Here is a 144179-nt window from a genome sequence, read left to right on the forward strand (position 1 = left end):
GGTGTCCAGTAAGGGTAGATAAACCATTCTGGATAAGATATGAACAATCCCTCCTTGAACTAATTCCCTAAACGCCAATGAATTCACATGGCATCTTTACTGAAATTCAAATAAATTAGGGTAACAGTTTATCCCTTTGGGTTTCATGTTTGTGTCCCTCTGCCATTCTGAATGCCAGCCAATGCAAAATGCAGAAGTTCAAATAAAGGTCCTGATCCTGCAAATTTGCGTATATAGGTAGACCCGTATAGCTTCTCAGGGCCCCCCTTAATCATGACTCACTGAGTCTTCCTGTATATATGAGCATGCAGAAGCAGGGCTCTGTTGCAAACCAACCTGGTATCACTAGATTCCAGCCCCATTTTGCAGGCATAGATAACTTGGATAAAGTTCAAATAAGCATCTCAATGTACAGATCCATATCTGAACCAAATCTAAATTCAAGTTTTTAGATTCACCCTTCACTAATGTCTGGGTTTGTCAGGTAATGAGTTGTGGATGGGACCATCTCTATTCGTAATATCATCACTATGATCCATATTAATTTTGCTAGTTTCAAGCCACTACAGAGTTCTTGTTCTCAAAATCTCTAGGTCTGATCCCAATTAGGAGTCCTATTTCTCTATCATAAACCTCCAAACAGGCCTCTCGCAGATTTCTCTGTCATCTCCTGAACTGCCTGATTGTGCAAGTGGACAGTCAAATAAAGCTTGATTATTCAAAACAGCGCTCTCATTACATTGTCTAAAAGCATGAATGTGTCTCTTACTTTATTTGTCCACTGCCAGGCCTATGGTTAAAGTATATTTTGACACTTCAAGTGATGTACTGTGCATGCTGATAATACGAATGCCTTACAGCAGAAAGGGTGGATTGATTTACTGCCCTCTAATTCACTATGGGATTCAGTTCTTGTATGAAAAAGAAAACAAAGTGAACAGGAGTAGAAGAGGACTGTGGAAGATTATGGAATTAAAAATTTATCATGCAGAGCTCTGCTTAGTTTAATGGTGGCCGGCCTGGGACCTTTTTACAGGACATTTTTAGTAATGCTACAAATATAGCTGTCTTTATCATATTATTTAGCTTTTCAAGCTAGTTAATTAAATAGGGAGGTGGTAATGTTTACTTAATAGGTGGCAGAGTTTCCTGTAAGCCTTATCAAGCCTATGACCCAACTTTTGACATTGGGGTATGATGTATGCCTGCAGGTGCTGCCTTTGATGAGAGATGCATTTTAGGTTGCACCCACTCCTGGTCATCAAGGCCAACTTTTCCAACCCAAATTAAGCCCCTTAGCTCATATTTAGGCACCTAAATAAAAGTAGACTGATTTTCAAAAAGTGCAGCACCCAGTTCTTCCATGGAATTTCTGGATAGCCAGCACACCTGAAAACCAGGCCACTTTGTATTTAGACCACTAAGTACAGATTTACATCTGAGTGAAAATTTTTCCCTCACTGTCCCATGGTACTCATTGGAAGAAAAGAAAAACTCATACTGGTGTTCAGGCCAAAATCCAAAACTGGTTAACATCCAGCCAATCTAAATCCCCTCAGTAGTGTCAGCCAGATATAGGATCCTTCACTGTCTTCTAAAATGCTGTTGTGGTGTGGCTCACTGTTCAATAACTACTACCTTTCACCCCAAAGGCATAAGAACTGCACACCAGCAGTGAGTGAAATAAGTCTCGTGTGCATTGTCAGAGGGCAAGCTGCCTCTTTGCACCCCCTCATGACCCAAGAGCAGCTCTGCAAGCAGACCCCCTGCCACAGTTTCCCCCTTCAGGGGGCTCCTTCAATAACTCATAGACCCTTGTCCATTCACAGCCTCTCTCAGGGTCTGGTTTATTAAATGAACACACATTCAAAATAAACTTATCAAATCCCTCTTCAAGTCTAGCTATTACCTCATCAAGTCACTCCTGGGCCTTTCCTGCCTGTGTCTCACTCCCCAAGTTCCGGGTTTCTCTACTTGCTTTCAGTACCACTATGTTCTACTCTGGTCTCCCTGAGACTGCCCCCAAGTCCCACGTTTCTCTGCTAAAGCTGACTTACCCTTAGCAGGCTCTGTTCTCCACTCTTGTCTCCCTAAGAACTCTTCATATAACTTCCTGCTGCTCTTTATAGGTGAACCAGCTGATCCAGGCTCAGGTGTGTCTAATTAGTAACTAAGGTTGGCTGTCCCCACACCTTTAGCCCTTCAAGGGGAAACTTCTCTGGTTCAAGCATAAAGGCCAGTGTTCCTTGAAGATCTCTGTGTATCCTTGAAAGCTTGTCTCTCTCACCAACAGAAGTTGGTCCAATAAAATATATTACCGCACACATCTTGTCTCTCTAGTGTTCCTTCAAATATTTAAGGACACATATAGCTACCCATGTGAGTTGTCCCTTTATCTCCACTAGGGTTACTCCAAATTTTGTAAAGCCCTTTCAGACCTTATGGAATAAAAGGTGATAGAATAATGCAAAATATTATTATCATTCTTAGATATTGTACTTCGTACTGAATTTTACAAACCACATAAATACCCACAAAGCAGCATGACCCAACGGACTGACCACTGAACTGGTCAGAGAGGGCATGGGTTCTATTCCTGCTCTGTCATTGATTTGCTGTGTGACTGTGACCCTAACAGCCTTCCAGTGTAAAAGGGTAAAGGGCTCCTGCTACCTGGTAGTGAGTTTCAGCTGGCCTGACCATTCAGCATACCCAACTCACTAATGTCATAACCTGTATCTAAAAGGTGTCACATAAGATAGCAATAGAAAATTAATACCATACTAATCATTAATATTATTGTGTGTTGTATACATGGAGGACAAATTCAAAATTACAAACACACTAGGAATTATGTTCTTTTAAATGTGTCTGCCAGGCAATGCCAAAGTTACTCCAAAATACATTAAGAGACAAAAGGAATACAATTTGCATAAAAGATAAACAGGACCATCGAGGCAACAAGGGAAGGAGATAACCACTCAACATCACAGCAGGGGGAGGAGATTGCAGTAACCGATCAATCTGCATTTTAGCCAACACCAACACAGAACTTCCTTCAACATGAGATTCCATTTCTCCTTCCTCACAGACTGACTGAACTTTACGTTGAGGGAATAGCCTCCAGAAGAATCCATTTCAAAGGTTCAGTGGACTATAAAAGAGAGGGACAATTAACCCCAAGTGATCTTTCATCTAAGACGACAAAGGAACCGTACTTTGGACTTTGTGGACGATCCTGACAAGAGAGGTGGTCAGCCATCTTTCTGGAAGGTAGATTGGTAAGGAAACTACCTTGAACAAAGGTTATAGCTTCATTTGTTAAGTCTTCGCCTCTAGAAACTGGTTTTGTTTTTTATTTTTATTTCCTTGTAACCATATCTAACTCTGTCCTTTATACTTGAACTCACTCCTATCTCCTTTTGTTGATTAATTTGTTTTACTTGCGATCTAAACCAACCCAGTGCTGTGTTTGAACTGAAATGATAATTAACTCTGATTAAAGTGATAAGCAATGCATTTTGTCTCTTTAGAGGAGCAAACAACCTTATTATTTCTCTGAGTGTTCTGGGAAAGGCTGGACATTTCAAGGCAGATGGTTTAGGGAAAACTTTGGGTCTGGGAATGTGTTGGGGTCACCCCCAGCACTAGGTAATTGGGTGAGAGAGACTAGAGCAGAGTTATTGTGTTGCAACCAGGCTGCTGGGGTCATAGTGATGAACCAGGGCTGCAAGGCACACAGATAATCAGGATACTTGTCTGCTAGCTGCTGCATGCTTGTCTGCTGGTTGTTGATGTCCACGCTATGAGCCACAGCATCAGAGCATTTAAGGCACCCAGAGCTACAGGGCAGGCAATAACATAGCTGCTCACTGGTCTGGATTGCACTCCAGAATGTAACAGTGATATTATAACTTTTGAGAACAGTAAATCATCTTATACAGAAAGATGTCATCTATTGGTTACAAATTGAATGAACTACATCATTTTAATAAGATTTTACCCTGTCTAACTGGGAGAAATATTTTGATTTTTTTTATAGTTTAATATTAATAAATGTTCCCAGTTAGGCCTTGATCTTGGACAGGGAACCAAATGGATAATCTCATGCACCAACACGGAGCCCCATTGACTTTGATGGAAGGGGTCTACTTAAAAGTTTCTTGGTAAAGGATCAACACCTTCTCATTGTACTACAAAGTATGAAACGGAGCTAAACCACTTGTTTCAAAATCTGTTGTGGCCTTCTCTTCATTAATGGGTTGATCTCAATGTCTCAGTTTGTTAGTACTCATAGTATTTTTTTGTTTAGATTGAAAAGTTGCCTGATTGCAATTTTGTGTAGAAATCTTTGCAAAAACGTATTTAAAGCATTGACACTGTTAACATGTGTTTATCTGAAAGCTGAATGCCACTGTTACATAATAATAATACCTGATTATATTAAAATTGAAAGGGTAAATTGGCCACACATATTAGGGTAGAGTTTATTCCCCTCTATTGATACTGCTAAACCCTGCACAAATGGTTTATATGTTGCTCTAAAGGCTTAATATGATATTACTGAAAATAAAATATTTTTGCTTCTGGGTTGCATCTAGTTCCTTTATTATATTACACACAGAGAAAGAATGTTTTTATTTTCTCCCTTTTCATTCCGATCTCTCCCCTCCTCCTTCTTCAATAATTTACTACAGTTTGGGACTGCTTGAAATATATTGATGAGGCTACTTACATTGGCTTGTCTAGCCCTGACTTTTCATATGTGATTTCAGTACAGTTTCTAGACCAAAATGGTATATATAACATCCAGAGAGAACTGATCCTCCAAACTTTTATTTGGTCCCTTATCACCAGGATGACCAGATGTCCCGATTTTATAGGGACAGTCCCGATTTGTGGGTCTTTTTCTCACATAGGCACCTATTACCCCACACACACACACTCACACACACCCCTACTGTCCCAATGTTTGACACTTGCTATCTGGTCAGCCTACTTATCACTAGGTAGAAGACAAAAGTGAATCATGTATTTGGAAACAAAGTGCTAACCAAGTGAAGAAATGATTTCTTGAAAGAGAGCTTTCTTGTTTGATTTTTTGTTGCACATGGACACTGTGGAGAAATCTTTTTGTTATATGAATGCTGTACCATGGGATAAATCGACCAGTAAATTTAAGGACATGTAATGAACAGTGATGTTTTCTCTTGCACATATTTACCACTAGAGGTCATTATATGCCTTTTTCAACAGCGAAGATGGCACCAATTACATGCCAATTACAACAACGCTACAAAAATCAAATTCTGTAAATACGCATTTCTGTAAAAGGTCTTCATATTTGAATCATCTGTGAAGAAGGACTGGCAGAAACTTTACAACATGGAACTTAAAAACGTGGTCTTGTGTACCTGCAGGTACTTTATTTTATGATTTTCCTAATGGATTTCATGTACTACCATCATTAAAAAAAATAAAACACCTGTCTGCTTCTTTCATCTGTCCACCAAGTTGCCACAATTTTAATTAGCAATATTTTGCCTTTACTACACACGCACTTCCCTGCCTGTCATACAAGGCAAGCAAAATCTTTTCTGGAGGGTTGGTTTTTTTTAAACCCACATTCAATCTAACACCAATTTGTCACAGGCTGATCTACAAGCTTTCTATTTGCTTGTTTCCTAACACAGAAGAAAGCTTTATGGAAGTTCAAATCTAAGATAATCAGGACAGATAGACCTATTCTTTTTTCCTGAAATGTTCCTTCACTTCAGTTAGTGAACAAGGTCATCATGAGAATAGAATAGAATTGATCTATTTGCACTCATTGGAACTAGTTATTTATCTTTTTATGTCCATAAGTATTTGTCTCAGGTTGTGGGGATTTTTTTGTGAAGCATGACCTCTTCTAGGGTCTGATTCCAAGGACCTCCTGCAGGTCTTTATTTTAACAAAATATTAAAAAGGGAAAGAGAAATAACTTTTGAAATCCAAAGAATTTTAGGGTTTTGAAAATAAACTGCCAGGAAGAATTTGTGAACAATGGGATTGGACATCACCAACATGTGGGACTTTTGGACAATCTGCTAATGAGCTTGCATTATGTACTCTTGTTGTTGCCATAATAGAGTCATAGATTTTCAAGCCAACAGGGATCATCTAGTCCAGTGGTTCCCAACCTATTTATCATTGTGGGCCACAAAGTCTTAGCTAGGCCACAGGTTGAGAACCACAGTGCCCCCCACCTAAACCCTTCCACAAACCCCTATGCTCAGCACCCTCTGCCCAGAGACCCCTCCACAGAGTGGGCCCAGGAGCGGAGAGCTGGGCATGGGGCAGAGACCCCAACCCCAGACCCTGCTGTGCGGGAACCCGACCCCCAACATGCGGGACTGGGGGGCAGCCAAGACCCCAACCCTGGACCCTGCCAGGACCCCAGACCCCACCGTGTGGTGATTGAGAACCTCTGATCTAGTCTGACCTCCTGCATAACAAAGGCCTAGCTTTCTCTCAATGATTCATGAACTGAGTCCAACCACTCGGGGTTGAACTACAGCATATTTTTCAGAATGACATTCCATCTTGATTGGAAGACTCCAAGTGATAAAGAATTTACCACATCCCTTGGTAAGTTGTTCCAACAGTTAATTACCATCACTGTTAAAAATTTGTATCTCATTTCCAGTATGAACTTGTAGCATGAATATGCAAAACTGTGTGTGCAATTTGTGAAGAGTTCTACGAGAAAAAAAGACCTTTCCACTCATCAGTCACAGTTAATTAAATATTTTGGGCAATGTATTCCCATGGTTTAGCCCTTCATGGACTAGATTTCTCCACACTACCCAACTGAGACTATCAAACAAGAAAATTATTTTGATCATTGTCTATGGCTGCTCACACAGCACCTTCCTATATGTGGAGAGCAACAAAGCTTGTAAACTTCTAGGTTCCACAGTAACCCCTGTAGATGGTGTTCTTGAATATTGTGGATCATAAAGCCTTTGGCACTTCAATCCAAATCTAATACAAATGGCTAAGTGCAATTATTTTTTAAGGGAACATCCAGCAGTTAATGGATTGTCCTTCATAACATTTTTTTGCCCTGGGCTCCTCTGCTTGTTGACAATACAGTTTAAGGACTAGCCCTTGTAAACAGAATGCAATGCCCCCAAAAGGCAACAGCATCATCTCCTGCTGTTTCTGTTGTTAAAAACCCAGAACAAAGCAGGAATTCATCAAACAGCAAAGGGCTTCATTATTTGTATATTATCTTAATATGTACCAAGGGAAGACAAGGGCGATCTGCTTGCAAGCGGCAGGGTCTGAACACAAATTACACTACACAGTCTTCCTGAATGCACAGTAATAGGAAAACCATTCACCTTGTGCAAGAATATTACTCTTTGGAGAGAGCACACGGGCACTGCTATTTTTAATTTGAGTTTCACCACCTAAGGATAGTCTGCAAACCTGCAGGAGCTTTTTGACTTTGAATCACTTTTGCTTTGTACATCCACAGAGTTCAAAAGGGACAACAAACCTGTCATTGGGAAGATGGATTCACCTTTAGAGAGAGGAAATATTACCCAACTGCCTTATTATGAGACTATCTGCTCCAGGAATGTCCCTGATACCTGGCTCCCAATTTCACTGAATTGCATTGTAAACTCTCCCATGTAGCATGCATATGAGCATGTTTTGAGAAAGAAACCTAGCCTTCAGTGTAGAGTCCTCTAAAGGGACCATCATCCTTGATTTCCAGCTAATAGTCTTTTTAAAAAACAACTAAAGTGACATCATATTTTTTAAGAAAATTGCACATTTGTTCTTTTAAAAAAATCATTGGCCTTGTTTTATAAAGCCCTGGGTTGGTGGGTAGTGTGCTCACCACTGTACTCTAGTGCGTCTACATGCTGCTTTGGGTCCAGCGTGGTCAAGGATTTAACCTGTCTCATGGAATCATGGCAAAGCTTCCATGATGGTGGAAGTGGGGGCCATTCAAAGTAATTTACAGCCATTGTCCTGAAGAAATGAAGAGCAGAAATGAAGAGAAGAGCAAACTCTCAAGAATGAGAGTGACGGAATGGGAACGGGAGTCCTATGGTATTTCCAGTCTATTCCTCCCAGAAGCTGTGGTCTTCATATTGAGATTCCTAGGGAAACCTATGCCACGGAAGGAATAAGGGGGAGATAAGGAAATAATGATTTGTAGCTGTTTTTTTAATCACTGCTGCTAAAAGCCATGTGTACTTTAATTATTGGCTGAAAGTAGAGGTGCTGAAGTCTGCCAGGGCTCAGTGGCTGCTGTACAGAAGGTCAAGAAGAATGGGGGAATGATTTGTATATGGATACTGTGTTCACTCTGGGTCGAATTTACACACAAATGGGTATCAGCTCAGCAGGTTTTCTGGGAAGGGTTCTAAAATCAGGAGATACATCCAAGTTCTTCTCCATTGATTTATGGTCTCTGAGTGAACTGACAGACTCAAGAATGTTAGGGTGAAATCCAGGCCCAATGGAAATCCAGGAATTTCTCCCTTCAGTGGGCCAGAATTTTACCCGGAACCTTTTGTTACTTTAGAGCTTGGAAAGTGTAGATTTTCAATAGGATTTTTATTTCACTTAATTTAATTTCTTACAATATTAGGGTAGCAGAAAAATCTTTTTGTATAATGGCATCACATGCAAATAATTAACACTATATTTGTATTGTTAGCCTTCTTTACACTGCTATATGGAGGATTTATAATTTAATGGGTGGTGGACTGTCATTGTTGGGATAGCTCTAGCTCTATTTATACTTTTTTCATTTTTATATGGAACTATTGAAATTTAAATAAATGGTTCTCAACTGTCAAAAACATTTTCAGGGGCCTCTTGCCCTGTGCATGAGGATGCAGAAAGAGCCATTCGTACAGCAGAGCAATGTGCGCACTCACAAAATAATTCATCCAATTTGGAGTACAAGTTCTAGGGAGGGAAAAGGTAGTTTTTATTTTTTTTCTCTGGGATGCAAATAGCATTACTCAGTGATACACGGAGTCCATGGATAAATTACCTGTTAGAGCCTCATTGTAATTAAGCTAGCACAATTCCCACAATTATTTTGCCAGTGCTCTTTTTGAGGAAGAAGGACGGCATTTTTTTTTTCTTTGCTATTTTGTTCTGCCAGTCTGGTGGCCCTACTTTTCCTCTGATAATACAGCCAGACTCCTGGATTATAAATGCCTTTGCTGGGTACTGGACTATGGCCCACAAGAGCCTGTTTTTAGTTACCTCTAGAAGTCACTAGATGGCAGCAAGAATCTATGCTTCAAAGTCCAGTGGCTACCCATGCTTTATTCTGTCAGTCATCTAAAACTAATTGGATACTTCATGTACACAGAGTATAAATAGATAGTCCCAAATCACATAATTTATATCCAGATTTCAAACCCCTTATAAATCAGGCAGGAGAGGGAGGATGGGATTCAGTGTAGAAATGGCCCAGACTCTCAGTATGGATTGAGATTCTGAAAATCAGCAAAGTTAGAGATGTTCAGGACCAAGGTTTTGGCTTGGTCTCATGTGTACATTTAATATAAAATCTATGAACCTGATTCTCTTCTCACTTGCAGGAGAGTAGATCTGGAGTAACTCCATTGAAGTTACTGGAGTCACACCAGTATATAGCTGATCTGAGTAATAGGAGAATCAGACCCTATTTCAGTATCACTCTGTTTCTGTCCAGTTATCCTCTCCTTACCTCCCTCATCCGTCTGCTGTTCCAAAAGGATTGCCCTTGTACGGTAAGGTGTGTGCATTAACATAAGGGCAAGCACCTTCTGTAACTGCTCTCTAGCTGTACTCAACACAAATTGTGCAAACTGCAGGAAGCCTTTCCCCCCACAGCCAGAGCAATACCTCCTGCCAGAAATATCACCTTAGACTTCATTTTTCTATTATGGATGTCTATTTAATTAACCAGGTTTTCTATGCTGTGTGCAAAGAAGACAGGAGGTCACATTCACAATAAAATAGCATTAATTAGAAAGCTGCTTTGTTTTTTCTTCTGAACTACACGTATCATCAGGTTTTCCCTGCCTGACTTACTATAAGCCTTGCACTAGGAGTTTCACCTTGCCCTTCCCTACCTATACCTCTTGCCAGGCTTTTTCCCTTTCCATGACAGGCCTTTCCCTTGTAACAAGTCTCCCCTCTTTTTCCCCTCACTGCGCTATTCCTTGTGCCTCACTTTCTCCAGATATATATTTTAAATGGCTTTTTTCCATACACTTCCTGATGCATGCTTTGTCCCAGACTTTCCCCTCCTCCTTCATCTCATAGGCCATTGCTTTGTACCAGGCATTCCTCCATCTTACCCTTCCCCTTTTACAACCACCCTCTTCGTCTCTGAGAAATAGGGATTATGCCTTGTACTAGACTTTTCCCCCACACCCCACTGACTTATGCCGTGTACCAAAATGGCCCTTCTTTTCTCATTACCAGGCTATGCCTTGTGCTAGGATTTTGTCAGCCCTCCCTGGACCTTTCACCAAACTTCTGCTCATACTGCTGGACTACACCTAGTGGAAGAATTTTTCTGCTAGGTTAAGAATGAAACATAAGACTTTTTGGCACACACCTAAGTAACTACACAAGATTTGGGGGCTGGAGGGAGAGGCAATAATTAGAATAGTGAAATCATTTTGTTCGACTGTATTTTCAGTGGTTATTTATTCACCTTGATGCCTTTTGCAGCCTGGGAGACAATGCATTAGGCAGCCTTTTGCCAAATGATATCCCATTACAGATCTCTTCTGAAAAGCTGTGAAGGTTACATCAGTGCCACTGAGCCCTCCCATACATCCTGTCTTTGCTAATGCATTCTGCACATTCTAGCCAGCCTCATAAATAGAAACAAGGAATGAAGCTATTTAAAAATCATAATGAGCTAGCTGACTAACTCTCAAGTGGCACTAAGGTTTCAGAACTATGAGACTGCTCACAGGTTTACTTTCCTGGCCTGGTTTGTTTTGTCCTCCCCCGCCTGCCCATATGCATACATCTGCTTACACCACATATCAATTTTTAGGAAATTACCACAAAGGCTGAACGTATATAGCATGTTACATCAGATTATGCTTTGCATGCATCTCAAAATAATGACAACACATTGTCTAGCTCGAATAGCTATTTTAAGGATCCATGTTATACAAGAGAGGAAAGAAGACTGAATATCCATCTCTTCTACCAGGCACAAGGCAGTTCCCACCTCCTTTTCTTTTTTATGTGACAAGCAAACAAAGAAGTGATGGGGAAAGGAAGGGAACTTCTACTAAGTGAGGGGATTGATTGCCAGGGTAAAGTGTAGGAAGTTTTCCTGTTTGAGCAGGGGGTTGGACTAGATGACCTCCTGAGGTCCCTTCCAACCCTTATATTCTATGATTCTATGATTCATAGGATGACTTGCTGGGGGTTGCCATGTGTAATGAGGATGGAGGGCAGTTAGTTAGTATGGGCAGGGGGAAGGGTGCTGGAGAGGAGGATGGATTAGGTTGTGGGCAGTAGATAATGGGGGTATTAGTTAGTGAGGGAGCGTGGGCTGGCGTAAGGTTGCACTTTCCCCAGAAGCTCATTTTAATCAGGAAGAGGAGACCAGATAGACCTGCACTTTGTAAGTCGACATGGGCAAAACCCAGTATTGCCAACCCCAAGCATAGACAAATTATGAGTCAGGCCCTGAAAAAATCACATTGGCTTTATAATCATGAGCTTTGATCAAATAAATATTAAGTTCTGTTTCCTTGCCTTTGGGTTTTTTAACCTGAGTGCATCCTGAAGGCTAAGTTTTCAAGGTTTTTCCTGCAAAATGAGGATTATAAACTTACATTATTTTAAATTTAAGCTGAGAGTCTCATGTAATCACATGCCCCCAGAAGCTGAGGCTTTACAAAAAAACCCAAATATTGCAACACTTGTGACAAAATTGCAAGAGTTGCAAGTGCCAAAACAACTCAATAATCATGTAATCCTAGTTTTGGTACCCTTGTCTGTCACATCCTAGACATAGTTGCAGCTCTCACCTGTTCATTGCATTACATCTGTGCTTAGACTATCAGCTCTTTGGGGCAGGGACTGTGCCTTCCCATATGTTTGAAGAGAGTCTAGCACAGCTCTGTTACTATCAGAATAAAGCCATTAATATAAGAGAGCATACAAAACAAGAGGTTTGCGTCAACTAGCTCACCAATAAGGCAGTAAATTCAGTGCTGTCCATGGGCCCAAGTGCACAGCGGCTCATAACGCCCATCTTCCTCATTAGGATTTCCATGTGGAACACTACTGCCAGGTGACAATGGAAGCAACAAGGGCCAGTTTTAGTATGTCTAAGGGTCCTTTTTCTTTTGGAAAAATTCAGCCAAAAAAGTTTAGCCACAACTGAGAATGAAGCTCAGGAGAAATATGTTTTTTGCCCATGTTAAAAAATTCTGATAACCTTCACTTTGAAGATCAATAGCTCACCCTCGTGCTTTGGAGTAAGGAGGGTGTCATTTGTGTCAAGGTTGCACCTTTTGACATCCCCATGAAAATCTGGCCAAATTTCGCCGAGTTATAATCCTTTGGAAAACTTCACTTAGCACATGCACATTCTTAGACTTCATCAGGCAAATCCCCCAAAGATTCTGACTTCACTGAGCATGGTCAGGCTGTGGCTGAGTGAGCCTTTCTTTGCAATTGTAGCTCTTTGGACAGTGCCAAGTCTGGGCACCTGAACTTACAGCAAGGATCCTGTAACTCCTGTGCTCTCAATGCCCCCACCCCTGCCACAGCTGGTACCCAGGCAACGTGAAAGAGGAAGCTGCCTGAGTCAAAAGCAAAGGGGACAAGAGCTAGACCTGCAGAGGTGACTGGAGTAGATTAGGACAAGGAATCTGGAGTGTAAACTGGGCCTGGAAGATGGTAGGGTGTGGCAAGGAAAACTGGGAGCTGGGGAGGGAAGAGTTGGATGGGCTGTGCAAGGAAACTGTGACAGGAAAGCAGGGAAGTAAATAGGTAGGGAGGAATGAGAGCCAGTGGTGGGGAGCAAGACTGAGATCAGATGAGGAGCCTGGGCCTGGCTGTGCAAGGAGACTGAAACTGGGAACTAGAGGAAGGGGGAAGAGGAGATAGATCTGACAAGGGGAAGAACTGTGACTGACTGAGCAAAGAGACTGGGAGCCAGTGGGAATGAGGAACATGGGTGGGGTAGATGACTGGAGACCAGGCTGGGGGAGAAAGACAGATTGTATAAGGAGCCAGAAAGGATGAAATTGGGACTCACTGGAAAAGGAGACTGGGGACCAGGTGCTGGAGGAGTGGGAGAGAACTGTGACTGGCTGGGCAAAGAGTGTGGGATTGGGAATGAGGGGGAGACTGGGATGGGGAGTCTGCAGGGGTGAAACTAGAATTTGCTGGGCAAGGAGACTGGTACCTGGATCAGAAATCTGAAGAGAAGAGATTGAGAATGGCTAGGAGTGGAGAATGGAACTCAGACGAGGAACCAAGGAATAGGACAGGACTGGGACAGGTTGGAGGGGACAAGGCAGAAGGGAGCCACACCTGGAGGGAAATGGTCTGAAAACTCTATGCCCACTAAAGCAGAGAGCATGGAATAGGAATCCAAGATTCCTGAGTCTCACCTCTGCTGTCAGCAAATATTTGTGAAATCCACTGGCAAACTTTCTCATCTCTCCTTAGTGCTGGCCCACTTAGAAGATATCCACCTACAACTGCTAACAGTTACTTTTTTAGTTCAAGGGGCAGAAGTCAGTGCAGTGGATCTAAAGGTTCTAATTCTGCTGATGAACCATGGGATGCCACATCATAGATTTTGTTTGTTCAATTTATTTTTTTAAAAAACCCTAGGATATTACACACAGAGAAACCCCTGCATTAAATTAACATTATTAAGGTTAAAAGGTCAAGCTCTCAAAAGTCAGGACGTGCCAGAACTAAGTTTGCCTGCGGCTTAGTCAAGTTTGACTTGTTTTTCCATGGTATATTGTAATTTATAATACAATATAAAATACATTTCAAAACTAAAAATAATCAAACTATTCTGTTCCAATGAGTTCAACAAAGAATGCATCGACTTTATCAAAATGCTTCATTTCAAATTTTTGTCCAATTAATTTTGTTCAAAATCAACACATTCCTGCAGAATTTTGACGAATCAGCATTTTTGGTCAGAAAAACATTCCATTGGAAATTTGTCTGGCCCTAGTTATAATACATGTAAATGAATCTGGCCAAAGCTGTCTTTTCTATTTCTTCCTTAAAGAGAGAGCAGAGAGGTCCACTCGTCTAAGTTTTCAGGCACTGGGACTTATACCTGAATGCAGGAGCTATAGCTATTGGGCCCCAAAGAGTATTTAGAATATTGTGGACTCAAGGAACTGAAACAAAATAAAGTCAAAGTCTCCCAGTAAGAGCTTGTCTTTTACTGCAGAATAATTTGGGTTGCAAGGGACCTCTGATTTGAGCCATCTAGTCCATTACTGCTGCAGGATAAAATTAATTAGCCCAAAGCATTCTCACTGGAAGATTGAGAGTGCAATCATAGGTATTGGCAACAATTTAATATTTTCATTGGCAGCAATTTCATATTTTTATTGGCAGGGTGTTCCTTTCTCTTAATGGTTCATATAGTTATCGGGTGAAATCCTCACCACATTGAAGCAGATAGAAATTTTGCCATTGACTTAAAATGGTGGGTGAAATCCTGGCTCCGTTGAAGTCAATGACAAAATTCCCATTGACTACAATGGGGCCAGGATTTCACCCTTCAGGATCTTTCCACCCTATTAGGTTACCTAAATATTCCCTGCTGCAGCTTGAGTACACGAATATTTGTCATGTGTTGCTTGACAGAGAGAATAATTCTGTTGTACCTCTACCTCCTTTTTAATATTATGACAGGCCAAAGGAGACCCACCCCAACCCCATCACCTAGGGGACCAAGTCACTGCCATTACCAGGTTCTGAGAGTCCGATCAAACAAGGAAATAAAAATAGGTTTTGGGTGCTCAGCTTGAGACCCTTTAGCACTTCTGAAAACCAGCCCCTAAGCACAGGTGACCTTCCTTGACTTCAGGTGGTATTTGGGATGTTCCACACTCTGTAAATCTCTGTTTAACTAAAACTCTCTGTTATTGAAAAATGGGTTATATAGTCTTGGCTGTGTGCCCTGTGTGGGTGAGCTATGCAAGTGTCACGACCTTTGGCTAATCAGTGCTTCCAGGCTGTCTTATGCTCAATGAAAACAAAGATGGGGGGAAAAAACTAAGAGCAGCCTCCGAATGCAGAAGGAAGAAAGCAGATGGGAAAGGAATGTTATGTTCAGACTTCTAAAGGGCTCATTCCTGTGAACAATGGAGGAAGCACAAAAGTGAAGTAATATATTAAATGTTCTTGAGAGTCTCCCTTTAATTATTAAAAAAATAAGAATGAACCATTGCTTTGCATATGGAGAGGTACATATTTTGCAATAAGAAAAGGTCAAGAGGTGTGTGACAATAACTACATTAACTGAAAGCTGCTTATGCACTGTACAAAATAAATGACTTGGAGACTGTGACCTATTCTCATTAGCTGTATACAAATTCACTATCTGTGATGAATCTACCATCCTAACGAAATTGGTAAGGTGAGCTGGGAATGAAATTCAGCTAGACAGTGACCTAGCTTTTATTCTTCCCTTTGCTTTGGTGGTAGGGTACTCTGCTGTTGCTGAGTCAATGTATGCACAAGCCTCATGAGTCTCTGTTGTAATTTCCAACACTGCATTTGCTGAGGACTTGAGGAGAGAGTGTATGATGTTTATTGGCTGCCTTACAATGAAAGCAAATGTTCTCTAAAGTCCATCCATCCACGCGTCTGCCTACAAAGAGAACCCTCCATGTACCAATCCCCACCCCACCCCACCCCCCACACACAAGCTTCATGGAAGTTGGGGCACAGTTCTACTGCACCAGCCCCACGCTTCCCTCACAACCAGCAGAAGGTGATTTGTGCGGGAGGGGGCCCAAGGGAGTGGGAGCTGGGTGGGACAAAGGAGGACGGAGTGGTCTAGAGAAGAGGTAGGAACAGATTAATATCCACAGCTCTGCAAGGATTCAAAACAAAATAAAATACAGCCACAAGCTGTAATATTGTTTCTGTGGAGCCTACGCTATTGCAGGCATCCTCCTTAAGGAGGGTGGCTGGAGGCAATCCCTACTCCAGTTCATTGTCAGGTACATATAATGCAGCGTGTCTCTCATCCCTCTCCCCGCAACATCTCTGCGGACTCTCCAAAGAACATCTCCATTCTGTCCTGGAACAAGAATGACAAATCAGCTTCATTGTGTCCCAGAAGAGGCTGTGCAATTTCCAGGACAAAAAAACCCAAACAGCTAATTTACCTCATGAAATCAGCTCTATGGTTTCAGATTGCTTTTTATTTCAACCCGATTTCATTTCTTTGTCCCTTGTCCAGCCATCAGTCTGTCTGTTCATTCACCCAAAAGCTGATTTCATATGGTGATGTAGGGAGCAGTTCTTGGAACTGAGCTTGTCCAACAATCAGTAACCCCTGGTCTGAAACATTTCTGGGAATCCAACCATCTTCCAGTAGCATGGATGCTTTAGGATGACTTGCAATATCACAAAGTGCTGTGACATTATGCAGGTCACTGAACTTATACCTATATGTGCAGAAGCAATCAAACAATCAAACAATCAAAACACTCAAAGAGCTTTGAGGCATTATATCAGGAGTGGGTGCGAAGAATTTTTAGAGCTAGGAATCTGAAATCTCACACACACACAGCCCAATAGCCACTATTTTCCATTGCACTGAGCTAACTAGTGTGCTGGTGTTCCTATGCCTCTACAGGACAGAATCCAAACAGCTCAACTGTGTGTCATAGGCCTCATGCTGCTGAAGGATGCTGAGATTCTCCTTCAGCTCAGATGGTTGGGGGTCTGTACCTTTTGGAGGAGGAGAATCTGAATTCTATCCTCAACATCACCAAGAAAAGGACCATAATATGCAACATAGTGTAGCTGTGAAGTCCTCAGCGGCCACAGATTAATTATACAGTTATTTATCTCAGATGGAATGTTTTGTCATATTTTACTTACACTTAATATTTCTTTTACTGGCTACTTCACTGTAACATGTGAGATGACCGAGATAAAAATAATGCTTTGGGAGACCAAGCAAATCATTTCTGGCAAAAACTCTGTTTAAAAATAAACAGTCTGTCCACCTCTGTTTAACAGCTTCCACTTTCTAAAACAAATATTGTTGGAAAATTAAACACTATGGCATGCTGGCCACACACAATATAAAGCAGCTTTTTCTCTTGTTTAATCTTCCCCAGGAATGCTGTGGTTCACCAGCAGCAAGACTGTTTCCTGAACCTCATCTAGCCAATTAACAGGCACTCGGAACTGTGTTCAACCTAGTAGAATATATGTATCAGATATAGAAAAAGGGATTTTTGGAAAATATCAGCCAGAATGGTTCAGCCATTTCCCAGAACAAGGCTTGGGGAAAATACATGGTGTTTTACAATGTAAAATAAATTCTGGTGATGTTTCTTTGGAAAGCTTTAACTTTTCAAGACTGTCATAATGCAGCCGCACGAAGGATCCAAATTAAGGTTGCACGGGCAACATTCATTCTGGCATTTCCTAACTTTTGTGTGCTTGATTTTTTAACCTTAGTAATTGGTTAGTCTCTAAGGTGACACAAGTACTCCTTTTCTTTCTGCGGATGCAGACTAAAACGGCTGCTACTCTGAAACCTGTCTTTACCAGGTTTGTGTGTGTTTGTAAATACAATTTAGAAAGAATATTTTATTGTCTCCACCCCCACTGAACTGTTGTCCTGTGTGTTTTTGTTTTTTCTGTTACATTATAACCTCCTCAGGAAAGGGGCCTTGTCATCTCAGATATTTTGGAAGCACCATTTAAAGATGTATATATATATATATATATAATTATTTATAATAAGTCACCTGGAACTATAGGTAAATACTGCCCTGTTAGTGTTTTTCATTAGGTTAGTGAAGGTTACAAGTCTGTGTCATATTCTTAATTCAGTGCTTTTCTTTATGTCGATTTCGAAGCACTTGTAAACAAACATATAATAAGTTTAATAAATATATAGACTCCTGTTCACTTCTCAGTTACACCCTTCCAACTATTTTGACTTCACTCAAGTTGCACGTGCATCATGGAGACAGAACTTAGACAATAGTCTTCAGCTTTGGACTGTGGGGACAAAAAAGGAAACCAAGATAATGTTTTCCACGTGACAAGGAAGACTATGGTGTTCTCCTGATTCTTCCAAGCACGTCTGACATTAACTCCTTCGGTCGTTTGAATGTACATCTCTATTTTTCTATTACACTAAAGGTCACAATATTTTACTGCTACTATGCAAATCAGTTTAGAATGCAAAAGCCTCTTCATATTTATGTCTTGCATATGCATGTAATTTCCTTTGGGGTTTTATAGATATTTGCATAATAATGTATCCTGTTCTCTCCTTCTAGGTAGTTTTACATAATATCTTACATAATATCTCAATGTGCCCTAAGGAGTTAAAACCAAACTAATAATAATACTCTCTAACTCTTTCTTCCTTCCCATCCTATGGTAGAAGAAATAGTTTGATTCTGATGGGGAGTAAAGGGAGTGGTTTTTTTTCTTGCTTTCATTGTTTCATGATTATTAGTTAAGGCCTCATTTAATTCCCATTAAAGTTAATGGTAATCTTTCCTTTGCTTTTAGTGGGAGTAAGATCAGGCCCTTATATCTATGCCACTAGAGTCCAAAATGTTCTTGGTGCTGTACCATCATGTCGGAAGACAATTCCACACCAAAGAGCTTACACTCTACAGTACTTACACAGAGACAAACTTTACACAGGTGAGTATTTCCACTGCTTTTACTGGGGTTATACGTATGTGTAAAATTAAGCAGATGCACAAATCTTCGTGTGATCAGGGCCTAAAAAGAAAATAAAACAGATCAAGAGTGAGAAAAATGAGCCAAATGCTGAATGGGACTAATGGGGACCCAAATGCTCAGTCCTACGTTCTGGTTTTGATTTTAATTAAGCAAAATGCATAAGTGACCCATGCTGAATTGTCACTAAGCCTTCCCACCTCCATTTTTCTGCCACCCTCATTTATATTACCAAACCCAGGCTAATATTTCTTGTTTGGTATTTTAACCCTGGACTTTTACAAAAATAATTATGCTTCATTGTAATTTTTCATGTCTTAAAAAAAAATATGCAAACCTTGCTTTTTCTTAAACCACATCTAACCCTAATCTTTGATATTTTAAATTTATTTTTGTCACCCTTTTTACCCTCTGTATATTTTTATCTTCAACCCATTGCCTTATACCATTTTTGTTTATATTTAACAGCTGTTTTAATTTCGGTTTCATTTTAACAATGCCACTTAAAAGAGGGATTATATTTTTTGCCATGTGGGATGTGTTTTGGCAGCAGAACTAGAATAGGAGGGAGAATAAAATGAAGAGAAGACCCAGAAGATGACATCAGCATGGCTCCACCCTGGCAATGGTTTTCACAAGCTTGAGTTGGAAGGTTGTTTGATTCATGCACCTATCAGTGCTCCACCATTGTGTTGCTTCTCTACAGTGCCCCTTGTGAAGCACTAATACTCTAGAGAAAATGGGCCAGGACCTTAGCTGGTGTAAATCAGATATCTTCATTGACTTCAAATAGGGCTTATGCCCACAGAGGACTTGACCTATATTAAAAATGGTTTCACTGAAGCAAACTCTTTTAGGCTACAGCCACAGTGCACATGAGTGGTGGTTGCATATAGGGTATGTGTAGCTACACACCAGAGTGGAAAGCAGATTGCATCCACACTGCTGTGTGTAGATACATGGGTCATTGAAAGGTTTTGGCAGCGGTGTGGCAGAGGGAAAAGATTCTGGCAACAGGGCCTTTCACTGCAATGAGGATAGGCTATAGGAGGGAGGGAGCTGCTGAATCATTTCCCCTCTGCCTCCACCCTGCCAGAGCCTTCCTCCAGGGAAAGGCTCTGGCAGTGGGGAGGCAGAAGACCCTACACTGCTAAAAATAGCAGTATATCTGCAAAGGCACTGTTTGGGCAAGAGAGAGCCATGTAGGGTATATACCGAGAGGCTTCAGATGTGTCTTTATTCTACTTGCCTAAGCAGTACCTTACCATCTACACTGTTCTTTTTACCCAGGCAAGAGCAGTGTGTAGGGTATGTACTCCATATGTATGCAGTGTATGTACTCCAAAAGAAGCACACAGTGTAGGCATACCTTTAAAAAGTAACAAGGAGAGAGGAAACTCTGTGCTCGAAATTCACATCTGAAAGTCCATATTCCCAAATAACTGCTACAAGACAAAGCCCCATAGATGGAGTCTTATTGTTTTGTGCAGGGAAACACAAATGAGCTTCAAACACAACTATGTGTTTGACTACGATTCAGACTATGATGTGGACCGATCACCCTAACATTTAATATTTGGATACAAGGGATTTTGTTCAGCCTATAATAAAAGAAAAGGGATGGCTGAAAAATTCAATTTGGAGTTTGGATTTCAAAATCTGCATCCCAACAAAATTATATTTTCCTAGCTGTTATCACTCTAATGAGGATCAATTTTCCAGAAATTTACCTTTGAAAAGGAAAAAAAAAAACCCAACAAGATAGCGTTTGTCAGCTTCTCTGGGCACATGGCTGCCAAGAGTCAGTCATCTTGTGTCAGGCATGTTGTAAGTACCTGCAGCACAGCTGGATCCTCATGTATTGAGATGGGCTGCACACAAGAGCTTCACTTCCATGGCTGAGCACTGCAGGATAGAGTGGCACCTGGCCAGTATGGAGCCTCAAGGAGCCAGAGAAGACAGTGACGGTGTAAACAGGGACAGGTAGGAACAGAGAAAGTGGCTGAATGATGGACTCAGAGGTTAATAAGGGGAGGACAGAGTCGGGGGGTTTGAATGATATGAGCAAGTGAAGTATTCTTTTTTTAGTGCACAATGTCACATAGGACACACAGACAGGCCAGGTCTACATTACAACTTAAATTGGTATAGCTATGTCGCTCGGGGGTGTGAAAAATCCACACCCCTGAGCAATGCAGTTATACCGACCTAGCCCCAGGTATAGGCAGCGCTAAGCCAACAGGGGGGCTTCTCCTGTTGTCGTAGCTACCATCTCTCATGGAGGTGGACTAACTAGGCCAATGAGAGCCATTTGCTTAGCTCCACAAATATATCTGACTTATTCCTATTTCGCTGGCAGATTACATGAATTTTAATGCTCAGAGTCAAACTTATGGCCGCTCCTAATCTGGCATGCCGTGATGCATCCATGTAAACTACCCTCAGTGCTAGAAAATGGTATGTGTACTATTCCAAGGCATTGCCAAAGCTCAGACTGCCTAACATCCCAAGTAGAGGCAGACTGTATGGTAATTCTGTGAGGCAAGTAGGCGCCCATGAGAGATTCATACAGCTGAGACCAACAAATTCTTTTCTCTTATAACGTGAAAGATCCTCCAAAGATGAATTGCCGAGATGCTGCCCAACCCCTGGGATCAGGAACAGCTTGGCTTTATGCTGGCTTTGTCAATGTAGACAGGGCACAGGACCTAGCTATGCAGAAGGAGGTGTTCACCATCACTCACCTGCCACAAAGGACTGTAGGAGGCCAAGATAACCTGAAAGCGGGTGCCGCCAGCAAAAAGGCATTGCTAGGGGAGCTGGCATAATGCAATGATTCCAAGTATCCCCTCAGCAGCCTCTGCCAGTGGGGCTCCCGTGGCTGCCCTAAAGGAAGATGATGACAGTACCAACCACTGGGACTTAGGGAACAATGAAGAGACAATTCATAAAACCTTCCCCCAGAGATCCTGGAACGAACAGGCTGTTTGCTGCCATCACACTGTTCGCTCTGCTGGTGTGTTCTACCCTCCCACACCTGCAAAGGGGGAGAGTCCTGGAGCCTAGGCTCCAGCCCAAGCCTGAAAGTCTATATTGCAAATGTATAGCCCTGCAGACCAAGCCCCACAAGCCTGAGTCAGCTGACATGAGCCAGCCATGGGTGTTTTAGTTCAATGTAGACATACCTTCAGAGGTCAAGGGCATGCAGATCAGCGTTGTTAAAATTTCCAGTGCTCCCAAAGTTTGGGGTTGTTTCAGGCCAGTTTGTTACAAAACATTATTCTCCTGGGCTATTATTTTTACTTTGCTCACTCATTCTACCTCTCTCATTCTCCCCCAGTTTAAATTTCTCGATTCAATTCATTGCTTTTTGAGAGCAGGATTAAAGATATATACTCCATAAACAGATAGGAATGGTTGGTTTTTTTGTGACTACCAAAATTCATTTAATAAACCTGCAGACTAGGAATGTTTATGCAGACCAGAGTAGTGAAATTAATGCCATGGTTCGGTAGGTTAATCTTTTTTTTTTTTTTGGCGGGGGGCGGGGGGGAGGAAAAAAAAAAGAAAGCATCTCCAGCAACCCATTGTTCAGCTATTTGTGGATTATTCTGACCTTTGATGCTCTGCTGAAGGAAGTCAGGGTGAAGGGAGCACTGAACTTAAATGTGATTGGGGCTGGAGAGATGCCATCTGTGAAGAGTTTCAAATTTGCAATACTTCAAGATTTAGATTTGGCACACAGCCCAGTTAGTGCATTACTTAAGAGGTCCGATCTGCATAAGCACCACGAAGGTTGTAAATATGCTTTCCACACTTGGTCATGCTGTTACGCAAGAGCTCAGCTGTGTATCATTTCTACAGTGTTCTGGGGGTGCCTCCCACTGAGAGACAAAAGGAGAGAGAACTTCATTAGGCAGTTTCTACCTGTCACCTCCCCCACATAAGAGAAACTGCTCCTGATTCAGCAGAGATTTTTAAAAAAGTCTACAGTAGCAAGCCAGGAAAGCTATTTTTATAATTATTGCCAAATTAATTCAGCTCTGAAGTCTCCCAGGCATGTCTCCTTAACCAGAGGCATGGAAGTTTTGCAGCTAATCCTCCCCATAATACTCAAGCTCGATGCAGTCTAACTCTCTTGCATGACTACCTTTATGGGGCACTGTGCCCACACAGAAATGCAGAACTCAGTGGCTCTCAACCTTTCCAGACTACCGTACCCCTTTCAGGAGTCTGATTTGTCTCACATACCCTTAAGTTTCACCTCAGTTAAAAACTACTTGCTTATAAAATCAGACATAAAAAAAAAATACAAAAATGTCGCAGCACACTGTTACTGAAGAATTGCTGACTTTCTCCTTTTTACCATATCATTATAAAATAAATCAATTGGAATATAAATATTGTACTTTATTTCCGTGTATAGTGTAGAGAGCAGTATAAACAAGTCATTGTTTGTATGAAATTTCAGGCTGTACTGACTTTGCTAGATGACCTTTTCATGTAGCCTGTTGTAAAACTAGGCCAGTGTCTAGATGAGGTGATGTGCCCCCGGGAAGAGCTCTGCATACCCACGGGAGAACGCCTACCCCGGGTTGAGACCTGCTGCGGCACGCCATGTCCAAGGAGCAGTAAATGAACAGTCTACCTTTTGTGCAACCAATGCCATTTTAATGCCTCCGTACATCTTCTGAAAGCGCCGGGCGGCTAACGTGGCCCAGCTGAACAGTGGAATGGAAGACGACATTGATGCAGGTTTAATTTGATGCATTGATGTAGGGACCCCATAAGGAGGCAGGTCACTCAGCAGTGTTAGAACACCAAGGTAAATGGGGCAGACAACACATTCCTGTATGGTCCCAAACAAAAGGTTAAAACAACCGTAAAACCGGGTGCCCCTGAGAAGCCCCATAGGAGGAGGGGTGCAGCTGGGAAGTGCCGAAGGGATGCAGTCCCGAAGTAAAGAAGTGCAAGCTGCCTCCCCTGTGCTCTAAGGCTGTAATTCTGGCCCAGCGAAGTCAACGGCAAAACTCTCATTGATTTTACTGTGGCGAGGATTTTACCCCAGGTTTCTTCAGCTCTTACATTCTTTGTTCTATAAAAGACTAGTTTAAACTGTAGTTGTAACTTTTTTTTTTCAGTCTGCTAATGCAGAGTGCCCCATTGTTTCTGACTCTAACACTGCCTCAGATAATCTTCCAGTATCTTAGATGGCCAGTCTAACACTATTCTTGTATTATCTATCGGGGGTGATATGGCTGTACATCTAAAACATCACATCACACAATTCTTTGATTAGCATTATTAATGTTTCCAGTTTGGGGCATGCTGACCTTAAGCAAGGAGGCACACCATGGAAAAAACACCTACATCTCTGCAGTTCAAGCCAGAATTGCTGAAGTACTAGAAGAGAGGCTGGTCTCATGGTCACATGTCCTAACACACACACAGCAGCCGTATACGTTCAGTTGGAATGACCATTACTTTAAAAATTTTAAAGAAATAGAACAAAAGTCTCCACTGGATTCCAGTGATCCTGTAGCAGAAGTTTAAAGTTTTTATCATAGGAATGGAGCTGCTGCCTAAGTTCCCCCAGGTCATTGAATGGTTAAGCTCCCCAGCTCATCAGAAACTCTGCCCCTCCCAGGGAAACAAACATCATAAACAAAACATCCAAAGATGCAAATAAGATCAGGTCTGTCTGTAGCCAGCTGACCTAGGCTCTCCACCAAGAGGTTTAACGAACTCCCTTCCTGCTGCAGTGGAGGAAGCAGATGAAAGTTTCAACATAGCCTCTCCTATAGGCTCCAACTTTGCACCCCTGAAAGGATGCAACTGACAACCCTTTCAGCCCACAATTTCCCCAGGTAAGGTCCCTTACCTCACCTAAATGTATTTGCCCCTTGCTGGGGTTCCCAAATAGAGCTGATCAGAAATTTTTGAAATTCAGCATTTTTCAATCAGGAAAGAAAAAAAACCCGACATTTTAAAACACGTTCCAGCTAACTCTATTGCTAAACAAAGTCCAAAAATAAACCACACTTCCTTGCCGGGATTTTTCCTTCTCTGGTGTCTCTACGAACATTTTATCCATAGTCCTTCATGGTGTGCCTCACCTGCAAATCCTGGTCTGTCAGTCATCTGCACGATGGCGTATCTTGAAATACTTCCTGGTGCGAGGCCTAGAACTCCTAAGCATCCCTTGGAACTAGTTTCCAGGATGCCCTGCTGCAGCAATGAGGTAAAGAAAGACACTAGGCCTAGCTTAAAAAGGCCAGCACACATTGTTAGACAGGCCCATGCACCCTACTTTTATTTATTTATATATATATATATATATATATATTTAAAAATTGTATTGCTCACTAATTGACCAGTTCTCAAAGCTTTCCCAAGTCTCATGTTTTGTCACTCCCTGGATGTCATAGAGGTGAGACTGCCAAATCATAGTATGTCTGCCAAGGAGTCACACTCCTGGTATTGATAGTACATGAATTTGGCATAAAGCATGAGTTTTTCTTTAAGGATTACATGATAGTATTAAGGAAAATGAAATCTTCTGCAGAGGGTGAAAAGGGCAAATACTTTTGCTAAGAGGTTTCACTTAATCCCTGTCCAGAAAAAGCAATCTGAAGGGTCAGTTTTAGAAGGCAGAATTACTGTTTTCACCTTTGAGATAAAATAAGGGCACATATCAATGAGTAGAAGTAAAACTAGGACTTTTACTCATCATATCTGCTTACTTACCAAAGAAAAACAACAAACACACCCCACCCTATCCTAATTGCTAGCTCTGACAAAACTCAATCTAGCAAAGTCAAGATGGGAGGCTCTTTCCTTGTCCTACGTCAACAACCATAATAAGAGTGCTGTAGACCTAATTTTGCTTTTAATTACATCTGTGCAACCCCTACTTCATACTATGCTCTCCCTTATACCCATTGCATTCAGGTGTAATAAATTGTCTTCAGTGGGGTTATGCAAGTAAATGAGGATCGAATTCAGTCCTGTGATAGTTAACAATGCTGTTGATGTGTGAGATGTAGCGCTAATAAGTATTTTCTACAGGGGTTTTTTTAAATGACAATTTTTTTAAAGTATTCACAGATTTTTTTTTTCCTGGTTTTCAGTTGATTTCAGTTTTTCAAAACCCAGAATGTTTTGGGGTTTTTTTGTGTAAAAAAAAAAAAACAAAAACAAAAACAAAAACCAACAACTAAACTTCAAAAAACATTTTCCCATTACAAAAGGCATTTTTGTTTGTTTGCCCTAGTAAGAAGGAATAAAATACCCTCACTTTGTCATAGCAGTTTCCTCTGCACTGCTAACAGAATTAAAAGTATATGCAAAGCTGATGCAATGCCAATAGTTAATCCTTTCTATAACAGCTCTCTTCCACCTCCAACATGGAGCTGTGAGTGCTGCCTCAGTATCCTCTCGTAGATGGGCTTCTCAGGAAGCTATCCCTGGGCTACCTTAATATGGGCACTTCATAACTTTTGAGTGCTCAACGTTGCCACTGTTTTAAGCATTTTTTGTGCGAAATGTGTATTATCACTGAACTAAGAAGATGCGGTGCTGAATACACAGGGAGCAGATTTGTTGCATGTGTTTCCAACAGACAGAAGCCCTCTCAGGTTTCACACAGAGAAAAGACTCAAACGTGTTGAATGTACAAGTTTACTTTACCAGGATGAATAGCTTTTATGATAAATCCTATGTTGTGATGTTGGGAGAGACTTGTATAGCCATGGTTACAGAAGCGTGTAAAAGTGAATATGTTCTAGTGTCTGATCATGAGCGTATTTATGAATGACTTTAAAAGTAGGGCATATATCTGGCTGTGCTATATGAGATCTGAGTTAAAAGGCACTGTCAGAGCAGGACGTCCTGGATTCCTTACTGCAAACAATCCTCATGACAAACTTAGTACCAAGTGCTTTACTTACAATGTGACTATAACAGCAAATCCCCAGAGTTACATTCTCCCAAGGGGTGGGGGGGGGGGGGGGGGGGGCTCACCACTCTGAAATCCAGATCTTCACTAGTCCCTTCTTCCAAACCACCCATCCTCTCTTCCTCCTCCTGTCCCTCTTTTAACTTTCCTCAGCTGATGAGCTGAGCCACCTTGTTAATTGGTTTCAGAGTAGCAGTCGTGTTAGTCTGTATCCGCAAAAAGAAAAGGAGTACTTGTGGCACCTTAGAGACTAACAAATTTATTTGAGCATAAGCTTTCGTGAGCTACAGCTCACTTCATCGGATGCATTCAGTAGAAAATATAGTGGGGAGATTTATATACACAAAGAACATGAAACAATGGGTGTTACAATACACACTAACTTGAGTGATCAGGTAAGGTGAGCTATTACCAGTGGGAGAGCGGGGGGTGGGGGGTGGGAAGAAACCTTTTGTAGTGATAATCAAGGTGGGCCATTTCTAGCAGTTGACAAGAACATCTGAGGAACGGTGAGGTGAGGGAGGGGGGAATAAACATGGGGAAATAGTTTTACTTTGTGTAATGACCCATCCACTCCCAATCTTTATTCAAGCCTAAATTAATTGTATCCAGTTTGCAAATTAAATTCCAATTCAGCAGTCTCTCCTTGGAGTCTGTTTTTGAAGTTTTTTTGTTGAAAAATTGCCACTTTTAGGTCTGTAATCGAGTAACCAAAGAGATTGAAGTGTTCTCCGACTGGTTTTTGAATGTTATAATTCTTGACGTCTGATTTGTGTCCATTTATTCTTTTACGTAGAGACTGTCCAGTTTGGCCAATGTACATGGCAGAGGGACATTGATGGCACATGATGGTATATATCACATTGGTAGATGTGTAGGTGAACAAGCCTCTGATAGTGTGGCTGATGTGATTATGCCCTATGATGGTGTCCCCTGAATAGAAATGTGGGCACAGTTGGTAACGGGCTTTGTTGCAAGGATAGGTTCCTGGGTTAGTGGTTCTGTTGTGTGGTGTGTGGTTGCTGGTGAGTATTTGCTTCAGGTTGGGGGGCTGTCTGTAAGCAAGGACTGGCCTGTCTCCCAAGATCTGTGAAGAGTGATGGGTCGTCCTTCAGGATAGGTTGTAGATCCTTGATGTGTTGGAGAGGTTTTAGTTGGGGGCTGAAGGTGATGGCTAGTGGCGTTCTGTTATTTTCTTTGTTGGGCCTGTCCTGTAGTAGGTAACTTCTGGGTACTCTTCTGGCTCTGTCAGTCTGTTTCTTCACTTCAGCAGGTGGGTATTGTAGTTATAAGAATGCTTAACAGAGATCTTGTAAGTGTTTGTCTCTGTCAGAGGGGTTGGAGCAAATGCGGTTGTATCTTAGAGTTTGGCTGTAGACAATGGATCGTGTGGTGTGGTCTGGATGAAAGCTGGAGGCATGTAGGTAGGCATAGCGGTCAGTAGGTTTCCGGTATAGGGTGGTTTTATGTGACCATCGCTTATTAGCACCATAGTGTCCAGGAAATGGATCTCTTGTGTGGACTGGTCCAGGCTGAGGTTGATGGTGGGATGGAAATTGTTGAAATCATGGTTTAATTCCTCAAGGGCTTCTTTTCCATGGGTCCAGATGATGAAGATATCAATGTAGCGCAAGTAGAGTAGGGGCATTAGGGGACGAGAGCTGAGGAAGTATTGTTCTAAGTCAGCCATAAAAATGTTGGCATACTGTGGGGCCATGCAGGTACCCATAGCAGTGCCACTGATTTGAAGGTATACATTGTTCCCAAATGTGAAATAGTTATGGGTGAGGACAAAGTCAAAGTTCAGCCACCAAGTTTGCTGTGACATTATTGGGGAATAGTGTTCCTAATGGCTTGTAGTCCATCTTTATGTGGAATGTTGGTGTGGAGGGCTTCTACATCCATAGTGGCCAGGATGGTGTTTTCAGGAAGATCACTGATGGATTGTAGTTTCCTCAGGAAGTCAGTGGTGTCTCGAAGATAGCTGGGAGTGCTGGTAGTGTACGGCCTGAGGAGGGAGTCTATATAGCCAGACAATCCTGCTGTCAGGGTGCTAATGCCTGAGATGGGGCATCCAGGATTCCCAGGTTTATGGATCTTGGGTAGCAGATAGAATACCCCTGATCGGGGTTCCAGGGGTGTGTCTCTGCGGATTTGTTCTTGTGCTTTTTCAGGGAGTTTCTTGAGCAAACGGTGTAGTTTCTTTTGGAGGCCTCAGTGGGATCAGAGGGTAATGGCTTGTAGAAAATGGTGTTGGAGAGCTGCCTAGCAGCCTCTTGTTCAAATTCCGACCTATTCATGATGACGACAGCACCTCCTTTGTCAGCCTTTTTGATTATGATGTCAGAGTTGTTTCTGAGGTTGTGGATGGAATTGTGTTCTGCACGGCTGAGGTTATGGGGCAAGTGATGCTGCTTTTCCACAATTTCAGCCCGTGCACATCAGCGCAAGCACTCTATATAGAAGTCCAGTCTGTTGTTTCGACCTTCAGGAGGAGTCCACCCAGAATCCTTTTTTGTACTCTTTGGTCACTCGATTACAGGCCTAAAAGTGGCAATTATTCAACAAAAAAAACTTCAAAAAACAGACTCCAGTGAGAGACTGCTGAATTAGAATTAATTTGCAAACTGGATACAATTAACTTAGGTTTGAATAAAGACTGGGAGTGGATGGGTCATTACACAAAGTAAAACTATTTCCCCATGTTTATTTCCCCCCCCCCCCCGCTGTTTCTCAGACATTCTTGTCAACTGCTGGAAATGGCCCACCTTGATCACTACAAAAGGTTCCTCCCCATTCCCCACCCCCCGCTCTCCTGCTAATAGCAGCTCACCTTACCCTGATCACTCTCGTTACAGTGTGTATGGTAACAGCCATTGTTTCATGTTCTCTGTGTATATAAATCTCCCCACTATATTTTCCACTGAATGCATCCGATGAAGTGAGCTGTAGCTCATGAAAGCTTATGCTCAAATAAATTTTTAGTCTCTAACCAATTAACAAGAAAAGGACTACTAGTGGCACATTAATCACTTAATACTTAAACTGCTACCTCAGCAATTTACCTCATGTGAGGAGACTTCCAAAGTACAGAGTGATGAGTTAGCCTAAGGCTATTCACTGTCATAGGCACATAGACTTGAGATTACGTAGCCAGGTGCAAGTAAGGTCCTCCCTCGACACAGATTGATTGAAGTGCTGTACTGTGCCTCCAGGAGCCACAGTACGGAAGGTGCAGCTCCAGGAGAGTGGGAATAAACGTGGCTTTAAACCAGGTGTGCTAATTTATAGCAACCTCCCATGGACTCTTTGAGCTGCTCCACTCTCTGGAGTAGCCCAGAATCATCCACTCGACTCCTGATACGTCCCTGCCTCTGCATGACCCTTGCAATTCTATGTGCTGTCTTTACAGGGGATTCTTGCGCCATATTCCCTACTTCTGTACACCACTGCATCATGTATAGGGTCAGGAAACAGAACCTGCCCTTTTCTGTTATAGAGTTTGTTATATCAAAGTCCTACTGTTTTCTATAACCCAGTAGAGGACTCTGTGGTGACACATTTGTTTATTTTCTGTTAAAGAAGCCAGCTAAGATTCAAGAACTATATCTGAGCCTGTCTCTTTTATCCATAGTCTGTTACCCACATCCCCACAATGCCCATTAAATATCACAGATGGGTTTAAACTGTTTCCATTTTTTCTTTAACCAAACGTTCATAGAATTTGTTAAAAAACAGTTAGCTGAGGAGTAAAACAAAGTGAGCCAATTGTCTGTACATTACATTTTTAATGTTGCATTTTATGACATTAGAAGGAGGCGGGGAAACAAAGAAGTAAGCCTCAGAGGCAGAATATAAATACAGAGTGTATGAATATATGCACAGAGTGCAGCACATTGCATTTGTAAATCATTTAAATGCCGAAACAAAATTTACAAAAGCATTTATAATTTCTTTATACATGTCGACCTTCTTTTAAACATAAAAATAGTTTAGTGAATCTTACAAAGATCAAAGTCTTTCACCCTTCACCAAGTTAAGGATGGTGAAGAAAGTGTATTATTTAGAAAAACAAAACAACTTCAAACAGGTACCAAAGAAACAGTATCTAGTCATTTTCGGTGAAATTCAGCCTCAGGCAAAAGGCCAGCAAAAAGCCAACACATCCTGAGACTTCAGTGGGCTTAAGTAGTGGGTGGGCTACTATTGGCTGAATTTTACCGCTAATTTCTGAAACTACTCCTCTCTAACATACTATTTATCATATACAATAATCCAGTGCCCCATTTCCTGCCCTTATCCAACAGATTTTTTAAGATGTTTTCATTTACATTATGATGGATATGAAAATAAAGTGTTGTGCCTCATGTCCCAAAATGAGACCTCAATCCTGCAAAGAGTTTTGCAGAATTAGCTTTATGCATTGTGAACGGCCCCGTCAAAGTCAATGATACTATTCACATTGTGTAAAAGTAATTACATACATAAATCGTTGCAGGACTGGTGTCAATTCACATTACTGGTAGAGCTACACCCTCTTTTTATTTGTATGTTTAATTTAATTACACATTTAAAATAAAATCTTTATTAAAAAAAGATACCCAATACTATGTGGCATCTCGATAACAGGTCTCACAGTATAAATGTCACGCTTGGTATTTGCAATGCTAATACCTGCTTTGTATACTTTTTTTCTCTTATTTGTTCATTTAAAATATAGCATGCTTAAACAACTATTCACGTTTCAAATAATTGAATCTGCTGGGTTTTTTTTAAGCGAATAGGCCAGCAGCCAACAGTAGAATGCAAAGTGAAGGGATCAGATACTTTGCTGTGAAGTTTGGCTCTCTCATTTCTTATGGAAGGGGCCGAGAGAGTTAAATGTTGCCATCGTTTTTCAAGCAGAACTCCCTACTGAAATCTACTCAACGTTCTGCTTAAAAGCTGCTGGCACTGAATGAAACAGCTGTATCACGAATAGTCAGATTTTGTGGCTGTCAAAAATGTTATTGATAAGGAAGTAAATTTGTCTAACTATTGAAGTCAGTGATGTTGGATTGCTGCACACTGACTTTGGGGAATACAACAAAACTAGGGCTGACGATTAAATTGCAGTTAAATCACGCGATTAACTCAAAAAAATTCATTGCGATTAATTGCAGTTTTAATCACACTGTTAAACAATGAATACCAATGGAAATTAGATGTTTTTACACATTTTCAAATATATTGATATCAATTACACATATTGAATCTATTTCCCCATGTTAAGTATCCTCACACCTTCTTGTCAACTGTCTAAATGAGCCATCTTGATTATCACTACAAAAGTTTTTTTCCTCCCGCTGATAATAGCTCATCTTAATTAGCCTCTTACAGTTGGTATGGCAAATTCCACCTTTTCATGTTCTCTGTATTTTTTATATATAAAAATAAATCTCTTACTATATGTTCCATTCTATGCATCCAATGAAGTAACCCACGAAAGCTTATGCTCAAATAAATTTGTTAGTTTCTAAGGTGCCACAAGTACTCCTGTTCTAATTACATACTACTATATTTTACATGTTACATGCTACTGTATTTTAACTTGTTGCTAAATGTACCCAAGTTAAAGACCATTTACACAGAAAATAAAATAGTTGTCCCATGATGAATGATTAGAGTAAGGAACTTGCTGTATGATGTGTGTATGAGATTATTATGAGTGTAAGTGTTTGTGGAATCAGACCTTTAGTTTGTGTTCATCATCAATAACTGAGCTCCATGCCACAACTCAATAAATCGTTGAGGCCTCAATTCAGCAGTCTATCCCTGTTCAGCAAAGCACTTAAGCATATGCCTAAATGTTTTGCTGATTAAGGACTAGTTTTATTTAAAAATTAAATGTATACTGAAGTTCTCCAAAATCTTAGCAGTAAGTTTATCATACAGCAGTGTTTGCAATGGCATGAGAGCTGACACTTCCAAGAGAGAGGTATTTTTATGTCTGTCATAAGCTGCTTATTTTAAAAATTATGTAGTATTTTATAGTGCTACTTGAGAGTAATGGCACTTGCATTTGTGAGTGTATGCAGGATCAGACTTCAATCTTCTGTGTAAGTTTACCAGAACTCCAAGTACATTTATAGGGAATTGGAATCCTAGGATGTTCAGCAGCAGAGTATAACCATGTTTGCATGTATTTAACATGACTATCTATCTGGATTTTTTTCATCATAATCCCCAAAGACTAAAGACAACTCTCTCTCATCTGAAGCTCATAAGCGCCAGGGGCTTTTATCCCTGATATCTGTACCAGAGCAGTTAGTCTATGCATTCCATTACCGAATTTTAAGTTTTAATAAGATTTACAAAACAACCCAAGTATGAAATTTCTAGCTTCAATCATTACCTGAATATAGAAGTTCTGATTATAACTTACGATATCATGCTGGGGGTTTTCATCCTCATGTAACTAAACAGCTCCACTTATTTTGTTCTAAACTATCTGGCCTCAAACAAAGTGCAAAAAAGAAACCTGCCTGAGAAAGATAAGAGCAACTGAAAAGGAAGGACTACAATGGAAGCTGGAACTCAAGCTTAACAAAAAGTAGCAGGCACGACCATGCAATCACCCATTGATACCCAAATACATGTCAGCCAGATGTTCATATTATCACCACCTCTTTGTGACAACTGAGAGGTGAAACTGATCTTTGCTAATTTACGTATTTTCACACACAATAAGAAAATATGGTTTAACATTCATTTTAATCTAATCATGTAAACACTATGTACACTTTAGATTTTCTTTGGACTTCTTATTCTATGTTATGTTACTGGACAAATAGCAGTACAAAGCACTTAACGTCTTCAAAGCACTGAACTAACATTAACTATTGTTAATCTTCATCCCCTTCTGTGAGGTAAATAAAACATACACCATTAAAAATAATCAGTTACTGCAGCATTGACTATGTATCGTCTAAGTTAAAACAGATACTGTAGAGAAGCATTTATACCATAAACATGGTAAATATTTACCATTTAATGGTGCTTATTGTAACCAGGTATTATCTCATTTTATAATTGGGACCTGAGAGTCACAGGGGCAGATTCTCATCTGGTGTATTTGGCATAGCTTCATTGTCTGCAGTAGAACTATGAAAATTTACATGAGCTGAAGATTTGGCCCACTGAAGTTAAGAGTCAATTTTCTGAAAGTGGCCTCTAATTTTAGGTGCCACTCTTCAGACATCTAGAGCCTAATTTCAGAGATGCTGAGCAACCAAAATTTAAACCGAACTCCATGGTTGGCACCTTTGAAACTGAGGCTCCAGGGTCTATGTTCTCAGAAGTGACAAGTAATTTTAGGTGACCAACTACACTGATTTTCCCAAAGCCACAAAGCAAGTCCGTGTTATAGTTGGGACTTGAATGGAGAAAAGCTCATCCCATAAATCCCAGGCTCAGTCTATTAATCCATAATCCCTCTGAATATGCTAGCCTTCATGTTAGTCACTACAAGATCAAAAGCACTGGGGGAAAAAAAACTGTAGATTGACAATAATAAGCGAAGTAAATTCTGGCACAGTATGAATCAAATCTGGTTCTGATGTCCAACACTCATTGAGAGTTTTTGGCGTTGTAAGAGATTCACGGTGGCATTACTTAAAGAAGGTATATGTACCCTGTGTCCCAGGACCCTTTGGACTTTTGGCACTACTATCTTGCTTACATAACTTGCTGCATTTGCAAACACTTTAAAAATCTTCTGCCTCAAGTTATTTCTTTGGAATCCCGGAACAGATTCATTGTGACTGCTTGATTATCTGGCCAGTGGTGCAGAATAACTAAGCAACAGCTGCATCAAGCAAAAGAGCCCCAATGCTACCAGTACTTAAGCATTCCTGTAACTTTACTCACGCAAAGTTAGCACATGGGCTAACAGCTGGCCGCATCAGTGCTTAGGTTGTTGCACAGCCTCAGATAAACTGTGCTTTCAAAAACCAAAAATGGATTGATGCAGCACACACACCCTTTTTAAGGAAAACCCGGCTGGTAAGGTTCATAGTTTTAAGTTTTAAAATGCTGTTCTAGAGTAATTAGAGTACTGTGTAAAACATTGCTTCAGAAATAAACTACCTTGATTCTAAAGTAATGCACGCAAAGTAAAACGAAATTCTATCATCTGTTTTTTCAGTGCTGTGGCGTGCGTGTTTATTTAAATTAAACTAAATCTAGTATTCTGAATTTGCATCATAAGGAAATCAAACTTTAGATTCTGAACCATTTTATAAAAATCTGCTGTTTGTTAAATAACCAGAGATTCACATTAAAATTTAGATAATTCTATAACACTGAAAAGGGACAGAATTTGCATTCTGTTAACATAACTGAGGAATGCAATTACCTTATAGCCATCAATGTACATTGGGAAAAATTCTGCCCTCTGTTACGTCTGTATAACTGAGAGCAGAATTCAGCCCCTGGTTTGTAACTGCAGCATTAATGACAAAAAACTTTTACAATTAAGAAAGGAACTTCATTTGTTAGGCAACACTGGACTTCCAGCATAACAAGAGGGGAAGAAGTGTACCAACCCCACTGAGTGGACAGTTGTTTGGACAGAATGAATACATACAAAATATGAAAAACACCATGAGGTTTAACAGGTGAGGGATATAGAATATCATGCCATTGGTTATGATTAAAAAGACTTTACAACTCTCCAGCAATTTGCTCTTGGGAGTTTGTTCAAGTGAGTTTCTCTACTAGAAGTTCATGGATAAACTGGAAATGACAGTGGTGCTGTAAAAGTGTAGGTAGAAAAACAGTGCAAGGCCAAAGGCTGAACATTTTAATTTGTCATGAGTAATCCCCAACACTACCATTACCGCTCCTAAAGAAAACACATACATAAAATACTCTCAGCTTATCATAAATCACATTGGCCTGCATTGTACTCTATATTTAGAGTGTACTGACTACCTTCCTGCTTCACTTAGAAGCTCTGGATGAAGAATAAATACAGTCTTTCAGACTAGTACACTGTCTACCTTCCAGTCATTATTGGTAGCAAATTCATTCAACATTAATTTTTTTCAAAGAGAAGCAGACACTATTATTTAAGGCCTTTGTCCCTGTTAGTCTGCTCTGCAGACTATGCTTCCTTAAAATAAGATGTTTACCACTGTTTCAGCAGTCAGAGAGCGAAGTTGAACGAAAAGGTCACATTTACAGCTGCCAAGAAGGCAAAGTTCCTGAGGCTTAGCCAAACAAAATAAAATTGATGTTCACTTTAGTTTTCTCTTTGTAGCCTGAGAGGGAGGGTAGGCTAGAGGATTGGATACCTTTTTCTGACTTTGCATCACATTTCATTCTCCATACAGCCCTTGCCAACTGGGGTTGGAATTACTACTGATTGTAGAGAAAACGCATGTAAATTGCCACAAATATCAAATGCACAAACAGGATCCCATAACACAAGTAAGCACCAGCTAATGGTGGTATAAACACCATGGATCAGAATTTGATCTGTTATTCCCATGCAAATCCGGAGTGAAATCCATGAGCTTCAGAAGAGTTATTCTGAATTTACATTGGCATAGTTCAGATCAGGATCTGAATCATGCTTGCAATGAAGAACCAAATTAAACTAGAGCATTAAATAACAGCCTTTTAGAGACAAAGTAACTAATAAATTAATAACAGTGCTCTTTACCCTTTTGGGGGATAGAAATAAAAACTACCAATGAATACAGCTAATATTTATCCAGGGATTTGTGTTAGTTGCAACATTTCTAAAAGGTTTCAGAGTAACAGCCGTGTTAGTCTGTATTTGCAAAAAGAAAAGGAGTACTTGTGGCACCTTAGAGACTAACCAATTTATTTGAGCATAAGCTTTCGTGAGCTCATCTGATGAAGTGAGCTGTAGCTCACGAAAGCTCATGCTCAAATAAATTGGTTAGTCTCTAAGGTGCCACAAGTACTCCTTTTCTTATTTCTAAAAGGGTTACTTGGTGGGATGGGTTGGCCACATCTGAAACCTGTACTAAGTAATTTTTGCAAGTTTCTTGTTGCTACCCTGTATAACCTGTTTAAAATGTATAAAGAACTGTGTGTGCGTGTACACACACACAAATTATTAAATATTATGTACTTTGTGTGGGTACATACATACACACACCATACCTATACATACATGCATCGTATATGGTTTCCTGCATATTCTATGGGAGATGTAGCATGGCCTTCGCTAAAACATTAGATTTGTTTCCAGAAGTTTACAACATCCACAGTACTCACAAAAGGTAGAGGGAAATGGAGCCAGAAGTAGCTAGAGCGGTCAGCCCAAGAATGAAGAGCCATGTATATAAACCTAACATTTCAAGAAAGATGTGCCATGGTTGACTTGTAACATCACCTTTTAACACAGCATATACAAGACAGTGATTTCCACTGAGGCATTGGCAAATGAGTTTTTTGTTTTTTTTTAATAGGAAAGAATATTTTATTGGTTGCTACTGCTCCCACTGAAATCGATAAGTAAAAATACCATTGACATCAACAGCAGCTAGTTTGGCCCCTTTTTCATAGTAATGAATATCCAATTAAGATCAGAGTGTGCAATAGCTATATCATCTGGTTTTATATTTGTGCTGATTGTGAGATGCACATGGTATTTTCACAGTTGTTAGGTAATACACCTAAATAATATAATTTAAACATAGTTTAGTGTGGTGTAGGTCATTGGTAATGGTGTAATACACCAAAAATCACTGGTGTGGCATAAGTGAGTGTGTTCACTGTAGTACAATCATACAATACAATAGTTTAGTTATGAAATGATAATTACCAGAATCCATTCTTGGTAAATATCCTCTTCATTATTTCTCTAGTATTCCCCTCCCCCACCTCACCCCTTCAACACAAAATGCTGTGGCATCTGGTTGAAGGGAAGTTATCAAATATATGTAAACATATATTTGTTATTTTAAATAGGTCACAAGCCAGCAGATAATGGCAACATGCTTTTTCTTCTTTTACTTTATAAATCAGCAGAGTACTAAGAAGTGGGCTTGTTCATTTGCCTGTACTCCCTCTACTGGCTGCATGACTGGTTCTGCAGAAGCAGAAGAACAATATTGCAGGATAAATACATGTTCAGATTCTGGAAGATCCCTCTTTCTACAAGATTCTAACAGTTTTAAAGGTGGATCATATTTGTGGCTGAATTACTTGACAGTGACCTTTTTTTAAAAATTACGTTTACACACTACAATCCCCCAGTCATTTCCTGAACTGTGGTTTGCAAGCAATATAGTGGTCTGAAAACAATAGGCACTTAGCCTCAAAGTTGGCAAGTAGAGGGAGAATTATTTGGTAGGTATGGCTCCAAAACCCAATCTTTGTGCTTTCTCACATACACCTACTATATAGACTGAGGAAGAAACAGACAGAGTTTTAGGTTGTCGGTGGGGCATGCTTTTTCTTTTTGCCCCTGCAGGATTTGCAGACACAGCAGATGATGCATGGAGATGCCACAAGCAGCAAGGGAGAAGTCACCAGCGCTATGATACCCAATCCCACCAGGATCCCCACAACCTGCAAAGTTTAAAGGGAAAAAAAAATTAACCAACAGGAAAATAAAAAGCATGTGTGTGTGAATTGCAATCCTGACAGATGATTGTGGTAATTAAGTGAAGGAGATTTCACCTTTCCCTTAATGTTTATCATGGCTCTGTGTGAGCTGGTTATCAGCATACCTGTGTTCTGTTCCACATAACTGAGGCTCGAGAATGGCCCAGTTTGTTTCTGCAGGGGCCTTTGTCATAATGTCGTAAGAAGATATCATTCTGAAAGATAAAAGAAAAACTGTACTGAGCAGGTCACACTAATGTGGGGAGATTAACAGGACAGGAGCAGAACTACCACATTTCTGACAGTGCAGTAACATTAACTGTTCTGGCAGAGAAGTTTGCTTGCCTGTTACTTAATTACTTTGAGAAATTAAATAGGAAACTTTAGATCTATAAGGCACACTGTCTAAGATATTTCATATCCCTAATATTTATCTTCTGTATTCCTAATATTTCTCGGTTCTCTAGTCAGTTCTTCCATTGGCTTAATAGGCTGCTCTTTAAAATAGAAAGTCCCCACTTTTCTCCCATATCAAACTAATATTTATCAAACTAATTACTTTAGCTCAACAAGAGGAGGGGCACTCAGTTTCCAAACACCCTCCCCCTGACAGTTCCCCTGTAGCTTGAGCCCTGCTTTTTCCATTCATTCTTTAACCTAACTTTATTGTTATATGAGCATTACCTTGCAGTAAACTTTGAATACCTGAAACCTTAGTGGGTTTATAAGAGCTATGTTGTAACCATGCAATGACTACACCTTGTCAAAGAAATCATTTAATTGACTTATCTTTAACTGATTAAAACCAGCTAAGGGCATATCTACAGACAACTATCACAGCTTCACATGTTTAGACTACTATGGAAACTTGACACCCCTCCAATTTTTCATAGTGTTACACAATCATTGTGTACTCTGTGTACTCCAAAATAGACTTGAAAAAAACCAGCACCCATAAACAGACTGAACAGAAAGTTGAGCACACCCTGTTTAACATATAGAGAATAAAGAGGAACAAGGAAGTTTCACCATTTCCAAAGTGTGTAGCAAAAACCCATTTAACTTTATTTTACCTCAAGTGCTGGTACAAAGAGTTCTTTTCCTCACCTCCCACAAGTATTACTACTCACTGTGCCAAAAACTGATGTTATCATTGTACACCAGTATGTTCCACAGGACCTAATCCTGTGAGGAATTCAAAGTCAGTGCAAGTGGAGAATATTTGATGTTTTGGTGGCGGTGCTTGGCAACTTGCAGATTTGAGCACTTTTTAATGATGATAGTGTCCCCCAAGTTCAGACTTCCTGTTCTCCCCTCCTCTTGAGCTCTTTGTATCCCTAATAAGATTTGAACATGGAAAGTAGTTTCCAAAACACTCATCCTCAAACTTATTAACTGGATCATTCTCTTCTGCTAATACAGCACTAGAGACTGACTATGGAGAAGTGACCTAGTTTAAAAGAGCTCTGAACTGACCCAGATTTGAAACTGTAGCCTTTATCTGTGCCAGACCGAATGCGAACATTTTTAACAGGTTGGAATCCAATGAATTGGGGGGCGAAGGGGAAACACAATTAAATTTGCTGTCCTTAGCTCTCAACCCAACTATCTTTAGCTATAGTATTGGAAAATCTCTCTTCCTCAAGAGAATTAGCATTGGACCAAGGGATATGGCTACAATCCACTTCAATTTAGGAAAAAAAGAAAAATCTCTTTGAGGCTCATTGGAGGCAGAAGTAACTTAAGCTTTGGCCACCATGAGGATCCATTTAAATACAACGGCATTCAATCAAGTAAAGATCCTTTTATCCTTAGCATAAAGGAACAGAACTAGAACATACATGATTCCAGTTATGACATATGGAACTTATCCCCCAAATCCCAAACTAGCCTTGTTCTAGAACCTTCATCACATGGCACTTACATCCAAGTTCTGTAGGCAGTACCAGCAAAATGTATGCTTGCAGTTCCTACACATCATTTGAGCGCAGCCTTCATTTCGTTCAATATAGATCCGGCACACTGGGCACTGTTTAATTGGAGCCTCTGTGTCAGTCCTGGTAAGTGCTCTAGAAGGGTAAGGAAATATATGAAAGATGAAATTTCAGTGCAAAACCTGTGGCTGTATGACTGGAGTACCAATGTCAAGTAGTATATGCATCATCATGTTCTTTAGGGCCTCTAGTTCGCACTCAACTCCATGGTCTGGAATGCTCCATGAGTTTCAAGATTAAGAAGCTAACATCAGGCAATGTACTGGAAGTGTAAAATCTCATATTCAAGGGAATGCATTAAAACATATACTAAGAGCAAAAAAAACTGCTCATGCAGCACAGAGACAAATTAAATGTTCAATTCCACTGATTTTTCACGATGTACAAAGTAAACACTCACTACAGCCATGCATGTAACAGATATAACGTTAAAAGGACGGCACTGGCCAATGTGGAAAAGAGTTTCTGTATTTTGTTAAGATGACTGGACTGTGTAACTCAAAGTACTGTCCTTGCTTCTGCATGACAGCTTTAACCTCAAGCAAAGCCAAAGATCTAGTTTGAAGATCAAAAGTCACAGGAAGACCTCACAGGCAATTCCAGTTTGATGAAACACCCCCTTCTCACCAGAATGCTTAGTTGTAACTCTTTCAACTCTTGCAAAAATATTCACAGTGGTGGAAGCCACAGAGCACAATAGAGAGTTTAAAGATTACACTGTGCATGCCAGTGAATGCTGTTCTGTTTCTGTAAGCACAGGCTAGCCAGAGAGCTGGTGTAATGTAAGCATAAGAGTATTTACAGAATTCAGAGACATACAGCCATTGCCAGAACCACGCATCCCCACTAATAGGCTGTTGTAAGGACACACCTTGTCCAGTCATTTTCATCCGTGCAAAGTGAGTGTAAATGGCTACCAAATCAGAATTCTCCACTCACACCAGTGGAAGAATTTTGCACCTACTTAGCACAAGAGTTAGGCCTAGTCTATGTACCGTTTTTATACCAGTTCAACTATTATGGTTAAGGGGTACGATTTCTCTACCAAAATAGTTAAATTGGTGTAATACCTAGTATAGACACAGTTATGTCATTTTAAAGGTGCCTTATGATGGTATAGTTTATTCCCCTTTGTGACGGGTTGTTCACCCCAACACTGGCCCTGAAGGGGGCCAATTAACCAGACAGGCCACAGCCTGAATAACGAGGGAGCCCAGCTGAGGAGGAATAAGCTGAGCTGTGTTTTATAAAGGCAGGAAGTTGGCAATAGAGAAGAGTAACTGTAGTTGCTTTCTGGGAGAAGGGAGTTTTGGGGTGGGCAAATCCAGAGCAGTGGGGGAGCCAGAAGGTTAGGAAAGGCTCAGGGAAAAGGCAGTAAAATCTGAAGTGAAATAGACCTTAGCTACTGATCAGAGGGTCCCCGAGATGGAACTTTGAGTAGAGAGTGGGCCCAGGTTCCCTGCCAGCCATTGGGAAAGTGGCACTAGCTAGGCAGTGAATGGGAAGACTGCCTTACACACATGACTTGGCTGGAAGACTAAGCCATGAACACAGAGCATCTTGCCTTACTGAGAGCTAGGAAGAGAAGGAAGGATGTGCAGTGAGATGAAAAAGAGGCATTGGACCTGGAATCAGCCAATCTCCAGAGTGACCAGGAGCAGGCACACTAGTGGGGAGCAAAGCGGTGACCCCCTTCCCTGTGGAAATAGCTATATTGGTATAAATCACCTTTATATCGCTGTACAGTAACTGCATCCACAGTAGGGAGGTTGCATCACTTTAACTACACTGATATAATTAAAGTAGTATAATCTCTGTGTGTAGACAAGGCCTGAATGACACACACAAAGGTGCAAAGCACTGGATAACCCAGACTGAGGACCAGTGGAGCTTCCAACTCCATAAGTAGCTGCTTAATGCAGGACTAACAGCAGCATGTGAATTATATTTAGAAACACATCTGCAATGATGTATTAGAAATAAGTCTAAAATATGGAGAAGGCAGGTCCATGAAGTAGATGTAGTACTGGACACCCATTTTGTGCCACTAGCAGAGCTGAAAGATGGCACAGCCTAGCTGAATTCTGCTCTTACCCCTGCTCAGTTGGTATTACAATGGGTTGGTTTTCCTGGCACAAGTGCTCTGGGTGCCACACTTCTTTGCAGGATGAACAGAATTTCAGGTGACAAGCTGGGCATTCTACAGGCACTGCTTGCCCTGAGTCAATCAGTTCAACATGGCACATGGTCTGGCAGTCAGCAGCAGGGCACCACGTTCTGCATGGGTCCAAGTGGACTTCTGAAATGTAAATACGGAAACAAAACTGTTTAAATCTGCATTCATTATATACTCCTTTTTTCACTCTGACTACCATTTCTCTAGTCATACAAGGCCTGATCCGATGCCCACTTAGATCTTTAAAGGATTCTGCATTGCTAAGACTATGGACATTGTGCAAACAGTGTTGCACTGGACACATAATTCAGATGAGAATTTGTCAGACACTGTCAGACAAACTTCAGTCTTTCGCCATAAGAGGCTGGTGATAAGTTAATGAGTGAATGTTAGATAGTCTCCCCATCTCTCTCTAGAGGAGCCTAGAACAGGAGTTCTCAAACTGGGGGTCGGGAGCCCTCAGGGGGTTGGGAGGTTATTACATGGGGAAGGGGGGTTGCGAGCTGTCAGCCTCCACCCCAAACCCTGCTCTGCCTGGTATTAAATATATTTTAAAGTGTTTTTAATTTATGGGGGGGAGGGGTCGCACTCAGAGGCTTGCTATGTGGAAGGGGTCACCAGTACAAAAGTTTGAGAATCAATGGCCTAGAACAACATTAGCCTCTGTTGCACTATTACAGGCCCCTGCTGAATAGCTGGCTTATCCATTTAAGGTAGTCTCTGGAAAAGCAAATAAGAAAAACTTTTCTTCCTTAAGGGCTGGAATGATACTCCTTCAAAAAATAAATAAATACTTTGCCACGTTTGTACTGCTGTGATTCCAAATTTAAACTGCTCGTAAGCCCTGTCCTTCAAATCTTAGGCAACAGGACTGAATTACAAAAATAGGAATAAATACAGCTAGCTAACAGGTCTGTTAAAGTGGGACATTTTTACACAATGTCAACATGAATATGTACCTAATATCCCTCTAAAAATATAAGCAATTATGATCTTGCACTTATATCAGGAGTAGCTCCACTGAAGTCTGAGTAAAGTCACTTACCTGGGCCTCATCCCCTCCCCCCACCCCCCCCCCATCTATAAACTAAGAAGAGCGATACTTATTCTCCTCACTAAGTGATCATAACTAAAAAAACATTGGTTGGCTGTTACCACATAATAGCTTCTGTGATGTCGCCATTGTCACCCAGGCATTGATGTGGTATCTAATACACACTATCATTTGGTAATGAGTGACAAATGTTGACTTTTGCTACTGTGCCCCTCTGTTGACTAGAGAAATTTCAATGAGAACCCAGCTAAAATATGATCATGCTGACAGAGTTTCACTCTGTGATATATTTGATTTGATTTCACTGCTTTCCAGCACAAATTGGAGGAAGCCAGGCTGCAAACCACCAAAATCTATGCAAAAAGTCTATTAGGAGCAGGGTGCAACTGCTAGTCACCTGCAACTCCTGTTCCTCTGGGAGCCTCTGATACAGTAGTGGGCAACCTGAGGCAGGCAGGCCTCACACGGTGCATCAGAGTAATCCGCTGGTGGGCTGCCAGACAGTTTGTTTACCTTTGCGTGCCCACCCGCAGCTCCCAGTGGCCGCGGTTCACCATTCCCAGGCAGTGGGAGCGGCGGGAAGCTGCACGAGCCTCAGGGACATGCTGGCCACTGCTTCCTGCAGCTCCCATTGGCTGGGAACAGCCAAGCGTGGCCATTGGGAGCTGCGGGAGGCCGTGCAAATGTAAACAAACTGTCTGGTGGCAGATTACCCTGACAGGCCACGTGAGGCCTGCAGGTTGCCCACCACTGCTCTGATACAACCACAGAGAGGGGATGTGGATGGCCCACAAATGGGTGGGATTTTGCCCAGTTGTGAGATGTCATTCATCACATCTCATGGGAAGCCTCTACTGGTGGGACTCCAAATGGTAGAATCCTCAGTGAGGCACAGTTACTGAGAGAGCTTGATATTATGCAGTGAAATTAATTTGGGTCCCAGATATCCAGAGCCTAAAAATGTGCAACTAGAAATGTGCCCAGTCTAAACCCCTGGGGTAGAACCTTCTACAAACTGTGGGGATTTCTCACACAGCTCCCATCTTTCAAATGAGCCAAACCAGAGTCTTATATCGGAACACCCCTGAATTTTGGAGTGATTCAACTGGGATCTGAATTTTGCAATCCATGCCCATCTCTAGTGGAAAACAAACATTTTTGTCTATTCTATTTTGGTTAAGAATAAATGATGTTGTCATGAAAGCTGCATCACTGGAGTCTTGGTGCCACAGAAGGCTGGGCACTCTCAACTTCCATGGAATTCGTTGGCAGCTGAGCGCTCAGCACTTCATAAGTTGGGCTCAGCACAGGATAAGATCAGTCCCTAGTAGATACTGACCTATTGTCCAATGCACCTAGCCTTTGCCACTACAGAAATGTAACACAAAAGTGTTTTCTTCCAGCATTGTAGAGCAGAGAAAGCAAAACAAGTCGCAGTGTCTAATGTACCCAACTCTGGAAACTTGAGTTCTTTCAAAAATAAGATGGGAGAAAGAGATAGAAGAATGCCTGTCTTTGGCATTCACTGTTTTTAAAGCTTATTGGCTTTGTGGAACCTTTGCAGCAAGATATAAATGATGCATGAAATGTAAATCCCTGCCCACCCAGTATACAACGAACATACAGATGGTACTTTTCAGTCATTGCTGTGATGTGCTATTTGCTTTAGCACAGAGCACAATGAAACCAGAAATGCCCACCAAGCCTAGAAAGTTGCAGCTAAAAATATGAAGCAAACAACTCTAAAAGGTTGTTGAATACTTCTAGTGAGGTGGTGGTCCCTCTCCTGGTCTCCTCCGCCTTTCCTCTGACTTGCCACAACCTAGGCAGCCAACTAGATTCAGCTCTAAGCAGGGAGGTCTTCCCTAAACTGCATCCCAGCCATACCACCAGAGGCTGTGTTCTAGTCAGTTCTCACAATATGAACAGTCAGGCGTTATCTGGAAGACAGCCTAAGAAAATGCAGAATAGTGTTTTTGATTCTGTGGGTAATACTTTTTCTTCTGAATTGGTACTAAACCAATGCCTTTCACATGGTATTTGGGGACCGCATACTGTTAAAAGTCGCATGCTTTCAGTTAGACATAAAATGGAGGTTTTGGTCACTTGGGGTCATTAAAGAACCCATGGCAATTTTCACAGAAATAGAAGCAAAACCCATTTGTCCTGGCCAAATTCCTTTCAGCCAACTGCATTCTGCCTACCTCAGTTGGGACACAATATTCTTTAATTCATGTCCTAAGCTGTTGCATAGCGTTACTATGCACTATAAAACAGCAGCTGCCTTTCACTGCAAAGGCGGCTGCACTCAAGTGGTGGATTTGTTTTTTTAGTATCATTAAAAATTTAGTAGTACCTGGATCAAGACTGGGAGCCTGCTGTGCTAGGTGCTGTACAAATATATATGAAGACCCATTCTCGGCCCTGAAGACCTTACAATATAAGAAGACAATCTAGGAGGAAGAGTAGAGTGATAGGGATACAATCAAAAATATGATATTCATATAAAGCAGAGCCAGCACCAGAAATAGGAGCAGCGCAAGAAGGAGGCAGCAGCATGGGGCAGCCTTGAGTAACTCAGATCCTTGGCTGTTGTGGAGAAGGAGCTTGGAGAGCATGGCTACAAGGTGGGAAGGGATGAAACTGACAAACAGCAGTATTGGGAGCAGGTCCAGTGAGCAGGGAAGCTTCGTGGTGCTATGAAGGGAGCCAGACCCCTGCTTGGTGCAACCAATGGGAGAGAAGAGCCCCTGGCCAGGGCCAGTGGAGTGGCACTGGCAGATTGCACAGGACCAGCACCTGTGAGCTCCTGGGCCCACTGAGCAGTGAAGTGGGCCCCCAGAAGGAGGTGGTGGGTCCTTGTGCCAGAGGAGTGGAATGCAGTTGTCAGTGTGAGATGGTGGTTCCTCTTCTCTGAGCCTGGGTCCTGCTTGTGGCAGTAGAGGATTTGATTGTTCCTGGTTGGAGAGATACAGATTTGACTGGGGTGTGGGAGTTAGAGTGTTTGTGCCTGGTATAAAAGCAAGAACCTAGGTGATGGGTGACTGCTCGTGAGTAAGGTTAAGATTTTATCACAGTTATATTTAGTAAAAGTCACGGACAGGTCGTGGACAACAAACAATAAGTCACTGAAACCAGCAACCTGTCCGTGACTTTTACTAAAAATAACTGGAGGTGAGCTGACCTCTGCGGAAGACTGAAGGCTGAGCCCCATGGGAAGGTTGGGGGGGAACAGGGTGAAGCCCGAGGCCCGCTGCCTGGGGATGGCATTCCAGCCGCAGCTGCAGGGACTGAAGCCGAAGAAGTCACGGCGGAGTCTTAAAGTCATGGAATCCGTGACTAAATTGCATCCTTGCTCATGAGCAAATGCTGGTTACAGCAAAAGGTCATAGGCTGAAAGAGTGGCTTGAGGGCAGAAGGAGCTGAGCTGAATTAACTAAATATCCTAGCAACAGTTAAAACCTGTCAGCAAGCCCATAAATCTTGGTTGTGCAGCACCTCTGCCTCTACCACAATTGCGCCTACCTGTTTCTTTGCTCATTCTAAAACTACAGGCTTTATAACCCTCCTGCCCAGGGAAGAGGATGTGGTATGGACATATCTTCAGTGGAAATGGAGTTTGGTGACCACCCTGCTTCTGGTCTAGGCCCTTTGGGACTCTGTTCCCACTCTTATACAAAGACTGGCGCCCGACAGGAATCAGGCCCAGGATGGTTTTCACAGGACAATTACTTGGCTAGACTTTTGAATTCTCTGTAAAATACTTGATAGATTTCAAATCTACAGAATCAAACAATCTTTTCTATGAATTTTTCATCAGACACTGCCCCTGGTTGTGATCAATGTATAAGTTGGGAAAGCTTATTGGTAAAATGTTTAGACATTTCTGAAATAAAAGAATCTTTCTTTGATTTCCATATCACTTTGGGAAGCCTATGGCAGATATGGCAAGAGTTTAGACTCTAAGAAAATTGTTTAACTGATTGTGTATCTTCAATAGCTACAAAGCTGAAAAGAGGGCTGGATTTCCTCCCTGCACGTAATCAGTACAATGGTTCTGGCTTAAAGAGTTTTGACTAATAGTATTTTCAAAAATATTCCTACAGAAAGGGCAGAGACTCTGGCTCATTTGTGACACCAGATTTATATACTGAGAGAGCAGCACTGTATACTTTAATCTTTACAATCAGATCTGTGGATAATAGACTTTAACCTACGTCTACAAGAATGTGTGTAGTTAGCATTTAAAAACTGGTGGGGCAGTTAAGACTATCCGGGGAATGGAGGGCTTGTCTTCACTACTGGGGTAAGTTGACCTAAGTTATGCTACTCCAGCTACATGAATAATGTAGCTGGAGTCAACATAGCTTAGGTCGACTTACTCCAGTGTCTTCACTGCGCTATGTTGATGGGAGATGCTCTCCAGTCAACTTCCCTTATTCCTCTCGTTCCAGTGGAGTACCAGAGTCAACCGGAGAGCGCTCTGCCATCCATTTAGCGGGTCTTTACTAGAACTGCTAAATCGACACCCACTGCATCGATTGCAACAGCATTGATCTCTCCGGTTGTGAAGACAAGTCCCTATAGTTTCAGACGATACAGAATAAATAAGGTTAAAATGAACTAGTTTGGGAATAGCAGCAAAGAGTCCTGTGGCACTTTATAGGCTAACAGATATATTGGAGCATAAGCTTTTGTGGGTAAATACCCACTTCATCGGATGCATGCATCCCACTTCGTCTGTTAGTCTATAAGGTGCCACAGGACTCTTTGCTGCTTTTACAGATCCAGACTAACACAGCTACCCCTCTGATAGTTTGGGAATGATTACCTGAACTCCTCTCCTCCTTGGTTAAGTGATAAAAACAAGCATAAAAAGATCTCCCAAAAATTCAGTTGGCTTTTATCCTGTGGTATAAGTACATCCAGGGGGGTCAGTCTTAGATTTTAATATACAGGAGTTAACATGCAATCAAAGGATTGAAGAGGGAACAATTGGGAGATCTAACCATAACTGTAAATCTAATGGGGTGATTTGTACTGATATCAGGATTCTCAATTAGTAAGTTAAGGAATTGACTAGACTAGAAGTTTCCCTCTGGATCCATGATAGTTATTGATGAATTCATGAAATGAATTCAACAGCCTCAAAAGCAAAGCCCATGATTTGGAATTTAAGAATTATTTGTTGTGAAAAACCTTTACAATCTCATCTCTATTTGATTTAATTTTTTTACAAGGAACTTGGCTCACCAAAGATGGATCTTTTTATCTCCCAAATTATGAATTTTGTTTTGAACTTTATCAAATGTGCTAAGAAGGGAAAACCATTCAGTGGACTGGCCCTTTTAATTTCAGTCCAATTAAATGCTACAGTTAATGTATTCGTGCCAGGTAATCCCTATTTCCTTTATAATATTACTTTAGTTGCTTTGAATATGCTTATTTGCCACCATCGGGATCCTCCTATTATAACAAATCCTTATGGGCAGAGCTAGAATCTTTTATTGACATATTGATTAATAATTATCCATCAGCAAGCTTTATTTTTAGATCATTTTAATGCTCAATTGGGTGTAGAAGAAAATATGAAATGTATCATTCTTCATGCAGTGACTGGTTGTTTGCTCTGCCCTCGAGAAATACTACAGATAAAATAATAAATTGAGCAATCCAAAAACTTTTAGTGATTTTTTGGTAGATTCAGGTGGGAAGTTTCTAATGGTAGGCGTAGTAAGGACATGAAGGGGCACTTTACCAACACCGACCAATGGGAGTGTGGAGCCGGTGCTTGGGACGGGGGCAGCACACAGAGCCACGTGCCTACCTGCCTAGGAGCCGGACCTGCTGCTGGCCACTTCTGGGGCGCAGCGCAGTGTCAGAACAGGTAGGGACTAGCCTGCCTTAGCTGGGCAGCACCACTGATGGGACTTTTAACGGCCCAGTCAGGAGTGCTGACCAGAGCCGCCACAACCCAGTGCCTTACATTCTGTGACCTAGTATTGGGTTGTGACCCACAGTTTGAAAACCACTGCCTTAAGAGAGTTTGAGGCCAAGGTATGTGCTCAAATTTTGTATGGTGCAGAAATATGGGAATGGACTGATCCCATGGGATTGGAATGATCCAAAACAAAGCATTTGAGAAAGATACTTGGTCTCCCAAATAATACCTCAACTGCTATTCTTAGAGCCGAGACAGGCATGAATTCTATTGTCTAAAGTGTAATACCGTAATATCAATTTGACTTCACATTCATAGTATGCATCCACAACATTTGCCAAGGCTATGCTTAGAGGAACAGCTCAGTAGGGCTTTTCCACATAAATTTCCTTGGTTAAAGTATATTCAGAACTATTTGCATTCTCTAGGCCTCAGAATTGGAAAAAGATTAAACTTGAAATTTAAAAATGTGAAATCCCTAATCAAATTGAGATTAGAGGATACTAAAAAGCAATTAGACATGGCAGTTCTTCCCATTACAAAGATGTCTCCTTGGTTCCCTCTTGTTAAAAAGATTCATGGGTATGCCAATTATTTAGACAGCTTGTCCAATAGCAAGTTATGGACAGTCTTTACAGCTCTGTTTTCAATCTATGAAGACAGCTTACTTAGAAGGCAGCCATACTGGCATTGAGAAATGTAACTGCCTCTGTCTATGTGGCTCTGGGCAGGCAGAAGACCTACCCCATTATATTGTAATTTGTATTGCCACTTGAGGTCAAAATGGCTGTCCCTGGATTTGGTATCAGATGCCTTTTTCCTACGACCTCTCAGAAAATAAAATGTTTATTAGGCACTGACAATGCATCTGATCTGAGCAGTTGCTGTACTTCCACTAGACTGAGGGAAAAGGCAAATGGCACAGTGATTTTATATGCTTTAATTGGTTTTATGTATTAATATTGTAAAAAAATTTAAGTTTTATTGTAACATAGCTTGGTTTTGGCACATTGGCCTATGGTTAAGTCACTATTAATAAACTTGACTCATTAGATACACTTATATATAATATTTAAAATTATGTATATGCCAGATAATCCAACCTGTCACTCAAGTCAACATTAACTGTCTGATTTCTTACAAATGCCATGGCAGAGATGAGCCCTGAGAAGCAATTCAAAGGACAAGAGCGTAGTGGCCTTGCCAGTCATTCCAGAATAGGTGTTCCATTCCTAAGGGGCAGCATGGAAGAAGGTGCAGAAAGATTTTGTGTAAAAAAAAAAAAAAAAACACAACACTTGTGAATGAGGTCAACATTGTTGGCTGAGTGGAGAAGATGGTGGAGGAAGGTGGGACTACGTAAAACTAAAACGGACCACTTGGCAGGGGCAGAATTGTGAAAGGTGAGCACAGGTAGCTTGATCTTGATGCAGTAAGACAGGAAGAGCCAGTGGAGGGATTCAAATACAGGCTACATAAGCAGAGCAGCAAGCAATGAAGGAGATCTTAATAGCTCTATTCTAAGGGTGTCAGGCAGTTTGGAAAGGAGCAGGTTGTAATCACAAAGATGGGAGAGGAGGACAACTTGGATGACACAATTTGCCTATTGCCTGTCAAAGAACAAGGACAGATTTTAGAAAGATTATGGAGGAAGAAGTGGGAGGTTGTGGACACAGCCTGGGATATTTAGGGCAAGAGAGAGGGGAAAATTAAGAGGACAGACAAGTTGTAGGCTTGAGTGGCTGCAAAGCTGTCGCTAGTGTAAAAACAATGACAGAAAATGTGGAGAGTGAAAAGGGGTTGGAACAAAAGATCAGGAGTTCTCTTCCGGCCAGTTAAGTTTTAGGTGACAGTCAGACATCCATGAGGAGATGTCGGGAAATCATTAACAACCTGTTCTCAACCCATAAAAATTTTGTTAAGACAATCAAATTAATGTATTTTAAGAACCAGACTTTTTAATCCCTTAACACGCTGATTTAACTCTTTAAAAATTTTAGCTATATTCTTACATTATTTTTATCCAACACAACAGACAAGATGTTGCCCATCTTATAAAAGACAAACAGAAAATGACTTTCTAAAGAGCAAACTAGAGTAAGTGAATGTGTCGTTTGGATCTGGATGCGCCAAATTCAAAAAAGGACTTAGGCACCTAACTCCCACTTTAGGCAGCTAAATCCAGCATGTAGGCTTCACTGGCATTCACAAAATCGTTGCTCAGCTGCCACCTAACTCTGGAAGCACCTAAATTCCCTAAGCGCTTAAATTTTTGTTATAAAAGTCCCCTAGGATCCTAAATCTGACTGGGCACATGCACTGCTGCCTCAGGCAGGTGTCTGGACGCCTATCTCCTGTCTAAGCCCCAGAGCAATCCTCCAACTACTAGGCGTTGCCCTGCTTATCTTGCCTGCAGGACCCAATCTGGTAAATGTGCTCAGAGTCTAGCTCCACACACAACAGCCATGGAGCCTCCCTGACCCAATGACTCGTTAATTTATGCATGACGGAGCATCTTCAACAGCACATTGACAGAGCCCTGCCCTAGTCTGGTGGTTAGGGCACACACCTGAGAGGTGGAGACCTATGTTCAAATCCCTTCTCCTCCTCATGCAGGGGGAGGAATTGAACCAAGACCTCCTGCATCCTAGGTGAGTTCCCTAACCAGTGAGCTAAAGGTTATAAGTGAAGTATTTCTCTTCTGGCCAGAGATGACACAACTCTTGAGCATGGGAGGGCGGGGCACAAGTTAAAGGTTCTGGAGGGCATGTGACCTCATCATGCATCACCTCTGGGCTGAGGAGCAGCAACAGAGCCAGGAGTGCAAGGGCAACTGCAAGCAAGCGCCTCGAGGAGCATCTCATGGCAGCTGGGCTCCATGGACAGGGGCCAGCTCTGGGGGCATCACCAGCCACTGCTGGGCTCCTTCAGGGGAGAGGCAAGAGCACCTCAGGGGTGCAGCTCGGAGCTCTGCCATCTGCCCTGCCTAAGGAGCGCCTGGTCATGCATGGCTCAGGAAGCAGGGCAGGGAGGGCTGCCGGGCAGCCAGCCAGCACCCCGGCTCCCACAGTACAGAGAGCCTGGCTCCCACCAGCTTCCAATCTGCTGGCTCCTGGCAGGAGGCAACGGTTTTCAGACTGAAAACCTCTGTGCTAAATGGAAGGCATAAATCACAACCCCATCTGCCCTCCCTTCTCCCCCATTCATCTCTGCCTCTGGCTGTTTTATGCGGAGTTAGGCATGCACTTCTGCCTTTCTTGCATAGACAGCCTAGGCACTTGACTCCAGGACAGTAGTTGCCAGCTGTGAATCCCAAGCAGAGATAGGTGCCAAACTTCCTTTGAGGGGCAGAACTTAGGACACACCCCTCTCCTCAATACTTGCTCTTGGCTAGGCTTTGGTGGCTCTCCACCTAGTGTACTAGCTTTTGTGGATCCCATTCTTAGGTTCTCATTCATTGTATAGGGAGCCTAATTCAAGGTTTGTTTATTCCTTTGGCTGGCAGAGGAGCTAAAAGTAAGGTACTGCAATGCTGAGCCTCGCAGCACCTAAGTCCCCTTTGTGACTGTAGCCCAAACCATGGAAACTATGATCACAACCTGCCACACATTTTGCAATCTGCAGTTGACCGAATTCTTGGTTTTACTTTTTGTAGTGGCATGTAGCACAGACGCTGCTCTATTACAGCATTCTGTTGGAAAACACATTACATGAAGCTTTGATATTGTTTGCCTATGAAAAATCTACATATTTTATTTGACTATGCTGAATTACAGGATTGTGTATTAACTTTACAGCCATTGCATGTTTATACCTTGTGATAACTTTGTTCTTTCCTGTATCTAAAGGAGTAAAGAAATTATAATAAAATTAAAGCAAGTGTGAAGGACATTTGCATTTAAGCATGAAAGTGCAAGCGCTATTATCTAGACTTTCCAGGGGGAGCTAATAGATATGCAGTCAGAGCAGGTTAAAACCAGAAAGATTACTGGAAGGTTGTGCTCCTCTGGAAAAGGCTGCAATTACCAGACATGCTGATAAACTCAATATGTGGGAAAGAGCCAACGCTGCTTTTGCAAAGGGAAATCATGCCTCACCAATCTATTAGAATTTTTTGAGAGGGGCGGGGTCAACAAGCGTGTGGACAAGGGTGACAGAGTCAATATAGCATACTTGGACTTTCAGAAAGACTTTGACAAGGTCCCTCACCAAAGGCTCTTAACCAAAGTAAGCTGTCATGGGATAAGAAGGAGGGTTCTTGGATCAGTAACTGTCTAAAAGATAGGAAACAAAGGGTGGAAATAAATAGTCCATTTTCAGAATGGAGAGGGGAAAATAGCAGTGCCCCCAGGGATCTGCACTGGGACCAGTGCTGTTCAACATATTCATAAATTATCTGAAAAAAAAAAAAGGGGGGGGGTAACAGGGATGTGGCAAAGTTTGTAGATGATACAAAAATTACTCAATATAGTTACGTCCAAAGCTGACTGCTAAGAGTTACAAAGAGATCTCACTAAACTGGATGACTAGGCAACATCATGGCAGATGAAATTCAATGTTGATCAGTGCAAAGTCATACACATTTGAGACTATAATCTCGACTATATATACACAAAATGATGGGGTCTAAATTAGCTGTTACGACTCAAGAAAGATCTTGGAGTCATTGTGAATAGTCCTCTGAAAACTGCCCAATGTGCGGCAGTCAAAAAAGCTAACAATGTTTGGAGCCATTAGGAAAAGGATAGATAATAAAATAATGCCATTACATAAATCTGTGGTATACCCACAACTTGAATACTGCAGCAGATCTGGTCGTCCCATCTCAAAACAAAGATTAGAATTGGAAAAGGTACAGAGAAGGGCAACAAAATGATTTGGGGGTATAGAACAGCTTCTGTACAGAAAGATTAAAAAGGCTGGAACTGTTCAGTTTAGAAAAGAGATGACTGAGAGGGGATATTATAGTGGTCTATAAAATTATGGTATAGAGAAAGCGAACAGGGATGTATTATTTGCCCCTTCATTAAACACAAAAACCAGGGGTCATCCAATGAAAATTAATAGGCAGCAGGTTTAACACAAACATAAGGAAGTACTTCTTCACACAATGCACCATCAGCCTGCAGAGCTCATTGCCAGGGGATGTTGTGAAGGCCAAAAGTATAACAGCGTTCAAGAAACCATGGAGGATAGTGGCTATTAACCCCCAGCTCCAGGTGTCTCTACACCTCCAATTGCCAGAAGCTGGGACTGGATGACAGGGGATGGATCACTTGACAATTGCCCTGGTTCTGTCCATTCTCTCTGGGGCACCTGGCACTGACCACTGTTGGAAGACAGGATACTAGGCTAGATGGACCACGGGTCTCACCCATATGTCATTCTTATGTTCTTAATGTCATCGGCTTCTTTATGACAAAAGCTGTAGTCCAGTGGTCCCCAAACTTTTTACCTCGCGCCCCTCCTTACCCATATCTGCCCCTCCCAAGCTGGGGCCAGGAGTGGGGTTGTCGCTCCAGGAGTGAGGGGGGATACAGACAGGGTTAAGGGAGCTGAGGATGGGGCCACAGCTGGGGGTGGGAGTGGAGCCAAGGCTGGGGGCTGAGGCCAGAAGCTGGGGCCCCGGATACGGGGCTGACGGCCACGGCCAGGAGCAGAGCAGGGTGGCAGTCCCATGGGGACTTGCCCAGGACCCACCCATGTCTCCCAAATGTTCCTTGGAACCCCACTAGAGAGGTGTGCCTCACAGTTTGGGGATCTCTGCTATAGTCAATAATGAGCCAGATCCCCTCCCATGGTAAAAACCAGGGGAGAAAATCTTGGTGAGGGTTCCATTGCAGAGGTCTCCCCACCTTCCCTTTATTGTCCTATCATGCAAACTGGGTTTGCTCACATGGAAAAACCCAAGCATTGCAGATCCTCTAGGATCATGGAAGGCCAAGGACATCCACTTGGACACTCCATGCCTCCATACCAACGCCAGCCCCTGGCATCCTAACCTAGTGCAAATGCCACCTGGTCCCTTGCAGCACAGCTACATCCATTCTATCATGGATGCCCCCTCACTGCAGCTCTCCCAAGGACCCAGTATGGGGGATTCTGCAGGACAGGTATCTAATCTCAGGCACACAAGTTTGAATATTTTCGCTAATAAATTTAATTTAAAAAATTGCCCTGTTGGTCCTGCTCCTGTTTATGTCGATGGGAGTTTTGTTACTGACTTGAGTAGGAATAGAACCCAGCCGACTCTTTGTAGTTAAGTTATGTTAAAAGGAAGGCCTTTCCCCTCCCTAGGGGAGAGTGCCTTCTAGTAATCAGTAGAACCCCGTCACCCCATATTTTAAGCCATGGTAGGATAAATATAAAATAAATGGTTCACACCTCTTTCAAATTTCAGTCGCTGGTATAACTGAAACTGATCAACAGGTACCAAACAGGCAATCTGAAATGAAACATAAGAATAGAAGAAATGTTAGGAAAAGAAAAAAAGCCAGCCAGCCCCATATGTCTGCTCTTTTGGGTCTCATCTCAACCAACCTTCCTTTACTAGTTTCCCCCTCCCCCCCATTCTCCTCAATCCCTTCCTTCTCCAGATGCAAGTCTAGGTAATTCCAGACCACCTGTATTTCAGGTCACACATTCCAGTAACTTAGTCCCTATGTTTATTATCCTTCACAAGAAATAGTTCTTCCTGGGTGCTTTATTTACTTCTATCTTCCCCATGTATTTCATGTGGATTTATTATTAATGAAAGGTGATAGATTGCCAACCCTGTATTATTTATGTACAGAAGTACAACAATGAAAGCTTCCCTCTGCCAGTGTCCTTCAATCTTGGTGACAGGAGTCACCTCTAGAGTACTGAGAGTGGAGTTTAGTCTCCCTTCGTTGTCATTTTGGCTAAGATTGATGACAGTGTTGCTGGATTTTGTGATGTGCACCCTTGTCCACTGTGAACTGGACTGAAATTACCAACTCATTTCATATAGGCAACCACATAGATGTTAGCTGTCATGTCTGAGTCACTACCAACCATGGCTGGATTTGAACTGGTGACGTAGAGGTGGTGAAGGGCTGTATCCTCCATTATCTACCCTAGAAAGACATTCAGTCACCCTAATTTTTTTAAGATTATCAGCCAGAGCCTCATCTGGTGCAAGTCAGCATGGTTCATTTGAGTCAACGAAGTTACATTGATTTATACCAGCTGAGGATATGGCCCTTTGGATCTTAGATTTTGAACCCATCACCTATATTTATCCATCACTGTAAATACTCTTCCATCATTCTGAAAAACGGTATTAGTCCACCTCAGTCTCTTCTCTTTTCTCCTGAGAATAAACCCACCTTCCTTAATTTTCATGTTAAATTAGGACCTGTTTTCTGAGGTGCCTCAACTCCCACTGATACAAATGAACAGTTTCAGAGGGAGTTGAGGGCTCTCTGCACTTCACATGAGGCCCTACAGCATTACACCCCCAGAATTTAGCCCTCTCCCGTACTCACTGAAGCAGTAACAAACTCTTGGTTGCCTTGCCCTCTGTTGCACTAGTATGAAAAGTATTAGAATACAGACAAAAATACAATACAAGTTATCCTGCTTGTAATTTGGATTGTTTTTGCCACTGGGAAGGAGCAAAGAATGTGTTCATTTGTACATAACTCATTTTACTCAAGGTACAAAAATTAAATCAGTCTGGAATATAAAGTTGCATTTCAAAGGCAGATGTTTGGATCACTTATTTGATCTAACCCATGTTATACAAAAAATAATGCCACTGACATCAGGATTTAAGTGTTTTAAAGATGCTTAAAAGATTTATAACTGAGGAAATCAAAGGATTTTATGTCAGACTTAGAAACATTAGCAAGTTTTTACAGGACACATTCTTAGCTGAATCAGTCACAGTCTTAAGGTTCAAAATATTTTTTCTTTCTAGTTCAGAGATTGAACAGAAATTACTATACACTGTCTTTTCAAGGGACAAACCTCTTTCCTCTGACAGCTCTCTAGGGTAATATGAGCTTCAAGACATTTTTCATCTGTTCATTAAAAATTAGTTTGAAACATTCTTAGAAACACAACAGCAATCGAACTTAAAAAAAAAAAAGGAGCTGAGGAATTTCAGTAAAGAATGAAGCCAAAGAGTGAAAAAAGAAAGGTGCAGTTTCAGCATTGTCCATATTCCTCCTGGTTGCCTTGAAATCTGAACAGAGTTTGGAGAAAGTAAGAGTTAGTCCAGCTGCTGCTTTCTAGTCATTCAGGCTCTGACAGCTACTGTATTTTAAAATGTGTGGCATCACTAATGCATTAATTGGTGATTCCTAAGCATGCCCTTTACTACTCAAGAAACTATTTGTCAAAAAATCCTCAGTGCTAGAGTGTGCGATTTTAATTGAGGTTGGGATTTTCAAATGCATTCAACATTGGCCTTACGCTGCTTCTGTTGAAATCAATGAGAATTTTACCACTGATTTCAGCAGGAGCAGAGTTAAATCAAAGATGAGAGCTGACTGTTTAAATATATGCACCCACAAACAGAGCCTTCCATCTAACCTCTCCATGGCTCAGAACTACCTCCCTCAGCTCTGAAATCTCTCCCTCCCATCACTTCTCAGCTCAGAACCCCTACTAGCACACCCCTGTACACATAAACCCAGTGGTGAGCTGGAGCCGGTTCGCACTGCTTCGCTAGAACCGGTTGTTAAATTTAGAAGCCCTTTTAGAACCGGTTGTTCCGCGAGGGACAACTGGTTCTAAAAGGGCTTCTAAATTTAACTGGCCAAAAGTGACGCCTTAGGCACCGACTCCACGTGTGTTCCAGCCCTGGAATACCCAAGGGGAAAATTTGGTGGGTGCAGACCACCCACCAGCAACTCCCCGCCCCACCGCCGGCCCCAGCTCACCTCCGCCTCCTCCCCTGAACACACCGCCCTGCTCTGCTTCTCTGCCCCCCAGGCTTCCCACGAATCAGCTGTTCATGCGGGAAGCCGGGGGCTGAGAAGCAAGCGGCAGCTTCCTGCTCAGGCCCAGGGAGGCAGAGCAGAGGTGAGCTCGGGCTGGGGGGGGGGGCGCGAGGAGGGCTGCACGCGCCACAGCAGGTAACCCGGGGCGGGGGAATGCGCAGGGGAACTGCTCCCTGCCCCAGCTCACCTCCGCCACCCTCGGCCTGAGCGGGAAGCCATGACCTGCTTCTCAGTCCTCCCCGGCTTCCCGCCGAACAGCTGATTTGTGGGAAGCCGGTGGGGGGCGCGGAGAAGCAGAGCGGGGTAGTGCGTTCAGGGGAGGAGGCGGAGCGGAGGTGAGCTAGGGCCGGGCAGGGAGCTGCTGGTGGGTGCTCTGCACCCACCAAATTTTCCCCGTGGGTGCTCTGCACCCAGGGAGTCGGCGCCTAAGGCGCCACTTTTGATGTGATCAGTGGGGGAGATGCCGCTCCCCCTCAGCTACGCTCCCCGGCCCCTAGGAGCCAGAGGGACCTGCCGGATGCTTCCTGGGAGCTGCCCCAGGTAAGCACCACCAGGACTCCCCACCTCGCCCCCCGGCAGGTGCCACTGGCTCTTAGGGGTGGGGTGGGCACCCACTACGGTGGCCCACGAGACCCTCCTGCCTGGTTCTGGGGGCAGTCAGGGGACAGGGGAGGGGGGTGGATGGGGCAGGAGTCCCGGGGGGCGGGGGTGGGCAACGACCCCCACATAGGGTGTGGAGGGAACCCGTTGTTAAGATTTTGGCAGCTCATCACTGCATAAACTCTTCAGGACTTTGAAAACCCATCTCTAGGCTTAGAATCCTTCAGATCTTAGGTACTAATATGACCCCTGTTGTCACAGTATCTGAGCAGCTCGCAGTCTTTTACTATATTTGTCCTCAATACACCCTGGGAAGATAGGAAAGACATGAACTGCTACAGCCTGAGCTAAAGAACCATGGCTAACCCTTCCCCCTCATCTCTGATATCTAACACCACTAGAGTCATAAATTGCTGGTGCTGGAGAATTAGGAGCGGAGGTAACCGGGACAGGTGATGACTTCAGGGAATGTATTCAGGGAGCCCCATATTCTGCCTCTATGGAGTTAACAGGAAATAGCCCCATACAAGCCTGTAATCCTGGTTTTGTGCTGTCTGCAGTCTATATGCTGCAGGGATTTCCAGGATTGCACGTCCAGAAGACACCAGTGGCAACGCAGGGAGGGTTCTGCTTATTCCAGGGACTGGAGCAGTATTAGCTCCACCAGGAGTCCCAGCAGACGGTATTGCATCAGCTACACAACTCAATATCTACAGGGTGGCTGGTAGGGATGGCAATATTTGAGGGGATTATCCCTACTAGTCTTAAAGGCCAGCTGCCCCCTGTTCACAAGAACCTCTGAACAAAAAACACAAACAAAACCAAACAAAAAAAAAGCTGTTTTAATAGCTCCACTTAAAGTTAATGAATATACAGTGAAGTGCACAATAGGCCAAAGTTCATTGTAGACTTTACTCCTTCCATTTAATACATAAATATTTGCTCTTTTGAAAAAAAATCCTAACTCTGAGAAGAAAATGTGTTAAAACTTTAACAGATACTATAGTTAAAAGGTTCATCCTGTAGAAAATATAAAGTACAAGAAATTTCTTTAGAGTAAATTCAGAGAAAAATTGCAATGTGGGCCTGATCCTATTGGTTTCAATGGGTTTGACTCATGCCCTATGTTATAAAAGGGGAAGAGAAATCTTGTAGCTACATTATGGGTTAAGGAGTCAGAAAGCCTGAGTTCCATCCCCAGCTGTTACTGGCTCATTCAGATCTGGGGCAACTCATGTAACCTCTACCAGTTTTGCCATCTTTAAAATGGAGATAACATTTTCTCAGGAGTCTTGTGAGACTCAGTGCATTTAAATGAAATGTGATACAGAAGTATAAAATAAAAAAAGTTTCTGCATATTGACCATTGGAAATTTCCATACATAAGAAAAATTCACTCTTTACTTTGCAAACAAAAACATAAACCTATTGGTTATGTAAACAGGGCTAGAGCCTCAGCTGTGACTAAGATACATTTAACGAGCAGGGAAGTAGCAAGGATGTCTTTATGTCTACTTTATGACACCCTGCCCCTGGGGCTGGTGAGTCCCACTCCAGCCCTTCAGATAACTTAATTACATCCAGCTGACTAGTTCAATGGGCCTTTCTAGCAACTGGGGATTGCAGGACTGGCCTGGAAAGTGGGTGGCATACAGCTAATTCCCCATTCCATGGAAATCCTCACTCAGACAGACCCACCAAATTTCTGGCTCCTTTGCACCACAAAGCTGGCAAAAATAGGACCAAGGATCTATCCCACAATTTCCCCAGATTTCCAGGTGCCTTTAAGAAACACCCAAATAGATTCTTTTAAAAAATATCATCATTGCTTGTGTATATGACACCTTAATAGCTGCTAGTGCTGTGAATTAAAAAGAGTGATGAAATTGTAATTATTTATTCAGCCCTTGGCACTTCATAGGGAAATAAAAGTGGCACATCCCTGACACAAGACGTTTTTAATCTCAGTTACATTTAATAAAGCAAAGATGACAAGCATTGGATGGGATCATTGTGAGGTTAAATGTTTGTCTCCTCCTATCCTGGCATTTTTTCAGGCTGACTTTTAACGGCTCCCTTACACGTCTGTTACATTTCTACCCCCCACTCTCCCAATAATCCCATCCACTATATCCACACACCCAGAGCTTCCAAAGCCATTGGGAATCAGGGTTCTGAATCAAAGCTGTACCAAGTTTGATTAAAAAGTGACAAAGGAAGGAGAGCAGTTATGTGACAGAAAGGAAAATACCAAAGCTTGTTCCAGGCTAAGAAATTGTCCAATTTAAGGAGGCTGGTTGACAAATGCCAAAGGAAATATTTCAGAGCTGTTTTTAATTATGTTAAAGGTCTAGTGAAAATGTACATGGATAACAAGAGGACAAATGCTCTTCTCCTCTGAAAAGCTGTCAGGCATTACATTTGCGATTTATCATACGTTTTGGCTTTTAAATAAGTTTTAGATTTTGTACACATTAGGCACTTATACAATATTGTTATAAAAAAATATAACCGTAGTTGGGATAGCGCCTTTCTCACAAAGCAGAAAGATTTATAGGAAATCCCAGTAAACATATGGAGATGCTGTAACTCAGAACGCCCAGTGACGCCCTTGCACAGTGGCCAACAATAGGATTCTTAATGAGTTCTATAAAGGTTACAATAACTGGGAGACACTGTAGGTCCCTGAGGCAAAGAAACAAAGAAAGGAGGGTGAAAGGAATGAGCTTCAATGCAGACAAGGCTAGACTGTCCATTTATTTACAGCCCTCAGTACAGGGTAGCACATGGAAGCAGCTAGGAATTAGTCCTTTCTTGTGCCCTCCTCCACTTGCCCACCCACTACTCCAGTGGCCAGCACATTGGAGGCGGCAGAGCCAAAAAGCTCCATCTACTCCCCCAAGAGATGCACCAGAGAGGGAGCGTACTGGACACACAGCCGCTGCTTAAATCCTCATGCTTGCAATGGAGACTCAGGGAGGTCACAGAGGGGAATGGATCTTACATCCATTTATGTCCCTGAGCAGCCATGTGGACCATGCCATAATCTTGCCCATAGAGAGGGAGGTTCCTCACAACAGATGATGTTCTAGTAAAATGGATGTTTGAATAAGTGAGACCACCACAAACACCGTGAACCAGGCTACCACAGGGAGCTGCACCAGCCAGTAACCTCCTCTGCCAAAACCCCTAAATCCATGCCTGGAGGCAGCATATGTAAGCGGGAGAATGGTCCAGCTATTGTGGGGGAAACTTTCCTGGCTTCTGCATTACACCGGTGAAGTGGGCTAGCGAAAGGATCCGAGTCCTCGCTCCCAGTTCCTTTACCCAGAGGCCTCCCTGTCCTTGAGGGCTCCCCTTCCACTCTCCTGCCTGGCAGAGTCCTCGCAACCCCAACAAGGCTGGGCCCAGGATTCCTGGGGGGCTCAACCCCAAAACCTACTGTGGTCACCTAGGATAGGGGCTAGGGTGTCCCCACTCCAGGGTACTCTCCGCACTGGGCACTTCCCTGACCCACTGATCACTACATACAATTTAAAGCAAATACAAGTTGTTTAATCAACAATTAATTTTAAAAAGGAAGAAAAAATGGGAAAGATTAAAGGAAAACATCACCCCGCTCTGTGGCAGGGAACATTACAAAGAGTGTCTCTGGAATGTCAGGGCAGTTCACAGTCTGTTCCTTGTAGGTCCCAGGCCTCCTTCTCAGGCCCTGGCTGTGCTGCAGGGATGCTGCGTGTTGGACACTTGCTCTGGTGGTGGCCACACACCTCCAGGCTTTGGGTGGTGGGACCCTTCTTCCCAGTGTCAGCCCCCTGTTGGATTAAGATCCCCCTCCCAGTCTGGCCTGCAAGGACCCTTGGCTGCGGGTGTCTTTCTGCGCTGGGCCCTTTGCCCAGGGTCCCCCCTTGCTCACCACACCTGGGTCTGTGGCTGCAGCTCTGCTCCCAGCACAGGGTCTGCTCTCCCTGGGCTGTTTCTGTGACTCTGCTCCTAACTCTGACCTGCTTCCTAGGCTGCTTTTCTGGCCCCTCTGGATCTGGTATGGCTCTGCTCCCCAGCTCAGCTCGGTCCCCTGCTCTCACCTTAGCTCGGTCCCACTCTGACCCAGGCAATTCCAGCTCACAGGGAGGATGGGACCTTCCTGGCCTCCTGACTCCCTGATTAGCCTGCCCGTCCTGTCATTCAGGCTGACCTGGACCATTGGCCTCTCCCCAGTGTTCCTGGGGACTGTCAGTCTCAGGGTCCTGATTTCCCATCGACCCTTCCCCTTTTAGTACTGGGAGCTAGCCAACCAAAACACCCCCACTGAATGTTAGTAAGGGGGCAACAGTCCTGTAACTGGGCGCAGACTCACCGGCGGCCCCTCATGCTGGTCGTCTCAGGGAATTAGCGTTATGCAAGGTAACCTAACCCCCCCAAGACGTTCTTGTTAAACCCTGGATTTGTGCTGGAAATGGCCCACCTTGATTATCATACACATTGTAAGGAGAGTGATCACTTTAGATAAGCTATTGCCAGCAGGAGAGTGGGGTGGGGGGAGGTATTTTTTCATGCTTTGTGTGTATAAAAGATCTTCTACACTTTCCACAGTATGCATCCGATGAAGTGAGCTGTAGCTCACGGAAGCTTATGCTCAAATAAATTGGTTAGTCTCTAAGGTGCCACAAGTACTCCTTTTCTTTTTGAGAATACAGACTTACACGGCTGTTACTCTGAAACTCTTCAGGCCGGTGTCTCGCCTTGCTGCTGCTGGCTCCCGTATCCCTTTTGCTGGGTGCTGCCCCCTGGCAGTACCCCACAGTTCTGGGTCTCCCCTCAGGGGAGCCCCCCCCACTATCCCTACCTCACCTCAGTTGTAGGCTCCTGCCAGTCACCAGCTAGCCCCCATGCCCTGGGGCAGGCTGCAGTATGAGTCACTCATCGCTGGCAAGGTTGGGTTTGGACCTGCTGCCTCTGCCTACCCATGGCTGCCCCTGCACCTAATTGGCCTTCCCAGGTCTGCAGCCTGGGGCTTTCCTAGGCCAGAGCTCCACAGCTCCCTTGGTCTTTCCCCAGCCCTGCTCCAAACTAGGTCCTCTATTCAGGTCTCTGCAGCCAGGTCCCTCCAGACAGAGACAGAGGAAAACAAAAAACAACAAAAAAAAAAACCACTCTTCTGCTCCTGGCTTCCCTGGCTTTTATAAGGCCCACTGGGTCTTTTGGGGCGTGGCCCCCAGCTGTGGATGCTCTGCCAATCAGCCGAGCTCTTCCCCTGCCCCAGCCCTCTCCCAGGGCTATCTTAAACCCCTCTGGGCCTGAGCGGGTGTCCACTCCGCTACAAGTCCCCTTACACATATACTTTTGTATATGAGAAAAGTTCAAAATCATTCCTCATAGCCTTCCAGCCTGCAGACTTCACTTCTACAGAAAATTCACCTAAAAATCCCACACCTTAAATATTTAAAAGCACAAATTGTATGGCCTTGCATTTATGGCAGAACGTTATTGACACCACAGCAACAGGAGACACTTTGATAAGTCAAGACCAAACAGCGTAGCTTGGGTTTGGTTTTCATGGGCAGAGAGAGGTTTCAGCCCCCTCAGTGTCGGAGGCTAACCTCACTCCTCCCGCCACCAGATACAGTGTTCACTAGTTTCATCATAAAATATTTATCTTCACCGTTAAGGAGCTCGCTCATTTCAAATAGGACTTGCTTACTTGCTCCCTTCACATTTATTGAAAGCACCAGTGGATGACAAAGAGGAAAATAAAATAATTTGGATGCTGGAAAACAAAGATCTGATGGCAGTGGATCTCTACCTTCTTACACTTCACTTCTAGTGAATGACCAACCAGTTTTCAAATTAAAAAGAAAGAAAATAATTAACCTTTTTTAAATGCATGCTAATTGGATTTTTGCCCAAATAAGAACGGATATACAATCAGTAAGAACTTTAAAGATTTGGGCCAATGTTAAAAAAAAAAAATCATTCAGACCATCCCTGCATCTCTTTACAAGAAAGATGATGGGCCTGAGTCAGCTCTCAGTTATACTGGTGTCAATCATGTAAATCAGAAGTAACTCTACTGAAATCAATGGAGTGACTGTGGTGCAAAACTAGAGAGAGAGAGGAGAGTCAGGCCAGATTTATATTTATGCCTAGAATGAAAACAGGACACTTACAGATCTAAATCATATATACATGAGGCCTACAGATACCAAGTGCTACACACTTCATGCTATATAGGAATCAGAAGTAACAGACAAATCATGAACAGAGAGGCTGTGTACTGTAGGCTGTGGACTACTTGTGGCCAGTTGACCACTCGCTGGCAGTCTGTGCAGAGCAAGCTGGTCATATGATGCTGGCTCTCCTCCTTGTTTCAGCTGCTAAACTGCATTAAAAAAGACAGCTAATGATACCATAAGTACTTTCCTAATATTACTTTTCAACATAAGTGATTGCTGTAGTTGGCAGAGGAATGCTACATGAGGACAAATGGAAGAGAAGGCAGCAGGGCTGGGAGAGAAGAGGGACAGTCCCTCTGACACTCTAGTTGGAGAGCTCCTGCACTAGAAAATATAGGTCTTGCCTGCACTGGGGATTTGCTCTGATTCTGGTCATCAGTGCAAGCAGTGATCAGTGATCAGCACCATCAACTGCACAAATGCAAACTGTGGCTTATGTCTACACTGGAGGTTGTGCACTAATGCAGCTCAGTCACTCACTGGTGTATTTCAGGGCAAATCCCCAGCATAGTCAAGGCCATCCGGTATGGGACAATTCTGCATCAGCAGAGAGAAGAACTGGATAACATACTAGGTCCTTTCCGTCTCTAACACCTATGAATCCAATTCAAAATTGGTTCTTAAAGAATAAAACGTCTTGTTTGAGAAGATAACTGGTTTGCTTTTTAAAATGCTTTTTATCTTGAAACAGACCCTTCCTTCATCAAATATTGCTCGTAGTGTAGCCATTTTAAAAGCATACATATATGAAAAGGCAACTGTTGATTTAACACAATACCCCGGATTTGACCTAGGACTAGAGCTGGTAGAAAATTTTCCAACAGAACATTATTCTATTCTGTCAGAAAGTGCCATTTCATCGAAATCAGAACTTGAGAGACTGTTGATTTACATGAAATTTCATTTAGGGGAAAAAAAAAAAAAAAAGCCTTTAAAAGCAGTTAAAGTCAAAACTAAACATCAATTTTTTATTTTGAAATGACTTTTCATTTCAAAGTTTTTTAGAAAGTCAGAATGAAATATTCCCGTTTTATTAAATCAGAATGTTCCAAGCAACCCAAAACAAAAATACTTTAGAATTTTGTTTTGCAGAAAAATTCAAGTTTCCAAATCAAAAAACAAAAAAAACTCAAATGTCTCGACATTTTTCATGGATAAAAATTCCTGTTCCAGCACAGATCTACCTACAACATACCTTATGACAAAATATGGCCAAAAATTTATATATTTTATGTCATGGCAAAAATTGGTTATTTGGATAATAAAATTAAAGTTGTTTTTTCCAGAGCACCAGTTCCACCACCACTACCACAACCATCGTTATACCAATGAGAGCAGAGAGCAAGCTGCCTAAAAGTAACATTTCAAATTGCAAGTGTCCTACTTGCTGACTATACTATGACAACATACTTAAATAGCCATCAGGATTATCCTTTGGATTCCATGGCCTGTACTTCCAGGCTGCCGATGGCCTTCTTGGGTGATAAACTACAGGCAAAACTTTGAACAATCTTTTTAAGTATTCATCCAGAGTAACAATTCACACAACACTATTTATCTTGAAAAATGATTCACTTCCGATCCATTTTGGATTTAGTATCCCTAGCCCATCAGCAAAACAGTGCTTGCTATAATTTCTATAAACTGCATACTTCCCATGCCACTTAGGCTGGAATGAATAAAAATCATTCTCTTGGAAATTTGAACATTTTTGTCAGCATATCAATTAGCTGTAAACCTTATATTGACGTCAACCCTTTGGAAAGCCGTTAATACTGAGGATTATTAGGTGAATTTCCAGATTTGGGGCAATAGGGAATGCTGTGTCAGAGAAGAAATAAGGCTTTTGGTCAAAGGTGGGTGGGGATAGATCTGTAACGAATCCTCTCGGCTACATCTCTTTCCTGTATGAAAGCTACTCTTCCCTGATTTCCTCCCAATGAGCTCCATTTCACCCTACATCTAATTCCCAACACCTTCCTCAGGCTGGGAGCAAGCAGTACGTTCTACCCAAACATACCTGAAATGCTCAGCTGTGCTTTAAAAAAGACATGTTCCTATTTTCATTTGTTTTTTTTAAGCTAGTATGGCACATATACAGTCCTTGAGCAGCAAGTAATGCAACATTGTTTAACACTTTACTGGAATACAACATTTAGCTTTTGCCAGAATAGAAAGCAACAAAACACAACAGGGCGTAGGCTTCAGAATGCAGCTCAGAACAAAGATTAAGCCTGTAAATGCATCTAAAAATATAGTTACACACCCTGGAGAGTTCTACTGAAATATAAAACAGATATCTTATTTATACTGAAAAACAGAATAGGCTATGGAGTGGAATAATAGAAATGCTGCACACCAAGAAGATAAAGTACCTTGACAGAGGGGTGTGGGACACATTCATAACACTAGCCTGCACTATGCCAAGTTATATCTTGTTTTATGGAGTCCTTCCATTTCATGAGCATTCAGGGCTTCAGTCAACGCTCACTGAAGTCAATGGAAAGACTCCCATCAGTTTTTCAGTTGGCTTTGGAAAGGGTCCTAAATTCACCCCGTGACCTTGTATATAATAAAAGGTGGGGGGTAGAGGGGTTCATTGTTAGCTAACACAACTAGAAATCTTACTTGGCCTCTAGTGTAGACACAGTTTAACGTGTTTAAAACCAGATTAAAGGATTGTGAGGTTAAACTTGTGTTTAAATTAGGTATTAAATGGTGTTTCAAATTTCCACTAACATGATTGGTTTTAAATCCTTTTTCCTGGTTTAGACAAAGTCTATTCAAGTGTTCAATAAAATTGAAACATTGTTTGTTTTCATTTGTCTTTTATTGGTGCTTTTAAAGAAGCATATACTCAAATGAGAAATAAATCATATGAAGGTCTATTCCACCAAATGGCAGAGAGGGTGTGGCCGACTGAGTCACATGGTCTCACGTAATGAAGTTATATCAGAGTTGAGTCTTTATAGGCAAAAATTGGAGATCAACTGTCTCATGAATTCACAAAGTGGAATATTATAATGTTATCATTTTTCTGCCTGAAATGGGAACTTGCATTTTAGATCCTGTATTGAATCATGTATAATGTTTGATTAATATTTCCATGCCAAACACCTTCAATATTCTTGTTTGTACAATGCCCTTGTACTGTCATCTATTTAAATACATAGCATGCAGTTTGGAACAAAAACATTCTATACTATCCAAATTGTAAAGGTTCGGACTCACCCCTGTAGTGCCTCCTGCTGGTCATTGGGGAATTAGCTCTTTCCAGCACAGAGCACCCTCTGCAGGCCAGTGATCCACACACTCTGGCCCCCGTGTCCCTCACAGACCCTGGTGCCCCTTTCTCTGGGGTTCTGCCCCCTGGCAGTACCCCCACACTCTTCCTCTGGGTCTCCCTTTCCTGGGGAACCCCCAACCCACTATCCCCACCTTGCCTCAGCCTGGGCTACTGCCAGTCATCACCAAGCTCCTGCTCCCTGGGGCAGACTACAGTGTAAAGGCCATTCATCATAGGCAAGGGGGTTTGGACCTGTTGCCTTCCTCTGCCTCCAAGTACCTCTATGGGCCTTGGACCAGGCCTTACAGCCTGGGGAGTTGCCAGCCTGGAGTGCCCCCGCTCAGCCTGTTCCTTCCCCAGCACTGCACCACCCTCAGTACCCTGGCTGGCTGGCTGGCTGGCCCTGCTCTCTCCCAACCTGGAGAGAGACTCCTTAGGCCTCTGGCTCACAGCCTTTTTATACAGGCCTATTCGGGCCTGATGGGGCATGGCCCATCTGCGGCTGCTTCCCCAATCAGCCATCCCCAGCCACAGCCCTCTCCAGGGCTGCTTTTAACCCCCTTCTATTTTAGGAGCGGGGTAGCCACCCCGCTACACAAATTAACTATTTTTTATTTTTATTTTTTTTAAGTTAAGTGGTGCAGTCCTGTAGACGAGAAAGAGAAACACAAATAAAAGGTTCTACATATAACTGACACGTTTTACAAAATAACTTTTTAGATCACTAAAGAAAACAGGAGAATGGTTTTACTATTTTCTGCTATCTGTTGTGAACTATTTTTCATAGTAAAAAGATATATTCAATGAAACCCATAAAACATTTCATTTTAACAGACTTTTAAAATGCAAAAGTTTCATTTTTCTAGTAGCAATGCCAATAGGGAGTTTCAGAACATTCTTTCATTCATGGGTCATTAATGCACTTCTTGGGCTGTGTAGTCACTCAGCCTTTAGCCCCAGAAAGCGCCCAAGGAATACATTAATGGCCATTAATGCATGCCCTGGAGTGGCCTCTTGATTAGCTAATGGGAAATAAGTCTTTGGAATTTCTGCAGCTCCACAAACATAGCTTAATAGAGTACAACTCTTTGTAACATTTGTTAAGTGTTTTGATACAACTAAAGCAAACATTCTTTTCTGTTCAAGGCTGGTTGCCTACTTCCCAAGATGAGAGAATGCCCACTAGTTTCTCACCTATTTCCATGCAGAGTAAAGGAGGAGAAGAGGAGATGCTGTGGAAGGTGAAGGATAACTCCATCATATGCCCATGTGCTGTAAGAACCCCAGATGTGGTTCTCAGGCCCCAGTTCACCAAAGTACTTAAGCACATGCTTAATTTAAGCATGTACTGGGACTTAACCAGGTGCTTAAGTGCTTTGCTGACCTGGGGCCTTGCAACATGCTCCTATTACAATATGCACATGCTGGCTTTTCAAAGGAGAGGAAAGCAGACCTGGGATACCATCTCCAGTCTGCTAGTAGGAGAGGGCAGTCACACAACGAGGTTGGCTCATCCTCATTTCCTACAGGAGTGAGGAGGAGTTATAGGAGAGCCATACCCTCTGAGTCTTTTCTTCACTCCTCAGCAGTGAGCACAGCTCTTTTTCTTTCATCCACCGGGTGCAGGCTCCTCTCCACACCTCCCTCATCAGGGAAGCAATATCATAGAGCAGGGGTTGGCAACCTTTCAGAAGTGGTGTGCCGAGTCTTCATTTATTCACTCTAATTTAAGGTTTTGCATGCCAATAATACATTTTAACGTTTTTAGAAGGTCTCTTTCCATAAGTCCTTAATATATAACTAAACTATTGTTGTATGTAAAGTAAATAAGGTTTTTAAAATGTTTAAGAAGCTTCATTTAAAATTAAATTAAAATGCAGAGCCCCCCGGACTGGTGGGCAGGACCTGGGCAGTGTGAGTACCACTGAAAATCAGCTCACATACCGCCTTTGGCACACATACCATAGGTTGCCTACCCCGTCATAGAATTAGGTCTTCTTCGTATTGCCCCATAGCCCCAAGCCTTCTCTTCTGCTTCCTTTGCTTACTCTGAATTGGTGCGGGGGAAGGGTGCCACAGCCATTCTCATACTAAGTTATAGTTTCTGCATTCCAAGAGGTCGAGAATAGCAGCTTACTAGAGAATGACATTTCACCACAGGTAGAGTGAAGTTTACTTTAATGCCTTGTCTACATTACAAAATAAACCACATTTAAAACAGTTGTTAAAATGGCTTAGCTTAGGATGCAGGGGTCACTACCTTGGCTATTGTACAGTGCAAACACTCTGAACAAAGATACTCACAGGTCACATTCACTGGGGGATTCACAACAGAATTCCGCTGGCAATGCCCACGTTTGAACTGGGTTATAGTGAGCACAGCTATGCCATCTTTGAATACAGGCTGTAGGAGGCCCACAGGATAACAAATAAGTATTTGCTTTTGTGCAATTCAGGGGAAGAAAATTCAGGGCTTGGGTCTCATTTATTTCATTCCTGCACTTGGGGATGAGAGAAAAGGAGTGAGGGCAAAGGTCATTTAATGCTTTTAGCCACCTTTGCACTCCCTACATTCTCCCTGTATTTGCCATGTAAGCAAGAACAGCCTTGGGGCTGCTCTCTCTGACACTCTGTTTTTCATGGCCTCTGGGAAGCAGAGAATTGCTGCAGTGTAGTACACTCCAGCCATACTAGCGACCCATCTCTTGTGCCATGGATTGAGAGTGGAGCCATCTAGGAATTTTACATCCTTTCTACAATAGCCAGGCAGGCCATTTGACTAGGGGCTATTTCTGACCACTTTACACAGACTAAATGGCATAAAGGGGACGTAATATAACTGAGAATTGGATGCTACCTCAGTTTCTTTATCTCAAACCTTAGAAGTATATATGCATGTTCCTCTGCATGTGTGTTATACATATTTGTGGGTGTATACACACGTGTGTATGTGTGTGCACACACTAGTGTAACCTCCTTGTTCAGTCTCAGGGCTCCCAAAGTCTCATCTATTGGAAAGTTCTCTGTTTTGGGTTTTGAGACTCTCACTCTTCTCATCTGTCAAATCCAACTCCCACCCAGCTTTCCCTTACAATTTATAGAAAGACTGACACACAAGAAACTGTCCTTATTTTTCCTGCTTCATCCCAATATAAACACACTGGGTTAAATCCTTACCCCACTTAAACCAGTGGGAGATTTGCCATTTACTTCAGTGGAGACAGGATTTCACCCACCGTAGGTATCCATATCAAAGCCATTCCAACAGTCATTGCTAATGAATGTTTAGTGGTTCCTGGATGCAGGATATTTTGGTTAAATCACCTGCCTGGGTAATTCAGAAATTGTCTGGATCCCAAGTAAGCATTTTCTCAAGACAGAAAAGAAAAACATCTATTTGTCTCTAGTTCCTATGGTCAGGCAGGCTTCCTGTCACAGACTCGTGAGAGGTAATTAAGAGGAGGAAACAGAACAATATTGTATTTATTATGTAAATGAAGGTGGAACTAAAAAGAGGACAGAAGACAAGTGTCACTACCTCTGCTTCTTGTAGGATCCCATGGTTCAAGCACACCATGTCTGGACAAGTGATGGGAGAACCACAGCCTTCTCGAATTGCCAGCTGCATATACTGCTTTAGGCACTAGAAAGGAGAAAAGAAAAAAAATGATGGAAAGTTGCAACCCACATGATAGGAAAACGTAGATGTTAACACTGCACTACACAGGTGCCACCTCCACTTCCTTAATTGGCTGTCCTAGAGCACTAGGGAAAACATAAATTATCATACGTGTGGATGCTAAGAACCATTACTTTGGGAAGAATGCAGCAAAGAACAATTAATTATGTATGACTTCATCCATCACATATTGAGTTTACTCAAGTCAGCAAGTCAAGTCCTGTGCTAATACATTTTCTCTATATTAAGCCTAGACTTGGAAAAGAACAGGCTATATTTCACTCTAATTAAAACAGGTTTTGCTCTTCTATTTTCCCTTTATGTATTCTTAATTCAGTCTCTCACCTGGTGGCCACCATTATAGGGCCTCACTTACAAGCAGGAGAGTTGCTTTCTCAGCAATCTGCAATGAAGGCAGCTTATAGATTGGCTAGCAGAGCACGGATCTGGAAACAGTGAGGCTATCAACTTTCCTCTAAATAGATTGTGTCATTTCCATGAATTGCCATCAACCACTGGCCTACTGAGCAAGTGTTCAAAGTCCGTTTCCAACAGAGAGGCCCTCCTGCATGTGTCCACATCACTTCGCTGCACAAAAATAATTGTGTAGTATTTTTTCTTGGGATGAGAAAAAGCAGATCCCCCATGTTTTGTCCCCATTATGACACATCCAATTTGGATTTTAAGGGCCCTATTCTCCAGCCCGTTACACTAGTTTTATGCCCGTGCAACTGCACTGAAGTCAAAGAATTTAAAGCAGTATGAAACTGGTGTAACAGAGGTTTCTAATTCTAAAATACACAGGAAGGAGTGAACCCAAAGGGTCCTGTGAAAAAAAACATTGACCAATATTCCAGGTAAAAGTGATGTAACAATGTATACTGCAAAATGATGCAATTCAACTCTACCGTGCATGCCAGCAAAATGTACACCTGCCAAATCCTTGTGGTCACTTAAACAGTTTATTTTAAAGGAAAATGAATATATCTTCCACCAAATGGCATGGCATTTAAAATAACATCTGATTTCCAATAAGATGTTTAATTTTTTTAAAAATTTGTATTTAAAGGGAGATTATCAGGTAATTTATTACCAAAATTTAGGGATTTAATTTTTTAAGAGTTTCAAAAGCCTAATTTTAAAACCAACAGGTTAAACTATAAGCCCTGCCACATGCCCCTGCAGGAGTGTAATAAGGTATAAGGAGCCCCTTTAAGTCCCTGCGTGGACTCCCTGCATTTCCAGCGCCTGTAGGGTAGGCCACCACTGGACTGTTATTCCCCCACCCATCAGGTGGGAGTCTTGGCTCTGCCCCTCCAATGCGCTGGTAAGCACAGCTGAGCTGGCACAAACGATGAAGTAATCTGTGCCAGCAATAGATTGCCCCCGATCAAAGGGAAAGAAGGGACTAGATGTGACCCTGAGGGAGACACTCTGGTTTTGCCTTGCTCCCGGGTTTCAGTCCAGCCCCATATGTTTATGACTTATGTTTTAAATTTCAATCAACTTTTATTTGTTTACATTTAAACAGTTCCCTACATGAGAACTAGAAAGTGATACTAGTAGATATAAGAATAGAACTAGCCAGTCTATTTTCACATTCCAAGATGATCAAAGGGCAAAAAGTAAATAAGCAGTATAACTATTCTAACAATTTTAATAACTTCAGGTGTTATTAGTAACACAAGGAATTTAGTGAGACTTAACCAGATGCTGTCCCTTTATTCATTCAAACAATGTAGTTAATGCTCCTTTCCAAAAGGAATCTAGAAACAACACGAGAAAGAGTCAGTAATTGAAACATAAAATGGGTTTAATGGCCTAGCTACAAAAGACACCTCCCATCTGCATAGAAAAGTAAATGGAAACAGAGGAAGTAACATAGTCATGATTGATCCCAACAGGAAATGCTCTACTCCAAAGTCTGCCCCCAAAAATCCACATGCAGTGGGGTGGAGGAAGGCTCATGAGGGTAGGACAGCCCAGCAATAGGTGCCAACTCCGTGAGTGCTCCAGCCCTGGAGCACCCATGGAAAAAAATTAGAGTGTGCTTAGCATCCACCTGCAGCCAGCTCCTCCCCTCTCCCTCCCTCAGCACCTCCCACCCACCAGAGGCCCCACCAATCAACTCCTCCGCCCCGCAGCGCCTCCTACCTGCCACGGATTAGCTGTTCCACAGCATGCAGGAGGGGCTGAGGGGGAAGGGGAGGAGCGGGGATGGGGTGTGCTCAGGGGAGGGGCCGGAACTGGGCTGGAAGAGGCGGGGCAGGGTGGGGCCTTGGGGGAAGAGGTGGAGTGAGGTGTGGTCTGGGGTTAAGCAGGAGCTGAGCACTCCTGGGGAAAGGAAGATGACGGTGCCTGTGGGCCCAACACATGCTCCCTACATCCTGCTCCCATTGTTCAGAGCCCACCGTACCCTTTGGGGAGTGTAGATTTTCCTCCTCAGTGTGTCTCTCAGTTAGTGTTGGAGAACAATCCTTTTCTTTGACTGCAGACCCGGCTCCTGTCCCTTCTGGGATGGGTGACTATGTTTAGTAATTTACTTTGACAGTAGGATACAGTAGACTCAGATTCTAAGATCAGTTCAGGCCACCCCATTAAAGAGCGAGGACAAAGGCTAAGAAGTTACTGCAGGACTCATGGAAGCCCAAAGGCTTTTTCTTACTTTAGCCTGCTAGGGCAGTTGACCTCAGCACTAACAATTATTTTCCTGTGGAAGAATGTGCGTGCAGCTTTAGGAATACACCTTCAAGGGACTAGATGGCTCAAAAGCTTGATACCATAATATGAAACCTTTCTCCTCTAGTTTGCTGGTTCAAATCCAGATCAGGTTAACAAAGGCTAGTGTGTCCTTTATGTTGTAGTTTCACAGACTGAGTTCAACAAGCTTTGGATCAGAAGCCAATAGCTGAGGATCTCAAAAGTACTTTACAAACAACAGCCCTGTGACATAAATTTTACAAACATTAAATCTTTTACATATTACAGAACTGACACTGAGGGACTATGGGCCCAATTCAGTCAGGTGCTGAGGAGAGCTGAAGGTGCTGAGTGCTACCCAGGTGACACACAGCACATTCCAGGACAAAGTCTTAAGTGACTTGCCTAAAGATCACACATCAGTCTGTCTGGGAACCAGGAATAGAACCTCACCTCTCCTCTTCCCAAAATTAGCAGTAAAGAAATTAAAAAAAAAAGTACTGTAGCTTTTAGCACAGCAGAACTGCTTTAAGCTTTTATTATTATTTATTTATTTAAAAACACAGACGCTAATTTAGTTTAATTATAAAGTAGCTGAAAATGAAGCACTGATGCAAGCCGTGACTGTGGTGAAGACAGGGCAAAGAGAATTATAAATTTATACAGTAAAATACTTATTTGCATTTGCAGCATCATACAAACATTTCCACACCCCAGAAACACATCAAAAGTTGACAAAAGCATTGAAAATTTGCACTTTTTGCTTAGACAAACACCACAGTAATGAAAATCTATTGATACATACAATTTCCTGTGTACAGAAACTATGACCAAGATTTTCAGAAGTGGGAAGTGGGCACCCAACCCCTTTTGAAAATTAGAACCCTTTAAGGCATCTTACACAGAGAAAGAGTGTGTGCAAGTAAATACAGTTCTTTAAAGATAGGATCATTTCAGAAACACAGGAAGCAGTGGTTAGAGACGTGCACACGACATGTAGTCAAGAGTTCTGGGTTGTATTCATGGCTCTGCCACTTTCTCCCTGTGTGTGACATTAGCAAGTCACAAAGCATGTTTACCTTCTAGCCTAAAAGTAACTTCCTAAGAATAGTATTGTTTCTCAGCAAGAGACTATTTAATGAAAAAATGTGAACTACCAGACCTGCAAATTCACCCTGGTCAAGTTGTGTTCTTCCCGGCTTGCATATTACCAACAGGAAATGGAATTTAGACATGTATGTTCATGATACATGAGCCAGAATAAAATCTTGTTCCTTCTCCCATAATTTTGCAGTGGTGACAGAAATAAGATAAATTTTAAGAGTGGGATTATTCAAAGAGTTTGCTGCTAACGTAATTGCTCCGACTGAAGTCAATGGACTTCCATTAACTTCAGTGGAAACAGAGTTAGGCCAATGCTGAGTGCTTTGGAAAAATCTTACCCAAAAAAGAAAGGGGAAAAATATTTTCTCATTAAAGCAAGTAGCTATGGCTCAAAACACACATAGATACCAAGCAAATCTATTGAGCAAGATGTGCCATTTTTGCAGAGCCACTCTTCTGCCCATAAATGCATTTCAGCCTGTCATTCCCTCAGATTTCTTATCTACAAAATGGGGATAATAAATATTTACCTACCTCCCAGGATGTTGTGAGGCTTAATTAGTTAAAGTTTATAAGAGTGCTTTGATGAAATATATTGTTTTATGTACATATATACAGAGAGAGAGAGAGATTATATTACAATATATATGTTGTGACAAAGTTCCTCCTCTACCTTGATGAGTCTTGCGCTTATTGGCAGATTTGCTCGCCTTGGACTTTCACGACAGCCGTCAGTTTGGCCGTTTTCGTGAACCCACAGTCCAGGTCAACTTCTCCTGTGTCTGACCAGGAGTTGGGAGGTTTGGGGGGGACCCGGGCCCGCCCTCTACTCCGGGTTCCAGCCCAGGGCCCTGTGGAATGCAGCTGTCTAGAGTGCCTCCTGGAACAGCTGTGCGACAGCTACAACTCCCTGGGTTACTTCCCCATGGCCTCGTCCCAACACCTTCTTTATCCTCACCATAGGACCTTCCTCCTGGTGTCTGATAATGCTTGTACTCTTCAGTCCTCCAACAGTATGCTTTCTCACTCTCAGCTCCTAGTGCCTCTTGCTCCCTGCTCCTCACACGCGCACCACAAACTGAAGTGAGCTCCTTTTTAAACCCAGGTGCCCTGATTAGCCTGCCTTCATTGATTCTAGCAGTTTCTTGATTGGCTGCAGGTGTTCTAAGCAGCCTGTCTTAATTGTTTCCAGAACGTTCCTGATTGTTCTGGAACCTTCCCTGTTCCTTACCCAGGGAAAAGGGACCTACCTAACCTGGGGCTAATATATCTGCCTTCCATTGTCTGTTGCCTTGAAGAAAAGCCTGGTGACGGTGGCAAATTGGCCCGTGCTTCTGGAAACTATGCCACAGTTATCTCCCACTATCTTGAAACTAAGAAAACCTGCGTGAAGCTGCCTTCTGGTTCTGAGAAGGTGATCTCTTCTGCAAACAGAGCTGTTCGTGGCATTGTTGCTGGTGGAGGTCGTATTGACAAGCCTATCCTAAAGGCAGGTCATGCCTATCACAAATACAAGGCAAAGCGAAACTGCTGGCCACATGTCCGTGGTGTGGCTATGAATCCTATAGAACATCCCTTTGGTGATGGTAACCATCAACATATTGGTAAGCCTTCAACCATCAGGAGAGATGCTCCAGCTGGTCGCAAGGTCAGTCTCATTGCTGCCCGTCGTACTGGTAGACTGCATGGAACCAAGACTGTGCAGGAGAAGGAGAACTAATGTCTTTCAATACAGTTTACACAATAAAAGTCTTTAACCCCACCCCCACCCCAAATCACTCTCCTGTAGCCATCTGGCCCGACCCTGTCACAATGTCTAATATAAACGCTCCACTATATTCTATTATATATATACATAGAGATAAGGAATGAGAGGGCGCATATAGACTCAGACACATACTCATTATATATCTACAGCTCAAGTGGAGACAATATGACATTTTCAGAAAGGAAGAAACTGCTAAGAGATGCACTGAAAAGATCTGTCCTGGACTAACAACATACAAAATTTCATTTGCAGTAAAACATTTCATGCAAGCTTCAGCCTAGAGGGAGTTGTTATGATAACATTCTTAATCTAACTCTGGAAATAGGTGCTTATATAGTAACTATGAATAAGTACAGCACTTCCAGTAGGAACTGTTCTAACTTCACTGATTTCACTAAAATATACAACAGGATTAAACAAAATATTGCCAGAGATAAAGGTTTTTAGTGTAGGATTTAGTCTATATACGGCATTAGCACAATTGCACATTTTTACCTCTTGATTTTTAAATTAGTTCAGGCAATGTATTTAAATCTCATGTTGCTAGGCAATGACACGACAAGGGCACTTGTACTCCTCTCACTACAAATCCATATTTCAATTCAAGGCCACTTTCAAATAATCTTCTCCTTGCCACAGACAAAAGACTGGTCTCAGTCATTACTGCATATTGCTTTTTCAAGTACATCAAGCGCATTCAGTGTGTTCTATTAACTTTCTCAACTCCAATTTTGTACAAAGCTTTCCAGCTCACTAATTGTAACTTTTATTGCTTTTGATAGAAAATATGAAAGGAAACCACAAACCTGATGTGACAAATTTTAATATCTAGTTTTTGATTAAGAAAAATAAAGGAGACAGTCAGTTAAAGAATGAGGGTGGAAAGGAAATCAGGTCAGCCCTTTCAATAATATGTCCTATAGGCAGTACTGTTGACAGTTGAGCCCTGTATCTAGTTAACATTTCACTGCAATTATTATATCATTTAAAAGGCAAAAGCAGTAGGTTGTGATTGGGATCAAAGTATGACCAGTGCTTAATATAAGAGTAAGGTAGTGGAAATGCAAAAGAACTAGGAGAGCTCACCGAACATGCTCTGCCAGAACAATTTAGACCAAAAATGGTTTTTCAACTAAACTTACATTTTCATGAAAAAAAAATCAATTTTTCATCAAAAACCCACAAAACTGACATTTTTCATTTTAAACTAAAATGTTTCGATTTTTATATGCCAAAAACTGATTTTTTAAAATTATTATTATTATTTTAGTTTGTAGTCTTTTGATTAAAACCAAAAAAAAAGACAAAAAGTTTTCAGCAAAAACAAAAAAAAGGGGGGGAAAGTAACTTCCCAACCAGCTCCACAAGTTACAATTTATTTACTATTTCTATTGTGGTAGCATGTAGAGGCTTTAATCAGGGAGCAAGGTTCCATTGTACTCACTATCTATTTTTATCATGTAGGACATAATGCTTATTTCTTTAATTCTTTCCATTCATAAAGAGCCCAGTTGTTCAATGCATACCCATGTGCAGTGCAATTGATGTCAATGGGTCTACTCATGTGAGCTCTATGAATATTCACCACAGTGAGTACAGATTTGCAGCCTGGCACCAGAAGTGCCTGGTCAGTGCCAGTGCAGGTACACTTACATTCAAAAAGTACTTGCAGTGTGTGGAATGATAGGTATATTTATCTAAGGTTTTATAATGTGCTCGTCATCATGTTATTCAAGTGCCTGGTATATATATGGTCAGCTATTATAAAATACACAGCTTAAAGTATTTGTCAAGATAGATTTACCAAGTGTGGTTAAAAAATCAGCACCATTTCATTTTCCACCTCTGTAGCTTAACATTTAAGGGCCTGATGCAATGCTCATTCAAGTTGCTGGTAACATCTCCATTGGACAAGGGATGAGGCCCTATAAGAGTAAGACACATGGAAAAAGAGTGAAAAATCCTTTTATAGTTTGATGAGCGTGTTGTGGTCTTGTGGTCAGAAAAATCAGTGGCTGTGTACATTTTTTGGGTGACCATATGGCCACAAATGGCGCACCAACTGTTGAAAGCAATTGAGTGTCAACAGGCAAGTGTGACCACAGGGCAGTGTATACTGCTTTCTAGCTCATCATTCCATAACAAGAAGTATTTGATTTAGTGGCTCTTTCTCACACCCAACATGATAAATGCAGTTATTGGGATTTGTTCCTTCATTGGATCTGCTTATAGTATTGGTAATCACCATTCTTATGTGCAATTTTAAATTGATTGGCTTATGCTACTCAAAGTCTGAAGAGCCATATTGTAAAAATCAAAATAAAATACATATTGGCTTCTGGTACCCCAAATGTCATGGGATCGCTATCATTAAGCACCAGAAAGTGAATATATCCGAAGCCATAAACAAAGTGACATGTCACATTAGAGCTGGTCCCAGTGTGTTCTGGACTAAGGACTGAGTCCAGACACCTGTGTTCTGTTAGGCCTGGCTCCGTTACTGATTTACTGCTGGGTACTGGGCAATTTACTTATGTCTCTGTCTCAGTTTCACCACATATAAAATGGATAATACCTACTTCAAAGGAGAAGTGAGAAGTTCTTTGAACGTGTAAAGTGCTTTGAACATGTGCTAAGTATTATTTTATATATGCCAATTTTATCATGTTTTTTATGAGCTCATCTAAATTAATTAGCCTCTTACTCCACCTTTTCATGTTCTTTGTAGGTGTGTGTATATATCTTCTTACCATATGTTCCATTCTATGCATCCGATGAAGTGGGCTGTAGCCCACGAAAGCTTATGCTCAAATAAATTTGTTAGTCTCTAAGGTCCCACAAGTACTCCTGTTCTTCAAGCTTGGAAAGAAACCCAAATGCCACAACATGACAGTTGGTGGGTAGACATGGAAAACAATCTGAGGTGAGCTTTATTTAAAATCATTGGGGCGTTGCAGCACCGGGACTGAATGTTTGATCTGCCTACACCTAAAGAGAGGAGTATAAGAAAGTGGTGCATGGGGAGAGGGAATGAATCTTTTCTTGAAATTAGCAAGAGGAAAGAGAATGGCCTTTAATAATTGGATTTTTTTTAATCTAATTTGCATGTTACACTGGTTTTACATCATGTAAACTCCATTAACTTTAATGGAATTATTCCAGATTTACACTGGTGCAGGAGGAAATCAGACCCTTAACTACCGCTATGAACTGAAAACTGTTATCTCACTGGGGCACAGGTGTGTTGATTTTGGAGATGGGCCATTATTTTCTTGTGAGAGAGAAACAACATGTGGAAAAGAAAGTGTGACTGAGGATCAACACTGGCCCAGGTAGGAATCTTCCCTTGCCCTGTGTTGTCTCTTTCCTCCTCCTCTTCATTTTTCACCTCCACCTTTTGGTTGTCTCTTGCCTGTTTTAAAGTTGTCTCCCTCCCACTCTGCTCTCTCTCTCTGTCTCACACACACACAATGCTGTCTTTTCACATCCGTTTCCTCCATTGTGCTGCTTAATGCTGCCTGGGAAGCACTAGGTACAGCGGAAAATTCTCCTCTCTCAAGCACCTGCAGATAAAGCAACAGATGCACAGAGTGTTTCATAAATCAAGGTGTCTCCATGTCTGTGTGCTGAGTCCTGGGAAAATGGCTGGCCCCTTTGTCTCTGCAGTAACTCGCACACACTTAGTGGCATGCAGCAGCAGCACCGTGGAGGAAACTGAGATTGGGGAAAGACAACAGGGCAGAATGGCTTCAGGGCCTCTCTCAAGCTGGGCTCTCACTAACCCTTTGAAATGAAACCCAAAGTAGAAGGTTCTTCTCACTATAGTTCAAAAAAGTTGAGAAGTTAAATGTACTCTCACTTGCCCTGCTAGCATGGCATTGCCTATTAAAGTCACCTAGACCTTAGAAAGGGAAATCTTAGTCTCCTTTACGCAGAACTATTGTACCAGTGTGTGTGATGACATATGGATTGTTATAGTGGCATTTTTTTCATGCATTTTCCAATTTAGTTAATTCACACACTTCTCAAAAACATAAGACCACACGAATGATGAGTCATACCATTGCTGCATAAACATGTGCCAACACCCAGAAGCTAGGATGCAAAATTGTCTTTTGTTTTTGCAAGATTGGTCTGTTATTGTACATGATATTAGACAGCTCAAACCTTGTTCTGGTGAGTAACATACAACTTGAAATTAATTGCTGGTTGGTGACTTTAGCAGGCATGTCACTTGCAGTTAAACTCACTCATATAATACCGAAGATCAGAGTATTTGGAAAAAAAGTTGAAGAGGAGATTGGAGCAGGATTTGGCATTGATATTCTGACATTTCTATTAGCAGGAGTGCAAGTAGAGTGGTACCCACCAGTACACATTACCGACAAGAGATTTTTAGCTGGTATGGGGTACCGGAAAGACTTGGGGCTAGCCCCCCACCTTTGGAGGGGGGGGGTAGGGGGGGGCTGCACTCTGCTCCTTAAAGGAGCAGAACATGGCTAGGGAGGGCATTCATTATTTAAATGGCTTTCACAGCACAATACGTAAGCTAACAAACTTAAACAAAGTCTTTGTTTAAGTGTGTTAGCATATGTATTGTGCTCTTACGTTGGTCCGGAGTCCTCCAGAGGGAAGGGGGTGTGGGGGCGGAAGGTGTTTAAACAGTGTTTTTGACTCTGTTTCTCTCCATTGGCCATAATTATCCATGACATCCATACTGCATCACATCAAGTCCAAATCATCAGAGGAATGCCTCTGCTTGCACTGACCAGAGGATGTTTGGATTCCGCTGTCAGCCCAGTTCTGCAGCCTGACAGGAATCAGGTGTTGTCCCCACTGTACACAGAATCCTTCTTTGCAGCCAAACTAGTCTAACATGCATTTTGTTAACTGGAACTGGAGCAGCAAAACAAAGAAAACAAATGCCTCATGTTTCAGCTTTGTGGGTGAGAGAACTATAAGTGAAGATTATAATGCCGGACACTGATGGCCTTAAACCAGCTGCCTCAGGAATCTGTCAAGAACTTTGCTGAAAATATGCTCCTCATCTTAGCAATGGAGCTAAGACTTATCACACATCTGCCCACCTTTATTCGAATGAAGCTCCTTCTAATATGACAGCTCAGGCATTGTTAGTTTCACACAGAATAATTTACAAATTTGGAACCTAATCCTGTAAACCCTTAATCATTTGATCAATCTCATTGAAGTCAATGGGACTATTTGCATGATTATGGACCACTTTTGTGGACTGGTAAGAGTTTCAGGAGTCTGTTCCTATAAAAAGAAAAGTAGTACTTGTGGCACCTTAGAGACTAATAAATTTATTTGAGCATAAGCTTTCATGAGCTACAGCTCACTTCATCGGATGCATGCAGTGGAAAATACAGTGGGGAGATTTTATATACACAGAGAACATGAAACAATGGGTGTTACCATACACACTGTAACAAGAGTGATCAGATAAGGTGAGCTATTACCAGCAGGAGAGAAAAAAAATCTTTTGTAGTGATAATCAAGGTGGGCCATTTCCAGCAGTTGACAAGAACGTGTGAGAAACAGTGAGGGGGGGGGGGGGGAATTAAACATGGGGAAATAGTTTTACTTTGTGTAATGACACATCCACTCCCAGTCCTTATTCAAGCCTAATGTAATGGTGTCCAGTTTGCAAATTAATTCCAATTCAGCAGTCTCTCATTGGAGTCTGTTTTTCAAGTTTTTTTGTTGAAGAATTGCCACTTTTAGGTCTGTAATCGAGTGACCAGAGAGACTGAAGTGTTCTCCGAGTGGTTTTTGAGTGTTATATTTCCTGACGTCTGATTTGTGTCCATTTATTCTTTTACATAGAGACTGTCTGGTTTGGCCAATGTACATGGCAGAAGGGCATTGCTGGCACATGATGGCATATATCACATTGATAGATGTGCAGGTGAACGAGCCTCTGATAGCGTGGCTGATGTGATTAGGCCCTATGATGGTGTCCCCTGAATAGATATGTGGACACAGTTGGCAGCGGGCTTTGTTACAGGGATAGGTTCCTGGGTTAGTGTTTTTGTTGTGTGGTGTGTGGTTGCTGGTGAGTATTCGCTTCAGGTTGGGGGGCTGTCTGTAAGCAAGGACTGGCCTGTCTCCCAAGATCTGTGAGAGTGATGGGTCGTCCTTCAGGATAGGTTGTAGATCCTTGATAATAAATCCCCAGGCTGCAGGCCTTGTGCAAGGCCCAGAAAGGTACAGGGGCTGCAGAGGCACAGCCTGATGATACGCAAAGGCAGCAGGTCCTAACCCCTTGCCAATGATGAGTGGCCATTATACTGCAGTCAGCCCCAGTGAGCAAGGGCTAGATGATGACTGGTAGTAGCCACTGAGGCAAGGTGGGTTTAGAGGGTTGGGGGTCCCCTGGGAGGGGAGACACAGAGTGTGGGGACACTGCCAGGGGGCAGCACCTCAGGGTGAGGAGGCACCAGGGTCCGGGATGGACACAGGGCCAGAGGCAGGTGAGACACCAGCTTGCAGAGGGCGCGCCGAGGCTAGAAAAGAGCTAATTCCTGAGACGACCAGCAGGAGGCGCTGCACCGGTGAATCGTCGCCTCGCTATAGTGTAGCATTGTAGGACGACTTTGTTGGTACTTGGCTACTAGCAGCTTTTCTACATCTAAAAGAGAAAAATCCATTTTGAAATCTGGTATCTTATATCCCTTCAGAACTAGACACAGGAGTTTTATAGCCCTGGGAAGGGGCAATCCCACATTCCCAACTGGATGTGGAAATCACTTCTATTCCCTGAAACATCTGACATTGGAATTTGAAGTAACATTTTGAGATACAGTAATCGTCATTTTTAGAAGTTTCTATAATTCCTTCTGAGCCCTGGACAGTTGGACTTTTGGTAACTAAGACACCTGGCTTTACAAGCAGAAAAATAAAAAATGTCCCAATGCTGTTATTTCAAAACTGTTTAAAACATTTCTCTGTGTATATATATCTTCCTACTGTATTTTCCACTGCATGCCTCCGATGAAGTGGGTTTTAGCCCACAAAAGCTTATGCCCAAATAAATGTGTCAGTCTCTAAGATGCCACAAGGACTCCTTGTTTTTATTTCTAAAGTAGTTCTTCTCTAGTGTGTGGCCTATAGAGTACAATATATGTTAGCGTGGTGCCCTCTAAATATTTTATTAGCACTTGTTTGGATGAACTCCATTATACAAGAGATCCATCCCAAACACATGCTAATAAAATCTTTACACCACACTACATCATCATATAGTCCCCATATGTATAGTATAGATTTATAGTACACACAGAGGAGCCAGGCAGAGACTCCAGACAGGAGGACCAGAAGGAGCCAGAGCAGGGACTGCTGCAGTCGGGGAAGGGGTCAAATGGGGCCCAGTGAGGGCCACTCATCTGCCTACCACTATCCCAGACCCAGAACTGTATACTCTGGGAGCACTAGGACCCAGTTGGTGCTTCCCTGTGTCCCTACATGGCCTTGGAGGAAATCTGCAGAGAAGAGTCAGACTAGGGTGACCAGATGTCCTGATTTGTATAGGGACAGTTCTGATATTTGGGGCTTTGTCTTATATAGGTGCCTATTAATCCCCCCCCACCACTCCCGTCCTGATTTTTCACACTTGCTATCTGGTCACCATTAGCCAGACAGAGACTCCAGACAGGACACCAGGAGGTGCAGAAGCAGCCAAAGCAGAGACCTCTGGACATTCAAAAAACTTTCTACAGTTTTGATAGGACTTTCTCTGCCCTGTGCTGATTGGCTAGTTGCTCCAATCGTCCTTCTCCCTCATTGTCTCTTCACCTCAGCTTCACTCCACACCTGCCCCTGGCCCTCTTCTCCCCTCCCCCTTTCTTTCCTGCCCTTCAATGTCCCCTTTCCCTTCACTTTGCTTGCCATTCATCATAGCCCTCCCTAACTAACCCGATCCACCGCTGTGAAATTAAACTTGACGTTTGCTGCCATCACGTAGTTCACTCTGATGGTGTGTTCTACCCCTTCCCCCACCCTGTATCTGTCTTGTCTCTTTAGATATTGAGCTCTTCATGGCAGGGATTGTCTACTCGTCTGTTTGTACAGTGCCTGTCACAATGAGCTGGCCCTTAGGCATTACCATAATAAACATGATTATTACCAATGCAGTTTGTTGTGAGACTCATCCACGTTCTCATTTTAAACTAACACAATTCAGACTCAGCCAAGTCACCATATACTTTCTCACAGATCCCAAGAAGCTGCAGAGAATGATTACTTTGGGCTTGAGCTCATGAGTTTTTACTGTAGGCTTACTTGAACAGCAACAAACATTGTGGGGATATCTGGCTGATGCCATCTTATTTGAACTTAAGCCCAGGTCCAAAGTGAAAAGTCCATGTACAAGTCCATTAGGTTTTTCCTTTAAACAGCTGAAATCAAATATTTCTAGTTGAAATCTCCAGTCTTAATAGCACCGTTCCACTCAAATGCAGATACACACACTCCAATAAAATTTACTTTAGTTGGAATTCAGGTTTTAGGAGGGATAATGTTTTATTACATCAACTGCTAAGCTGGAAGAATACCAGATGCACAATACTAACCCATTTAACTTTTTTGTTTTATAGATCACAGATGATGGGAAGAAACATAAACCTCGATGCCTGAATAATTAAATTTCCATTAGCCCTCAAAGTTAGTAATGATGTAGAGGAAAACAATTGTGCTTTGGAGAATTTGGAAATACAGAGCCAAGGTAATTGTCAGCTGACAACATGTATGTGAAAACAACAGAAACCCATAGTAACACCTTTGCATAGGACACACTCTCTCCATGTTGAGCCTACCTGCTACATCAGGCTTAATGTTATCCTTGGCTCTGCATGGATAACCTTGTTATGGAAAACAAAACAAACTAGACTTACTTAAAGCATCAGCACCCCAAAGACTGTTTATGTCTTCATTCCAGATACCAAGGCTGAGAGTCTTGCCCCAGCTTCAATCTTTTCATACAGATAAAAGGCTCAGAGCTGGATAAAGAGGGGATCTTACAGCCCTGGAGGCAGCAGGCATAGAATTATACTTCAGTGCAGGAACTGAGGAAACCAGCTGCATAAGAATGGCCATACTGGGTGAGAGCAAAGGTCCATCCAGCCCAGTATCCTGTCTGCCGACAGTAGCCAGTGCCAGGTGCCCCAGAGGGAGTGAACCCAATAGGTAAGGATCAAGTGATCTCTCTCCTGCCATCCATCTCCACCCTCTGACAAACAGAGGCTAGGGACACCATTCCTTACCCATCCTGGCTAATAGCCATTAATGGACTTAACCTCCATGAATTTTTCCAGTTCTCTTTTAAACCCTGTTATAGTCCTAGCCTTCACAACCTCCTCAGGCAAGGAGTTCCACAGGCGGACTGTGTGAAGAAGAACTTCCTTTTATTTGTTTTAAACCTGCTGCCCACTCATTTCATTTGGTGGCCCCTAGTTCTTATATTATGGGAACAAGTAAATAACTTTTCCTTATCACTTTCTCCACACCACTCATGATTTTATATGCCTCTATCATATCCCTCCTTAGTCTCCTCTTTTCCAAGCTGAAAAGTCCTAGGCCTCTTTAATCTCTCCTCATATGGGACCCGTTCCAAACCCCTAATCATTTTAGTTGCCCTTCCCTGAACCTTTTCTAATGCCAGTATATCTTTTTTGAGATGAGGAGACCACATCTGTACTCAGTATTCAAGATGTGGGTATACCATGGGTTTATATAAGGGCAATAAGATATTCTCCATCTTATTCTCTATCCCTTTTTTAATGATTCCTAACATCCTGTTTGCTTTTTTGACTGCCGCTGCACACTGCATGGACGTCTTCAGAGAACTATCCACGATGACTCCAAGATCTCTTTCCTGATTAGTTGTAGCTAAATTAGCCTCCATCATATTGTATGGATATGTGATGGGTTGGATCACAGAAATCCCCTTGGGGCTGCCAACTGATGTGACAAGACTACTTCTGTCCTGCTTTCCCTGCCAGCTTGGGACTCCAGCACCCTGTCTTGCTGAGCCAGACACGCCAGTCTGCTCCAACACAGATGCAGGGTCTGAACCACGTGCCACAAAGCTGCAGAGTTAACTGAAAGCAACTTATTGAAGTGTTCCTGTCTTTAACACTCAGATGCCCAACTCCCAATGGGGTCCAAACCCCAAATAAATCCATTTTACCCTGTATAAAGCTTATACAGGGTAAACTCATAAATTGTTCGCCCTCTATAACACTGATAGAGAGATATGCACAGCTGTTTGCCTCCTCCTGAGGTATTAATACATACTCTGAGTTAATTAAGTAAAAAGTGATTTTATTAAATACAGAAAGTAGTAACAGAGAGAACAAAGTGAATTACCAAGTAAAACAAAATAGAACACGCAAGTCTATGTCTAATATAGTAAGAAACTGAATACAGATAAAATCTCACCCTCAGAGATGTTTCAATAAGTTTCTTTCACAGCCTGGATGCCTTCCTAGTCTGGGCACAATTCGTTCCCCTGGTTCAGCCCTTGTTCCAGCTCAGGTGGCAGCAAGGGCACTTCTCGTCATGGCCACTCCCTTTTTTCTATTTCACCCACTTATATATCTTTTGCATAAGACTGGAATCCTTTGTCCCTCTAGGTTCCCACCCCTCTTCTCAATGGAAAAGCACCAGGTTAAAGATGGATTCCAGTTCAGGTGACATGATCACATGTCACTGTAAGATTTCATTACCCACTTGCCAGCCCACAGGTATACAGGAAGACTTACAAGTAAAACAGAGCCATCTACAGTTAATTGTCCTAGTTAACGGGAGCCATTAAGATTCCAGACCACCATTAATGGCCCACACTTTGCATAACTACAACAGGACCTCAGAGTTATATTTCATATTTCTAGTTTCAGATACAAGAGTGATACATTTATACAAATAAGATGACCACACTCAGTAGATTATAAGCTTTGTAATGATACCTTACTAGAGACCTTTTGCATGAAGCATATTCCAGTTACATTATATTCACACTCATTAGCATATTTTTATAAAATCATATAGAGTACAACTTCACAGTATAGTTGGGGTTATTTTTTCCAATGTGCATTACTTTACATGTATCCACATTACATTTCATTTGCCATTTTGTTGCCCAATCCTTTAGTTTTGTGAGATCTTTTTGAAGTTCTTCACAATCTGCTTTGGTCTTAATTATCTTGAGCAGTTTAGTATCATCTACAAACTTTGCCACCTCACTGTTTACCCCTTTCTCCAGATCAGTTATGAATAAGTTGAATAGGACTGGTCATAGGATTGACCCTTGAGGAACACCACTAGTTACCCCTCTCCATTCTGAAAATTTACCATTTATTCCTACCCTTTATTCCCTGTCTTTTAACCAGTTCTCAGTCCATGAAAGGATCTTCCCTCTTATCCCATGACAACTTAATTTACGTAAGAGCCTTTGGTGAGGGACCTTGTCAAAGGCTTTCTGGAAATCTAAGTACACCATGTCCACTGGATCCCCCTTGTCCACATGTTTGTTGACCCCTTCATGTCTTACTAATCTATTAGAGTTCTTCGATTTCCCTTTTGCAGAAACCATGTTGACTTTTGCTCAACAATTTATGTTCTTCTGTGTGTCTGATAATTTTATTCTTTATTATTGTTTCAACTAATTTGCCCGGTACTGACATTAGACTTACCAGTCTGTAATTGCCGGGATTGCAGCGTCTGCTTCAGGGGACCGCCCTCCCCACCCCCTCGGTTGTAGGAGCTGTGCCAGGGTCAGGACTGTGGTGGGAGGGACATATCAGGCACAGAGGCACAGCACATAGCACTGGGGAGGAGATTCTGGGCAGAACTGCTGCTCCTAGGCTGCTTTAACTTAGGTTAAGTTACACCAGAGGTCACATCAACCCCCACAGTAGCCCAAAATCAAGAGTGCATGTAAGTGGCTTAAAGCCACCAAACCTACCTCCCCCTGCTTTCTGGGCCATGAGTTCTGTGCTGCACCTCTTAGAAAAGCAACACAGAATTTTACCCCAGAAGAAAATTATCTATTTAAAAGCAGATAATGCTAATGAGGCATATGCTGTAATTATCAGTGAAGATGCCTTCAGGCCCATACCTGGGCAGTCCAACCTAATGGTTGAAACCTAGATTAGCGTTGTGGTCAGGGGTCACACCAAGGGTCACAGAGTAAGAGGCAGAAGCTATGCCCAGGGTCAAAGCCAGAGTCAGTAACTGGGGTCAGGATGAGACAGCAGGGAACAAGGCAAGGTAACATAAGCATGGCCAGACTGGGTCAGACCAATGGTCCATCTAGCCCAGTATCCTGTCTTCCAACAGTGGCCAGTGCCAAATGCTTCAGAGAGAATGAACAGAACAGGGCAATTCTCAAGTGATCCATCCCATTTTCCTGTCCCAGCGTCTGGCAGTCAGAGGCTTAGGGACACCCAGAGCACGGGGTTGCATCCCTGATCACCTTGGTTAATAGCCATTGATGGACCTATCCTTCATGAACTTATCTATTTCTTCTTTGAAGGGAAATCTGAGTGCTAAAGCATGTTCTTCATCTACAGGAGAACTCCCACTGTGGTCAAAAGTTGCATATGCAGTTTGAGAGCCATTTGGCTTCATGCAGAGTAGTCCTTCTTCACTGGTATTGAGAAGGATTACCTGCTCTTAGATAAGATATGTACAATGGAAACATTAGAACTTGCATCACGACTAGCTTATATAGATGTATCTGGCTCTCAGCAATCTCAAATAAGTGGCAGGAAGATAGCAAGCAGGAGCAACATGAATGAACACAGCATTCTGTGCAATCAGTGACTCAACCCTCCATAACCTGAGTCACATATTGCCACAATAGCCTTGTTTCTGTAAAATCGACCAGTTAACAGGAAAATGGGAAGTGTTCCTTCCTTGCCCATCCCTGACACCGCATACAAGACATGCACAGAACAAGTAAGAGAGAGAGAAGGAAACAGAATTAGCATGAAAGACAAAAAGGTACCAGAGAGACAAGGTGGGGGAAGTAATGTCTTTTATTAGACCAACTTCTGTTGGTAAGAGAGACAACCTTTGTCTTACCTCACCCACCTTGTCTTGCTAATATCCTGGGACTGACATATATATAACAACAAGGCATAAAGACAAAGGTAGACAGACACCAAAAGTGAGACAAAGCTTAAACACAAGGCTTACGAGCTATTCAAACATTTAAAAGTCCATTGAAATGAGAGAGACATTTGGACACATTCTGCTAAGTATGTGAATACTAGATACAGATTCCTAGCTGGTGTAAATTGGCATTGCTCCACTGAACTTAAAAGAAAGAGGATGATTTATATCAGTTGAAGATCCGTTCAACTTAGTCGTTCTGTGATTAAAGATTGGGGTCTACTAATGGAAAGACTACCCAAAAAGGATTTGATAAAAATTATACTAACCAAGGCTGAGTAGAACTTTCCCATATGTTCTACAGAAATTCCACAATCTTAAATTTACAATAGTCAAAACCATGTTTTCATATTACATTCTAGAGAAAAATTTGAAAACAAAAGATATTATAAGTTGGATAGCTTGAACGCTCTGTTTAATCAATAGGCAGTTAAATCATAATAAAGGTCAAAATTAAAAACCACATTCACAGATTCTATTTCAATCCATTGAATATTGCCCATTTTAAAACATGCAGCTAGATGCTGATCTTATTTACCCTGACATAAATGTAGACTAGCTCAGTTGAAGTTACTAGAGTTATTCTGTATTCACACAACAAAACAGAGATCGGAATCTGGTTCATGAGGTGAAATGAAAGCCAGTCAAATACTGAGGTCTAATTTTGGGTTGGCCACTGTATGACCTTTATCAAGTCACTTAACCTTATACACTTAATCTTATGTCCTTATACCTCAATCAGCCTTACTGACAAATTAGTTTTTTAAAACAACAACACTTAATTGACAAAAAATGCTACCTGGGACCTCCACAGTATGACTGCACCGGAAGAGTTTGAGGGCTATTTTCTTTAGAGCATCTATACAATATTTATGGGGAAGAAGCATTTTAAAAAGATTCTACAGAACTCTATGGTGGTATTAATATTTTTCTTCAGGAAAAATAAAGATGCTGATTGAATATGAATTGTTTACTTGCTCAGCTAACCATAAAAAGAGAAGGTGTCCTACTGTAATTTATGATTCCACCAATATGCATTTTATTGGCTATGGGAGTATCTTCATTAGAATTCCAAGCTGATGAAAGCCTCATTAATGTCAACATTCTTTTAGGCAAGACTGGACAAAGCAGTAGCAAGAATATGCCAGGAAACTATCCTGTATTGGCATGGATGGGAGTAAATGACATCACTGCCTGACTTGTGCCATAACAATATAATAGGTCCCTTGTACCTCCATAGTCTATTACTCTATTTCTTGGTTAAGGTGCTGTCACTGCTTACCGCTGTACAGAAGATGCAGCTGCATTCTTGAAGAGTGGTCATCTTATCAAGAGAATGTTCACAGAGACATAGCTTGCAAGTGACTAGAGGTTCCAGACACAATTCCCCAGCTTCTGACACATCAGTTGTCATGGTGGGATGGCCGATCTTACCAGCAGAGTCCATCCGTTCATTAATATCTTACTCTGGTCCACTCAACCTGCAGAAAGAAAACAGCTGAAACTCCCCAAAAGCAATGCCAGTAGCAAAAAAGTTTACATAATAATCCAATGTAAAGCCATCTAAGGGGTTTGGTTTAGTGAGCTTCCTCTAACCTACCTGTAGTTCCTAGTTCATGTTAGAGTTGTGTATTGTATATCTGGATGAAAACCCTTGTCAGCTGAACTGCAAGATGTTGATTGAAAACCTTCTACTTAGTTTTGTGCATGTTTTCAGACTGGGGCATTTAAAAAATACTGCACAATACTGGGGATAATTTCATTTGACTGTTCTGTTTCATGATCCTCATGTTAAATGAAGCATTTCAGATTCTGAAATGTGAAATGGTGGAAAGTAAATATACCAATTTTATTCAGAGCTTCTTACCATTTTCTAAATAGAGTGCAGCGATTAAGGCACAGGACAGAGAGTCAGAAGGTCTGGAATCTATTCAGAGTTCTGAACTGATCTGTTATGCAACCCTGGGTGCAGGTCTATACACAGTATACATTAGAGAGTGTTCCCAGAACTAGAAGCCTGATTGTCTGTTGGCCTGCAATGTGTGTAGTCATTTTCACCAGAGAAAAGCAATGGTAAAACTTTGGCAAATCAGAATGACACCATTATGCACTCACTTTACAAAGGTGTAAATCACTACAATAATGGAGAATCAGGTCCAGTATTCATGTGTGCATGTGTGAATGAGAAAGAAATATATTTCTCCAGATGGAACTGAACCCATACAAAACCTTTTTGGAGATATAAAAAGTCTAGGTTATTTTATACATTATTTTTAATTTCTAGACTCCTCTATACTTCCTGGTTGTGTCTGGCAGTGAAGTCCTGAAATACCATAAGAAGAGCCTTTCTTGTTAGACTTTGGGCCCACTTTTGCAGACCCAAGCAATGTGGCTAAAGTTCATGCATCCAAATTTCTGGGTGCTCATCCAAAGCAAAGCTCTCCTTTACAGGTTCACTAAGTCCAAACCTTATTTCATTATCCTTAGCTCAGTCTCTTTATGGTAACATGCCATCCATAACAATGAGTTCCTTATAACGGTAGAGCAAGAACTATAGCAATTGCCAGAAGCCTTTGGAATAAAACACCTCTCTGAGTCAGAATCTATAATACGCTGTTCTGTAATTGCTGCAACAGTGATGTGTCAGTGAGTCACTGGAACTGTAATAGTGGATCAAGAACTATCTATCTGTTATTTAGTTCTACATTTTAGATCTTAACCCAATATATAAAGAATTACAACATATGTTTACTCAGATATATACACACACTCACTTCTACTGCAGCTGAACCTTCACAGTATTACACTCTTACCATATGCTATGAAGCACTATGTTATTCACTTCAGTGCCATGCAGAATTTCCAATTTTTGGGTTACCTATAGTAAAAGATGTGGCTGGAAATAGGAACTAGAAGGGGAAAAGAAGAGGGGGAATATTTTAGGTTTGGGATTTCAAGACAGAAATGGCTGTTCATCTTTTCCAGGGTCAGATTTCCAACAAGCTCTAAGGGGGCTGTGTTGCTGGATTTGCACTATGTATGAATGAAACAATAAAGAGGTTAATAAGACTCAATGTGGGTCATGGAGTTGACAGATTTTTTATTAATTTTAAAGATGGTCAAAATTTGACAAAGTGACAGACAAGTAGCACTAGTGACTGTAAACACATCAGTCCTGATTCTCAGCTTTGTCTGAGCTGGGCTTGGATGTAGTAGAGAATGGAAGCCGCAGGGAGCTGGTTGTGGCTCCCTGGTTCCCAGCTGCCTCGCTCAGGTGGGCACTCAAGTAGCATGAGACCTACTCTGCCATTTGCAGATAAGGCTTGGTAGACCATGGCTCTATTACTGCTCCCTATTACTCCACCCCTTACACCATGGGTAGAGCAACAGCTGAGGCCAGAGACAGCTGTGGCAGAGATTCCCAATAGATGGGGGGAATTTTCCTGTGAGGATTTCCGGCCAGTGACGCAAAGTGAACTTGGTGGTGGACTAGAGAATCTGGCTCATAATGAGGTCAAATCCATTTTACCTTACTTAGCACATAGTCCCACTGCAGTGGGACTCTGCAAGTGAGTAAAGGAAGCAGGATTTCATCCAGTGTCCACATCCACACTGTGCAAGCTTTCTTCAGACAGCCCTGATGATACACCTCAATCCTGACCTACAACATTCCTGCTATGCAACATTTAGGCCTCCGCAGAGCAGTCAATCCACAAACAATCTTCTAATTGGGACACAGGTAAACTGGAAACAATGAACGTTTTGTAGGCTTATTTTAATTAACAATAACAGAGGCCCGTCAAAGTGCCTTTACAAAAGATTAAAATTCACATTATAATCAATAAGTAGACTGCTCCCAAGTCTATTTTAAGCACATGCCAAAAATTCAAGTTCAACACAAATAAATTAACCAACAGCTACACATGTCTGGAATGAAAAAAAATAGATGGAAGAAAAAGACGGTGCCCCATGTTTTCGCCAATAAAAATGTTAAATATAGCTATCTGAAGAAATTCAGAAGACCTGCTGTCACCAATTCAATGTCATTCATCCAAACAATGTCTTTGAAAACTGATTTTACAAGACTTAACAAATCTGTAAGCATGATCCATTGTATCTTCCCAACTTTTTCTTTCTTGCCTTCCACAATGCTTTAACCCATTTAAAATAGGATACTCAAATCAATATGAAATGTATTGTTACCCCTTTTACTGGAGGCCTAGTCAAAGTTTGGGGACCTGTAGGTGGTGTTCCAGTTGGGAGTACAAATGGGTAGTGGTCAGGTAATTCTTTGATGTAATTTTGTTTATTTACAAAGAATGTACAAGCCCTGTGTCACTGAACACAGAAGGAATAAAGTAGCAGGAAACAGTTTATTTTGCTCACAGCACCAAAAACACTCTGTTCAGCTTGAATCCCTGACTAAAAAAAAAAAAAAAACCCTCTCCCTAGGTTTCTTCCAGAGTCAGCCTTTTAGTTGTTCCTTCTGGCTGTCTCTCTCACTTCGTCTGTTCTTGTCTGACCTCAGATTCTGTGAGATCTCTCTTCCCACACACATACACACCTACTGAAAACAATACTCAGCCAAAAAATCCTGGGTGGGTTCACACACCCTTTTGTTTTAGGTGGGGCTTAGACTTAGTGTTATGTTAATTGAAGAATATGTTCACACCTGCCAATCTTAAATCAACCCCATTACAAGGTTTCACCCAGCTCATAACAGTATCATTGAAAGCTGAGTGTACTAGAGTACAGGGCATAACTGTGCAATAAACTTCTTCACTGAACAATAAAGACTATTTGCTGTTTTCTGAACACCAGTTATAGTATTCCAGAAACGCTCTAACCCCAAGAGAGATTCTACATTAAATTCTTCCTTGATGTAAATCAGAGGCATTATCCCAGGGATGTATTTGAGCTGGTATATGCAATGGCTGCCTCACAAGTTGAAAAGGCAAGAGATCGAGACTATTTTTTTTTAAGTCATTGTCTATTCTCTTTACACTATATGTACTTTTCAAGACATATGGTGTGTTTTCTTAAATTGCACCAGCTTTGTCAGATGTGCTCACATTTCCATAACTGTGCGTCTCTAAGAGTAACAGCTTTGGTGCCACATGACCAGGTATGTCCTGCAAATGCAATGAATCTGAATGGAGGTCCTATAGAAAAGGTCAGCTCAGGGGAGGGTAAACTGCATAGTCACCAGGAGTGCAATTTGCTGAGTGGTCAATACAGTCAATGTTTTTGTCCGTTCCATTCAATTGCCTGCAGACACTTTCACTTGTCTCTGGGATGTGACAGAGCTTTGTGCTTCAAAGCAACACTGAAATGTCTCAACGCAACCCATAAGCAAGAAAACAGACAGGCATCCTCAACGCAGAACACAGATGAATACAGACAAAAAAAAAATAGTAGAGGAGTTCATAATAAAAATCAAACAAACAAACAACAGAAGCATTCGAGGGGTGCATAGTTGTTGTTTGTCCTGGGGATTTTCTGGCAATGAGGTGTCCTGTTCTTAGAAAACTGTCTGAGTTTGGTGCAAAAAATAATTTTCAAGGAAAAAATCATTTTAAATCGACCAACTGCTCTCAGGAATTTACCTAGCCTGCCTGGTGTCTGTTTCCTGACTTAGTTGCCAGTGCAAGTCTTGATAGTAGTGTCTGGGGGGGGCAGGGCGGCGAGAATAATCACTGGAGGCATACTCTATGGGCTCTATTCACCCCTGTGGGCACAGAGCAGTGCAAATTACATTATCTGCTACTAATGTCACTTCACATAAAGAATTCACCACGAGAAGAGGACAGATAACATTGGCACTACCGCCCTACCTCAATGGTTTTTACCCTGTAGGGTTACAGGATAGAAGCTTCAAATTGTGTTAGTAGGAACTCCACAATTAGAGCCTAATGTTGGTGTAGTCCAGGGGTGAATCTGGCTCTATATTAATATGTCAAAAACATCTATTGCGTGACTTCTTGTAACCAGGTAGGTGAGGTAATATCTTTTATTGGACCAACTTCATCGTTATCACAACCAATAATGTGTCCCTCTCAATTTCACTATATAAAGCTAAGAAGTATTATCAATAATAATTATTTTCAAACACTCTATTCTGGAATCAATATAAATTTGAAAAAGACATCTGATCCAAATCACAGAAAAGAACAGAAGCTTCTATTTCTCAGACGAAAAGGTAGGAACAACAAATATGATGTCACATTTCATCATCTGATTCACCATAACATATGCAGTCCATATTCACAGGATTTAATTCTGTTTTTACTGATAAATGTTGATTGTCATAAATATAAAGGGAAGGGTAAACACCTTTAAATCCCTCCTGGCCAGAGGAAAAACCCTTTCACCTGTAAAGGGTTAAGAAGCTAAAGACAACCTCGCTGGCACCTGACCAAAATGACCAATGAGGAGACAAGATACTTTCAAAGCTGGAGGGGCGGGGAAACAAAGGGTTCTCTTTGTCTGTGTGTTGCTTTTGCCGGGACCAGAGCAGGAATGCAGGTCAGAACTCCTGTAAAGGGTTAATAAGCAATCTAGTTAGATATGCGTTAGATTCTGTTTTGTTTAAATGGCTGATAAAAGAAGTTGTGCTGAATGGAATGCATATTCCTGTTTTTGTGTCTTTTTGTAACTTAAGGTTTTGCCTAGAGGGATTCTCTATGTTTTGAATCTGATTACCCTGTAAGGTATTTACCATCCTGATTTTACAGAGGTGATTCTTTTACTTTTTCTTCAATTAACATTCTTCTTTTAAGAACCTGATTGCTTTTTCCTTGTTCTTAAGATCCAAGGGTTTGGGTCTGTGTTCACCTATGCAAATTGGTGAGGATTTTTATCAAGCCTTCCCCAGGAAAGGGGGTGTAGGGCTTGGGGGGATTTTGGGGGAAAAGACATTTCCAAGTGGGCTCTTTCCCGGTTATATTTATTTGTTAGATGCTTGGTGGTGGCAGCAATAAAGTCCAGGACAAAAGGTAAAATAGTTTGTACCTTGGGGAAGTTTTAACCTAAGCTGTTAAAAATAAGCTTAGGGGGAGGTTTCATGCAGGTCCCCACATCTGTACCCTAGAGTTCAGAGTGCGGAAGGAACCTTGACATTGATAAAGGTTGATTTCACCGTACTGAAACAAACAGATAAAAAAAATATGTCCATCGATAGGCAAAGTAAGAAAAATCCTGCTTAAGAAATAAGAGTTTGATTTAAGGATTTTATATATTTGACATGTGAGGTTAACAATTTGTGGTTTCACCGTTATAAAGCTTTGACTTTTTTTAATCTCAACATCTGCAGTTATTAAATAATTATTGTCTGAGCTCCACCGCCTCCCATTATCTGACTACCAATAATTTAAAGGATAGATCATCAAAGGCTATTAGCCAAGATGGGATGCAACCCCATGCTTCAGGTGTCCCTAAGCATCCAGCTGCCAGGAGCTGGAACGGGACAACAGGAGACGGATCAGTTGAAATTGCCCTCTTCTGTTCATTCCCTCTGAAGCATCTGGCATTGGACACTGGCAGAGATGGGATACTGGGCTAGATGGACCATTGGTCTCACCCAGTATGGTCATTCTTATGTCCTAATTTCCTGCAACTGTGAAATTTAAATCAATACAAATTGAAAAAAAGCTAAAAACAAATGATAAAAAATAAAAATAAATATATTCCATTTTTAAAGACTATATAAGCATATTACTGTTAATAGTCCAGTATTTATTTATCAGGTCAAATGCTGGGTTTGGATATGCACATGGATATCACCATGAAGTGGAATAATCAGTGTTTTGAAAGAGCCACACAGATGAACACACTCAATTGAGGGGTCCTCAACTCCTAAAAATTGTAAATTAGAATAATTAAATCCATCCCAAATAATGTGTTTGACTTCACATGAGCAACCTTAATCATATATCCCAAATGTTCAGAGTCTGCTATCACAAACCAGGACTTTCAGACTCCAAATTTCTTGAGTGCATCGTATTCCATATGCATCATGAAATAAACAATCCACAAAAAAAGTCTCCTCAAATTCATTGTCAATAGGGAGTTTCCTGCACACATGTGATTTTATACATCTTTCCACTACATCAGAGATACAAATGCAACCTCCAGCACTTAGGGACATCATGGAGAACTGTGAAAACCTTCTGCCTTGATGCTGATTGCATAAATGGATTATACTCATGTATATAAGTCATTTGTCCATCTTTTACATTCAATGTCCAAAACCAGGACCTAAACAGGACCCTGTGTATGCAGATATTATTCCACTGAAGTCAGTAGAGCTGTATGTGTTTGCCCAGGGTTGCAGTTAAAGGGTGTCAAGAAAGGGAAATAAGGAAACAGGAGAAATGACGCTCCAGGAACGGTTAACTACACAGAAAGTGGTAGTCATGTTTTTTTCAGCATGGTCTACGCTATGAGGAGAAGCTGGACTCTATTTTTGGCAGAGATGCCACCACTAAATCATGGTATCTTGTGGACGCAACCAAGGACACCTCCATAGATGCCGACCAGGACCGAGCCAAAGAAGGTTGATCCTGAAACTCAGGATCTTGTAGACCTGCACAACTCACTGAAGTCTGAAGCAGACACAGTGCTGGAGACCCCAGACTCTCCCAAATCACAGGCAGAGGACCAAACAGTGTAGGGCCCTAATACATCCCTGAACCTGTGTCCCTGACGAGTTGCAGTGTTTCATAAAGGCCACCTCTCTGGTTGTTCAAAACATTCAGCAAGTCTGCCCACTTCCTCTTCCCATCCATCAGCAAGGTTCTCTTCCTCACTCTCACATAGCTGCTTGCTGTGTTTTGTACAACCTAGCATACAAGGTAGATATTGCTCATCAGTCTCCAGTCTTGACATCAGGCACCTCCATCTCCCAGAATGACAGGAAGAAGGGCAACACCCTCAATGTTCATAGTGATCCTCAGAGAAAGAATTCTATTTTTCATTGCAGAAAACAGTCCACAGTTTCTAAAGATCCTGGCATCAAGGACCTTTCCAGACCACCCCACATTAGTATTGGTGAACCTTCCATGGTGATCAACCAGGCCTTGTAACACCCTACAGAAATAGCCCTTTCTGTTGATGAACCCTAAGCCTGGTGGGGGAGCAAAGAAAAGGCATGTGGGTCACATCAAGAGATCCACTGCAATTCAGGAACCCCAACCGTGCAAACCCATCAAAAATATTCTATGCATTGTCATGACTTATGAGCCAGGGAAACATCACCTTCTTGATAGCAAAGTGCACACCTCCATTACAACAACCCCAATGGTTGATCTACCAACACCAAACTGGTTAGACACTAACCAGTAGCTCTCATGTAACCGTTCCACCACTGCAGTGCCAGGGCAAGCACTGCACAAATCTCTAGGAAAAGTAGCTTTTGACATCTTAGTTTTGCCACCAATGCTAGTCATCCCAGGTCTGCACCCCGTGTCCCACCTGTCACTGCTAGTTGTCTGAAACCAAAAGCAATGGTCCAAAGAGTGAAGCTGCTCAAGGAAAAGTTCAAGCAATAGTGTCTGCTTAATTTCAGCCACCACCTTCTCAAGTCCTGGTTCTAAAGTCATTGTACAGCTTGAGATATATCGCAGCAGCCTGTTTGAATTAGGCACCATAAGGATCAGAACACTCAGCAATGTTTCCTCCATGCTGCCTGACAGCACTTTGAAAATGGTGCTGGCTTGTAACAACAAGGATGCTGAACTGAAACAAGAGTAATCATAGGAACTATTTACTTTGACCCCAAGTCCCACAATTCCAGTCCAGTGCGTTCCAGTAGGTAACCCATACAGCCTAGCTGCTGAGCAATGCACCATGGAAAGACTGCCCACAATGCTGAGCACTTAATCTGAAACAACACAGAGCTTTATGGATGCAATGATCACCAAGGGAAGTAGCTTAACCAGGGATAACTATGTGGTGTAGGTGCACTGCTCATATAACACAGATTCACAGAACCTGCAACAGCTTTCAAGGGTAGACATGCCCTGACCTACTTAAAGTTAAATGAGTGCTTTGCTGAAGGAGGGCCGCAAAAAAGACAATTGACATCACAGATTGAAGGTCGGATTTAAACTGTAAACTACTGCATTCAGACTGATTTAGCATCTTAATTCTGTGCCTTGGGAATACAGCAAGTATTGATACATAACAACTCCTTTTCTGGATACTGTAAAATGCCACTCAGAACATGGCAATGTTTAAAAAAAAAAAAAAAAGAGGAAAAAAAATTGTTCTAAACCTCTTCTTATTATGCAGTCCTAGGAAATCAAAGCTAGCACATCTGTAATCTCTTTCATGATGGGTCTTTTGCTCTGTAAAAATTTTATTTTAAGAAAAGATGTTTAAAGATCAAGCAGCTTGCGCAAACATGCTGTCTGGTATAAAATAATACAACAAGAGCAATTTATCTCATTTGTTTCCATTGGGAATGGTTGAAAAATTAAGCACTTCAGCTGCTGTTCATGAGGCACTAGATATACAAAGTATTTTCATATCGTGCTGGCAACCAAAAATAAATAAAATACTTTAAAAAGAATGCAGTGGGTGGGAAAGCTCCGACACTGAAAGTGTTTTGAATTAGTTCACTCACTGTCTGTTACATTAACTAGCTTCCTGATAAGTATAAAATATAAAATCAATATTAGATAGATAGATAATCAATTCTTCTATTGTTCTATTAGCACTTTAGGATACCTGAAGCATGCATTTTAACAGTTTCCTGGTTTCAGAGCCATTGTGAACAAATAGATATCATCATCCTCATCATGGCAAATCCCAATGGGATGCGGCCTCCTTGCAAACACGTAGATATACTTTAATTAAAATGAAAGAGTAATACAGTATTTATCCAAATCACTGTAGTCCACAACGGTGTTGCTGCAGTGTTTGTGGGCATAACTGTAGAGTACTTTAGCATTTCTATAAGGGTGTCCAGATTTTAGAACACTGATTCTTCATAGTAACTTGTAACAACTCCTTACTTCAAGACCTACTTAGAGAAGGGGATAATTGATCTTGACTGACCATAATGAACCAAATTCAGCATTCATATAACAAATGCAACCGCACAGGTACCAGCTAATGCTCATTATAATGATGATGAGGGTATCTTTTATCATACCTGCCACTAGGAATCAGAGGAAAAACCTAGGCAGTTTGGTTTTATGTTCCTATTTTTATTTAAGATTTTTAAAACTAATCAGTAGCTTATCACTAAAAGAGAGCTGCCATTATGCAATTGAGAGAAAGCTAAGAGAAGCTCCTCCAGATCACTGCCCCACAACATCTGTAACTGGCCAGAAGAAAATGAGGCTTCTTTTTATTACTAAACTGAATTACATATCCGGAAAATGGTCTTTATGACATCTCCCTACTGGACAGTCACGAAACAGCAGTCTTCACAGATTTTAAGCCCAGAAGGGAGCATTACAATCATCTCATCCAACACAGAAGCCATTGAATTTCATCCAGTAATTCCTGAATGGAGACCAATAACCTTGTGGTTGAACTACAGCAGTGGTTTTCAAACTGCAGGTCTCGACCCAGTACTGGGTCACAGTGGCTCTGGACCGCACCACCGACCAGGCCGTTAAAAGGCCCATTGGCGGTGCTGCCCAGCTAAGGCAGGCTAGTTCTTATCTGTTCTGACACCGCGCTGCACCCCGGAAGCAGCCAGCAGCAGGTCCGGCTTCTAGGTGGGGCAAGTCCATCGCATTTCATGCTATTCCTACAGCCTGTATTTCAGTGACTAAGAAGCAAGACCAGAAGGATACACAGCAAACAGGAAAAACGAATGTATACACATAACATTTCCAAGTATTTTCTAACAACAAATTCATAATAACAGGAATTCTAATCCTTACTCATAGAATATGATTCAAATCTAAAAATTAAAACGAAATGAATCCAGACTGATACCATCTAAAATTTGTTAATGCTAAACTACAATGACTTCCCAAACTATTATTTTAGTGTACTCAGAATGTTAACAAAACAAAACAAAAAAAAACCACTTCACTACCCAAAGAAGTCACCATAATTTTTATAATTAACAAAAGCAAATGACAGTTTTCCATAATATATTAAAATATACCACTCATCATTTTAGACAAAAGGATGCTGTTCAAGGTAATTTAGGAAGTTTTAATTTATTTTTAAACACATTGGATCAAGGGCAACATTTTCAAGAGTGCCAGAGTGACTTATGCTATGTCTACACTGCAATTCAAAACCCACAGTTGACCCGTGTCAGCTGACTCAGGCTTGTGGATCTCAGGCTAAGGGGCTGTTTAACCGCAGTGTACACTTTCAGCCCAGGCTGGAGTCCAAGCTCTGGGACCCTTCCCCCTCGTGGGATGCAGACACAGGTATTTAATTGAAGTGAGAAATACCCTTAGACACTTAGGAGCTTAAGTCTTATTGACATTCAATGAAACTTTGGCTCCTAAATGCCTAATTCACTTTTGAAAATGGGAGATAGGGATCTGAATCATGTAAGCACTTTTGAAAATTTTATACCAAAAATGTGGGGTCACTCAGAGGTGAAAGTAAGCTGGTATCCCGCGGTACGGCATACCGACAAGAGCCGGTGCCCAGGCCCTTTAAATTGCCTCCAGAGCCCCACTGCTGAAGTCCTGGGGTAGCGGCTGCAGGGCTCCGGCGACTATTTAAAGGGCCCGGGGCTCCCCTGCCTCTACTGCCCCGGTCCTTTAAATAGCCGCCGGAGCCCCACCACTGCTACTCCAGGGCTCCGGGGTCTATTTAAAGGACCGGGGTGGTAGAAGCAGGGGAGCCGCAGGCCTTTTAAATAGCCCCCAGAGCCCTGGGGTAGTGGGAGCTCCAGCTGCCTCTGCCGCCCCGGTCCTTTAAAATAGCTGCTGGAGCCCCACTGCTTCCCCAGGGCTCTGGCAGCTAATTAAAGGACTGGGGCAGTAGAAGCAGGGGAGCCCTGGGCCCTTTAAATAGCCCCGGATCCCCGGGCTGCTGCTGCTGCTGCCGCCCCAGTGGGGGGGGGGGGGAGAAGGAGGAGGGGGCACTTACCTTACAGGGTGGGCTGGGGCTGGCTCTGATCCCCTAGCACCACCCTTTCCAGGGGCCAGAGCTGGCCCCAGGGTACCGGTAAGTCACTCAACTTCCTTTCACTCCTGGGGTCACTCCATTGACCACGGTGGAGTTCGACTGGGAATGAATTTAGCCCATTAAAAGGGGTTGCTATTGTAAGCTTTGGCCCTGAGATAGCTACAAAATGTTACAAAATGCTGTTCTATTAAATGTTTGAGCATTTATGGAAACAACCAGTGTCACCCCCCCACGATTCTTGTAACAGCTCTTAGGAAATCCTGAAATCTTTCCTCAGTCAATCTCTTACCAATTTCAACAGGAATTTGCCTAAGTAAAAAATACATGATGAGAGAGAGAGAGGGATCAGTCCCTTCTATGGTAAAATCTGCAGGAAGAGATGAGAGGAGGAAAATTCAGTAAGGCTCCCCTCACTAAGGCTTCCCTCTCATTGTTCCATCAGGCATTTGAGTTGCAGTTTTCTCCCTTTCCCTCCCAGCCTGCCTACGGAATGAACCATGGGTCCAGCCCTCAAACCCCATGGATCCTAGGGAGAGGGAAGGAGATTGTTTTGGTAGAGGCATCAATTGTGCATCAATTCTGAGTCCCAGCACTCACCCCCATGCTTCCTAGCATAGGAAGTGGGGTGCTGGAACTACAGGTTTGGGGTGCTCCCGCACCCCCTGGCTTGAAGTGGTATCCATCATATATTAGGTTTACAGTTTGGTTCAATGGCTCTCAGCACCCCCACCATACAAATTGTTCCAGCACCCCGGCTTCCTAGGAACATGGTTTGATCCATCACCCTCCCTCAGCAGTTCTGCAAAGGCAAGGCATCTTTAATCTCTGGGAGGAGCTGCATACGCAGGCCATTGGTGGAAGGATGCTGTGATTCTGAAAAAACACAGAATGTCTAAAGAGACGTTAACCAGTAGATTAAACATGCATATCCTAACAGCAATTATTCTTTGGTAAGTCTGATAAATACTGTACTATTGTACTATGGTAACATTGTAATTTCTTGCCTTTATATATTTACTTTTACAGAGCAGGACACGCTTTGCTCTGCATTTTTTCAGCTATACAGAAAGTCCTGACATTTTCTTATCAGACTTCACCTAGAGAACTTGACAATGATTAGGAAGCTGGTGTGCTAAGAGCACTGCTGAGCATGCGACCAACATTGTTTCCTTGTGCTCCCCATCTGTGTCTTTATCCAACTGTTGTCTCCTGTCTTGAACTTAGGTTGTAAGCTCTTTGGGACAGGGACAGTCTTTCTGTTCTGGGTTTGTACAGTGCCTAGCACAATGGGATCCTGGTCCATGATTTGGGCTCCAAGTTGCTACTGCAATGCAAATAAATAACAAATCGTGGGTACACTAGAAACCTAGTATCAAAGGAAAACAGAAAGATGTACATATTCGCACATGCTAGGTTCCATCTTTGAAAGCCTCACCAGTGTTTGTTAACTAAGAGCCAGCTTCTTCAAGCTTTTGCGCACAATGTTTACTTTGCTCATACAAGTATTCCCATCGGCTTCAATGGGAATACTCACGTGAACAAAGTTAAGGGAGCATGCGCATTTCAAGGATCCAGCCCTAAATCCCTGATCATCAGAAAGTTAAGCATCCATCTCTTTCCATAGAAACACCTTTCTTTGCAACTGTCTGACTATGATTGGTATTCTGTTAATGTTATCTTATCCTGTCTTCCTCCATATTGTGGAAATCCACTGGGGAAGGTTTCAGGGTCAGTGGCTAGCAGGAAATACTTTAGCAGAATGGGGCTGTGCTGGGAAGGGAGCGTAAAGGTAAATGGTCCCCAGGATTTGCTCATTTTGCCCCAGTTTAATCCCCTGCAATTTCTGCAGGGGTAAACCACATCCTCCCCCCACAATCAGAATGTTTCCAAGTTTCCACAAGAACAATCTCACGGAGTTTCCCATCCCCTATCTAGGAGTAATCTGTGTCATTGATGGTCTGTCCCAACATTTATAATTTTTAAATAGCCTAGGAATTTTTTTTTGTCCAAAAATGATTAGCATCTACCCTAATTGTTTCAAAATTTGTATTTTTGTTTTAATGTATACAAATAGGGTCTTGGAAACTGCAATGATATTTTAATTTGATTGTTTAATTTGATTGTCTGCAACCATAATTACAAGAACAAAGAATTTTGCCCCTTAGCCATGGTGATAGGCACCATATTACAGCATAAATAGAGACAGCCTCACGGAACAAAATTCAGCCCTGACAAAACTGGGTTCAGCTCTTTGGTTTTAAAAGGAGGAAGTCATTGCAAACATGTAATAATACATCATATCATGTCATAAATACAGGGTTTTCAAGGCTTTAAAGTTACGCACTTGAAGTCATGAAATAATAATCTGTATTACAATACAAATCACGCACCACCAAGATAAAAGCTTCCATCACACATCCAGAGAAAGTTCTTTCTTTTATTAATGACTCATGTCTTGTACTCCTAGATGCTTTCCTCAGTTTATTCTCATTACTAGTGCAGATTAATAAGGGTGCAAGTAAATCTGTTGTGAGCTTTTCTACCAGGCCTGACTTTCAGTGTAAGTAGGAGTGAATGTGGGCATGACAGCTCAATGATTTTTTTTTTCTTGCAAAAGTAATTGTATACTCTGATCACGTCTCCCTCAGACTCAGAGACAGCCTGCAGAACAACTCCCTCTGCCTGGCATGTCAGAGATCCCTCCAGGAAGGAAGCCTACTTAGTTACAGCATCACACTGATGTACTTTAATAGCAGGGTATAAACACATAAAAGTTCGGGGTTTCCAACATGCTCAGCATTGTGGCCCAACTCTGCTCCCACTAAAATCAACAGGAGTTTTACCATTAACTTCATTGGGAGTCAAATTAGAGCAACGCTGGGTTCTTCTGAAAATCCTACCCAATGGGTCACGATCCTGGAGCCCTCACATGAGTGATCCCACTGAAGTCATAACTAAACACTGTAGGATCAGTCCCAAAATCTTATTTGAAAGGCACAGTGAGTCAGAGCAATGCTGAAGTCTATAGTTATGTTTATATAAAAATACAGCCCCTAGATTACAGCATGCTTTGGGGATGTTAACAATTAGATACACAAAACTGTACATAAATTAAAACTGCAAGGATTAGTAGCACACATAGGCTCACAGTACTTTTAAAGAATCACATCTAAAGCCAGAATTGCTTTCTAATTACAGTGCTTATGTAACCACTTGTTCTGCAGAGGTGGTGGTTGGCTGGTTGTTAAACAGAGATACAATACAGTCTACCTGCTCCTTCAATAACCCTAGTCTGTTATAATTAAGAAAATACAATACAATTAAAGAAACCAGAAACTGAGTATAGTGATCTCACGGTGTATTTGAATGTGCAGATACTTATATATTGAGGAAACAAACTCAGCAAAGCAGGAACAGGTGTTCAAAAATTTTAATTTAGAATGTAATTGTGTTTGCAATGCCTTTGGTCTGATCCCACATTCCTTAATTAGTTGAAATTTCCACTTTGGGGTGGAATATTCAAAAGCACTCAGGTCTGGTTAACTCTGTTCCCTTGACATTGATGAGAGTTTTACCTCAGATGAACTGAAGTATTGCTAGAGTAAGGACTGCTGGAGCAGGTCCTTTATGCATTGAGATCATATACTGTATTATTTTTAATGAGTTTTAATGTCTGCTGACACTGATGCCCACTCTGTTCCCTCTGAACTGAATCCAGTTATCTGAGAGAGAAGTAGAGAGGGAATACTGAACACTGAATTTTCTTTGTGGATCAGCACAAAATTATTTGGCACAGGCAACTCTGCAAATATTTGTGAAACAGTGGGTAAATTTGCCATGTATGATGGCCCTCAAGCTTGTACTTCCCTCTCTGTGGTGTGGAGGCTCATAAATCCAGTGCTGGTGCTCAGTAATGCTGTAATAGGAAACATATTGATACAGGCTGCATCCAATGTCACTAGTAATTTTTTTCTTATATGACCTATTCAGCTTTGTTTAGCTTGATGTTTCCCTTTATTTGCAAAAAGCAGCTTATTTTTAAACTAGGTTCCTAGCCCTACAGGTTTTCCTCACCATAGCAAAGTGCACTGCCCAGTCAGGCTTAGGCAAGCATGGAGCCTGCAAGCACAAGTTGTCCCATTCCTCAGGGGTTCCTCAAGGAGAAGAGGGAGTACAGTGGATGCCATTTTCACAATCTTGTGAAAGGTAAGGTAGCTTCTGTTTTAATTTCTGCAGGGGAGTCCCTTTGAATACAGGCCAGCTCCACGTCGGAGACAACTCCACATTGTAGATGGATGCCACAAGAACAGGTGAACAAAGTATGACTGTGAGGCTGCAATAATAGCTTTAGGTTTCATTATGCTACCGGCTCAGGAGGTATTTGTGTATCTGAGCTGGATCGTATCTAGACATTATGTAGTTTTAGACATATTTAAGTAAATATTTATCCCCCAAATTCCATTTCCCCCGACCCCCAAAGAACATAAAGGGGGGAAGTTAAAGCTCTAAGGACGATTGAGGCCTCACTCCACAGGCTTGCTCTTCTAGGCACTCTGTGTTTGGGACTCCCACTGAAATCAATGGCAGTTCCCTACATGGACACTCACAGGAAGAAGCCACAAGAACTCAGGTTATGGGTATTGTATGAGGTGTTCTATTGAACTGGGAGTCATGTTTAAAATGATAGCTCTTTCTGTTTCTTTATGAAGTGACTCACTTCTTCCCATAGGACTATTTTGAATGTATTAGGATCATAATAAGGAGAAATTACTTCTCCCAACGGGAGGAAAAACACTGATAAACTGCTCTTTCAGTTTTCTAATACTTGTGAGGCACTTAGGCCAGATCCTTAAAGGTATTTAGGCTCCAAAATTCTATAAAATCATGCAGAGTTGACAGGGTCTTGTTTTTTAACATCCTACCAATAGTAAACTGCGTGGAACAAAATGAGCCTGATTCTTCTCTCACACTGGCTTGACATGGGTATAATTCTATTTACTTTAATGGAGTAACTCCTCATTTACAACAGTTTCAGGCATTTTCTACATGGGAAAAAAATTTCAGTATAATCCAAGTTGTGAATGAAAATCGCTAGAGTTACACTGGTATAACCCCCCCACCCCCCGCCACCCACACACACACTCCCTCCCTCCCAGCCTCTGCATGTGGGCACTCTAATTCTGATATAAAAGTGCTTTATTTTTTTATTTAGCTTATGTCGTTTGGGAGGGCTTAAGGGAGTTAAGCTGTACCAAAAAAGCCACTGTTACACTGGAATAAGAGTGTCCAGACAGTGGGGGAGGGGGTTATACAGTTTCCTATGTAGGCAAACGTTAAGTGAGAGAAGAATCACACCAATGTATCTAGTTCAGAAGAGATAAAGGGCTGCACCAACTCAGCCAGATTTTGAAACTTTTGTTTCAAGGTATCTAGATACTCCAAACCTAATGCTTAGACTTCTAAGGCAAGCCATCCACAACCAAAGCACTCACCTTCATCTTGACGGTTACCTGACAGGTCATGTTACTGCACCTACTCCTGGTAGGTTATTTTGGTACATGTAGGTATTTCAGTTCTGGCCTGTGTCTATGCTAAATCCATTTCCTCAAAAATATTCAGTGTCTATTTACCAAAAGAATGGCAAGCCCTGCTACACTATTTCCTTAATTATAGTCCTTCTAAATATTTAACTACCTATAGTGCTCCCTGGAGGTGGATTTTTGCAGTGGATTCCACAGTGAAGGGTTTGCTATAAAGATTATACACACAGTAAGAAGGCAGAATGCCTTCATTTTTTTTTTTTTTTATAATACGGAGCCTTATAATGAGAAGTTAGAGTGCAGGACCCTTATTTTTGAGGTAGCCATGTACTGAGAAACCCTTGTACTGAGAAAAGGAGAACACTATATTTTTATATTGGTAAACATACAGTTTTCCTGTCTGTTCAGTGTCAAAAACCTGATCCACATTAAGAATCAAATGTATTGTTCATTTAGTATTTATGTGCTTAATCTCAGTATCCTTAAACTCTGAATGGAATTAGAAGACTATACCAATACTTAGCATTCAGATCTGTAGTCTGTTTTCCCGATAGGAGTTACATGATGCTGTGACATACGGAATGTTTTTAAACCAGCAGGAAATCTGTGCATTTCAAGCCCACCCTCCCTTCAGCTCATTCAGATGTATGTTTTTGATGTAAAATGAGTTATTGCATGTAAGCAACTGTAGATAAGCCTAGAGGATATCATGCAATTTTCTCCACTGCTTTCACATACACAAATATGTCCTAATACTGCAGCATTTTCAAACAAACCCATCATGCAAATGCTTTAAAAAGTTACACTATAAAAACTAATTTCATTCTTTTGTAGCGAACCAAATGCATATTTAATTTTCTATGCTTTTAATAGCCAAGCATCCAAGAATTCTCTTTGCTTCAGGTGGCTCTGTGCACCACATGGTTACACATTTCAGTTAAAATCATGTATAAATGTTTTCTAGTTATTTAACCTTTCCCTTTTCTTTCCTCTCTCTCTTGTTTGACAAGCACTATATACAGAATCATTTAGCCTTTTCAGTCTCTCACTATAACGAAAAGTAGGTTAAAAAAGAAAGAGTAAGAGAGCTATCTTCCAACATACCTTGCAAGGAGAGTACTGTTCACTCCCAGCTGTTTGACTTTTCAATACCTTCACTCACACTTGAGTGCTCCCAAGATTCATAATGTCACAATCACTGTGGACTTACAATTTGAAGCAGAAACAGATTTCTCTCTCTCACCCTTCCTCTCTTTCTCTGTGCAGCTGACAGCTTTACACTTTGTTAGGACTGTAACAGGACTTGTCTCCCAGCCCTTTCACCACTCTGATGAATAATCTCCTCCCTGCTATTAAGAGCATGTTACCATTATATCTTAAAAAGCACGTCAGACCTTGTATGCAGTAGCTGTGGGAAAGCTGCATTTATTTAAACAGGAAGCTTGAGCACAGCACTTCCTACTTCCCATCTGAGTCTCAGTTGAACTGCAGGTGATTGCTTTAAACCGTCAAATTCCAACCAATACATATATCCCAATCTTCTTATTTTGACATCTCTGCTATTTGTAATTATAATTCCCATCTGAGTCCTGACAAGGTAAAAGTAAGAGAGATATAATGGTGTATGTGACACTTATACATAGCCCTCCAGTTGTCACTTAACCAGCTCTAGGACAGTGGATTGTATAGCAGCTGACCTGTTGGCACGTTGCCTGAAATGTTACTGCTTTCTGCTCATCCCCTCACATGAATGAAATGCTTTGAATATGAAGTGATTTCCCCATGAGGAAAAATATCTGAAATTACAAATATAAATTGCAGGTACAACTTCAAATCTGAATCTTATTGCGCTGTTGATTTTATTCAGCTTGCGTCATTAGGACAACTAAGGGTATGACAGTGCTGCAGAAAAGAAGGCTGCAAAACTAGATTCCGACTCCTTAATCTGAGGTTGTATGCAACAGAGATGATGAATTCAGAGGATCCATTCTCCTTGCACAAGTGCTCTGTTCATCTAGTGAACCAGCAGTGGTACATACTGTACCATATAGAATCATAGGACTGGAAGGGACCTCGAGAGGTCATCTAGTCCAGTCCTCTGCACTCATGGCAGGACTAAGTATTATCTAAACCAGGGGTGGGCAAACTTTTTGGCCCGAGGGCCACATCAGGGTTGTGCAACGGTATGGAGGGCCGGGTAGGGAAGGCTGTGCCTCTCCAAACAGCGTGGCCCCTGCCCCCTATCCGCCTCCTCCCACTTCCCGCCTCCTGACTGCCCCCCTCAAAACCCCTGACCCATCCAACCCCCCCTGCTCCTTGTCCCCTGACTGCCCCCTCCCAGGATCCCACCCCCTATCCAACCCCCCCACTCCCTGTCCCCTGACTGCCCTGCCCCCATCCACACCCCCGCCCCCTGACAGGCCCCCCAGGACTCCACCCCCTATCCAACCCCCCGTTCCCTGTCCCACCCAACCCCCCAGGACCCCACCCCCTCTCCAACCCCCCCCATTCCCTATCTCCTGACCACCCCCCCCGAACCTCCGCCCCATCCAACCGCCCCCTGTCCCCTGACTGCCCCCTGGGGCCGACTGCCCCTTATCCAACCCCTCCTCCCCCCACCCCCTTACCCTACTCTTACCTTACCCTGATTCTCAGAGCGGCAGGACACACTTATTTGAAAGCCTGGGAGGTGGGCGGGCGCAAGCCGCACTACCGGCGCGGCGGCATTACTACAGAGGAGGGGGTACAGTGGGGGAGGGGCTGGGGGTGAGCCTCCCCGGCCGGGAGCTATGGAGCTGGACAGGACCATCCTGCGGGCCGTAGTTTGCCCACCCCTGATCTAGACCATCCCTGACAGGTGTTTGTGACACAGAGCCAGTTAGTACTCTTCTCTGCCTGCTGAAGGAAAAGTGCCAGACCACAGATGAGATCTGGTGTGGCATTTCTATATGTCTTAATGGGTGTGAAAAAAAAAATTGAGAAAGAAAAGCTAGGGACATTAATCAAAGTTAATCTGCAATCTTCTCTTTATGATGAAATGTGTTGTACATCATGTAATTCAGGATGGCAATATGCCTTCATACTTATTTGGGAGGACTGTTGAATGTATGCTCATTCTCCTTTTGTGTATCTCTCTCATTGCTGGGCTTTTCAGAGTTGATTTTCAGAGTTATACTTCATCCTATTAATTTTTATAAAAATTGATAAAAATTAACTTTCAAATTTTAAAAGCTAATACAGTTGTGGGTTTCTGTACATTTATAAATGTATACCTATGCATACAAAAAAAATCATGTTAAAATTACATTATTAAGGTTGTAAAGACAGTCAGAGGCTTAGGGACACCCAGAGCATGGGGTTGCATCCCTGACCATTGATGGACAGATGAATAGCCATTAATGAATCCACCCTCCATGAACATATCTAAATCTTTTTTGAACCCAGCTTTAGCCTTCACAACATCCCCAGCAATGAATTCCACAAATTGCCTGTGTGTTGAGTTAAATACTTCTTTTTGCCTATTAATTTCATTGGGTGACCCCTGGTTCTTGTGTTATGTGAAGGTGTAAATAAGACTTCTTTATTCACTTCCTCCACTCCATTCATGAGTTTATAGACCTCTGTCATATCCCCTTTAGTTTTCGCTGAAAAGTCCCAGTCTTTTTAATCTCGCCTCATATAGAAGCTTTTCGTTAATCATTTTTGATGCCCCTCTCTGTATCTTTTCCAATTCTAATATATCTTTTTTGAGATGGGGCAACCAGAACGGCATGCAGTATTCAAGCTGTAGGCATACCGTGGATTTATATAGTGTAATTATGATATTACTGTCTTGTTATCTATCCCTTTGCTAATGGTTTCCAGCATTCTGTTAGCTTTTTTGATTGCCGCTGCACATTGAGTGGATGTTTTCAGAGAATTATCCCACCGTGACTTCAAGATCTCTTTCTTGAATAGTAACAGCTAATTTAGACCCCATTATTTTGTATGCATAGGTGGGATTGTTTTCCAATGTGCATTACTTTGCATTTATCAACATTGAATTTCATCTGCCATTTTGTTGCCCAGTCACCTGGTTTTGTGAAGTCCCTTTGTAACTCTTCACAGTCTGCTTTAGACTTAACTACCTTGAGTAATTATTTATTGTCTGGAAACTTTGCCACCTTCCTGTTTACCTATTTTTCCAGATCATTTATGAATATGTTGCAAATCACTAATCCCTGTACCACTATTTACCTTTCTCCATTCTAAAAACTGACCATTTATTCCTTCCCTTTGTTTCCTGTCTTTTAACCAGTTACTGAACCAGGAGAGGACTTTCCCTCTTCTCCCACGATTGCTTACTTGCCTAGGAGCCTTTGGTGAGGGATCACGTAAAAAGCTTTCTGAAAGTCCAAGTACACTACATCTACGGGATCACCCTTGTTCAGCTCTTTGTTGACCCTCCCCCCCCTCAGAAAACTCTAATACATAGGTGAGGCATGATTTACTTTTACAAAAGCCATGTGGACTATTCCCCAACAAATCGTATTCACCTATGTGTCTGATAATTCTGTTCTTTACTATAGTTTCAACCAATTTGCCTGGTACTGAAGTTAGATTTACTGGCCTGTAATTGCCAGGATCACCTCTGCAGCCTTTTTAAAATCTGGTGTCACATTAGCTATCCTCCAGTCATCTGGTACAGAAGCTGATTTAAGTGATAGGTTACATTCCATAGTTAGGAGTTCTGCAATTTCATATTTGAGTTCCTTCAGAACTGTTGTTGAATACCATCTGGTCCTGATGACTTATTATTATTTAATTTATCAATTTGTTCCAAAATCTCCTCTATTGATAATTGAATCTGGGACAGGTTTGTCACCTAAAAAGAATGGACTAGGTGTGGGAACCTCCCTCACATTCTTTGTAGTGAAGACCAATGCAAAGAATTCATTTAGCTTCCCCACAATGGCCTTGTGTTCCTTGAGTGCTCCTTTAGCACCTTGATAGTCCATTGGCCCCATTGATTATTTGGCAGTTTCCTGATTCTGATATACTTTAAAAAAATTGCTGTTAGTTTTTGAGTCTTTTGCTAGTTGCTCTTCAAATTCTTTTTTGACCTGACTATTTATACTTTTACACTTGACTTGCCAGAGTTTATGCTCCTTTCTATCCGGTTCTCAACCTTTTTCTTTCTGAGCCCCCTCACCTCCAGCATGCTATAAAACCTCCATGGCCCACCTGTGTCACAACTGATTTTCTGCATATAAAAGTCAGGGCTGGCATTAGGGGGTAGCAAACAGGGCAATTGCCTGGGGCCCCACGCAACAGGGGCCCCCGTGAAGCTAAGTTGCTCAGGATTTGGCTTCAACCCCAGGTGGCGGGGCTCAGGGCCCTGGGCTTCAGCCCCATACGGTGGGGCTTCGGCTTTCTGCCCTGGGCCCCAGCAAGTCTGATGCTGGCCCTGCTTGATGGACCCCCTGAAACCTGCTCACAGCCCCCCAGGGGGCCCCAGACCTCTGGTTGAGAACCACTGGACTAGACTATTATGTGCCACAGGCAGAGCATGGAAGGAACCAAGGTGCACCAGGGCTCAAGGCCCCTGAAATGGCAGGGAAATGATTCGGTGAGATATACCCAGACAATGCTGGCAACTGGCACGCACACACACACACACACACACTGCAGAGAAAAAATACCAAGGACACTGCCAATCTGACCTGGGGAAAAATTCCTCCCTGACCCCCTTATTAAGTTGTTTAGCCCCACAACTCCTATTTGGAGGCTGTTCCAGAATCTTACCTGATGATAAGAAACCTTCTAACTTCCAATCCTTCTTCAAGTGACATTCTCACCTCCTGTCCTCTCAGCTTCGCTCCCTATCCCCACCCATTATCACCTGATCTTGTTTACCCTCCCTGTGCCTCATAGTCACCTGGCCCTCACAGTGTTCCTGCCCGTCTCCTGACAGCACAGCCTGTGGCCATCTTCACAGAGTGCAGCCTGTCCGCCATTTCATAGGAAACAAAGCAAGATGGCATCCACCTTTACTAGGGCAGACTACCTGCCACCTGTAAAGTCTATAGGGAAATAGTGATCATCTTCACTATGGGCATTCTGTGGCTTAAATCCCATTGAAAATCATGGGTGATGGGCATACCACCCCATATTTCAAGTAGCTAAAGTGGTATGCAATTGGTCACCACTAATGCCCGTGGAGCCATCCCCACTGCTGGTCCCAGCACCTCACCCTCCAAGTCTGTGCCATGCTCAGCTCCCACCTTTCAGTCCAGCCCACCCAGGTCCAGTGTTAATCCCCACCCTGAGCTCTCCTGCCAGGCACTGAGCGTGCCCAAGAGAAGCTAAACCCACCAAGGTGCTTGAGCCCTGGAGGTTAGATTAATCTGCAAGATTAGACTAATCTCTTGTGGACCTGGACCATGGCTCCACCCCCCACTCCACCCGTGCTGTGCCCCAAGGCCCTGCCCCACGCTCAGCCTCTTTCCCCTGAGGCCCCGCCCACCACTTGCATGGTGGGGGAGGGTGGAGAAGAGCGAGCTGAGATGAGGGGGTGGGGAGGAGCGAGTGGTGGGCAAGGCCTCGGGGCAGGGAAGAGCCGAGCAGGGGCGGAGCCTTGGAGAGGAGCACAGGCAGGGCCTCGGGGAAGAAGCCAAGCGAGGATGAGGCTTCAGGGTGGAGCACAGGTGCAGCCGTGGGGCTGGGCCACAGTCCAGATGCCAGGGCCCCTTCTGCATGTGGGCCCGGCCCCACAGCACCATTGGTGCCATTTTAGACCTGGTACGAGCACCCACAAGCCACAGTATTGCTGACAGTTTCATCCAGAAGGCCACAGTCAGACGTAATGTCTTTAAACTGGGACGTTAATGAAGTCAGCTTGTAGGTGAGTACAATGATTTTAATATACTGTAATTCATAATGTAATTATGTAGTTCATTACTATTTTAATAATGATTAAATTGTTAAGATACCAAGAATAGACACATATTAAAAAACTAGAATATGAAAGTAGTATATAAATATGCTGAAAATAACCTCCCCCTTCCCCCCCAAACACACACACCTCTTCAAAAGCACCCACCGGCAAAAACGAAAGTCAGCACCTGTGCCTCCCTAGGTTTGCCCCTGTCAGTGGTACACATTGTGCATAATATGCATATGGCTGTGGGCACCACTGAATGCAGAAAGTGTTCTACTTAACCAGGAGAGGACGTTTTGTGGGTTAAAGCAGGACAGTCCCATGAAACCCAGGACTGTTGGGAGGTATGGCTGGGTGGCCATTTTGAAAAAGGCAAAACTTTACAAGTGTGTTCTTAATCATCCCTAGATCACAAGACATTACACACACACACAACTCAGTTGGCAATTCTGTCAGGCCCCGTCATCACATGTTTATATATATAACATACACAAAAGCCCCCATAGCCTGATAAGTGTATGTATCTCTGTGTCTGGTTGACAGAAGAGGTAAGTCTGTTACAGCCCTAGCTAAGGAGCCTTAGCTCAAGTGTAACAGCTCGTGCTTTCAGATTTGGAGGTTGTTGGTTCAATCTGTGGTGTATGTCAGCTAAAATTGTGGCCATCAGACTATTGTATAAGAAGAATAGAAAAGGATAAGACTAATTAAAGAGCAAAATGAGACAATATGATTACATTTTTCCAGGAAAAAAGCATAAAAGACCGCTAACACGCATAAATACTTTCCTAATATTACGTTTTGCATAGCTACATAGAAAGGGAAGTGGTCCACATGAATGTGAGAGAAAAGGTGTCCATGAGATGATTTCACATACAGCATCTTAGACAGTATATTTGCTCAGGCACTGAATTTTTGAGATATCATGGTGACTCTTTCAAATGCCACCAGTGAAAGTCCAAATCTATCCCACTGTACCATCCTTCTCAAATACTTGTGGTCTATTTTATAGAATTACAGTCCCTGCCAGCTATTCCTCAAGTCTGCTAGTACAGCACATAAGAGCTGTACAGAAACCCATCTTCTAGGTCAAGCTAATTTTGTGAACTGTAATAAGTCATGCTAAAATTGCTACCCAGCTGGATTCCCGTCTCCCACAGCAACCCACATGGATTCAGTATTTTTTTTTTGTTCATTGAAAAAGAAAAAAATCACAAAGGCATGTCATGTCATATGTCAGCTCTCACAAACTAAACGCTTCCTAAATTAGATTTCTTTTTAAATTACGGTGATGGAGTCACACAAGCATGGAGTGTCACACTAACCTTTTAAATTTGAAAAGAAAAAAGCCTCTTAACTGAGATGTTATATGCCAAGATAAGTCTCCAAGTGAATTTTTAGATGAGTTTGAAACTTCTAGAAGAGTAAATGTTAACACAGTTGAACTATAAACAGCTACCAGGTCTGTCTTTCCATCTACTGCAAGTATTTCTAACATGTCCATCACTGAACTATCAGTGCACAAACATGTCACTGCAATTACTAATTATTCATTTATAAGGTAGCCTAGCCACAAAGCAATAACGTGACCACTGACCATTTTTCAAGTACCATAACCACAATCCCATTAAGAGCAAATGAATATGTCAAGTTAGTGTGATACTAAAAGACTTATTAACTCTGCATAAAGAGCCAGGATCAGACTGCAAAAATAAATGTTGCTTCCAGTTCTCAGACTGACTGAGAATTGTACAACCAATAAATTAAGAACGGCAAAAAAAATGAATGGCTTATCACTCATGTTATAAAAAACAATGTTATATTATGGGACAAGTTTTTAATGCCAGAACCTAACTCTCACTTACACACACACACACACGCACACACACACAAAAGAAAAAGTGTCTTCATGTATTTCACCCACTGAATATGTAAATCTCACATTTGCATGCACAAAAAGTATTTATATATGCAAAAGGGGCAATTTCACAAGGAAATAGGGTGCTTATATGTGACATTACTATCAATTTTTAAGAAAACAAATGCCTTTTGTGTGCAAAATAGGTAGAAGTATATTTTATGTAGTTGCAAGAGCGGTGCTCATAGTGTCATTGGATAATAATGGTCCTTTGCAAAACAGCAACAGCAAAAGTTTTCAGAAGAGAGATTTCAACCTAATAGTTATTGTGCAAAAGCAGTGGCTTTATTCACCTTATCATGAGGTTCTATGCTATATATATATCATGCAGGTGGTATGATATATATATAACTGCACAAAAAAATGCAAAGCTTCATGGTATATTTTGTAAGCATTTTTTGCATACCAAGGCTTATTTTGATTTGTTACAAGAAAATCGAGATCCTGTCTTTTCCTGTTAGATTGTTCTACAACTCTGAGTTGGTATGCAGGTCCCTCACTGATATGCTAGGCTTGAAATCTTAATTCTCTTTGGCTAAAACATAATCAGACTTTATAATAAAAATGTTTGGTGGTGAAGTATAATACTATCAAGTAGACTTTTTTTAAATACTGGTAAAAAAACAAACAGGGAAAGAAACATACCTACAGTGAAAAATGTGAGTGAAAGGGCATGGCATACTGCCATTGACAGCATGGTTATTCCTCATCTGATTAAAAAATGACTGCAGTTTCCTTCTGAACCTTTATGATCCATAGGACCTCAGAATATGTGGATGTGCCTCACATGGACACAATGAAGAACAGGAAGAAGTGATTGTAAATCACCCCAGCTCCATAAATAAACCAAAATGCATTACTTGTTATGAGATGTTGGTCTGTGGGGCCCCAGGCGAACATAACACAGTTGTGTAACTCCCACAAGAACCAGTATTTCTCCTAAGGATGTGACAAATACAACTCTGAGAACTTTCTCACACAGAAAATATTAATTATTGGTATCTGTCAAATAGAGAAGAGATGTAGCCAAAGAAAAAGCCAGTGAGAGGTCTTGCTAGAAAGTGGTAAGAGTTAGCATTTGTAAAGGGTAAAACCTCCATCAGCAACTAGGGACACCTGTATGTGGAATGCTTGCTCCAGAGACAGATTCACAGAAATCTTGGCATCCAGTGTAGAGACTGAAACCACAATACCGGGATTCCATTCAAATTTTGGGGTTGGATCCTGCAGGGACTTACAAGTGTACTTATTTCCATTAGAAATCCCCTTGGGAATACTTATGGTAGTAGGTATTTGCAGGTTCGGGCAACTTTGTCCTCAGCAACTCAACAGCTCTGCAAGATCCCTCTGTGATTTTTAACCTAGCTCCTCTTAATGACTGTTCAGCAGGATGAAGAGTTAGCAAGAGGGGAAAACAAACCCAGCTAGGATGGAACTGCCATAAATAAAATGCTAACGAGTTTTCAGTTAATGACTAAACATTATTTCCTGAAAATCACGTGTTTTTCATGAACAGTTTGCCAACAGAAAAATGGGCTAGAATCATCACATTGTTTGTTCAGCTCTAACACAAACATGTAATACACACTGTTATGGAGTTGCTGGGTTCTTCTGTGGACTCACCCTAAGAGCAGGTGTTGAAACCCTGAAGGGAGTTGGTGACTGAGTGCTGTTGACTCACTTTGGCTTGTCAATATGTAATTCTGTAATAGTTCTGAAGAGAAGGGATTGGTCCCCTAGGCAGTGGTGTTGATATGTCACAAGACAGCAACCCTACAGACAACCAAGCCTGGCACAAAGGCTTCGGCTGGAGTTCAAGTTGTTGCTTTTGTGTTGCCACATTAATAAAGCCAAATACAAGCAAAGGCGTGAGTGTTGACTCTGTACAGTGTGTATAGTTAGTTGTGGAGTGGAAATGTGACCTGTTTATAGACATGTATTCATCCATATCGGATCACAGACCTGTAACTGTCCAATAAACATAAATGAAATCTACTATAAGAACATGTATCTACAAGCTTAAGGCAGATGGAAAGAACAATTTGTAAACTCTAGCATTCAGGATATCACACGTATTCTTGCAATAAGGACTCACTAAAGTTTTTCTAACTTTTAAAAATAAAAACCTAAGGGCAGCAAGTGTGCACTGGTAACAGACCAACACAGTGAAGATTCCAGGCTGAGTAATAGGAATTCTTATTGCTTATTAACTATGTTCACAGCTAAATTCAGAGCTTGGGCCTTAATTTATGTAGTTTTTGTCTTCTCGTTTTGATTATGCTCCCAAAGTGATACAAGCTGTTGACTGGTTTCAGAGTAGCAGCCGTGTTAGTCTGTATCCACAAAAAGAAAAGGAGGACTTGTGGCACCTTAGAGACTAACAAATTTATTTGAGCATAAGCTTTTGTGAGCTACAGCTCACTTCATCGGATGCATTCAGTGGAAAATACAGTGGGGAGATTTATATACACAGAGAACATGAAACAGTGGGTGTTACCGTACACACTGTAACAAGAGTGATCAGGTATGGTGAGCTATTACCAGCAGGAGAGCCGGGGGGGGGACTTTTGTAATGATAATCAAGGTGGGCCATTTCCAGCAGTTGACAGAAACAGCGGGGGAGGGGGTGAATAAACATGGGGAAACTACAGTGCTAATAAACGATGGTCACATAAACACCACCCTATACCGGAAACCTACTGACCCTATGCCTACCTACATGCCTCCAGCTTTCATCCAGACCACACCACACGATCCATTGTCTACAGCCAAGCTCTACGATACAACCACATTTGCTCCAACCCCTCAGACAGAGACAAACACCTACAAGATCTCTATCAAGCGTTCTTACAATTACAGTACCCACCTGCTGAAGTGAAGAAACAGACTGACAGAGCCAGAAGAGTACCCAGAAGTTACCTACTACAGGACAGGCCCAACAAAGAAAATAACAGAACGCCACTAGACATCACCTTCAGCCCCCAACTAAAACCTCTCCAACACATCATCAGGGATCTACAACCTATCCTGAAGGACGACCCCATCACTCTCCACAGATCTTGGGAGACAGGCCAGTCCTTGCTTACAGACAGCCCCCCAACCTGAAGCAAATACTCACCGGCAACCACACACCACACAACAAAACCACTAATCCAGGAACTTATCCTTGCAACAAAGCCCGTTGCCAACTGTGTCCACATAACTATTCAGGGGACACCATCATAGGGCCTAATCACATCAGCCACACTATCAGAGGCTCGTTCACCTGCACATCTACCAATGTGATATATTCCATCATGTGCCATCAATGCCCCTCTGCCATGTACATTGGCCAAACTGGACAGTCTCTACATAAAAGAATAAATGGACACAAATCAGACGTCAAGAATTATAACATTCAAAAACCAGTTGGAGAACACTTCAGTCTCTTTGGTCACTCGATTACAGACTTCAAAGTGGCAATTCTTCAACAAAAAAACTTCAAAAACAGACTCCAACGAGAGACTGCTGAATTGGAATTAATTTGCAAACTGGATACAATTAACTTAGGCTTCAATAAAGACTGGGAGTGGATGGGTCATTACACAAAGTAAAACTATTTCCCTGTGTTTCTTCCCCTCCTCCCCCTGCTGTTCCTGTCAACTGCTGGAAATCGCCCACCTTGATTATCACCACAAAAGGTTTCCCCCCCCGCCCCACTCTCCTGCTCTCCTGTTGACTGTTAATTAAGTGATTTCGTGACCTACCTAGAGTTGTAGTGATTCCAAACAGTGAAGTTAAATTGCATTTAAAAACTGGAAGAGCAAAATATATAGGTAGCATAGGGAGACAGGTAGCTTCACCTGTAATAAAGACAGTCAAATAACTAACACTGTAATCTGAAAATAATCTTGAATCGCGGCCTTCTGTCCCTGTGTCTCTGTTTCTCTATCTGTCTGATGTTCTTCACTGACCTTTTTTTATGAAAATATAGCTTTATTCTAAACCATGTCAATTTCAAAGGACAATTGTCTTATCTCACCCTGATTGGGCCATATTTTGGAATTTAGAAGGTAGTTAGGAGATGGAGAGCAATTTAGTGATACATTTCAGCCCAGACCTTGTTGTTTTGAGTACTCACCTGTCAGAAATAAATGCCACCCACCCGCTCAGTGGGTGGGGAAATTGATAAGGACAGCAGAGAAAGGGGGACAGTCCCAATAGTAAGTGAGGGAGACACTTGACAAGGGACAATAGGTAGCTCCTCCCCCGGGAGTCTCTGACATCTACTGGCCACCTGGTAGAGAGGGGTGCTAACTGGCCAGCTTTCCCCAGCTCTCAGGATTTAGGCCAATGAAGAGGGCATGTGGAGCCTCTTTCGGCTCTGTTCAGGCAGGCCACCCTATCCACCCAAATTAGGAATGGGAACCCAGCCTGACAAATCCTGCGGATCTAGCCAACATCTGTATAGTGCTCAGGATGGTATTTTTTCTCCCATGGGCCAATTGACAGAAGACCAGGGAGGGGTTGTTGTTTTTTGCCTTCTTTGTAGCACCTTCAAGTCACAGTAGGAACAAATTTAGAACTTAACTAAGGTACTGGGGTGGTGGTGTTTATTCATCACAACTTGTGGATGGTTTCCAGTGCAGTTAAGAGAATACAATGAATGGTTCCCAGAGGTGATGGGCTTTGGGCTCATGTGATAGTGTGAGACCTTGTGGCCTTTGCAGGCTGAGGGACCTTGTATCCCTCATAGGCCAAAGTCCCCACTCTCCTGTACCCTCTTTTCCCATTACTGGGGAAAGTGCTAGAACTCAGAGAGAGCTGAGTCCTTGGGGGCAGGGTATGCTGAAGAGAGCCTGGGTAATATGGGTTATATGGTACAGAGCCCTGTAACCCTGGCACCAGTTAACGGATCATATGGTAAGGAGCCTAGTAACCCCCTCACTGGAATCAATTAAATGCCCAGTATAATAGGAGAGTATGGGTGATGGGCTGGTAGCGCCCTTCCCCTGTGTTAAAGTTTAATAAAAGTTGAAGCCTGCCACTTAATTCCATGTATGTGTCTTTCTTCATTTTGCCACTATGTCCATATCAATACCTCCAGGGGGCAGAAATTAGAGGCCTGATTCTATGTTCATTAAAACCAGTTGCAGATTCCCCACGAACTTCATTGGGGCAGGACCAGACATAACAAATCTTTGAGTCACCTATGAGTGATGCTGTTTCTCTGGTATCCAGTTCTGAACAGGGACCAAACCTGTAATTCATTATTATTGGACATAGCTGCCAAGTTTTGAGGAGCTCCTTGAATGTCGTTTGTCACAGAAGTGAATTTGGCTTGAAGAGCTGGGGCTGAGGATGCACCCCTACCAGAAAACTGAGGATTTTCCCCCTCTCACCCAAGCTTCCTCTTCTCATTTGATTCCCATTTTGTCTCTCCCACACTTGCCCTCTCCCTTATTGTACTCCCTCAGTCCTCCTTCCCCCACCCCCCAATTTCTCTCAACTCAGTTATACTGAAAGCAGATGTGACAAGATTAACCCAGCTACTCTTCACTCCCCTCTGGGACTAACTGTCGCAAGAACAGGACCCAGGGATTTATCATTACCCTGTCCCCTGCTGGGTGATGGTAACTTCTCTTCCCTGCCCCTGCTCAGAGGAGGGGGAAATTATGCTAAATCTCCTTGAAATGAGACTCTTAACACCCACTACCTGGCAGGTGGGTGGTAAATGCTGCATTCCTAAAATTACCACAGTGGAAGCTCACAATCAAGCAGATGGAAGCTTCACTGTAAATTGAGTGAGGACTCTTTCAATTGCACTGAAGCAATATGGGAGTTTCACTTCACACTAAGCCCTGGTCTACACTAGGACTTTAGGTCGAATTTAGCAGCGTTAAATCGATGTAAACCTGCACCCATCCACACGATGAAGCCCTTTATTTTGACTTAAAGGGCTCTTAAAATCGATTTCCTTACTCCACCCCGACAAGTGGATTAGCGCTTAAATCGGCCTTGCCGGGTCGAATTTGGGGTACTGTGGACACAATTCTACGGTATTGGCCTCTGGGAGCTATCCCAGAGTGCTCCACTGTGACCACTCTGGACAGCACTCTCAACTCAGATGCACTGGCCAGGTAGACAGGAAAAGAACCGCAAACTTTTGAATCTCATTTCCTGTTTGGCCAGCGTGGCAAGCTGCAGGTGACCATGCACAGCTCATCAGCAGAGGTGACCATGATGGAGTCCCAGAATCGCAAAAGAGCTCCAGCATGGACTGAACGGGAGGTACGGGATCTGATCGCTGTATGGGGAGAGGAATCCGTGCTATCAGAACTCCGTTCCAGTTTTCGAAATGCCAAAACATTTGTCAAAATCTCCCAGGGCTTGAAGGACAGAGGCCATAACAGGGACCCGAAGCAGTGCTGCGTGAAACTTAAGGAGCTGAGGCAAGCCTACCAGAAAACCAGAGAGGCTAACGGCCGCTCCGGGTCAGAGCCCCAAACATGCCGCTTCTATGATGAGCTGCATGCCATTTTAGGGGGTTCAGCCACCACTACCCCAGCCACGTTGTTTGACTCCTTCAATGGAGATGGAGGCAAAATGGAAGCAGATTTTGGGGATGAAGAAGATGATGATGATGATGATGAGGTTGTAGATAGCTCACAGCAAGCAAGCGGAGAAACCGGTTTTCCCGACAGCCAGGAACTGTTTCTCACCCTGGACCTGGAGCCAGTACCCCGCCAGGTGGAGAAGGGACCTCTGGTGAGTGTACCTTTTAAAATAGTATACATGGTTTAAAAGCAAGCATGTGAAAGGATTAATTTGCCCTGGCATTCGCGGCTCTCCTGGATGTACTCCCAAAACCTTTGCAAAAGGTTTCTGGGGAGGGCAGCCTTATTCCGTCCTCCATGGTAGGACACTTTACCACTCCAGGCCAGTAACACGTACTCGGGAATCATTGTACAACAAAGCATTGCAGTGTATGTTTGCTGGCGTTCAAACAACATCTGTTCTGTATCTCTCTGTGTTATCCTCAGGAGAGTGAGATATCATTCATGGTCACCTGGTTGAAATAGGGTGCTTTTCTTCAGGGGACACACAGAGGTGCCCGTTCCTGCTGGGCTGTTTGCCTGTGGCTGAACAGAAATGTTCCCCGCTGTTAGCCACGGGGAGGGGAGAGGGTTGAGGGGGTAGGGTAGCCACGCAGTGGGGGGAGGCAAAATGGGACCTTGTAACGAAAGCGCATGTGCTATGTATGTAATGTTAACAGCAAGGTTTACCCTGAAAGAGTGTAGCCACTGTTTTATAAAATGTGTCTTTTTAAATACTGCTGTCTCTTTTTTTTTCTCCACCAGCTGCATGTGTTTCAATGATCACAGGATCTTCTCCTTCCCAGAGGCTAGGGAAGATTAGAAAGAAAAAAAAACGCACTCGTGATGAAATGTTCTCTGAGCTCATGCTGTCCTCCCACACTGACAGAGCACAGATGAATGCGTGGAGACAAATAATGTCAGAGTGCAGGAAAGCACAAAATGATCGGGAGGAGAGGTGGCGGGCTGAAGAGAGTTAGTGGTGGGCTGAAGAGAGAAAGTGGCAGGCTGAAGACAGGGCTGACGCTCAAATATGGCAGCAGCATGATGAGAGGAGGCAGGATTCAATGCTGAGGCTGCTGGAGGACCAAACCAGTATGCTCCAGTGTATGGTTGAGCTACAGCAAAGGCAGCTGGAGCACAGACTGCCACTACAGCCTCTGTGTAACCAACCGCCCTCCTCCCCAAGTTCCATAGCCTCCACACCCAGACGCCCAAGAACGCGGTGGGGGTGCCTCCGGCCAACCAGCCACTCCACCACAGAGAATTGCCCAAAAAACAGAAGGCTGGCATTCAATAAATTTTAAAGTTGTAAACTTTTAAAGTGCTGTGTGGCATTTTCCTTCCCTCCTCCACTACCCCTCCTGGGCTACCTTAGTAGTCATCCCCCTATTTGTGTGATGAATTAATAAAGAATGCATGAATGTGAAGCAACAATGACTTTATTGCCTCTGCAAGCGGTGATCGAAGGGAGGAGGGGAGGGTGGTTAGCTTACAGGGAAGTAGAGTGAATCAAGGGGCGGGGGGTTTCATCAAGGAGAAACAAACAGAACTTTCACACCATAGCCTGGCCAGTCATGAAACTGGTTTTCAAAGCTTCTCTGATGTGTACCGCGCCCTCCTGTGCTCTTCTAACCGCCCTGATGTCTGGCTGCGCGTAACCAGCAGCCAGGCGATTTGCCTTAACCTCCCACCCCACCATAAACGTCTCCCCCTTACTCTCACAGATATTGTGGAGCACACAGCAAGCAGTAATAACAGTGGGAATATTGGTTTCGCTGAGGTCTAACCGAGTCAGTAAACTGCGCCAGCGCGCCTTTAAACATCCAAATGCACATTCTACCACCATTCTGCACTTGCTCAGCCTGTAGTTGAACAGCTCCTGACTACTGTCCAGGCTGCCTGTGTACGGCTTCATGAGCCAGGGCATTAAGGGGTAGGCTGGGTCCCCAAGGATAACTATAGGCATTTCAACATCCCCAACAGTTATTTTCTGGTCTGGGAATAAAGTCCTTTCCTGCAGCTTTTGAAACAGACCAGAGTTCCTGAAGATGCGAGGGTCATGTACCTTTCCCGGCCATCCCTCGTTGATGTTGGTGAAACGTCCCTTGTGATCCACCAGTGCTTGCAGCACTATTGAAAAGTACCCCTTGCGGTTTATGTACTCGCCGGCTTGGTGCTCCGGTGCCAAGATAGGGATATGGGTTCCGTCTTTGGCCCCACCACAGTTAGGGAATCCCATTGCAGCAAAGCCATCCACTATGACCTGCACGTTTCCCAGGGTCACTACCCTTGAGATCAGCAGATCTTTGAGTGGGCTACTTGCATCACAGCAGCCCCCACAGTAGAATTGCCCACTCCAAGTTGATTCCCAACTGACCGGTAGCTGTCTGGCGTTGCAAGCTTCCACAGGGCTATCGCCACTCGCTTCTCAACTGTGAGGGCTGCTCTCATCTTGGTATTCATGCGCTTCAGGGCAGGGGAAAGCAAGTCACAAAGTTCCATGAAAGTGCCCTTACGCATGCGAAAGTTTCGCAGCCACTGGGAATCATCCCAGACCTGCAACACTATGCGGTCCCACCAGTCTGTGCTTGTTTCCCGAGCCCAGAATCGGCGTTCCACAGCATGAACCTGCCCCATTAGCAACATGATGCATGCATTGGCAGGGCCCATGCTTTCAGAGAAATCTGTGTCCATGTCCTGATCACTCACGTGACCGCGCTGACGTCGCCTCCTCGCCCGGTATCACTCTGCCAGGTTCTGGTGCTGCATATACTGCTGGATAATGCGTGTGGTGTTTAATGTGCTCCTAATTGCCAAAGTGAGCTGAGCAGCCTCCATGCTTGCCTTGGTATGGCATCCGCACAGAAAAAAGGCGCGGAACGATTGTCTGCCGTTTCTCTGACGGAGGGAGGGGCGACTGACGACATGGCTTACAGGGTTGGCTTACAGGGAATTAAAATCAACAAAGGGGGTGGCTTTACAGCAATAAGTATTTCAGGCAGGACTTCACGGAGGGTTCCAATAAGAAATGGTGCACCTAAGTAATTGTTCTTATTGGAACAAGCAGGTTGGTCTGGCCTCTCATTGATACATGGCTAGATTTACCTCGCTGCACCTTCTCTGTGAGTGACTGCAGTGTGACCTAGAGGAATGAGTTCCCTAGACGGGGGAGGGGGGGAAGCAAATGAGTACAAAACAAATCTGGTCTATTTCTTCTTTTGATCCACTCCATCTATCTTTTACATCTTTGGCTGGCAGCAGATGGTGCAGAAGGACTGCAAGCCATCCACATCTCATGGCTGCTCGGCAGAAGATGGTGCAGTAGGACTGCTAGCCATCCTCATTTCTTGCCTGCCTGGCAGAAGATGGTACAGTAGGACTGCTAGCAATCTGTATCGCCTGCCTGCTCACCATAAGATGGTTCAATAGGTTAGTCTCTAAGGTGCCACAAGTACTCCTTTCCTTTTTGCGAATACAGACTAACACGGCTGTTACTCTGAAACCTGCAGGACTAAAGAGAAGGACCTGGTCAAGTCACTCCAAATTTAGTCCCTGCGCCCATGTCTGCCCAGGCGCTCCTGGCCGACGTGGCCAGGAGCACCTCGGACATGACGATGACGGCTACCAGTCCTACTGTACCGTCTGCTACCACAAGGCAATGGGTTGATGCTGCTGTGTAGCAATGCAGTACCACGTCTGCCAGCATCCAGGAGACATACGGTGACAGTTACCTGAGCGGGCTCCATGCTTGCCGTGGTATGGCGTCTGCACAGGTAACTCAAGAAAAAAGGCGCAAAACAACTGTCTGCTGCTGCTTTCACAGAGGGAGGGAGGGAACGGGGGCCTGACGATATGTACCCAGAACCACCCGCGACAATGTTTTAGCCCCATCAGGCATTGAGATCTCAACCCAGAATTCCAATGGGCACCAGAGACTGCAGGAACTGTGGGATAGGAAATGTACCCACAGTGCAACACTCCGGAAGTCGACGCTTGCCTCGGTACTGTGGAAGCACTCCGCCGAGTTAATGCACTTAATGCACTTAGAGCATTTTCTGTGGGGACACACACACTCGAATATATAAAACCGATTTCTAAAAAACCGACTTCTATAAATTTGACCTAATTTCGTAGTGTAGACATACCCTAAGTACAGTCTAGCTACCACTGAGTTCAATCCACTGGATTTCATGAAGAATGCCAGTCTTTACATGGTATGTTTAAAAAATTTCTTCTTTTAAGTCAGTGGCTGTCCTAGTGGGTAGAGAGAGGTTCTTGAAGCTGAGCGAAGGTGACATGAGCGGGGCTGGAGCTGTATGAGGCCCAGTGGAACAAAAGCGCAGGAGGCATAACATTTACTTTTCCTGTTCAAGCACCGCTTAAGTTCAAGCAAAGAATGGTTCTGCATCACGACTGACGGCTGTCATTGAGGAAGTGACTTGGGAATTAATCCGTTGGTGAAGCATGACTTCACTTTTGAAAATCCATGCTAGCTATGTCTAACTCTTCTGTACTTTTCTACAGGAGATATGGCTCAACAGAAGATTTTACAGTAGAAACCCCCTGAAATATGCAATTATCTGTCCAGCACTCAAGGCACTGTTTCCTGATACAAATAACTAGAGCTGGTTGAAATTTTTCTTTTAATTTTTTTGATGAAAAATGGCCTCTTTTAAGCAAAATTTTCACTATTTACTGTTTCTCATCAGAACCCCAAATTAAAACATTTCAAATTTTGACATTTTAAAAATTTTGAATATTCAAGGTCTTTTTGCTTCTTTCCCCTCATTTTTACTTTTTCCTTTATTCCCTTCTACCTCATAATGCAATAAAATGAATGATGTAATTCCCCCACACACGTACACTCTGGAAAAGATACAAAACAGCAAAAGGAAAAATTAAACTCTGATATTCATCAAAGGTGGCGGAAGAAGAGAGGAAGACAAGGGAGGAAAATGATACATTCAAATTTTCAAAAAAATTTGAATTAATATTTTGTGAAAAATTACCCAAAATGAAAAGTTGTTCTATTTCAACACCTGTAAAATGGAAACAACTTTGACAGTTCAATTGTTTTGCTAAGTGTTTTTTCCATTTTTTGACCGTTCTACAGATAACATTGCAAACTACTGTCTATTATTTGTTCAATGGTGTTCTCTAGCAACAGCTAGCCTCTACAAATAGCCTAGACCCTTTCCAATCATGCTTTAGATCAGAACGTGCCATAGAAATGGTATTAACTGCAGTACTGAATTATTTTCTTCAGGCTAAAAGAACAATGCGGTATGATTAGTTATTTAGTGTCTGAATACTGTGCAACTACATTAAAAGGACATTTTTTTAAAAAATTGAACCAATTCATTTGTGCTTTTCTTGATCGTATCTTCTAACAGTTTTGGTGGTTGAGAGGCATAGAACAGCTTTTGAAACTCCTCAATTCATTCTTTTCTCTTTTAGGAGAAAACATACATTTCTCTCCTTTGAAGCAAAATGACAGGAAGGGTGGAACAAAACCACTTGAATATTGACATAACTTCCTTTGTGCTTACTGTCATACATGCTTCTTTTTATAACCTGGGTGGATATTTTTGTATGTTTATTGTGGAAATCCCATTAATTGCTGGGGACTCACCATTTTGATGTAATGTGGTACATAACATACATAAAACAGTCAATTCTTTGTGTCAGTCAAGTTGATATGAATGATACTGGTAAAGAGGAAGGGAATTGAAGAATATAGTAGGGAAAACAAATAAAATGTACGTTTTAAAGGACAGCAATCAATTTCAACTGAACACAGCAGAACAGGGGTGACTGGAGGTAACTACTTACAGCTCTTTGATTCTCTGTCCCATCCCCAGCCCTAGTGCAGGTTAGAACAGCCTTGGGACTATTCTAACTTGCTTCAACTGGCAACAGTCCCTAAAGAACCATCTGCCAGCTGGTGATACCAGACTCCACTCCAGCCACTAGTCTTCCCTGTCCCAGACCATGCCACCTGGCACCTGCAGTGGCTGTAAACCTGCTGAGAACTTCCCCATGTGAGTTATCCCCAGCTAGAGAACTATAGAGAGTTTCTGCTTCCTTTGCACCATCTTCAGAGAGGGTGGCTCAGCATTTTTATCTTTCAGATTTGAAGTTCCAAGGGGAAAAAATGGTACAAAATGCTAACAAAATTAAATCAAACCCTTTAATATTTTTGCATCCAAGCATTTTTGGAAATGTGGCCGTAAAAGAAATGAATAAGAGTTTCCTCATTCAGAAGGTATTTCCCTCAGGCTTGAAGTTTTCTATAAAACTAAATATCAAAAACAATACAGTTTCACAATTTTTAAGGGCTTGATCCTAAGGTTGATTTAAGCAAATGATTTGGCATTGCTAATAAAGATGAAAAAGCGAAGTGATTTTGTAATAATGTAGTAATCTTTACTGAAGGGAGTGCTGACTAGACTTGTAGCTATTTATGCACATAGCTATTATGTTGGGTATTTGTACTTGGGTTTTGCACCTACAGTCGCCGTATAATAAGCAAAGAAGCAGAGCTTGCGTTTCCTTGATGATCTGGTTTTCTTATCTATGAATGGTTATAATAATACTCACCTGCCACACAAGGGCATTGTGAAGCTCATTTAACTAATGATTGTAAATTACTCTGAAATTCTTGGCTGGAAGTGTCAGGGAGTCAGTGGGGGTCCAAGACGCTGAGTGGCTTTGGGACAGCAGCGCCCCAGCAGCGGGAATCTAAGAGGGCACCTTTTCTGGCAGGTGTAAGTAGCGAAGGTCTCTGGAGCCGCGTTCTCTCTGGTGGCGGCCATGCCTAGTGGCAAGAGTCCAAGGAGCCGCCTTCTCTCTGGCAGCAGCAGTGCCTACTTGCAAAAGTCCAAAAATTCGCCCTCCCTAACAGCAGTAGTCCCTGATGGCAATAGTCCAAGAAGCCGCGCTCTCTCGTGGCAGTAGTGCCTCATAGCATTAGTCCAAAGAGCTGCCCTCTCTAATGGCAGTAGTGCCTGATGGCAATAGCGGGGAAGGTAGGGGAACCCTGGCCCAAACTACTCCACCGGGTTCCAACCCAGGGCCCTTCAAAACCAGTTACCATGTTGCAGGGCTCCGTATCCCCAAACGTGTCTCTTGGGTCGCTTCCTACCCTTAGTCTTTGCTCTGGAATCTCCTCTGCAGGTAGCAGCTTGTTATCTCCTTCAGTCCCCGCGGTTGACTGGGCTCCTGCAGCATAGTCAGGGTGCTCACCCTGAGTGGTTTAGAGTTCCATCAGCTTCTCATCAGGAGCCTGCAGCACATGTCTGCTCTCCTCCTCAGCCAGCCCAGACTGTGCTGAACTGCTTCCTTTTATATGCTCCCTCCACTGGGAGCATGCCCAGCAAGGGCGAGGGGGTGTGACCTCTTGGGCCCAAAGCAGTTTGCCAACCCCTGCATCACCAGTGCAGGGTTGATACACCCCACCACAGGAAGACAATGCAACAAACAAATGCAAAGCAATACTATATTTGTTATTTAAAACAAGGTGTTTTTTTTAAAAAAAGAGTGTTCCATATCTGAACTATTCAGTGCTTTGGCTTTGTTTCTATAGGTATGTGGATTGGTGGAAAGGAGTGAGGGTTGTAGGAAGGGTAAGTCTCAGTGACACAGGATGGGAAAGCAGGAAGTATGGCTCTTTGGATGAAGCAGACAGTTGGATCTCTAGTTAGGTGGGAAGGAGTATCCCACATTGGGGCTTGTGGGAGAGTCCAAGAGCCTGAAAGTACCAAGAGACCCATGGAAAGATACTTGAAATGCCTTAAAAGGGACCTGGATTTTCACAAAGTGCTCAGCACTCACCCTCTGAAAATTAGACCTTTTAAAAGGTATTTCAAGCTGGGAACACACAAAAAAATGGAGGCCTCCAAAATCATTAATCACTTTTGAAAATATTGCTTATGTGTACAGAAATGTACATTAAACTCTAAAACTTTCCAGGTTTTTGGGGGGCAAGTTCAGGTGTACAAAGCACTGAAGGGTCTGTTCCTAGGAGGTTCCAGGTAGTTTTTGAAGCAAGGTGGTACGGGAGGAAATCTTCATTTTCAGGTGTTCCAGGTGAGGCTGGTATGTCAGGCTACAGTTGAGTTTTACTTCCAAGTATGTAACAAAACTTGATGGAATGGGAATAGCTGTTCTTGGACACGGATCGAGATGGGCTCATGGGCAAGATGATTGTTTTGCTGGAAACCAGTTGCCACTGTTTCGGTTTCATTGAGAATTAGTCTCCATTGGTGGAAGTAAGTGATCAAAGTAGCCATATCTTGTCTGAGATTCCCTTTGATCCTGTGGATGTTGTTTCCATTGTCAACAATACAGATGTCATCAGCATACATATACTTCTTGGCCTATATTTCAGGAAGGTCATTTGTGTATATATGGAACAAAAGGGGAGCCAAAACCAACCCTTATAGACAGCCACTATGGGGACGTTTAAGGTGACTGATTTTCTCCCAGTCTTTCAGGATGAAACTTTGGTTGCTAGTCATTTTTTGGACGAACTGCACCACCAGCCTACAAAGAATAACTTGCAGCATCTTGGTAGTCAGCCTGATGTGCCACACAGTGTCATAAGATGCTGTCAGATCAATAAAGACCATGGCAACTTTATTTCCTCACTCAAATACATCTTCTATGTCTTAAGTCAGGCGACATACCTGATCTTGGGTGCAACAACTCCACCTGAATCTAATCTGAACACAAGGCAGCTGAGGTTCAACTACCTCATCCATCAGCATCAGGATTAGTCTTTCCATCAGCTTACAGGTAACGCTCAGCAGAGAAACCTACACTTCGTCTCTCTGACCTCGTGACATACCCCTACCAACACAATCTTTGCATCCCTCCATTGGCCTCCTATTTTCCACTGCATTGAATTTGTGCTTCTCGTTGTCACTTTCAAGGTCCTTCACAACTCATTGCTGTCCTCTTCACCAGTGATGCCTGCCTTGAACTCTCATTTGTCCACCCTTCCCATGGTTACAAGCTTTTTTCTAAACTGTCCCTTATGCAAGCACCCTCTCAATACTAATTCATAAAGCCAATACCATCTCTTCCTTCAAATCCTTCATTTTTAGTGTGATGCCTACAAAAAGTCAGCCAACAACGATAACTAGATTGAGCAGCAATCAAAGAGAGAGGCTATTTATTTTTTAGTAGGTGACAACAAATTCCAAATCATTTGAACCATTACTCTCTGCACAAAGCTAGTCTATGGAAACATACAATCTTATTACGGTTACACTTTTCCTCCCATCCCCTTGGTCTCCTGTTGTTTGTTAAATTCCCTTGTTGCCTCTGCTTGTAATTTAGACTGTAAGCTCTTCAGGACACAGATTATGGCTTCTTATATGTTTGTGTGAACCCTAGCACATGGGGCCCAAAGAAAACCCTTAAGGTAAATATAAAATAATAAATAATGTTAATAACCATCCCGAGTATATGTGTCCTATTTCATTTACTTTCTCACAACTTCATAATTTGCTATGTACTATGTCACTGGTTCCATTCTTACAGTAGGAGTTTCAACACAAAATCCAACAGATATGAAAGGTTTGCCAAAAAGGTATTAGCTAATAGAGATCATTTCAAATAATCCCCCACATATACAGTAATGACTAGCAGAAACATATTTCAGCCAAGCATATTATATTGCCAGTGAAACCAGAGATCAAATAAATATACAATATGTGTTTACTGAGGGGGGGAAATGATGATCAAACACATAACACAGGGAAGTCTGTCAGGCAAGAAGAAGATCAAACACATTTGAGCACGTTATAACTTTTCCTAAATAGATATTTGAGACTTTGTACATAAATGTTGGGTTTGAAATAACATCTTCTGGCTTCTGTTGACTAAAGTAAATAACTGTTTTCATCATAGAGAAGAGGAACTTCAGGTTTAAAACCCTTGGAGCCTGCTAACAGTTTGATAACACTGTCTAGTTGTTCAGGAGTGAGTTACAGAGTAACCAGTGAGTCAGAACAGGAGAATAAAGAACATGTTTTTGTTTGTGTACTTGTTTGGGTAACCAATAAGATGATCAGAATGCTGAATCATACAACAGATGTTGTCAATAACTGAGAATGTGAAGCTAAGTTTTTTGTATATTGGCTTCAGATACATTTAACTAAATTACAATCATATCATACAGCTGGGTATAGTTTGTTTTATGTTAAGGCAATTACATATATTTTATGTGGGCAACAGATCTTAGGAAACATGCAAATGTTTGAAAAATTAATTTAGTGCTTTAACAGTAGGTTCATTTAGATCACCAATGCATCTGGGTAGACTTTTAACTTTGTTGTCTTTGAAATGCTAATGCCAATAGATTAGATATATGCATTAGACAGACTAAATGAAGTACCAGTGCAGTTTCTTAAATAATCCCTAGGGTCTCTATACCAGCTCATGCTCTCAGTGACCGCAAGTAAACTTTTCTACAAGGCCAAACAAAACATACAATGTCATTCAGACATGCAATGGGAATTTTAAAACGTAGTAAAAACATTTCCATATTCAGAATGCCATATAGGGAATCACATCAGCATCACAAAGTTATCAGGACATCTGCATTTCAGTGTCATAATGCAATGACTTTGTGTTGGCCCACAGCTATCTCAGGAGGCTTGTGCTCATAGAAAAGGCTTGACTTTAGAAAAAATGGCCAATGAGCATGTGATGAGTTCTGGGCATTACCAACTCAGTTAGGAACCCTGGATGAGGGTTGCTTATGACAGTCTTCCAAAAGTCATCTGAAGTCACTAGTGTGCTGCCTAAGCCCTGGTCTACACTAGGAGTTGAGGTCGAATTTAGCAGCGTTAAATCGATTTAACCCTGCACCCGTCCACACGACGAAGCCCTTTTTTTGACTTAAAGGGCTCTTAAAATCGATTTCCTTACTCCACCCCCGACAAGGGGATTAGTGCTGAAATCGGCCTTTTCGGGTCGAATTTGGGGTACTGTGGACGCAATTCGACGGTATTGGCCTCCGGGAGCTATCCCAGAGTGCTCCATTGTGACCGCTCTGGACAGCACTCTCAACTCAGATGCCAGGTAGACAGGAAAAGGCCCGCAAACTTTTGAATTTCAATTTTCTGTTTGGCCAGCGTGGCAAGCTGCAGGTGAGTGCAGAGCTCATCAGCAGAGGTGACCATGCACAGCTCATCAGCAGAGGTGACCATGATGGAGTCCCAGAATCGCAAAAGAGTTCCAGCATGGACCGAATGGGAGGTACAGGATCTGATCGCTGTATGGGGAGAGAAATCCGTGCTATCAGAACTCCGTTCCAGTTTTCGAAATGCCAAAACCTTTGTCAAAATCTCCCAGGGCATGAAGGACAGAGGCCACAACAGGGAACCGAAGCAGTGCCGTGTGAAACTTAAGGAGCTGAGGCAAACCTACTAGAAAACCAGAGAGGCAAACGGCCACTCCGGGTCAGAGCCCCAAACATGCCGCTTCTATGATGAGCTTGCAGCACTACTGAAAAGTACCCCTTGCGGTTTATGTACTCGCCAGCTTGGTGCTCCGGTGCCAAGATAGGGATATGGGTTCCGTCTATGGCTCCACCACAGTTAGGGAATCCCATTGCAGCAAAGCCATCCATTATGACCTGCACATTTCTCAGGGTCACTACCCTTGAGATCAGCAGACCTTTGATTGCACTGGCTACTTCGATCACAGCAGCCCCCACAGTAGAATTGCCCACTCCAAATTGATTCCCGACTGACCGGTAGCTGTCTGGCATTGCAAGCTTCCACAGGGCTATTGCCACTCGCTTCTCAACTGTGAGGGCTGCTCTCATCTTGGTATTCATGCGCTTCAGGGCAGGGGAAAGCAAGTCACAAAGTTCCATGAAAGTGCCCTTACGCATGCGAAAGTTTCGCAGCCACTGGGAATCGTCCCAGATCTGCAACACTATGCGGTCCCACCAGTCTGTGCTTGTTTCCCGGGCCCAGAATCGGCGTTCCACCGCATGAACCTGCCCCATTAGCACCATGATGCCCGCATTCCCAGGTCCCATGCTTTGAGAGAAGTCTGTGTCCATGTCCTCATCACTCTCATCACCGCACTGACATCACCTACTCGTCCGGTTTCGCTTTGCCAGGTTCTGCTACTGCATATACTGCTGGATAATGCACGTGGTGTTCAATGTGCTCCTAATTGCCAAAGTGATCTCAGCGGGCTCCATGCTTGCCGTGGTATGGCGTCTGCACAGAAAAAAAGGAGCAGAACGATTGTCTGCCATTGCTCTGACGGAGGGAGGGGCGACTGACTACATGGCTTACAGGGTTGGCTTACAGGGAATTAAAATCAACAAAGGGGGTGGCTTTACATCAAGGAGAAACAAAAACAACTGTCACACAGAATGGCCCCCTCAAGGATTGAACTCAAAACCCTGGATTTAGCAGGCCAATGCTCAACCCACTAAGCTATCCCTCCCTCTGGTATTTCAGGCAGGACTGAATCTCCATTAAAGTTTTCAAGGTGCCCCTGACAGACCTCACCAAAATGATTGTCGGCCATTGATTTCACAGAGGGACGGAGGAGGAAGGGAGCGGTGAGCAAATGAATAAAAAACAAATCTGGTCTATTTCTTGTTTTGATCTACTTCATCTATCTTTTACATCTTCGGCTGGCAGCAGACAGTGCAGTAGGACTGCTAGCCATCCTCATCTCCTGCCTGTTCACCATAAGATGGTACAATAGGACTGCCTACAGGACTAAAGAGAATGACCTGGTCGAGTCACTCCTAATTTAGTCCCTGCGCCCATATCTGCCCATATCTGACCGACCTTACCAAGGCGACCAGGAGCACCTCGGACACGATGAGGATGGTTTTCAGGCCTATTGCACTGTCTGCTGCCACAAGGCAATGGGTTGCTGCTGCTGTGTAGCAATGCAGTATTGCGTCTGCCAGCACCCAGGAGACATACAGTGACAGTGAGCTGAGCGGGCTCCATGCTTGCCGTGGTATGGCATCTGCACAGGTAACTCAGGAAAAAAGGCGCGAAACGATTGTCTGCCGTTGCTTTCACAGAGGGAGGGAGAAAGGGAGGGCCTGATGACATGTATCCAGAACCACCAGCGACCATGTTTTTTGCCCTATCAGGCATTTGGATCGCAACCCAGAATTCCAGAATGGGCAGCGGAGACTGCGGGAACTGTGGGATAGCCACCCACAGTGCAACACTCCGGAAGTCGACGCTAGCCTTGGTACTGTGGAAGCACTCCACTGAGTTAATGCACTTAATGCACTTAGAGGACACACACAATCAACTATATAAAAACGATTTCTAAAAAAATGACTTCTATAAATTCCACCTAATTTCGTAGTGTAGACATACCTTAAGACCAGCTGCACACTGCTGTGCATTCATTATGACTCAAGTCCTCTGCCACATCTTCCACAGATGGCGAATGGCCCCAGTATGATGGAATAGCTGTGGTTGCATGGGAGAAGGAGGGTGTTAGGAGCCTTTGCAAGGATTGCACAGTCCCTCGAGGATTCAGGGCTTCCTGAAAAAGCCTGTTTTTTCCTCCGTGGCTCTGACAGATTGGGAGAACGGTGCATGGAGGTTATAAAGATCTTTAACACATTTTTGACTCCTGCATTATGATATATGTTAACTGTCAATCAAAGGGGTTCTTGGAATAGTCAGGTTTTATATTTGCATTTTTAAACTGGACCAAGGAATGCCTAGGGCAAAGGAGAGGGGCTTCTCTGTGGAATGAGAATGTAGGTCAAAATAAACAAACGTGTTTTTGGCAGAGTCATATATAATGGCCACTTGGGGGAGAGGTCAGAAGAATCCAGCATTACTTGGTTTGCTTGGCCAACTCATCCCTCAAAGAGGAAGTAGTGGGTGGGAGAAGGCAAGAGCAGAGAAATGGCCACAGAGGCCACTCCCAGCCTTAGACAGGACAAGTGCCTGCACAGCTTTGCACTGAGAGGATCACAGGCAGCGGCTTCCAACTTTCCCCGGGGGTGCTCAACCCCACCTCAGTCCCAGGCCTCGCCCCTACTCCACCCCTTCCGCTAAGGCCCCACCCCACCTCTTCCCGCTCCCACTCCGCCCCTGCCCTGCCTCTTCCCAGCCTGTTCTGTACCCTCCCCTGAGCGCGCCCTGTCCTCGCTCCTCCCCGTCCATCCCTGCACCTCCTGCATGCCGCAGAACAGCTGAACAAGTGGGCGTGGATTCCCTAGATGGGGAATTGTCATAGTTGGTGGAGAGGTGCTTTTTTTAAATAATTTTTAACCTTTTTTGAGATGTGATCCCAGGTTTGGAAGAAGCAGTGCAGAGACTCCTCTTCCTCCATGAAGGGAGACTGGGCATTACTTAATGCATGATAAGTAATTTGTGCCAAATCATGATGCACAGTAGGTTTGTTAACTAGTCCTGGAACAAATTAGCAGATTATAATTACATGGCTCTTCATTCTGACCATGTAATTTAAAACGATCATTTAAAAATTTCTAAACATTTTTTCCAATCATGGCTTGATTTACATTCCTCCTGGAGAAAAGTACAATTCCTGCCAATTTTAAAATCTATTCCTGAGGCCGATTGTTGAGTTATACAAGTGCAAAAAATAAAGTTATTTAAATATTTCAAATGGAGAGCATGTATTTTAGTTGACATTAGCAAAACCTGAAAAGAGTTAAACTCTCTGAGCTCAAGCTTTCCAAAACCTCTACCTATTGTATTCAATCTAAAGCTAATCAAATAGAGATAGGTCAGCTCCCCAAGTCCATGGGCCACTGGCTGTGACGTCCAGTCCTAAGAAAAGCATGTTGGCAGCTTGTCCTCTAGGTGAAGGATCGAGGGTATACCCCCCCACATCCATTGTCTTCACTCATAAACACGATGCCCCCTGCTGGTTGTTTTTTCCTGTCTAATATGACCACACAGGTAGAAGAGCCCTGCAAATCTGTGGATACCTGCTTTACATCTGCAGATATCTGCAGACCATGTTTGCAAATCGGATATGGATACAAATTTTGTATCCTCACAGGGTCTCTCTAAATCCTGGCCTAAGCATTCATGGGACCAACCATTGATTATGCCACAGAGGCCTCAACTTGCCAAATGATTTGATACCTGATTGGCATTTTCACTAGGCAAGTTTTTGTTTGTTTGTTGTTTGGGGTTTTATACAGCTTTATGAACTGTATCACAATGCATACTATTTTGGTTCTGTGACGGCTAGAAGAACCATCTGAGACAGACCCAAGCCTGTCATTTTCTAATCTAAGTCATCACTTGCTCCACATTTAATCATTTGGGGACAAGTAGAAATATAACAGCTGCCCTTCTCTTGGTACAGGCTGAATCAAATTTGTGATCCTACAGTTTTCAATCGACTTCATAACCAAAAAAACAAAGAGCGATATCTTGAATCCTTTTGGTTCCAGTAAAGTGTATTTTACACATACCCACACCTCCTGCACTAATTGTTTAAGAGAAATGAAAGTGCTTTGCTGGTGGAAATTGTCAGGCATGACCTCAATTGTATATAGGGAAAGAGAAATTGTAATGACCTTGGTAATCAACTATTTGTAAGCGGGGGAATAGTCCCGCTATTGTGGGGAACTTTCCTGGCTTCTGCACTACCCTGGTGAAGTGGGCTAGCAAAAGGATCTGAGTCCTCACTCCCACTTCCTTTACCCAGTGGCCTCCCTGGCCTTGAGGACTCCCTTTCCACTCTCCTGTCTGGCAGAGTATTCATAACCCCAACAGGGCTGGGCCCAGGATTCCTTGGGGGCTTGACCCCCAACCCTGCTGTGGTCACCTAGGACAGGGGCTAGGGAGTCCCCACTCCAGGGTACTCTCTCTGCACTGGACACTTCTCTGACCCACTGACCATTACATACAAGTTAAAGCAAATGCAAGTTATTTAATCAACAATTACTTTTAAAAAGAATAAGGAAAAATGGGAAAGGTTAAGGGAAACACATCAACCTGCTCTGTGCAGGGAACATCACAAACAGTGTCTCTGGAATGTCAGGGCAGTTCACAATCTATTCCTTGTAAGTCCCAGGCCTTCTTCTCAGGCCCTGGCTTTGCTGCAGGGATGCTGTGGGTTGGACACTTGCTCTGGTGGTGGCCACACGCTCTCAGGGTCTAAGTGGTAGGACCCTTCTTCCCAGTGTCGCCCCCGCCCTGTCGGGGTTACGATCCAAGCCTGGCCTGCAGAGCCTCTTGGCTAAGGCATCTCCCTGTGCTGGGCCTGCTGCCCAGGGTCCCCCTCGCTCTCCCCAGCTGCTCACCGCACCCAGCTCCAGACTCCTCCAACCCCAGCTCCACCACTCGGTCTCTGCACTGCTGCTGCTCTGCCTCCAGCTCCCTGGGCTGCTTCTTTGGCCCCTCTGCCTCTGGTTGCTGCAGCTCTGCTCCCAGGACAGGTCTGCTCTGCAGGCTGCTTCTGTGACTCTGCTCCCAGCACTGACCTGCTTCGTGGGCGGCTTGTCTGGCCCCTCTGGCTCTGGTTGCTGCAGCTCTGCTCCCAGGGCAAGTCTGCTCTCTCTGGGCTGTGCCTCTGGCTTTGGGGCTGCAGCTCTGCTCCCAGGACAGGGTCTGCTCTCTCTGGGCTGCTTTTCTGGTCCCTCTGGATCTGGCACAGCTCTACTCCCCAGCTTGGCTTGGGCCCCTGCTTTCTCCTTAGCTCAGCCCCTCTCTGTCTGACCCAGGCAAATCCAGCTCACACGGAGAACGGGACCTCCCTGGCCTCCTGACTCCCTGATTAGCCTGCTCGCCCTGTCATTCAGGCTGACCTGGAGCACTGGCCTTTCCCCATTGTTCCTGCGGGCTATCAGTCTCAGTGTCCTGATTCCCCATCGACCCTTCCCCCTTTTTAGTACTGGGAGCTAGCAACTAAAACACCCCCACTGAATGTTAGTAAGGGGGCAACAGTCCCCTTACATATTTACTGTTATAAAAATGAAACAAGGAAACCCGCTGCTATAAGAAGATCTCAATAATCACAGCTTTTACTGCAATTCTAGCACTGTGAGGAAATATACTGTTAACAATCTAAACTAATGCTACCCTTTAACCACTCAGTTACAGAATGGATGAATGTGATTTGTCAGACTGTTACGAAAAAGGCCTGTATAAGAATGCTAGTTGGATTTAAAGAAAAATGTCAGCCAATGCAAGGAAAAGGGTTTAGCCACATCCCCAAACGAACTCAGGTTTACACTGCAAAAGCAGTATAGTCTGGCACTAATCTGCCACATACACACACCAGCAGGAATAATTGTTATGGTGGACTCTGAATGGGGCCATTTGCAGGTTAGATGTCTACACACACAAACGTGTCCAGGGCCTCAATGCAAAATGATCCTCTACAACTCCTATCATGTGTGTAACTTTCGCGCCCTTGGGGCCAAGATGGAGACTGCTCCTGCAGGCAGCTCTGGCCAAGAGATGGCGTGCGCAGGAATGCAGCAGGAAAAATCCCTTCCACCCCAGGGGCACCTGTTCCAACCCCCCCCAGAGTGAACACACTCACCCACAGGAAAAGTACAATGGATATAACAAAGGGAGATATTTATTTGCAGAGGGATGAGAGGAGAAAAACAACAAGGGGAAAGGTAGGGGGAGCAGTAGAACAGGGGTGCATCCAAACAAAAGCCCCACAGGCCCAGTGGTAGCACAGTCGGAAAGGGCAGACACTGAGCAATGTGTCTGCAAGCAGAGTTCAGGAGTCCTGAGCAAAGTTCCAGTTCAATGGTGAGTCTTGGGTGCTCCTGGTCGTCTTCGGCGCCAGTGAACTTTCCCCAACAAACCCCTCCGGTGCCCTCTTCTGCAGCTCTCTGCAAAGCCACACAGAGCAACAACCTCCCCACTTAACTAACTAGCAGCCTCCCTCCTTATTCTCAATGCAGAGTCACAAGCCCCAGTACTCACAGCCCCATGCAGCTCTGGGCAGCAGTGATACTGGGTCCAGCTCCGGCCTGTCCTTCTCAGGCAATTCCTCCCTGGCACAGTGCTTTTCCTGGCTCCTGTGGGTTTTTTACCCATGAAAGCTTATGTCCAAATAAATCTGTTAGCATATATACAGGTTTCAGAGTAACAGCCGTGTTAGTCTGTATTCGCAAGTACTCCTTTTCTTTTAGCATATATAGTGGCTCTAACATCCCCAAAATAATTTGTTTACAGGACAACAAAGTCCATTCTTTCCTTTACTCAAATACCATGATTTTGTTTTTATTGAAAATGAAAGACGATAATTATATATCAATATAGATGGCTAATTACATCATCATTTAGCTATTGAATTATTGAGAGTAATATGCAAGAGAGAAAATGCCTTAGATTTTTCTTAGACAAGGTGAGTGAGGTAATATCTTTTATTGGACCCACTTCTATTGGTGAAAAAGAGACAAGCTTTTGAACTTATGCAGAGGTTTTCTTCAGGTCTGGGAAAAGTACAGTACTCAAGAGTGTCAGCTGAGTGTTAGAGTTTTACATGCAAACACTGCATTCTACTACTTTCTATTAGTCTAAAGAGCCCTCTAGCGGTCACATATAGAGTTCTTTATCAACCATTTCAAATGGTAAACTACAACCTCCTTGCAAATTTGTACTTACTCATTCTCTTGAAGTGAGGAAAGTATCCTTAGTTTAAGGGAGGGAAAGTAGATTGTAAACATTGGGTGATGATAAATTTGAATAATGATTTTGCAAGACTAGACTGGTCTCACCTTAAATCATGAAATCATGGAGGCTATCTGTACACCAGAATATTATATATTCCTATTGTATATGATTTCATGGACACTGTGATAGTGCCCTGTTCAAAATCA

At 42.7% G+C, this 144179-nt stretch overlaps 2 protein-coding genes across 3 annotated transcripts; one reads left to right on the forward strand and one right to left on the reverse strand.

The window, feature by feature from the left end:
- Positions 1-30712: 30712 nt before the first annotated feature.
- Positions 30713-111365, reverse strand: RNF144B (ring finger protein 144B). 2 transcript variants are annotated; one of them, XM_007054892.4, is made up of 8 exons: positions 111025-111365; positions 92550-92748; positions 72361-72465; positions 56119-56179; positions 42658-42862; positions 40494-40638; positions 38695-38784; positions 30713-38533 (listed from the first exon to the last, which is right to left on the reverse strand). In XM_007054892.4, the coding sequence occupies exons 2-8, from the start codon at positions 92712-92714 to the stop codon at positions 38393-38395; spliced, it is 912 nt and encodes a 303-aa protein (XP_007054954.1). In that variant the 5' UTR covers positions 92715-92748; positions 111025-111365; the 3' UTR covers positions 30713-38392. The 2 variants fall into 2 exon arrangements, with proteins under 2 accessions (XP_007054954.1, XP_043395995.1); XM_043540060.1 differs by lacking the exon at positions 111025-111365 and adding an exon at positions 109873-110724.
- On the forward strand, positions 77567-78062 carry LOC102932347 (60S ribosomal protein L8-like; the record flags this gene model as incomplete). The annotated part of the gene is made up of 1 exon (XM_037892066.2): positions 77567-78062. A coding segment is annotated over one exon (459 nt), but the record flags the coding sequence as incomplete, so codon positions are not given.
- Positions 111366-144179: the final 32814 nt, after the last annotated feature.

The sequence above is a fragment of the Chelonia mydas genome, chromosome 2 (genome assembly GCF_015237465.2).
Source record: "Chelonia mydas isolate rCheMyd1 chromosome 2, rCheMyd1.pri.v2, whole genome shotgun sequence".
Classification (NCBI taxonomy): domain Eukaryota; kingdom Metazoa; phylum Chordata; order Testudines; family Cheloniidae; genus Chelonia; species Chelonia mydas.

Excerpts from the sequence above, each read along its gene's own strand:
- RNF144B (XM_007054892.4), bottom strand. The coding sequence starts at position 92,714 with ATGGACTCTGCTGGTAAGATCGGCCATCCCACCATGACAACTGATGTG. Across the intron at positions 56,180-72,360 it reads GGATCCTACAAGAAGCAGAG|ATTGCCTGTTTGGTACCTGT; the intron begins GTAGTGACACTT and ends GTTTCATTTCAG. Across the intron at positions 38,785-40,493 it reads ACTGCCTACAGAACTTGGAT|AATGATATCTTCTTACGACA; the intron begins GTAAGTGCCATG and ends TTTATCTTTCAG.